Below are 144179 nucleotides of genomic sequence, written 5' to 3' on the forward strand. Positions count from 1 at the left end.
GATTGTGATGGATTAGATGATCCACCAAACCACTCTTTATCAGAACATCAGATATCAGCCTTCCCAAAGGGATGTATGTTCTGGGCTTCATGTTGTTCCTTGTGTCTCTAACAGGGTCCCTCAAGTATTTGAAAAGCAAAGATGGCAAATTCAGCTTGAGCCCTTTGTGAAGGCAGTAGAGGATACACTTCTGGTCGGTGTTGATGTAGTCTGATGAGTTGGATGATGGGCGGTGATGAATAGTCCCAGAATGATTTTCAGCCAGACTCTCTGATTCTGGTGAAGTTCCTTGATCTTGGACAAATTACCCTCAGCGTTCTGCTTGGTAATGGTTGGGACAGTCTCCTAGGGCATGTATCTGCCCCTAGGGTTGATGTTGTAAAATCGTCTTCCCCCTGTCTTTTCCATGTTCAGAAGGATAATGATGGATTTTTCAGTGACGAAGATCTTCACCCCCAGAACGGAAGACACAATGTAGTGGTTGTCTGAATCTGCAAATCTCTAGAGTTCTTTGACCAAATATGTGTATATGGGACCATAGAGCCTTTGAAAGTAGTTTTCCCACCCTTGCTTTCTGAGTTCTTCAGTAAGTTCGATCCCATTTCTCTTCATGTTCTCAAAATCAACTAATGATTCACAAAGAACTTCTAACTTATCGAACAGAGTGGCAAGATTGATGTGGGGTTCACGATCCAAAATGTGGGGTTCTTTGTAGATGGAATTGAAAATAGAAGTAGTTTTTGTAGTGGTTGGTTGGGAAGAGTTTGGAGGTTGTTCCATTAATTCCATTTGTTGTGAGTAGTTGTAAATAGACTATTGTTGGGAATCCATGAAGAAGATGAAATTGTTGAAGAACACTTGAAGATGCTGAGAGTGCTTGAGAGAGAGAGAGAGAGAACAAAGGTCTGTGTAGGATGTGAGTGAAAAGTGTGAAAGTGTGAAGTATGGTAATTATAAGTACATAAGTTTAGGCATGCAAAACGACATCGTTAGATGGGAAAGGGAACAATAACTTAATGATGGCATAGAAAAAGAGTTGACACGCTAGCGGAGAAATTGATTACAGCTAATGATGGATGTCTAATCCACAAATCAGCACACTGCTCGAGGAGATCTCAAAGTTTTATAGTGAATGATTTATAGTGAATGATACAAGCAAGCGAATAGATTCTAACCTGGTGACTGAAGCAAAGGTTTCATTATAGTCAATGCCTTCTTGTTGAATGTAACCTTGTGCTACCAGTTGTGCTTTGTTTCTAACCACTTCTCCTTTTTCATTTAGTTTGTTTCTGAATACCCATATTGTTCCAATAACGTGAGTTCCTTTTGGCCATGGTACCAGATCCCAGACGTCATTCTTTGAAAATTGATTAAGTTCTTCTTCCATTGCTAGAATCCAATCATTGTCTTGAAGCGCCTCATCGCAGGAAGTATGCTCAATCAGAGACACTAATCCCAATGGGGTTTCTTCAGATACTTTGAATATAGACCTTGTTCTGACAGGTTCATCCTTGTTTCCCAGAATCAAATCTTCAAAGATGTTTGGACGCTTGATCTTTTTTGGATAGTTGAGATTTCAATTGTTTCTGGATTTTGCTTTTCCGCTTCCTCAGATTCTTTAGCCTTTTCGTCAGAACCTACAAGATTTATCTCCAGATCTTCATGTTTTTTAACTAGCTTTGACTTTTCAAAGTCAAGCTTATCATCAAATCTGACATGTATTAATTCTTCCACAATTTTGGTTTCTGTATTGTATACTTTGTAGCCCGTAGAGTGCTCTGAGTATCCTAACATAATACCTTTTTGTGCTTTTGAGTCAAACTTGTTCATATGTTCTTTAGTATTAAGAATAAAACAGGAACATCCAAAAGGATAAAAGTAAGAAATGTTGGGTTTTCTTCCCTTGCACTGTTCATAAGGAGTCTTCTCCAAAATAGGTCTTACAAAGATTCTATTCTGAATATAACACATTTTATTTACCGCTTCATCCCAAAAGTGCTTAGCCACTTTTGTTTCGTTAATCATGGTTCTGGCCATTTCTTGGAGTGTCTTATTCTTCTTTTCTACAACCCCATGTTGTTGTGGAGTTCTAGGACAGGAGAAATCATGGGATATTCCATTTGTATAAAAAAGTTCCTCAAATAACTTATTTTCGAATTCGCCACCATGATCACTTCTGACTCTCATGATTTTAGAGTCAAATTCTCTTGCACTTTAGAACAGAAGCTAGTGAATACAAAGTGAGACTCATTCTTGTGCTTTAGAAATTTTACCCATGTCCAGCGACTTAAATCATCAACAATTACCAGTCCATACTTCTTTCCATTGACTGAAGCTGTCTTAACAGGTCCAAACAAGTCAATATGAAGAAGTTCAAGAGGCTTAGAGGTAGAAACAACATTTTTCTTTTTAAAACAAGTTTTTGAAAATTTTCCTTTCTGATATGCCTCACACAGAGCATCTGAAGAGAACTTCTGTTTAGGTAGACCTCTGACTAACTCGAGTTTATTTAGTTGAGAAATCCTTCTCATGCTAATGTGACCTAAGCGTCTATGCCATACCCATTGCTCTTAATTTACAGAAATTAAACATTTTACATTTTGATCTTTTAAATTTGAAATATTAATCTTGTAAATGTTGTTTTTCCTCTTGCCAGTGAATAGAACTGTTCCATTCTTCTGATTAATTTCTTTACATGTTTTTTGATTGAAGATTATATCATAACCGTTATCACTTAATTGACTTATTGATAACAGGTTATGCATTAATCCTTCTACATATAGAACATCAAATATAGAAGGAAGAGATCCATTACCAATAGTTTTGGAGCCTCTGATTCTTCCTTTCTGATTTCCTCTGAAACCTACGAAGCCAACATCTTTAAGTTCCAGGCTTTGGAACATATGCTTTCTTCCCGTCTCGTGTCGCAAGCATCTAGACTCCCGGTACCATGATTGGTGTCTTAACTCTGCTGCATATGATATCTGCAACATAAACTATTTTATCCTTTGGTACCCAAAATCTTTTGGGTCCTTTGTGATTAGTTCTCCCAGAGTTTCTTGAAACTTTGGGTTTTCTATCATTAGTAAAATTTTGTATTTGTGCATGTGTGTAGTGATAAGAAATATGGGATTTAGGTTTATCATGTGTAGAAGGTATGTGTTTCTCTTCATTAGAATCATATCCTATTCCTCTTTTCTTATTCTGACTGACCCCATAAATCATAGAGGCCATTTTGCTTCTTTCTATCCCATTTTTCAGAAACTTTTGAAAAGCCTATTCATATTCATATATAATTGTATTATAAGTTTATGGGGCTTGAGATAAAGCTTCTTCAAGTTTAAAACATTGTTTATTTGTAGAATCTTTTTCTGTTTCCAAAATCAGAATGTCATCTTTTTAATTCAGAAACTTTTATCTCAAGCTTATCATATTCTTAAATGGTTCCTTCAAGGACCCTTTTTAATGCTTTAAATTGTTGTCGAAGTTTCTGATATGAGCTTAGAGATTCAGATAGGCAAGATTCAAGGTCAGGGCGAGACAGATTAAAAAATACCTCTTCAGGATCAGATTCTCTTTCTGATGAGCTTCCAGATGTGGTACCCATCAATGAAACATTTGCCTGTTCTTCTTCAGAGTCTGATTCTGAGGCATCAGATTCAGATTCACCCAGGTGGCCATGAGTCCCTTCTTAGTTTTGAAGGAGGTTTTCTTGAATCCTTCTCTTCTGGAGCTTTCTTTCTTAAGCTTTGGGCATTTGTTTCTATAGTGACCTGGTTCTTTACATTCATAGCATGTTACCTCTTTATTTGATTTGCCGCTGGAAGTTGATTCAGAGCGATCTCCCTTGGGTCTTGGTCTTCTGAAGTTGTTATTCATTTTTCTCCAAAGTTGTTTTACTCTTCTGGTTAGAAGGTATAACTCTTCTTCATCATCAGAATCATCCTTTTCAGATTCCTCATTATCTTCTTCTTCAGCTTGGAGGGCTTTGTTCCTTTCTGGTTTGCGTCTCTCATATTTGGACTTCAGAGCTACATATTTGCTTTTCTCTTGGGGCTCATCTTCCTCAAGTTCTATCTCGTGACTCCTGAGGGAGTTGACGAGTTCTTCCAGGCGTATGTTGTTCAGATCCTTTGATAGTTTCAATGCAGTGACCATAGATCTCCACTTCTTTGGCAAGCTTCTGATAATCTTTTTGACACGATCTATAGTTGTGTAGCCTTTGTCCAGAACCTTGAGTCCTGCAATTAAAGTTTGAAATCTAGAAAACATTACCTCTATAGCTTCATCGTCCTCCATCTTGAAGGCTTCATATTTCTCAATTAGAGCCAGAGCCTTTGTCTCTTTAACTTGTGAGTTGCCTTCGTTGGTTATCTTCAGGGAGTCAAGGATTTCTTTAGTAGTTTCCCTGTTGGTGATCTTTTCATATTCATTGTAGGAAATGGAATTCATCAATATTGTTCTAGCTTTATGGTGATTTTTGAAATCACGCTTCTAGTCATCAGTCATTTTGTTTCTGGCAATAGCAATACCGGCATCAGATACATGAGGTGCATAGCCAATAGTAACATTGTCCCATAGGTCATCGTCATAACCCAGAAAGAAACTTTCAATTCTATCTATCCTATAATCAAACTTTTCTCCATCAAAAATTGGAGGTACTGCATTATAATTGTCTCTTCCATCGGTGTTGACCATATTGTTTTTCTCACGCTGGATCTCTCTATACTGTTAAGTGTTTGATTAGAAAATCAATAACAGAGCCGAGCTCTGACACCAATTGAAGGTAGAGAAAAACAAGAAAGGCGGGTTTGAATTGTTTTAACAGATAATAAAAACTTTTGCAAATAAAACACACGCGAAAAAATAAGGCTAACAACACAGAAATTTATCCTGGTTCGCTTTAAATTCAAAGCTACTCCAGTCCACCTGGCCAAGGTGATTTCGCCTTTAACAAGGACTTAATCCACTAATCTTGAAAGATTACAAAAAGAGCGTATAATAAGATAAAGATCTCTTAGCCCTCTCAACTTTACAGACTTCACAAGTCACTTGAGGAATATTCAACAAGTAATGAAAATACAGTTATGTGCTTAGTGCTTTTAGGTAAGCAGTAGTTACACAATATAAGAACAAAGATATTTCACACTTAGAGAAACAACTCGTGTGAACCAAAAGTGAAGAAGAGTGAAAAATATTTATGAATTGTTTTCAGTATCCTTGTATCTTTTTGTTTTCTTGTATAAAGATGATCCATCCTTTATATAGAGATTTGATGAAGAGACCATTGGTTGAGGAAATCTTGGTAATGATGGAATTTTAATGTCATTAATCTCTTTGTCCTTTCCATAGCATTTTTAGAGCATGTTAACTCTCTTCCAAAAATAGATTCATACCAAAAACGGAAGACTTCGCAGCTAAGTCTTGGTCATCGTTCTGAGTCAGAGTACGTGGAGCTCAGATGTTCCTATTCAGCATGTGTATCTTCAGATAGTTGCTAAAAGCTGATTGACTTCAGAGGTTCTTGATGTCTTTCTGATAGTGATTTCTCCAGTGTGTAAAGTCATCATATCCTTTAGTGCAATGTTCAAATTCAGAGCGTCTGATTCTTCTCTCTACGTAGAACTTTGTGCGCTTTCTTTTGTTCAGAGTCAAAACCTCTGCTTGACTAACTTCTAAGTGGTCATTCTAGACTTACGTGAATATCAGATGTATGTCTATCTGACCCTTTTTCGATTAGAGTCCTGCACACTTAGATAAATTATGTTAGGGTACCAATTTGTTTCATCCTTTGTTATCATCAAAACCTTAGAGATGAATTGTATACATAGAATCATGTTCTTACACATCTGACACAAGGTCATTGATGAACCAATTAGCCTTAGGATATTGAGACTTCATTGGTCAATGAAAAGGATTGGAAAGAATGGGGGATGAAGATGAAGAGGGAGGGGAGATGAGAGAAACACAAATTGGTCATGGGAGGAGTTTTATCAAATTAAAACCATTCATTCATTTTGGGAGATAATATGTACATTTCATTAGTCCCCTAAGTCCAATGATTTTAATCGAATAAAAGTCAAACAACCTTAACCAAGGCCCAAGCAAATAGTCAAACATCACAAGACTATAAAATGGCTCAACATAATTTTTACACAATTAATCAACTAAAAATAAAATTAAAAATGTATTAAAATACAAATTAGTTTGGTCAAAACCTAAAACCTCTTCAAAACAACAAATAAATGGCCAAGAGATTTATCCTAGGTCAAACAAGGTCAAAGGACCTTAGACAAAAATTTTCATGATTTTTGAAAAGTCAGAAGTATTTTTAAACAATTAAAAATATGCATAAAAACATTTAATTCGTGAAAAATATAAAAATTAATCCAAAAAATCATTTTAATTCAGAAATTGAAATAGAAAAATATTTAAAGATTTTTGGTGAAAGTCCCATATTTCTGGGATTAAAGATGAAATTAAAATGAATTAAATAAAATAAAGGAATTAAATGAAAAATTAGAAAAAAAAAAGAAATAAAGAAAAACAAGGGCCATCATATCTCCCTCATTATATGAGGTGGAAGGTCTGATGGCCACGCTCTAGAGTGCACCAAACACCTGAGTCAAATGTGTGGGAACATGAGTCAACCAAAACAAAGGCCAGGATTAAAATGTTGGACCAAGATCAGATGGCTCGGGTCATGCCAACACAACACCTGAGCCCTATCTCTTGTCATCTTCCTCGGTGAGGACCACCGGACTGGTCTGTCTAAAACATCATGAAAAATGAAAAGTGAGTACACTAATTTAACGAAAAAATGCTCAGGAGCACGAATCTGATCTCCATTTCTTCCAATTCCAAGTATATTGAAAGATACATGGATTTGAAATTTGAGGTTCATGATCTAAGTTGCTTCGATTTGATCTCAAAGCAACTCAATCTTGTTGCCTACATTGGTAGGACTTCAGCAAACCAAAAATCACAAAGAATAGTGAAGATGTGAGAGAGAATCAAAGAGATGAAGTTTCTGAATTTTCAACTTCGAGTGCTTCAAATTTGCTTGATCTTGATTTGGATTTGCTTAATTCCTCTTCTTCTTGCTTGCAGTGATCAATTGAGATGGAAAAGGCAATGAATTCTTGGAGTTGAATTTTAAAATAGAAGGTGAAATTCAAACTCAAATTCAAAGAAATATTCAAGCAATTCTATGGAGTGAGGGGTTTGAGTTATCTTGGCAAAGCTTGGGCAAAGTATCGAGTCAAATGTTCACTTCTTCCACCTTGAATAACTTTTGTTATGGACTTCAAATGGAAAAGGTTCCTTCATCAAAGTCGTAGCTCTTTCAGAATCTTCAATTTAGTCACCAATTGGACCTTATTTGGATTTGGCATGAAGGAGGTATGCATTTTAGAAGTTGAGGAAAATCACTTGTTCAATGGTAATGGACCAAAATGACCGATAATGTTTCCTCTTGGAACATGAATTTTCAAGTTCAATTTGGACTTCCTCAAAACATAAAAGTTTAAAAGGACATCCTGAAGTTGATCATGGAATTTGAATGGCTTTCATATCATAAAAATTGAGAAAGGTATGGTCTTGTGGAGTTGACCTCCTAACTAGGGTTCAGACAAAATGACCTATAATCTTTTACCATAAAAAATGACTTTCCAAGAAAAACAAGCTCTAGACTTCAACATGGAAGTTGTTTTAAATGTCATTATGAGTAACCTTTCTCCTGGAATCATTTTCATATGATAAAAATTGTAGGATATAGGGTCTAGGGAACCCCAGTTTGACCAGTTGACTTTCTCTGGTCAACCACCATGAACCAACTTTCTATCTTGGCATTCTATTGATTTTGGGGAGTCATGGAGGATCATATATGTGTAAGGTGATTTAATATGAAGTATCCCTTGAAATATTTCATCAACTGATGAAGAAACTTGCTGAGGAAGTCACACAAGATACCCAGATGAATTAGGGCTTCCTAGGCAAACAAGCTTCAATCTTTTGATGAATTCTTGATCAAACTGATATGTTAAGACCATAGGGATCCATATATGATTTCTTGAGTCAATGTGAAACATCTCTTGATTAATCTCCTCTCATTAAAGGTCTTAAACCGTAGGTATGAGCTTGATGAGGCATTGGTGGATGCACACACTACCTACAAAAGTAACAAACTATATATTGACATATTTTTGGTTTTTTGGTTAGTAAATAATGAAAAACAAAGTATGATACAACCAAATGTGCTTGGTAATCTCTCTGAATGCAAACCCAATGAGTGAGAGGTGAGGAGGATGCCAAGGTGTGATCCCAAAGCCAATGCATATGATGAGATATCATGAGGATCTTAGGGTCAAAATTGGGGTCTTACACATGCCATGAAAAATAAAGAAGGGGGTTCTCACTGTTCAAGTGCGTACAAATGTACGATATTCATGCAAAGAAAACTGGAGCATCTCTGCCAACTTTATAGGTCACAACCATCTTCTGGATGATCTTCTTAATGCTTTTATTCGTAGCTTCAACAGTCACATTCATCTTAGGTCTTTAAGGAGAAGAGTTATGATCCTCAATATTGAAGTCATCACAAAGTTCTTTCATCATCTTGTTATTCAAGTTCAACCCATTATAATTAATGATCTTACTTGAAACACAACATCGACAAATAATTTGATTCTTGATAAATCGGACCACAACCTGCTTGGTCACATTACCATAAGATACTGCTTCAACCCACTTGGTGAAGTAATTAATAGATGCCAGGATGAAACGATGTCCGTTCAAAGTGTCGGCCATGGGGATGAAATAACATTGAGAAGTGTCGACGGTACATGAACCTTATCTCCATAAATTTGACATTTATGGCACTTCTTCAGATATTTACAACAATCATATTCCATTGTCATCCAATAGTAACTCGCCCTTAACATCTTTTTAGCCATTACATGTCCATTGGCATGAGTACCAAAGGATCCTTCATGAAATTCTTGCTTTAACATGTTTTCCTCGTGTCTGTCCACACATCTGAGCAAAAGCATGTCAAAATTTCTATTGTACATCACATCTTCATTTAGAAAGAAATTTCCAGCCAGTCTTCTCAAAGTCTTCTTATCTTTGCTGGATTCCACAAGCGGGTATTCTTGACTTTGGAGGAAATATTTGATGTCATCCAAGGCTTATCATCTATAAATTCTTTTGTTGCAAACACATGAGCAGGCCTATCAAGGTGCATAATTATGATATTGGGCTCATCATTCCAACGATTTACTTTGTACATAGAAGAAAGGGTAGCCCGAGCGTCCGCCATTTGATTCTCTTCATGAGGTATATGATGAAACTCTATTTTCTTGAAGAAGTTTGACAACCTCCTTGCATAATCTTTGTAAGTAATCAATCCAAGATGTCGAGTCTCCCATTCTCCTTTAATCTGATTAAATTTAACCAAGGATGAATCTCCATACACATCCAGGATTTTAATTCTCAAATCAATGGCCTCTTCAAGACCCATTATACAAGATTCATATTTTTCCATACTATTCATACAATCAAACATCTATTTTTTAGTAAAAGGAATATGAGAACCCTTAGGGGTAATAATGATGGCCCCAATTCCATTACCATAAACATTAACAGCTCCATCAAACACTAAACCCCACCGGGATCTAGGCTCTAGACCTTCTCCAGGAACTGATTTGTTGCAATCTTTGGCTTTTAAGTAAATAACATCTTCTTTAGGGAAGTCAAACCCGATGGATTGATAATCATTGATCAGCTGGTGAGCCAAATGATCTGCAAGAATACTTCCTTTAATTGCTTTCCGAGTACAGTACTGAATATCATATTCAGACAATAGGATCTGCAAACGAGCTATCCTTCCTGTCAAAGCAGGCATCTTAAAGATATACTTGATTGGATCTATTTGGGATATCAACCAAGTGGTCTGATTGAGTTGCTTAGAGGTCAAATCGAAGCAACTCAGTTGACACACCTCAAAATTCAACTCCTCATATCTTTCTATATATGTGGAGTTAGTTAAAATTGAGGTCAGATTCGTGCTCTATGCCATTTTTTATTTCAGATCATGTCCTCCTTTTTCATTTACGTGATTGTGATGAATGAACCAGTTCGGTGAGCCTCGCCTGGGAAGGTGACCGGAGGTCCAGCGCCGCTGGTGTGCTGGACAGGTTCTGAGCCACATGATCATTCCAAAACGTTTTAATCTCACGTGTCCATTGTGAATACCAGGCGTGTGGATAAGTTGACTAGCGCGCATCATGGAAATCGCGTTTTAGGCCACTTGGTCTGCCACCTCAAATTAATGAGGGAGATCAAGTGGCTCACGTTTTTTGCTATTTTCTGATTTTTATTTTAATCCTTTTATTTTCATTAATTCATATTAATTTTAATATGGATCCAAAAAATATGAGATTTTCACCAAAAAATTCAAATAATTTATTCTTTCATATTCTAAATTAAAATTATTTTTTGGATCATTATTAATATTTTTCATGATTTAATTGATTTTATGATTATTTTTAATTGTTTGAAAACACTTTTAAGTCTTCAAAAATTCTGAAATTTTTTCTCCAAGGTCCTTTGACCTTGTTTGACCTATGATAAATCTCATGGCCATTTCTTTGGTGTTTTGATGAGGTTTTAGAAATTTGACAAATCATAATTAATTTAAATGTATTATTTTAGTCTTTTTATTTGAATAAATGCCAAATAATTTTGTTGACCAATTGTGATGATTTTTTTGAGTTTGATTCTTGTTGTTGGGCCTTGGTCAAGGTTGATTTGACTTTGTCAAGTTAATATCATTGGTTTTAGGGGATTGATGGAATCTACATTCCATCTCCCAAAATGAATGGATGATATTAATTTGGTAAAAGTCCTCCTTTGATCAATTTGAGTTTTGATCCATTCCCCTCCCTCTTCATCTCATTCCCATTCTTTATGCATTCATCTCATTCGGTCTATGATATCTCAAAGTCCTATAGCTACTTGATTGAAAAATTAACATGAGTATGGATGAGATTAGGCCACCTCTTCTGCATATTCTTTTTGTGTGTGGTATGTTTCATGAGCATAGTCCATTATACTATGTCTCAAACATGCATTAACACCAAAGTTTTATTGACCGACCTAAAATAGCTGTGACTTCTACATAAGTCCAATTACGATTGCTTAACATAGCGCTAAATTTGTGACACAAAAGGTATAGCATTCTGGTTAGTGAGATTGTAAGTCTCCCCTCTTTCATGGTATTGTATGGAAACTTGGCCTTTTTTCCTTCCTTTGGAAGATGTTTTGGCTCAAGGATCCATGCTTGTGATATGTGGGTTGAGTGTTCTCCAAAGAATGTCTAAAAATGAAAAGCAAAAGCAAAACAATACTAACTTTTAACCCATTAACAACTAACTTTTAATTTCAAGCCATTTACTTTAATGTCATTTAGTTTTAGCCTTTATTCATTTTCCATTATTCTTACCATGTTAATTGTTTATGTTAATGCAATTTTCACTTTGTCCCTTTGGACCATATTGTGTGATATATCTTGTTTGTGTATACTTTGCTTGTTTGTATGGTCTTTGACCATTAATGTACATAATAACAACAAAAACCCTAAAAAAACTTTTGTGTGGACTGTTGGCTTGATCTTGGACAAATGGACTTAGAACTTAGGAAACATTCCTATGCTAAGGGACTTGGCCAATGCCAACTTTCTGTGAAACCAAGTGTTTGCAATTTGAAACTTCATCTGATACATCATTCAAGATCCCTCTGAGTTCGTCTGCAACATGATCATTGTGAAGCTATCATTTTGAACCTGTGACTTGTGGAATTCATCCGTTGCATGGGCTTATTTGAAATAAGATCATGGAATGGCTAAAGCTTGGATATGGCTATCTCTATTTGATGCCTTTGCTCTTCAGGATAATATAATTATGCATTTGTGTGTTGTTTGATTCTAAATGTCCAAGGGAATTCTGGGTTTCTATTGACATTCTAGTCTATTGGATTGCTACCCATTTGGTCAGATCTTTTCAACTCTTAACTTTTAATTTTGTGCATAGGATTAGTCTCTTCATCTTCTCCCCATTGATTTAATTTCAAAATATCTCCCTCCCTTTTCAAAATCATCTTTGACTGAACTTATTTTGTTCTAAACTTTGACCATTTTGCAAAAAGATAGAAACTTTGGCCTTATGCCATTGTATTTTCAAATTTATTTTCAAATCAAACTTGTAAATAAACTTAACTGTACTTGACCTAAACTTTCAAAAGCCAAAAAGAACTAACTCATTCAAACCATTTTTAGGCCTTTGTGCCTGTTAAACTAAATTTTGTTAAAAGGAATGCATCCACTAAGAAATTTGTATCATGAACTACGAGATTTTGATCCCTCATTTTTATGTTTGGTACGTAGGCACAAGTCCGAAGGTCTTGTCAAACACAAAAATATAATTAATTGAATTCTTTTCTTATCCCCTCATTCTATTTATTTGTAAACATCATTTTGTACAAAATACATATGCACACAAAAAGGGCTCCATATGAGTACCTAGAACACTTTAAGTGCTAACACCTTCCCTCTGTGTAACCAACCCCCTTACTTGTAATCTCTGACATTTTATTAGTTTTAATTTGAAAATTTCTTACTTTTGGGTTTTGTTCGTACTTTTTCCCTTTTCCCTTGAAAACAATAAAAGCGTGGTGGCGACTCTTGTTATTTGATGTATAGCTTATCCATAGCTTGATAATCATGAATTTACCGCTACAGAAATTAAGTGGCGACTATGCTGGGGAGTAGTCTCCATTGGGTTTAGCCTACTTTTTGTGTGTATATATTTGTATATATGTGATGTTTGTATATATGTATGTGTGATATAATCTGTTTGTTGTGCTTGGTGATCTCTGAGTGGTGAGATATGTTCTAACCTAAACTTGAGTGCAATTAAGATAGGAGGATGGTATAGTCATGTTGGACATGTGTGGAGTAGTCCTTAACAAGTTGGCTTGAGATTCATCTTCTCAGTGGAGACTCTTTTGGATTTGGAAATGTCACATAAGTATTTGTGGTTAGGCATTACCATCTCTATTTTGGGTCTGAGAAGCCGAGGATCGTAGAACATTTACCCCCTCTTGGCCTATTTAGGGCGTAGTGTGGAGACTGTTCAAGTGTAGACTTGATAACAGTTGTTACGCGATACTACACTCAGACGAGTTTCTCGTGAGAATATTATGGGTCGATGAGCCAATCATCTTAACCTGTAATATCCGATAGATGGAATTAAGACTCTGGGAACTTTTTAGAACATGATCTACAAGTTTTATCCTTAGTTCACTCCTTTGGGATGGTTCTTGCCCAGACTCCATGCTCGTGACTTACAATAAACCCTTGATTCTTGGTTGATCCAATCAAGTCTTGCCAATATCAATGGAACTTGGGTGTTGATAAGGTGCAAACCATAATCCACCAAAATGGATGATTGATCTTGACAATGACTTGATTCATCCCTTGACCTTTGTTTTCCTTATGTGTGATCCCTTATTTGTGATTGTTGCATTCATGCATTCATGCACATCATAACATTCATCACACAAAATTTCAAGGAACTGTGGCATTATTTTCAAATATTTTCAGACCATGGATTATGGACGAAGGAACACTAAGAAGTACGATTTTTCAGATGTCCTGACTTGAAAGAGTTAAGGAAGCTAGCATCTTTTGTATTAGATCCCTTGGACTTCAAACAACGTCATGGGAAGCTTTTGTCCATCTTGTCTGCTGATGTGGTTGAAGGACTTTTGAGTGTGCTAGTGCAGTTTATGATCCTCTCTATCGTTGTTTCACTCTCCTAGATTTTCAGCTTGCGCCTACCTTGGAAGAGTATTCTCATCTTTTAGGGATACCTGTTTCTAGTAGACTACCTTTTAGTGGATTAGAGGAGATTGCCCGATCTAATATTATTGTTGAGGCTCTTCACTTGAAGAAGTCTGAGATAGAGGCTCATTGGGTGAAGAAAGGAGGATTGTTTGGGTTGCCATCTGATTTCCTCATCAAGGAAGCCACCGCCTTTGCTCAAGCCGGTAGTGTGGACGCTTTTGAATCTATGTTTGTGTTTCTCATTTATGGATTGGCTTTGTTCCCTAACATTGACGGTTTTGTTGATGTTAACGCCATTAGACTTTTCTTGATTGGGAATACTGTGTCTACTTTGTTGGGTGATATGTATTTCTCTTTGCATCTAAGGAATTCTAAAGGTGGTGGGATGATTGTCTGTTGCATTCCTCTTCTGCACAAGTGGTTTATTTCTCACTTGCCTCAGACCCCTGCTTTTGTGGAGAACAAACAATGTCTAAGGTGGTCTCAGAGACTTATGTCTCTCACTAATGATGATATAGTTTGGTACGATCCTTCTTTGAGCAGTTTGGATATTATTGATAGTTGTGGTGAATTCTCTAATGTTCCACTTGAGAGACTAACCTAATAAAACTTTGTTAGAAGGTCTTTTCTATCAAGAGGGTAAATATTCCCAAATTTGAAGAAGAAGATTGTGCATGCTTGGCATAATGTGCATAGGAAAGGAAGATCCGAGCTTGGTCCTTGCAATTATGTAGCTTTGGAAGCTTACACTCTTTGGGTGAAGAAGATAGATTTGGAGTTAAAGATTCCTAATCCTTGTGAAAGACCTATATCTATGGTTGTGGTTGAGCCATTAACTCTCCCTAACCAAGATGTAGAGGAGTTGGAAGACGCGCTCATCAAGATGAAGCAAGAGAATGATATGTGGGAAAAGCATTTTTGTGCTTTGAGCAAGAAGCATGAAGAGTTGCAGTTGGAGTCTAAGGACAAAGATGCACTTATTGAGCTACTTGAAGACCGAGAGAGAAAGAGACAGAGAGAGTCGGAGAGATAAGGAGACATTTAAAGAGTATGCATAGAGTATGCATAGAGTAAGCAGTATAAGTACAATGTGGATATGGCGCCTGATAGAGACCAGATGAGGTCTATGTCTCGGAGAGATAAGGAGACATTTAAAGAGTATGCATAGAGATGGAGGGAATTGGCTGCCTAGATCACTCCTCCTTTGGAGGAAAAAGAGATGATTGCTAGTGCCCCCAGTGACTTTACCGAAATGGTAAACAGGGGGATAAAGCTTGAGGAAGGAGTCCGAGAGGGACGTTTGTCGAAGGATGAAGCATCATCGAGTAAGAGATATGGTAGCAATTTGGGGAAGAAGAAGGACAACGAAACGAATGCAATCAGCAGTGGGAGGCAGAGGAAGCCTCAGATCAGAAGGAATCTAACATCCCGTCAACATCATCATTTAGTATCTTCCGTTATCCCGGTATTTTCTAATCAACAATCAACACCAGTTCAGCAACAACCACAACATCAACAACAACAACCGCAACAACGAACAAACACCTACAACAACAACAATACCACCAACAATCATCATCAACAAAACTTTGAGAGGAAGAAGGTCTCTTTCGACCCCATTCGTATGTCTTATGCAGAATTATACTCGTCTTTGGTTCTCAAGAACCTAATCCAACCATGAAACCCGCCATAGATTCCAGAACCACTTCCATGGTGGTACAAGCCTGAGCTCTGTTGTGCTTTTCATCAGGGAGCACCCGGACATGATATCGAGAACTGTTATCCATTAAAGTATGAGGTTCAAAAGCCGATGAAGAGTGGAATGGTGTCCTTTAAGGACCGAGCACCGAATGTGAAAGCAAATCCATTACCCGTCCATGGGAACTCTTCTGTGAATATGTTGGATGGTTGTCCTGGCGAGTTTAAAGTTTTTGATGTACGTTTAATCCGAAGATCCTTGGTGCAGATGCATAAGGATGTTTGTTTGGTGACCGATTGTGAACATGACCATGATGGTTGTGTTATCTATAGTGTTAACCCGAGGGGTTGTGAAGTTATGAAAAGGGACATCCAGCGACTGATGGATGAAGGCATGAATCAACTTGTTCAAACCCGTCATATGGATGACGATGTAATGTCATAGTGCCCATTTTCAAGCATCCAGAGAGATTGGTAATTCAGTACGACAACATCAACAGTAACAATGTCAGCAATAGATCAGTATCGTCGTTGGTTATACGGTTAGCGGGTCCAGTCCCGTATTCATCTGATAAAGCTGTGTCGTATCAGTATAATTCTACAATAATAAAAGGTGGTCAAGAGGTCCCATTACCTACGACTAGCTCTGTGGTGAGCATTGCTGATGTTACCAAGGTGACCCATAGTGGTCGTGTGTTTGGTTCAGTGTTCCCAAAGGATAAGGAGGATTAGTTGTGAGTAAGAAGGTGGAAGTGCCTGTTGTAGATCCAGTTGGTGCTTCAAAGGGTAAGTATGGTGAATCCAACGATTTGAAGGCTAACGATAATGATGAGGTACTTCTATTAATTAAAAGGAGTGAGTTTAATATGGTGGAACAGCTGCTGCAAACCCCCTCAAAAATCTCAGTGTTGTCTCTTCTCATGAATTCTGAAGCACTACATAGAGTTCTGGAATAAGATTTTTTAGAACATGATGTTACAGTTGAGTAATTCGATCATATCGTGGCTAACATCACTTCTTGCAATAACCTCAGCTTTTGTGAGGAAGAACTCCCTGAGGAGGGAAGAAATCATAATCTGGCTTTGCACATTTCTATGAATTGCAAAGAGTATGCTTTGTCAAATGTGCTTGTTGAAATTGGGTCGTCACTGGATGTGCTGCCAAAGTCAACTTTGTCAAAGCTATCATACCAAGGATCGCCTATGAGGTATAGCGGTGTAATCGTTAAAGCTTTTGACGGTTCACGCAAAATAGTTATTGGTGAAGTGGAACTTCCAGTTAAGATAGGTCCGAGTGATTTTAAAATTACTTTTCAAGTAATGGATATCCACCCGCCCTACAGTTGTTTGTTGGGAAGGCCATGGATTCATGAGGCAGGAGCTGTTACCTCCACTTTGCATCAGAAGCTCAAATTTGTGAAGAATGGAAAGCTTGTGATTGTTGGTGGAGAGAAGGCGTTGTTGGTTAGCCACCTGTCATCTTTCTCTTACGTTGAAGTTGAGGATAAGGTTGGATCTCCGTTCCAAGCCTTATCTATTGATGATGAAAAGAGAGTTGGGGCACCTATGTCCTCATGGAAAGATGCTAAGAAGATTGTGGAAGAAGGCGATGTTGATCAGTGGGGGCACATGGTAGAGGTCTCCGACAACAAAGGCAGAACAGGTTTAGGGTTCTAGAAAGGTTCGACAACTGCAAGGACTGAAGATATGCAACTTAGCTTCCGTAGCGGAGGGTTCATTCATGGCAATGACAACACTTAGTTGTTGTGCTAGAAGATGATGAAGAGGAAGACTGCACCAATTTTGTGACGCATGGAAAGGCTTGCAACAATTGGACTGTTGTTGATGTTCTTGTTATTTTGCATCGATTTAAGTAATTTCTTTTATATTTTTTCAAAATCCTTCTCCTATGCCTAAGGGAGAAGTGAACATTGTTTGGGCATTTTCAAATTGGTCATTAATAAAATTAATTCTATTCATCCACATCTATGATGTTTTGTTTTTACTTTTTGCTTTATTCTGAAAATGGTAATCACAAAAAACACAAATAAACAATATAATTGTCCATCTGCATAATATTTGGTCACAAATTCACTTCTCTAAAATCAAAATATCAAATCATTATGCAGGTTGGTTCCTAACCCCATTGAATACAATGATCCTTCTCCTTCTCCAAATTTTGAATTCCCTGTGTTTGAAGCCAAGGAGGAAAGTGATGAAGAAGTGAGGTTATGAATTACCTTGTCCTCTTGAGCAAGATGAAAAGACCATTCAGCCGTTCAAAGAGAAGATTGAGTTAGTAAACTTGGGTTCCGAGGATGATGTGTAGGAAGTCAAGATTGGGTCTCGACTGTGTCCAGATGTCAAGAAGGGGTTGATTGATCTTCTTCGAGAGTATTCAGATGTGTTTGCTTGGTCCTATCAAGACATTCCTGGTTTGGATTCTGAGATTGTGGAGCATAGATTTCCGTTGAAGCCAGAATGCCCTCCAGTCAAGCAGAAGTTGAGAAGAACGCATCCTTATATGGCTGTGAAGATCAAAGAGGAAGTGCAAAAACAAATCGATACCGGTTTCCTTGTAATTGCTGAGTATCCGCAATGGGTGGCCAATATTGTGCCTGTGCCAAAGAAAGATGGAAAAGTCCGCATGTGTGTCGACTATAGAGATTTGAATAAAGCCAGTCCAAAAGATGATTTCCCTCTGCCACACAATGATATGTTGGTAGATAACACTGCTAAATTCAAAGTCTTTTCGTTTATGGATGGATTTTACGGATATAATCAGATCAAGATGGCACCCAAAGATATGGAGAAGACCATATTCATTACACCTTGGGGAACATTCTGTTATAAAGTGATGCCTTTCGGTCTAAAGAATGCTGGTGCAACTTACCAAAAAGAAATGAGTACTCTTTTTCATGATATGATGCATGAAGAGATTGAAGTATATGTCGATGACATGATGGCTAAATCGATTGATAAAGAGGAACATGTAGAGCATTTATTGAAGTTATTCCAGCGTTTGAGGAAATATAAACTTCGCTTGAATCCCAATAAGTGTACTTTTGGTGTTCGTTCTGGTAAGTTGTTGGGCTTTATTGTCAGGGAGAAGGGTATTGAAGTTGATCCTGCCAAGGTCAAAGCAATACAAGAGATTCCTGCGCCCAAAACTGAGAAGCAAGTCAGAGGTTTTCTCGGCCGCTTGAATTATATCTCCAGATTCATTTCCCACATGACGGCCACATGTGCGCCTATATTCAGGCTTCTTTAGAAAGATCAGTCTTGTGATTGGACCGAAGATTTCCAGAAAGTTTTTGACAATATCAAGGGATATCTGCTTGAACCTCCGATTTTGTCTCCACCTGTAGAAGGAAGACCGTTGATCATGTATTTGAATATGCTTGAAGATAGTATGGGTTGTGTTCTTGGTCAGAAAGATGATTCTGGAAAGAAAGAATTTGGAATTTACTACCTCAGTAAGAAGTTCACTGATTGTGAGACTCGGTATTCTATGCTTGAGAAGAATTGTTGCGCATTGGCTTGGGCTGCTAAGCATCTCGCCAATATATGTTAAATCATACCACTTGGTTGATATCCAAAATGGATCCAATCAAGTATATATTTGAGAAGCCTGCTTTAACTGGGAGGATTGCCCGTTGGCAGCTGTTGTTATCAGAGTATGATATCTAATACCGATCTCAGAAAGCAATCAAAAGTAGTATATTGGCTGACCAATTGGCTCACCAACCAATTGAAGATTACCAGTCAGTGCAATATGATTTTTCCGATGAAGAGATTTTGTACTTGAAAATGAAAGATTGTGATGAACCATTGATTGAAGAAGGGCCAGAACATGGTTCCCATTGGGGCATGGTATTTGATGGAGATGTTAATCAGTATGGTAATGGCATTGGGGCAGTGATTATTACTCCTCAAGGCACGTATCTACCATTTATAACTAGATTAACTTTCAAGTGTACAAACAACGTGGCAGATATGAAGCTTGCATTATGGGGCTTGAAGAGGCCATGAATATCAGAATCAAGTATTTGGATGTCTTTGGAGACTCAACTTTGGTTGTAAATCAAATCAAAGGTGAATGGGAGATGAACCAACCCGGTTTGATACCATATAGAGATTATGTGAGGAGGATTTCAACTTTCTTTACAAAGGTTGAGTTTCATCATATTCCTCGAGATGAGAACCAAATGGAAGATGCTCTTGCATCTTTGGCTTCAATGATTGTGGTGAAGTATTGGAATGAAGTTCCTAATTTGTGTGTGATGCGTCTTGATAGGCTAACTCATGTGTTTGTTGTTGAAGAGATATAAGACAAGAAGTCGCGGTATTATGACATCAAATGTTTCCTCCAAAGTCAAATTCACCCACCTGGGGCATCTTTGAAAGATAAGAAGACTTTGAGAAGATTAGCCGGTAATTTCTACTTAAATGGTGATATATTGTACAAGAGAAACTTAAACATGGTTTTGCTCAGATGCGTGGATAGACACGAAGCAAACTTGTTGATGACTGAAGTGCATGAAGGTTCCTTTGGTACTCATTCCAATGGACATGCAATGGCAAAGAAGATGTTGCGTGCAGGTTACTATTGGCTGACAATGGAATCTGACTGTTGCAAATTTGTGAAGAAGTGCTACAAGTGTCAAATATATGCTGATAAGATTCATGTTCCTCCGACACTATTGAATGTTATTTCTTCCCCATGGCTCTTCTCCATGTGGGGAATTGATATTATTGGGATGATTGAGCCCAAAGCTTCGAATGGACATCGTTTCATTCTGGTGGCAATTGACTACTTCACAAAATGGGTTGAGGCGGCATCGTATGCGAATGTAACCAAGCAAGTTGTTGTGAGGTTTATCAAGAATAAAATCATATGCCGTTATGGTGTGCCAAGTAAGATCATTATTGATAATGGATCGAACTTGAATAATAATATGGTGGAAGCTCTTTGCAAAGACTTCAAGATTGCACACCATAATTATTCTCCCTACAGACCCAAGATGATTGAGGTTGTTGAAGCCGCAAATAAGAACATTAAGAAGATTATTCAGAAGATGGTTGTCACATTCAAGGATTGGCATGAGATGCTCCCATTTTCTTTGCATGGGTATCGTACATCCGTCCTCACTTCAACAGGGGAAACCCCTTTTTCTCTTGTATATGGTATGTAAGCAGTGCTCCCCGTAGAGGTTGAGATTCCTTCATTGCATGTGCTCATGAAAGCCAAGTTGATTGAGGATGAATGGTGTCAGACTAGGTTTGATCAGTTGAATTTGATCGAAGAGAAGTGATTGTCTGCCATGTGTCATGGTCAGTTATATCAGCAGAGAATGAAGAAAGCTTTTGATAAGAAGGTTAAACCTCGTGTGTTTAAAGAAGGTGACCTTGTGCTCAAGAAGATCTATCATATATAAACTTCCTTTTTTACCTATTTTTTCTTGTAAGTCTTTTTGAGTCTGAAAAAAAGGGGAAGAATAAAAACAACTCTGATGAAAATATATCTAAGCCTCTTGCTGCATTACGCACATTAATATCTTATGAAAACTAAAGTTATGCAGGATAACAACTAAGGTATAAACTAGCCATAACACAAGGAAAATATGGTAAGAACTTCTGAGAAATCCTATGATCCATCTCAAGGGGAGTCACTTCTCATCTGCATCTGAGATATCATTTTCTATTCTTGCTGATAGTATCATTATTTCATCATCACTCTGAAATTTTTGACATCATCAAAAAGGGGGAGATTGTAAGAACAAATCTAGTATCTACAATTCATCTCTAAAGATTTTGATGATAAAAAAGGATGAAACAAAAATGGTACCCTAACAAAATTCATCTAAGTGTGCAGGACTCTAATCAAAGAAGTCAGATAGACATTCATCAGATACAGACATAAGTTCAGAATAACAACTTAGAAGATACTCAAGCAGAAGCTCTGACTCTGATTAAAGGAAGCGTACAAAGTGTAACAGAAAGATCAAACCCTCTAAAGCGGAAGAGAGCACTCTAGGACCTGAAGCTTTTACACTCTAATGTAACCAATTAGGAAGACATCAAGAACCATTAAAGACATTCAGCTGCAAGCAACTATCTGAAGATATACTTGCTGAATAGAAACTCTGATATATGAACATTCTGACTCAGAAACGATCTCTAAAGACTTAGCTATGAAGACTTCCACTTATGGCAAGAATCCAATTTAGGAAGAAAGTTATCGCGCCCCAAAAACTGCTTTGAAAAGAACACAGAGATTAATGACATTATTCATCCATCATTGCCAAAGATATTGTCACTCAATTGTATTCTCATCACTCCTATATAAAGGATGGATCACTTCAATAAGATAACAACGGAAACACAAGAGAATACAAACACTACTTTCATATCTTTTATTCATTTTCCTTCTCACACGAGTTGCTGCTCTAAAAGTGTGAACAATTCTTTCGCTCTTACTTTGTGTAATTTCTACTTACCTAGAAGGACTAAGCATTACTGTAATTTTATTTATTTGTTGAATTCTCCTCAAGTGACATGTGAAGTCTGTCAACTTGAGAAGGCTAAGAGATCTTTATCCTCTTAGACGATCATTTTTTTTATCTTCCAAGATTAGTGGATTAAGTACTTATTGAAGGAGAAATCACCTTGGTCGGGTGGACTGGAGTAGCTTTAAATTTCAAGCGAACCAGTATAAAATTCCGTGCTGATATTATTTATTTTTCGCGTGTGTTTCATTTCCAAAAAGTTTTTATTATTAGTTAAAACAATTCAAACCCCCTTTCTTGTTTTTCTCTACCTTCAGAGACCACCTTAAACAATCCTTGTTTTCTGTGAAGATAGGAGATCGTGGAAAGTGATAAATAAACCACTTGTACAGTAAAGGCACACAACAAACTATAGTTCCACCTCCTTTAGAAGTCCTAAGATGAATGAATAAATAATTATCACCGAGCAGAGTTGTAATCGGGTTCTTAATCAAGAAGATCCTCATAACATTAATATCACCAAAATTGTCAATGTTAGGAAACAGGACCAAACCATAGATGAGTAAGGAAAGAATAGTTTCAAAGGACACTATGTTATCAACATTAACAAAAGAAAAAGCTTTTTCTAATAGAAACTTTGAAGTCAACCCTCTGATACCTCCATTGACAGTGGGATTGGCATTTATGTCAAACTTTCTCAGATGAATGGCTTCGGTAATAACCTGAGATTCAAGAATTCCTTCCACCCCACTAAAAGGAACTGTATCAGAAAGTGGTAGACCTAAAAGAGAGCATACTCCTCCATGGTAGGCGACAACTGATAATCAGGGAAATTGAAACACTGATAGACATGATCATAGAACTACACCAAAGTATAGAGAAGATCACCCTTAACATCAGTAGATATCAAAAATAGAATTCTTCCAAAACGGTCTCTGAAACCCTTAGGGTCATCCACAAAAGATGCTAACTTCCTTAATTCCATGAGACCGGGAAATAAAAAATTGTATTTCTGAGTATTCCTTCTTCCAATATCCATGATCAAGATATCTGTGATGTTTGCAACAAGAGCCTCTAAGTTCCTTGAAAATTGAGTAAAATTCTTATGAATGCCATGAGTGCATGATACAACAATCACAAACAAGGTCACACAAAGCACAAAACGAAGGTCCAAAAGTTCAGAGTCACGAGCATGGATCCAAGGGTAAAAACCAACCCGCAATGTGTGTACTAAGGGTATAATCACCTGTAGAATAAGGTTCTAAAAAGCTCCTAGAGTCATAATTCCATCTTTTGGATATTATCGGTTTATACGACTACTCGTCAACCAAAAATATTCTCAAGAGAAACTCGTCTGAGTGTAGTATCGCGTAACAGCTAATTCAAGTCTACACCGGAATATCCACCACACTACATCCTAAAATGCCAAGATGGGTTAAGGTTTCTAAAGTCCTCAACTGAGCGGGGATCTCAAGTCAACTTATTAAGGATTAACTCCATATAAGCCAAACATCATTATACCATCCTCCTATCATAAGAGCTCTCAAGTCCAGGAATATGAGTTATCTCACCATACAGAGATCACCAAGCACCAGACAGAACAAGCAACAACAAACAACAGCAAACATAATATAAAACCAAGGATGGGTTTAACCCACTAGGGACTACTCCCCAACAGAGTTGCCACTTTTCTGTAGCGATAAATTTTTGAGATTAAGCTATCAAATAACTTCACTCGCAAAGCAAGAGTCGCCAATACGCTTTTATTGTTTCCATATGAAAAGGGAAAAAGTATGAACAAAACTCAAAGAAGTTTTAAAACAAAACTCAGAAAAACAGAACAAGGGTCTGAGGGTTAGTTATGCAAAGGGAAGGTATCAACACCCTAAACATCCATGGTACTCCATGGGAATCTCCTTGAAAATATGCACATTTTAGCTTGAAAAAGGTGTTGTTTGTTAAAAGATTTAAGGGAAGGAAAAAGAAGCACTTTTTATTATTATTAGGCGTTTGGAAAGACTTTTAAAGTCTCATGCCCCTACCTACCAACAAAGTGAAATGGAGGATCAAAATCTCTTAGTTCATGGTAAAAATAACCAAAGGAGTTTGTTTTGATTCAGTTTTATGGGAAAAGACATTTTGTCATTTTAAGGAGAATACTGAACTAGTTACCCACAAGTATGAGTACTTTGCATCTTCATGAGAAGGACTCCAATTTGGATAAGGATCAACAAGCATGCCACTAACACTCTTAGATGGAAAAGAATTATCATAAATACTATGGAGATAGGAAAGTTATATCTCAACTATGGAAATAACTTATGTCTAATTCCTTGAGAAAAAGTTTAAAAGGAAAAATGCACAAGGGCACAAAATGGTTTGAATGAGTTAGGCATTTTTAGTCTTTTGAAATTGGTCTAAGTATGCTTAAGATGGATTGGCATTTATTAAGAAAAATATTTTGAAAATCACTTGACAAAAGTCAAGGTTTATTGAGAAATTGGTTCAAGTTTAAGAAAACAAGAAGGTTTTGAAAGAAGACAGAAGATTTTGAAGATTAAAGAAGGGGGGAGGAAAAGAAGAGACTATCCTAAAGCAGTAAAGTAAAAGCTAAAGAAGAAAGATCTAACCAAGAGATAGCAAGATTTATGACATAAGTCAAGCAAGAATTCCCTCATTTGGATTAAGCCTCAAGCAAGCAAAATAAGCAAATAGTAATCCATGTGTCAGATGAAACAAAAGTAACCAATCCAAGTCCTCAAAAAGAGATCCCAAATTAAAGGTGTCTGATGAATTCCAAAGTCACAAGTCCCAAAGAAAATGTCAAGATCCTAATTCTAAGTCCATAACTCCACAATGATGCCATGGATAGTAACCACAAGTCCATGAGTTAGGAGAAATAAGATCTTTTTAGGTTTTTCTTTATTAGTGTTTTCTTTACAAAGATATAAAAAAAGGTCCAAATGGACAAAGAACAAAAACATAAACACAAACAATATGAGATGAAATGCTAAACATGAAGTATAAAGTAAACGACATAAAATAAAAGAACAAGGTAAATGGCATTAAAATAGAAGTTAATACAAGTGAAGAGTTAGTAAGGGATGTTAGTAAAGATGAAAATATGTCTATGGTCATTTTTTGAATAACACTTAACTATCGATTCACAAGCATGAAAATATGAGCATATACATCATTTGTAAGAAGGGCTCCAACTTGGATAAAGATCAAAAAGTATGCCACTAGCTCTCACAACTGGAAAAGGAGAAACATTTTCACATTATACCAGGAGGAATAGGAGACTTACAATCTCACTTATAAAAATGCCATTGCCATGTGGAGAAATCTAGCACTATGTTAAGCAATCGTAGATGGACTTATATAGAAGTCACAACTATCTGAGATTGGTCAATAATAATATTTGTGTTAATACATGCTAGAGAAATGATATGTAAATCATTCTCCTAAAGTTATGCCACAAAAGGAAAAGAAAAAGAAGGGGGATGATAAAGCACAAAGGCTAGAAAGATGGTCCATTACTTCAATCCATATTTCATTACACTTAGTACAAACTTATGCATCAATCCAAAGTACCTTAAATGATTCATGATCACTTAGAAGGTAGGTTTGAAATTATGAAAGTTCATCAAGCACCAATCCACACATCATGAACAAGATGGACACAAATCAATCCAATTGATCAAAAGGAAAAGAAATGGATGAAGTAGAAAGGGGACTAGAGAGGTCAAACCTAAATTGAATCACAAATTTTATCAAGTCATCATCAAAGTCAATTATTTATTTTGGAGGATTAGGGTTTTCACCCCATCAACACCCAAGATCCATTGAGTTTGATGAGACTTGAAGTCAAAATCATCATGATCCAAGGCCAACAGAAGTCCACAGGGTAAAACAAATTTAAAATGCAACTAAATGAATTAAAATTGCATTAAAGGTATTTTTAAATGATTTTTAAAATGGAAATAAAATGGAAAATCTACAAAGCCCTTCAAAACACCAAATAAATGGCCAAGAAAATTATGGAAGGATGGAAATAAAATGGGAACCATTAAATAAAATTTTCAGAATTTAAAAATGCAGAAAAGTACTTTTAAACCTATTAAAACAAAGGAGAAAAGAGAAAATTCATGAAAAAAGAGAAAATCAATGAAATAAAATTTGGAAAAATAAAAATTAGATGAAGAAAAATATAAGAGAAATTTAGAAATTTCTTTGGGATTTTTTGGATAAAAAATGAAATTACTACGAATTTTTAAAGGAAAAGCAATTTAAAATAATAAAAGGAAAAGATCTAAAATATGAAAAAACCAGGAGCGTAGGATCACACTACAATTAGAACACATGATCCAATTTGAATTTAACCAATCAAAACATTTCAAAATGCCAACGTGTCTGGTCCAAACTCAGACCACCTGAGAAATACTCTGGTCATCTTCTCCGGTGAGCTCTCACCGGAGTTTAATCGTTTGGTAACATCAAGACACGAGACCACCACCATTGTGATCCTCTTCTCATCCTGAATTCAACCTTATGCCTCAAATTCATATATGTGAACTGAGCAGAGGGAGTTTTTAAAGAAGTTTCAGAAACAAGCAAGCCACAAAAATTAAAATTAAATGATGAACACGATCAATCAACACCAGATAAGTTAGGGTAAAGCATCAAAGAGTGAATGGCTACATTATGGTAACTTGTTTGAGTTCGATTGATGCTCATAACTACCTTGTCCAGATAGTGATTAGAAGTTGATGAAGCTCGATCTGGTTGGAGCAATTCAAAAGGTCTTAGAGGTTAGGATTTGGTGCAAAAGTTTTAGAGAATACCGATGGAGCTAATAGAATCAAGAAAATGAATTAAAACATGTTGAAACTCAAAATATGATAATTGAATTTTCTGGAAAAAATTCAAGTTGCAACATGGGTTTCATGGGTCTCCAAAGCTTGCAAATGAAGGAAATATCTTCCTCTATTTATAGGGAATGTGTTTGGATCCAAATACGTGTGGAATGATGCAGAATTCATGCAAAACGAATTTGATCCACGTGTGTGAAAAATGTGACTTCAAACTCCTCAAAACTCAGCCAAATGATGTTTTTAAGTGTCAAATAACTTCTGGAGACTTGATTAAACATGTTTAGCACCAAAACACTTGATAATTTGGCTTGGAATTGAGTTTAGGCATGATCAAATTTCAGGCAATGGTGATTTCTTCAGTTTCAAGTCACCATGATCAACATAATGGGGAATCCTACTCAAGAGACTTTGTAATCCCATTCTTTTGTAAGAACAAAATTAGTTCTACAATAGAATTCCCGGATTTTGATGATAACAAAGGATGAAACCAAAAATGGCACCCTAACAAAAAAATTCTAAGTGTGCAGGACTCTGAACAGCAACAAAGGATTCTGATCATTTTATTAGATACAAACTTTGATCAGATACAAAGTACTAGAAGATCAGACGCATCTGAGGAAGAAGTGCGCCCAGGTAGATCTAAATCTAAGCAAATCAAGACAGTGAAAAGAACCAGAAGCTCTAGACATCCACTGGTCTTAGTTCTGATGATCTAGAAGACTGGTACTCTCAGAAGCTCTGATGTAACTTCAACATAATCTCCCTTTGATGTATGACTCCGAGACAACAGAGACTCTGGTGAAGATTCACCAAATCCAGAAAGAATAACGAAAATAAATTCTCATTATGGAAATGAAGCATTTTAAGAAAGAAGTTACTCAGGGAGACAAATTGATTATGGCAAGAAACACAGAAGTAATGACATTGAATGCTCATCAAAGACCAAAATTTTGTCATCACTCCAACGGTCCTTCTCATTATTATATAAAGGACAGCCTACCTCATTGAGAGACACACAACAACGCACAGAAAAATCGTTTACATTCTCTCTCTCAGTTTTTCACGAGCTGCTGCTCATACGTGAAAACTCTTGCTTAAATATTCTGTTGTAATACTTGCTTACTCTTAAAAGCACTCTCTATTACAAATTTATTTTGCTAAATTGCTTTTGTTCCTCAAGTGACTCTGCGTAGTCTGTATATTTGAGAGGACTAAGAGATCATTCTCCTAGACATTTGGTTGTATTAATCTTTCAAGATTAGTGGATTAAGTCCTTTTTGAAGGTGAAATCACCTTGGCCGGGTGGACTGGAGTAGCTTTGTTTTATAAGCGAACCAATATAAAATTCTGTGTGTCCTTACTTTTGAAAAATCTTTTAATTTCTAAAACAATTCAAACCCCCCTTTCTTGTTTTTCTCACCTTTAGTTGGTATCAGAGTGCCGACTCTGTTATTTATTTTCTAATCAAACACTTAATAGTGTAGAGAGATCCAAAATGAGAAAAACTATGCCCAACACCAATGAAAGAGATAGTTACAACGTTAAGCCTCCAGTCTTTGATGGAGAGAAATTCGATTACTAGAAAGATAGAATTGAAAGTTTCTTTCTGGGCTACGACGCTGATCTCTGGGACATTGTCACAGTTGGATACATACCACCTGTAACAAATGTTGGAGTTGCCATTCCCAGAAGCAAAATTACAGATTATCAGAAGCGCGAATTCAAGAATCATCACAAAGACAGAACGATACTTCTCAATGCCATATCCTACAATGAGTATGAAAAAATCACCAACAGGGAAACAACTAAAGAAATACTCGACTCCCTGACGATGACTCATGAAGGAAACTCTCAGGTCAAAGAAACAAAGGCTCTGGCTCTAATCCAGAAATATGAAGCCTTCAAAATGGAGGATGATGAAGCTGTAGAGGTAATGTTTTCTAGATTTCAAACTCTAATTGCAGGTCTCAAAGTGCTAGACAAAGGATACACAACTGCGGACCATGTAAAAAAGATAGTCAGAAGCTTGCCAAAGAAGTGGAGACCCATGGTCACAGCCTTAAAGCTATCAAAGGATCTGAACAACATCAGCCTTGAAGAGCTTGTCAGCTCTCTCGAAAGTCATGAGATAGAACTGGAGGAAGATGAACCTCAGAAGAATATCTAGTCTGTAGCACTAAAGTCCATATCTGAAAGGCGCAAGTCTGACAGAAACAAAGCCTTCCAGGCCGAAGCAGAAGACGCTGATGACTCTGAAAAGGAAGATTCTAATGATGAGGAAGAATTATCCCTTCTGACCAGAAGAGTAAAACAACTCTGGAGAAAAAGGAATAATAACTTTAAAAAACCAAGATCCAAAGGAGATCGATCAGAATCAACCTCAAAAGGTAAATCTAACAAAGATGTTACGTGTTATGAATGTAAGGAAACAGGTCTTACTGGAACGAATGTCCCAAGTTGAAGAAAGACAGTTCCAGAAAAGAGAACTTCAAGAAAAATTCCTTCAGAACCAAAAAGGGACTGATGGCTACCTGGGACGACGGTGAATCTGACTCATCAGAATCAGACTCTGATGAACAGGCGAATGTGGCACTCATGGCTACGACCTCCAAAAGTACTTCAGACGAAGAATCTGAATCTGAAGAGGTATTTTCTGAACTTTCTCGATCTGACCTAGAATCATGTCTGTCTGAAACTCTAAACTCATATCAGAAACTCAAACAAAAATTTAAAGCTATAAAAGGTGTTCTTTGAAGAAACATTAGAAGAATGTGGAAAACTTGAGATAACAATTTTAGAACTAAAAGATGAAAACAAAACTTTGATATTAGAAAGAGATTCAACAAAGAAAAATTGCTCAAAACTTGAAGAAGCGTTATCTCAAGCTCCATAAACTTCAAACACAATAATTTGTAAATATGAAAAATCTTTTCAAAAGTTTCTAAAAAATGGGATAGAGAGGAGCAGAATGGCATCCATGATTTATGGGGTCAGTCAGAACAATAGAAGAGGAATTGGGTATGATCCTAGTGAAGATAAAACTTCTACTAATGACCAACCTAAATCTCCATTTTCATATCACTATACACATACACAAGCACAACAATTTAATAATGCTAGAAAACCCAAAGTATTTAGAAACTCTGGGAAAACTAATCACAAAGGACCCAAAAGACTCTGGGTACCAAAGGATAAGATTGTTTATGTTATAGATATCTTATGCAGCAGAGTTAAAACACCAGTCATGGTACCTGGACTCTAGATGCTCGCGACACATGACGGGAAGAAAGTATATGTTCAAAAGCATGGAACTTAAAGATGTTGGATTCGTAGGCTTCAGAGGAGATCAGAAAGGAAGGCTCAAAGGCTCCGGAACTATTGGTAATGGTACTCTTCTCTCTATATCTGATATTTTATATGTAGAAGGATTAATGCATAATCTGTTATCAATAAGTCAATTAAGTGATAACGGATATGATGTAATCTTCAATCAAAAAACATGTAAAGCTATAAATCAAAACAATGGATCTGTCCTATTCACTGGCAAGAGGAAAACCAATATTTATAAAATAAATCTTTCGGATTTAAAAGAACAAAATGTAAAATGTTTGATGTCTGTTCACGAAGAGCAATGGGTATGGCATAGACGCTTTGGCCATATTAGCATGAGAAAGTTATCTCAGCTAAATAAACTCAAGTTAGTCACATTGATTTATTTGGTCCTATGAAAACAGCATCAGTCAATGGAAAGAAATATGGACTAGTCATTGTTGATGATTTCAGTCGCTGGACATGGGTAAAATTCTTAAAGCACAGAGTGAGTCTCACTCTGTATTCACTAGCTTCTGTTCCAAAGTGCAAAACAAATTTGACTCTAAAATCATCAGAGTCAGAAGAGATCATGGTGGGGAATTTGAAAATAAGTTTTTTGAGGAATTATTTGACTCTAATGGAGTATCCCATGATTTCTCCTGCCCTAGAACTCCACAATAAAATGGAGTTGTAGAAAGGAAGAATAGGACACTCCAAGAGATGGCCAGAACCATGATCAATGAAACAAATGTGGCTAAGCACTTTTGGGCTGAAGCTGTAAATACAGCGTGTTATATTCAGAATAGAATCTCCATAAGACCTATTATGGAGAAGACTCCCTATGAACTGTGTAAAGGAAGAAAACCCAACATTTCTTATTTTCATCCTTTTGGATGTTCCTGTTTTATTTTAAACACTAAAGAACATTTGAACAAGTTTGTTTCTAACGCACAAAAAGGTATTATGTTAGGATACTCAGAACACTCTAAAGGCTACAAAGTATACAATACAGAAACCAAAATTGTGGAAGAATCAACTTATGTCAGATTTGATGATAAGCTTGACCCTGAAAAGTCAAAGCTAGTTGAGAAACTTGCAGATATGGAGATTACTCTTGTAGGTTCTGACGAGAAGATCAAAGCTCCTGAAGCAACTGCCACTCAAACCACAGAAGGAACTAAAATCCCCAACAATCCCAAACAAAGCTAAAAGTCGCCTCAACATTCTGAAGAGTTGATTCTTGGAAACAAGTATGAACCTATCCCAACTAGGTCTACCTTCAAGGAACCTGAAGAAACTCCTTTGGGACTAGAATCTCTGATCGAGCCTACTTCCTGTGATGAGGCACTTCAAGATAATGACTGGGTTCTAGCCATGCAAGAAGAGCTAGATCATTTCACAAAGAACGATGTCTGGGATCATGTTCCTAAACCTAAAGGCACTCACATTATCGGAACCAGATGGGTGTTCAGAAACAAGCTGAATGAGAAAGGAGAAGTCGTCAGAAACAAAGCTCGGCTGGTGGCTCAAGGTTACAGTCAACAAGAAGACATTGACTACAATGAAACCTTTGCCCCAGTCGCTAGGTTAAAATCTATTTTCTTACATATCTCATTCGTTATAAATCATTCTATCAAACTGTATCAAATGGATGTCAAGAGCGCATTCCTTAATGGTTATATATCAGAAGAAGTATATGTCTACCAACCCCCAGGTTTTGAAAATTCAAATTGTCCAGAACATGTTTTTAAACTCAAGAAATCTTTATATGGACTGAAACAAGCTCCCAGAGCTTGGTAGGAAAGATTAAGTAATTTTCTTCTAGAACATGATTTTATTAGAGGGAAGGTTGACTCTACACTCTTCTGTAAAAACATTAATAACGATCTGATGATATGCCAGATATATGTTAATGATATCATTTTTGGTTCAGCTAACGCCTCTGTATGTCAAGAATTCTCTAAGCTAATGCAGACAGAATTCGAAATGAGCTTAATGCAAGAACTAAAGTTCTTTCTAGGAATTCAGATCAATCAAGCTTCAGAAGTCACCTACGTTCATCAAAGTAAATACATAAAAGACATTCTGAAGAAATTTGAAATGGCTGAATGCAAACCTGCAAAGACACCCATGCATCCAACTTGCGTTCTTGAAAAAGAAGAAGTTAGTCAAAAGGTTTGTCAGAAGCTCTATCGTGGTATGATATGCTCTCTTCTCTATCTAACTGCTACTCGTCCAGATATTCTATTTAGCGTGTGTCTTTGTGCCAGATTCCAATCAGATCCTAGAGAATCTCATTTAACAGCAGTTAAGAGAATTCTCAGATAACTAAAAGGAACTCCTAACCTGGGCCCGATGTATGAGAAAACATCAGAGTATAGACTTTCTGGTTTTTGTGATGCAGACTACGCAGGAGACAGAATGGAACTAAAAAGTACATCTGGAAATTGTCAGCTCTTGGGAAAGAATCTGATATCCTGGGCCAGCAAAAGACTATCAACCATAGCCTTGTCTACTGCAGAAGCGGAATACATCTCAGCATGACTGTGCACTACCTAGATGCTCTAGATGAAGAATCAATTAGAGGATCTTCAAATATTTGAGAGTAGCATTCCTATCTTTTGTGACAATACTGCTGCCATTTGTTTAAGCAAGAATCCTATTTTTCACCCCAGAGCTAAGCACGTAGAAATAAAACATCATTTCATTAGAGACTATGTTCCGAAAGGGGTAGTAATGTTGAAATTCATTGATACAGATCATCAATGGGCCGACATCTTTACCAAACCACTTGCTAAAGATAGATTCCTCTTCATCTTAAAGAATCTGAACATTCAAAATTGTCTTGAATAAAATGTGCCTCTGAGTGAGCAAAATAAGATTCTGATGTAAACAAAGTGGATTCTGCATCTGACTCTGATACTCCTACCAAGTTAGAAGGCATCTGAGCTAGAATTCTCCAGGAATCAACCCTTTGGTATTCCTGAAGATCAGATAAAGCAAACACGTGGAGCATCTTGCGTCTGACCTTGAAACTTCTAGACAGCTGTCTAGCAGTTATCAAGAAACAATCTCTTGAGATCTCCTTGAGCAGTGTACTGACTGTTGGGATTAGACATCATTTATGAGCTGTAATCATTTTCCCTCTAACGTGCATATTTGGTTTTTGTGCTAAACTCTGTTTTGTGTTTCATTTTGCATGCGCCCTAATTTGGGTATTTAAACACTTCTCTTCACACATTGCACACTTTTCACGCTCACAATCACTCTTAACCCTCTTGCAAGTTCCTTTCTCCCTCAAGGCATCCTGCAGCGTGCACTCAAGTTCTTCAACCTTCAACTCAGCTCATCAACAACATTCATGGATTCACAACAATAATCAGTGTATAACTTCTCTCAACAGATGGATTCCAATGAACAAGCTCCAAGTTCAAGCAACCTAAACCCAGCAGTTACCGGTGTCGTCTCAACCCCCATCTACAAAGAGCCTCACATTCTTGATCGTGATCCACATATCAACCTTGCAACACCGTTTGAGAAACTGGAAGTCTTATGTGAATCTTTGGTGGACTTTGAAAACATGCGCAAAAATGGTATTGACCTCACTGAAGAACTGAAGAATTAAGGTTGGGGAAACTACTTCCATCGTCTGTATGGTCCTGTTTACACAAACATAGTGAAGGAGTTCTGGAGATTTTCTGACGCTGACGATCACTACATCGTCTCCTATGTTCTGGGAGTCAAAATGGTGATCACTGAGAAGTCCATTGCTGCTGTTCTGGGCATGGAGAAAGATAGAGGAAGAAGGATCTACAACATTAATCCTAGGGCAAAATATCAGTCCCATGAGATTAATCTAACTATCTTCAAATAGAACGTTGAAGGCAACCATTCCAAGAACAAGGAACTACATCAGAACCTTCGGGTCTGGCCGAAGATCCTCTTGGGCACCATCCATCATCGCCTAGCTTCAAACTCCTCAGACTACATCAACACAGACCAGAAGTGCATTCTGTACTGCATCCACAAGGGTCTAAAGCTCTGCCTCCCTGCTCTTCTTTTCAAATACCTCAGAGACTCTATAAGGGACACAAGAAACAACATGAAGCCCAAAAACTACATCCCTCTGGGAAGGCTGATCTCTGACGTTCTGATTGAAAGCGGTCTCGTGGACCACTTGATAAAGTTCAAACTCATGGAAGACGTGATGATCGACACTGGAAGAGCTCTAAACTCCAATATTTTCAAACAATACCATGAGGAATAAGAGACTTACAATCTCACTTATAAAAATTCCTTACTTTTGGGAAAATTTTAGCATTATGTTAGGCAATCGTAATTGGACTTATGTAGAATTCACAACTATCGGAGGTCGATCAATAATAATGTTAGTGTTAATACATTCTAGAGAAATGATATGTAAATCATTCGCCTAAAGCCATTCCACACAAAAATAAATGAAGGGATGACAAAGCCAAAGACTAGGAGAATGGTTCATTACTTCAATCCATACTCCATGATACTTAGGACAAACTTACGCATAAGTCCAAAGTACCATAAATGTATCAGTTCATCAAGCACCAATCGTCACATCATGGAAAAGATGGACACAAGCCATCCAATTGATCAAAGGAAGAAGAAACAGATGAAGAAGAAGAAGGGGACAAAAGAGGTCACACCCAAATTGGACCAAAAGCTTGATCAAGTCATCATCAAAATCAATCATCCATTTTGGTGCATTAGGGTTTTCACCCCATCAACACCCAAGATCCATTGAGTTTCATGACACTCATGATCCAAACCATCATGATCCAAGGCCAACAAAAGTTCACAAAGGTCACAACAAATAAAACGTAATTAAATTAAATGAAAAAGAACCAAAAGTATTTTTTTAAAATGAATTTAAAAATAGAAATAAAATGAAAAATCCATAAAGTCCTTCATAACACCAACTAAATGGCCAAGAAAATTATGGAAGGTAGGAAATAAAATAAGCATGTAATAATTTTTTCAGATTTTAAAAATGCAGAAAATGTGAAAAACTAAAAATCAGATGAAGAAAAATAATAGAGAATTTTAGAAATTAGTTTGGGAATTTTTGGATGAAAAATGAAATTACAATGAATTTGAAAATAAAAAGAAATTAAAAATAATAAAAGAAAAAGAATTAAAAATCAGAAAAACACTGAGCGTTGGATCACGCCTCATTAATTGACATGGCAAGTCCAACACTCCTCATATTAGGATGCAGGATGGAAAACGATACAAACAATACATGGGATCCAATTCAAAACCAGCCTATCAAAACATTTCTTTTGCCCAACGTGTCTTACCAAACACAGATGACCTCGAACACTCCGGTCATCTTATCCGGTGGACTCTCACTGGAATTTCATCATTTGGTAAATTCAGAACACGAGACCACCACCATTGTGATCCTCTTCTCATCCTGAATTCCCCCTTATGCTCCAAATTCATTTATCTAAATTGAGAAAAGGGAATTTCAGAGAATTTTTAGAAGCAATCAAGCCACGAAAAATAAAATTAAATGATGAACACGATCAATCAACACTAGATAAGTTAGGCGAAAGCATCAGAGTGAATGACTACAAAGTGGTAACTTGTTTGAGTTCAAATGATGCTCAGAACTACCTTGTCCAAATGGTGATCAAAAATTGATAAATATCAATCAGGTAAGAGCACTTCAAAAGGTCTTAGAGCTTGGGAATTATTGCAAAAGCTTTAGAGATGCTAACTGAATCAACAAATCGGGTTGAAAATAAGTTGGAATTCAAAACATGATAGTTGAGTTTTTTTGGAAAATTTTCTGTTGCAGTAGGATTTCTTGGGTCTCAAAATATTTGAAATGAATGCAATATCTTCCTCTATTTATAGAGAATGTGTTTAGATTCAAATACTTGTGAAATGATGTTGAATTCTTGCAAACCGAATTTGATTCGAATGTGAGAAAAGTGTGACTTACAACACATCAAAACTCAGCCAAATGATGCGTTTAAAAGGTCAACTAAATTCTGGAGATTTGGTTAAACATGTTTAGGTCCAAAACATGCTATTTTGGCTTGGAATTTAGATTAGTGAGGTTCACATTTCGGGCAATGGTGATTTCTTCAGTTCCAAGTCACCATGTTCAATTCAATGAGGCATCCTACTCATGAGCCTTTTTAATTCCATTCTTTTTGCAATGTGTTGAAATCATAACAAAGATTGCAATGTCCCAGAAAGGTTGCATTTGGATGTTTGAGAACAAAGTTATGGCATGTCAAAGTTGGCATGAAAAACTGGTTATGTAACTTAGAAAAACTCAAGTGTTCAATGGCTGAAAATGATCTATAGTGTCTCAATGAATTCCATGGCCTTCCAAGCATAATTTGACCTTAATCATTGAATAATACTTATAGATGTAAGCACAAATGACATTGTGCAAAAATAATCATCCTCCAATATTGAAAGTTGAAGAAGTTATGAATCTTGAAAGTTGGGAAAAAATCACTTGAGAATAGGTCAAATTTCACTAAGTCCACAAATGATCTATAATGTCTCCAAAATTTTGATAATCCTCCAAGCATAATTGACTCTTTTAATGTAAATAGAAGTTGTATAGGATATTGATAAGTTTCATATGCAAAAAGAAGCATTCATAAATGTTGAGAATTGAGGGAGTTGTGATCCTTGGAACTTTGACTTCAAAATGTTGACTTTAGGTCAAACCACTTGGAACAAGCTTGTGTAATTGGACTTTTCGTGCATTTAAAGGTACATGGATGACCATATGGACTCAAAATAAGGTTTCCTTGGATGTCTTTTGATTAGATTGCTCAAAGCTTGAAGTTTCTTGTTGAAGAAGGCATGGAAATAAACACATGAACCTTTGACTTTCCTTGAGAAGTAAGCAACAAAACCTTGATGTAGTCTTGATCAACATGAGATTGAAAGATGACTTAGAACCTTTGAGATAATGCATTGAAAGATAGATCCCTTAGGAATCAATGGTTAGCCACACCTTGCAGGAATTAAGGAAAACCTAGCTGGGGAATCATGCTTGATGCTCTTCATGACAAGCCCTAGCTTGCACAATAAACTTAAAGAGAACATATTTTTCTATTTTGATTAGTGGTTAGATAAATAATAAACATATAAACACAAAGGTAAAAAAACATCAATAAAGAGGTGCTTGATGATCCCTGCGAAAGGAAAACCTAAAGGTGAGAGGGAGAGGGACCAAAAGGTGACCTTGTTTGCGTGCAAGGATGCCAATGGTAGGTGGGGTCTTAGGGTTAAAAATTAGGGTATGACAATGCTTCTGATAGAAAGAGAACTTCTGAAGGATGTTTCTTCTTTGGAAATAATCTTATATCTTGGTTCAATAAGATGCAAAATAGTGTGTCCTTATCTACGACTGAGGCTGAATATATTGCGGAAGGAAGTAGTTGCTTACAATTAATTTAGATGAAACAAACGTTAGAAGAATACAATATCTAGAAATATGTCATGACATAGTGTAGCGGTAAACTCATGACCATCAAGCTATGGATAAACTTGACATTGATAAAACCATAGTCTCCACCGCACCTTTATTGTTTCCAAAGCAAAAGGGAAAAGTAAAAACAAAACCCAAAGATAAGAAGTTTTCAAATCAAAACTAATAAAATGCCAGAGATTACAGGTAAGGGGGTTGGTTACATAGAGGGATGGTGTTAGCACTCAAAATGTCCTAGGTACTCCAAGGGAGCCCTTTTTTATGTGTGTATGTCTTTTTGGTATAATAGATATTTGAGAAAAATAGAGTGTGGGGATGAGAAAATAATTTATTGATTATATTTTGTGTTTGACACGACCTTTGGACTTGTGCCTACGTACCAACATAAAAATGAGGGATCAAAACCTCGTAGTTCGTGGTAAAAATTTCAAAGTTGGTGAATTGCTTATAACAAAAATTTAACTGAGAATAACACAAAGGGGCCAAAGGTTTGAATGGGGTTGTTAGTTCTTTTTGTCTTTTGAAATTTTAAGTCAATATGATTAGATTTATTTACAAGTTGGATTTAAGAAAAAATAAGTTCAAAAATTCAATGGCATAAGGCTAAAGTTTCTATTTGAAATAAGGTCTAAGTTTGAAATCATAAGCAAAGAAAGTTTTTGAAAAGGGAGAGAGATTTTGAAATTTGAGAAGTGGGAGGAGATGAAGAGACTATCCTAAGCATAAAATTAAAAGTTAAGAGTTGAAAAGATCTGACCAATGGGATGCAATCCAACCGACAAGAATGTCATATAGAAAACCCATTTTCCCTTTGGACGTTGAATCAAGCAATAACCAATCAGGCAAATAGCAATATCATACATCATGAAGATCAAGGCATCAAATAAAGATAGCCACATCCAAGCAAGCAAATCCCAAAGCTAGCAGTCTTATTTGTCTTCTCATGTATGAGATGAAATACTTCTTAATCAACTCCGGATAAAACATTAGACACAAGATTAAAATAACAGTTTACATCAAGACATGTAGCGGATGAACTCAAACACATCCCAAGGATATAGAAGTCACAACTATCTGAGATCAGGAAATAAAAAATTAGGTGTTAATGCATGTTAGAGATTTGGTATAATAAACCAAACTCCTAAAAGATACCACACACTAAAAGAAAAGATCAAGAGGGATGGACCTATCTCATCCATACTTGTATCGGTTCATCTGACACAAGGTCATTAATGAACCGATTAGCCTTAGGATATTTAAGATTTCATTGGTCAGTAAAACACATCAACATACTCCCAAAGTAGCTTGACCAACTCACTGTGTACATGATTAGCAAGGGATGCCCCTATCTTGACTTCTCTTCTGATTTTGCCGGAACCCAGATTGATCACTTCTATCGGCTCTTTGAACGGATGAATCTCTTTTTCCTAATGCTCAAGAAGCGTTGCAAGTTCAGCCAGTACTTCACAATCTTCCTCACCACCGTCTTTGGCTTGGTTAATCTAGAACCTAGATGTAAAGCGAGCTTCAACCAAGTTATTTTTAGTGTAATTATTTGCTCTGCATGTGTATGAGCTTATTTTAGAATGAGCTTCTGAAAAAGTGTAAAAGGAATAAACTTTTTCCATTTTTATTTTAGTGAAAAATTAAAAAATAATAGAAATTAAAGGGATATTGACTTTAAATGTAAAAAAAAAACTGACTTTCATTGATTTCATAATGTGTTTAAAACAATGGAAAGCCCTTACAAGCTATCCACATCCCTCGGCGAAAGTAATGGGACAAGAAAAACTAAATGCATTACATCTCTTCTGAAAAGACCACATGGACTACAACAGAGGTCCAATTGTCTAGCTTGAATCCCGAAGGACACTTGAAGACGAAACCGGAGACTACTAACTAGCTGGAGCTTGCATCGACCACCATTTCTATGGATAGATCATACTGGTATCTTGCGGTGCTGAACTGAAATGGATTGAACTTATTGTGCCCCCATGCACTTGGATGACGGTAAGCAGGATAATAACCAACACCAAACCGATTGTGTTTCTCAGCTACGTTCACAATCTAGCCCCAACCCGAGAGAGAGGTCTTATCAAGAGTCTCCTTAGCACTCTTTGCTGATGACAACACTACAATTGCTCATTGGTTTTGATTAACAAAAGCGAGATGACATCCTCAAAATCCAAACAATTGTAAGGGAACTCAACTATACCTTCATCTGTCTCCACATATCAAAAGGATGATAACTCACTAATTACAAATTCCTCTTCACCACAGACAATCACAAGCTTGTCTCCAACCATGAACTTCAATTTATGATATAAAGTGGATATGAATACACCAGAAACATGAATCCACGACCTCCCTAATATTCAACTGTAAGCGGAACTAATGTCCATAACTTGAAAGGTAATAGTGAACTGGTGAGGACCCACACAGATTGGAAAATCCACCTCTCCAATGACTTCCTTCCTTGATCCATCAAAAGCTCATACAATAAATGCACTAGCTCGCATCTCTGGTCCTTCAAACTATAATCGACTCAATGTGCTCTTTGGAAACATATTGAGTTAAGAGCCCGTATCAACTAGGACCCTAGAGACCAAAGTCCCTGCACAAGTAACAAAGATGAGCAAAGCCTTGTTGTGATTGTGCCCCTCGGCTGTCAACTCTGCTTCATTAAAACCCAAGTATTGACTTACAGTGATGTTAGCCACTACGTTATCAAATTGATCAACTATAATGTCTTGTATCACGTGGGTCATGTTAAGCAATTTCATCAGAGCCTTGCGGTGAGCCTCTGAACTGAGTAACAATGACAAGATTGAAATCTTGGAAGGAGTTTGACCTAGCTGGTCAACAATCTTGAAATCACTCTTCTTAATCAGCTTAAGAAACTCTTGTCCTTCTTCTGCAGTAAGCTTCTTTTGTTCTTTGGATACTTCTTTACCTTTAGAAATGTCTGCTTCATTTGCGCTACTGGAAGTACCCTTAGATAACTTAAATGGAACAATGGGAACAACAACAAATGCCCCTGCATAAGGAGGAGGAGTAGGAACAACCACTGGTGTGGGAATGACTTTGGGAGTATATTTCGGTGCAAACACACGACTTCTTCGAGTCATCCTTCATGTACTTGCTATGTCGACAATTTATGCATCAGAAAACTAGATCTTTTTTCCACGAATATAGATAGTTGCATCAGAAAACTAGATCCCTCATGTACTTGCTATGTCGACAACTTATCAACGGGAACACGGATGTTGATAAGTTGTATCTTCTTCATTGGAGCCTTGATCTTCTTCTTGTGGTACACAATCTCGATTGGCTCAATGACAAAAACCTCTTCCATGACTCTAGCTCTTGCAAACTATAAGACCCTCTGATTCATCAACTCTTGGACACATCCCTTGAGTTCTTCACACTTATTTGGCTAGGTCTTGCATACGTCACAATTGTCATGAACACCATCTAACACACCAGGCTTTTGAAAATTTGCTGAGATACACGACAATGAATTCTTCAAATCACCGACTAGACTGACCATTTATGTTTCCACTTCTTCAAAAACTGTGTTGACGGTCGGACCACCATGATTGGGAAATGAATTATTCTTCACATTTGGCTTCTACTTAGTAAAGGACAAAATATCTTGATCAATGATTTCTTGAACTTTGTTCTTGAACACAAAACAAACTTCAGTTGAATGTCCGATATAGCCTACATGGAAAGCACATGACACATTGGGGTTATGTTTTGGATTATAAGGAAACACCGCCAGTGGAATCTCTTTAGGAACAATGGCGTCTACATGTACCAGGTAAGGCAATAACTGAGTGTACGACACATGGATCTTGGTATACTGCATACACCTTTTATTCTGATTTTGACCCTGATATACGGTGATTCTGATTCTAATTTATGCTATTTTGATGATGCTTATGTGGAGCTTGTCCCTGAGGAGTATGTTGTTATAGTGGCGCATGTGGTTGATGCTGGAAAGGTTGTTATTTGAAATGAGCGGAAACCACATATGGATAAGGAAAGTATGACGTAGGAGCCATATGAACCTGGTTTTGAGAAAAACTTGATGTTATCATATTTGTTTCTCCTTCCTTCTTCTTTGCATAACTACTCGGAGGCTTCTTGGTTGCAGGATGTTTGATTATTGTTTCCACTAGAGATCTTTCCCGACTTAAGACCACCTTATATCCCTCTCCAATCACCACAATATCAACAAAGTTGGAAGACGCACTACCAACCATCTTTTCATAGTATAAACCTTGGAGAGTTCCTATAAAGATATCCACCAACCCAGTATTAGACAGAGAAGGCCTAACTCTTGAAGCCATATCGCACAACCTTTGTACGTACTCTTTAAACGTCTCATTAGACCTTTATGCCTAATTCTGTAAATGCAATCTTGTAGGAGCCATATCAAGATTATACTTGTATTTATTCAAGAACACTTCAGAAAAATATTTCCATGTCCTTATCTTCCCTAGTTCCAAGTTCATATCACAATCCAATGATGCCCCAGATAGGTTATCTTGGAAGGAATGGATTAGTAACTCATCATTGTCAATATACGAAGCCATCTTCCGGTATTACATGGTGATGTGACTGCAAGGACAGTTCAAACCATTGTACTTGGGAAAATCAGGTTCCTTGAACTTCTGTGGGAGCACAACATTTGGTACTAAGCACAATTGCATCTTGCATGTGTGATATTATGCGACTACTAGATGTTTCTTATTGATGAACAAGTATTTAATAGTCCCTTTCAAGGCATCCCCTACTTTCCTCCCCTTGAACCGCTCCTCTTGGGCCTCCTCCACTGCTTGGGATGTCATTGCTCTCTTCTGGATGAGGTTAAGGTCCAAGTCGTCTTTCTCCCTTGTAAGCCTACCAAGATTAGATTGGAGATTAGCATTATCTTTCTATACTCTCTTGATAGTCTTCTTGAGTTTCCCAACCTCATAGGTAGGAACTGTAAGACCCCGACTTTGAGCCTAGGATCCATAATGCTATCTCATCATTTACATTGACTTTGGTATCACACCTTGGTATCCTCCTCACACCTCATTCATTGGGTTTGATTTGGGAGAGATCAACAAGCATATTTGATTGTATCATACTTTATTTTCCTTTGTTTTCTAACAAAAATACCAAAAATATGTATAGCGTGGTGTTATTTCTTTTGTAGGTAGTGTGTGCATCCATTTGTGCCTCATCCTGCTCATATCTAGGGTTTGAGACCCTCAGTATAAGAGATTAATAAATAAAAGGTCCACATTGGTTATAAACATCATATATGGATCCCCATATTCTTCATTTGTCATTTTTATCAAGAATTCATCAAGAGCTTGAAGCTTGTTTGCCTTGGAAGCCCTAATTCATCTAGGTATCTTGTGTACTTTCCTCAACAAGTTTCTTCAACATTTGGTCAAATATCTAAAGGGATACTACATTTTACTTCATCTTATTCATATGTTATCCTCCATGATCCTCTAAGAGAAAAGGAACTTCAAGTTTGCAAGTTGCTTCAAGGACGTTGACCAGAAAAGTCAACTAGTCAAATCTAGGGTTCCCTAGACCATATCTCCTACAATTTTTGTTATATGAAAATTATTACAAGAGAAATGTTACTCTTTATGACATTCCGAACAACTTTCATGTTGGAATCAAATGCTAATTTTTCTTGTAAAGTCAGTACTTTTGGTGAAAGATATAGGTCATTTTGTTTGTGCCCTAGATAGAAGGTCAACTTCCAAGAATCACAAATGGCTCAATTATTATGATACGAAGATCATGCAAGTTTCATGACCAATTTCAAGATATCTTCTTCAACTTTTATTCTTTGAGAAAGTTCAAATTTCGCTTGCAAGGGAATGTACCAAGAGGAAACATTATAGGTCATTTTAGGCCATCATCATTGAACAACCAATTTTCCTTGACTTATAAAATCCATAACTTCATCATGAATGATTAAAATCATGTCAAATATGTGACCAAATTTAAGAGGATTTAAATAGATAAAACTTTGAAGAAGGAACCAAAGTAATTTGAAGCGCATAACAAAAGTTATTAAAGGTGGAAAACATGGTCATTTGACTTTTAACTTAGAAAAATTTCAACTATGTTTGATTCTTCCAACTTCCACACCAAACTTCATCAGGATCCAAGCTCTAAATGGAAAAGGTTTAAACATCAAAGTAGTTCCCCTTCATGTTATATTTCCAAAGAGTCCAAGATCATGGCATTTGGATTAATTTTGAGGGGCTTTTGCATGGGTGTATTGCATGGCCCTATTTGGAAACTTCTGTGCTCAACTTTCAACCAACATTGCATGGCTTCATGAAGTGGTTTCTACATCAAGTGTGCACGAATTTGGACTTATTTCAATCACCATTTGGGCCTTAATGCTTGCCCATTCAACCATGCACACCAAGTTACTAATTTTACAAAATTTTGAAAGTATGTGGAAATCAATTTACAAGGCTATAAATACATGTCATTTTGCTCAGAATTGAGGACCTTCGGCCCAAGCTTTAAACTACAAACTCTCCCAACCTCCATTGATATAATACCTTGAGGATTTATTTGGAAATTGAGTTTTGATTCCCACTATGATTTAGAATTGAAACTCCAAGGATTCATAGCCCTTTTGCATCCAAATCATCTCCTGCAAGCTAGTAGAAGCAAGGCCAAATGAATTGGATGTGAGACCGAGATTCATCATTGCAAACAGAAGGTGAATTTTCAAAAACATCACTTCTTCGATTCTCCCTCTATTCTCCATCATTTCAGTTAATCTTTGATTGGCTGAAGTCCTACTAATGTAGGCAACAAGATTGAGTTACTTTTAGGTCAAATCGAAGCAACTCAGTTCTTCCACCTCATTTTTCAATTCCACACATCTCTTTGTATTGTGAGAATTGGAAGAAATGGAGGTCAGATTCGTGCTCCCCTCAATTTTCTCTTCAAAATAGTGTATGGATCTTCCATTTTTATGAATGTTTCACTTGGACCAGTCCAGTGGAGGCCACCGGAGAAGATGACCAGAGCTATGGTTCTGGTGATGTGCTAGACAGATCCAGCCCATCTGATCTGGTCCATGGCTTCTAATCCTGGCCTTAGGTTTTGATTACCTCATTTGCAACGTGTTGATTGTGGTTCACCATGGACATGATGTGCATGGTCATCAGATCTGCCACCTCAATTAATGAGGGAGATCTGATGGACCTTGTTTTTCCTATTTTATTTTACTTTCTGATTATTATTTTAAATAGCTTATTTTTGTCTTTATGTTTAAGCTGTTATCTTGATCTTATTGTTTTTATATGATGGTTGTTTCTATGAGTTTGCCACAAGGAATATTTCATAAGATACATTTGAAGACACTGAAAACTACTTGCTTTTGGAATGCTTGCTTGGATTTTGGCTATCTCTATTTGATTCCTTTTATCTTCATACTTATTGATGGGATGCTTATGCTTGTTGCTTGCTTAATAGTCCAAAGGAAATGGGTTTATATCTGACATTCTTGTCTTGTGGATTGCATCTCATTGGTCATATCTTTCCAACTTTAAACTTTTAATTTTTTTCTAGAATAGTCCCTTCATCTCCTCCTTTCCTTCTTGAATTTCAAAATCTCTCCCTCCATTTCAAAACCTTCTTTGTTTGTGTTTTCAACTTAGACTTTGTAGCACCTCAAATTTGCACCTATCATTGTGCATACCATCTCATATTAGGTCATAGCATATCATGATCCATTGCATAGCATTTGCATTGTTCCTCAGTTACCTCAAGAGCAAGCAAGCAAGAATTAGGTCAAACTGATCAGGAGATCAGTCAACCAATCAAGCAAAGTTGTTTCTCAAGGAATCAAAAGCCCTAGGGTTCGCTCATCAAGTTCACATGCCTTGGGGGTCTTTTTGAAGTGTTCAAGTCAAGGGTTGAAGCCTCAGAGGTCAGCAGTCAGTGCACAACCAGGTCAAAACCCTAGACAGTCAACAGTCAAATCAAAGTAGTGGATGGTGGCCATTCTTGTGGAATTTGGGCATCATGATCAACAATCAAGGTTCATATGACTTGTAACATCATTTGAAGTCAAGTTCTCAAAGAATTAGGGTTTGGAATTCATCAGAAATACACAGTCAAGTCCAAAAACCCTAGAAAGTCAAAGTTGGTCAACTGTGGTTGATTCTTTGGATTTGATGGATAGAAATGGTTTGAAGGAGCTTATTCATGTCCTAATAGGTCTTATATGTCATGGCAATCAACATCATGGAAGAATTTGAAGCCAATCAGAAAATTTCCCAAAATAGAAACTGGACCTGTAATTTCAACTGCCAAAAATGGAAACTTCTTGATCCTCAACTTGCATCATGATACAAGCTTCAAATGAATTTTTTCCCAACATGAAAGTTGAAGATCTTGTTCTCCCATTTTCAAAAAGTCCAAGAACTCTCAAATCCCATGTATGGTTGTCAAGATATGATCCAATCATTTTCATCAATTTGTGAACTTCAACTGAGCATATCTCCCAAACCATAAGGCTAAATTTGGTGGGGTTTTTTCCTACAAACCACATTTTTCATCCTCTTTCCAAAAATATAAATTTCATGACCTAAAACCTTGCCAATCAAAATGGCATTTTTGGACTTTTCTCATTTAAATTCAAAGTTTGACCAAACTTTGACTTTTTGAGTTTTTGACTTTTTCTTGATTTGGTCAATTGGGATTCACTTTATACCATATTTGTGACTTGTTCCAATTCTAAAATCATGTTCATACCATTGTCATATCACTATTTTGGCCAAAATGCAAAATTGACAAAAGTGTGCAATTGGTTTCAAAGAGCAAGAACCAAGTGAGCAATTCCCAAGCAGACTAGAAACAGCTTTTGCTAAGGCCAATTGCAGCCTGTTTCCAAGGCCCAAGCGTGCAGTAACACACCTCTCTTTTCACTTATGTGCATCCTAGCATTTTTTTTGCATTTTGGTTCATTAAGCAAATCCAAGCCAAGCACTTCATGTACAGACATCAAATAGCAAATACAATTGCCATATGCAGCCTGTTTTGAGGCCCAGCTCGGGCAATCCATACCCTCCTTTTCACTTGTGCACACAATTGGTAAATATGCAAGTGATGCATTTTAAACCAAGCAAGTTAACCACTCATAAGTAGACTACAAAACAGCAATTGAGTGATCTGTTTGCAGCATTATTCAAGGCCCATTCGACCACTAACTCACACCTCCATCCCCATACTTTCAAAATTAGCAAAATGGTATTTGGTTGTCTTTACACTAAACCAGTTTAGCATCGGATTAATGAACCTAAAACAGACATATTTAAACTTTTCTTCTGCTCATTCCACAACCCTAGAGCAGCCTTTGCACCAGAATTCTCCCTTCTCTCACCATCTTGCATTTTAGCCATAAGTGAACTTTCTGCGAAACCCTTGAAAGAACCTGAGCTCTTCTTCATTGCTTCACTATCTGTGCATCATTTAAGGTTGGTTTCCACCATTATTCTCCAACTGGAAGTGAGGATCGTGTTTCTTTCCCTTCAAGGACCTTTCATGGCAAGTTGGATTTTGGAAGTTCTCAAGGGTTGCTGAGCTAATATATCTCATTCTCCATCATTGCAAAGGCCAAGAGTACACCTGTTTATGCTCAAAACCTTCAAACATCACTGTTGCACGAGTTCCTTCAAAACAGGTAAGTTTTTGGACCTTCCTTTTTCTCCAATCCATGTTACATTTCTGGTAGAGTGTTCATTGCTGAGGTCATTGATGTTTATATCATGCTAATTGGTTGATTGTGCTGTGAGAAAATGGACTTCATTGTTTATGCTCAAAAATGTTTTGGCTCGATTTGCATTGTTGGAGTTGTTTTGATGGAATGTATTGACATATTTGTGATATTGGATGAATGATGATGAGATTGGCATACCTAATTTTGATTTCTGGGCACAATAATTTTTTCGAGTTGCATGAGGTTGTTGAGTTTATGCTGTTCATGTGTAAACATTTTTCTGCCCAGATTTTTTCCATGGTAATGTTTTGTTATTGTTGGTTGATGATGCATGATGTTGTTGTCTCATGAGTCGTGCCTATTTGTTGGTTAATGCTATGCTGTTGTTGGTTTGGTCGAAATTTTGCATGAAGAAGAATGCCAATGCCCTGTTTCTAAAACCCTAGGGTTTATTGTATGAGAACCCAGAATTTCAATGTTGATTGGCTGTTGTTTTTTCATTTTACTGTTCCATTGAAATGAGCCAACCACAACATTTCCCGTGTCCCTCTGAAGCGCGGTCGTTTCATTAAGTTGGGCGCATATTTACTCAAATGCCATTCTGTTGACTTGTGTTGACCATCTAGCTCATGCTTTTGTTCATGTTTTGCCCAATTAATCATCAAACTTCACCAATTAATTTCTCCTTCAATTTTAATCCAAAAATTCTGATTCTTTTTCCATCATGTTCATGCTTAAGGCTAGTTTTTAATTGTAATTTTTAATGAATTTTTCAGTGGTTGGATTTTTTATGGTAATTATTTTCCCAACATGTGTGCGTAATTGGTACATCTTACCATTTCAATTGTGAAATGCTCATGACATATCTATTGCCTTTGAAACTTTTTGTGGTGAAAATAGACACTTTGACCTTTGTTTCCATATAGACTTTGTGCATTTATCATTTGTGGATTGGGAGTTATGATTTTTTGAAGTTGTGTGTTACAATTGTTGCTATACCATGATCATGCATTTTCCCTAATTTTGTTCACATGCTTCCCTACATCCAATTGACCCCAAATTTTGCATGAATGATCCCTTGTATGTCTAGTTGATGTATGAATTTTCTTGGAATTTATCTTGCTGTTTTCCATTTGATTGTGAATTTTCTTCCATGCTTGGTCATTTGTTGACTCTTTGTGCTATGCATTGCCAAATCTTTTGTGAAATTCTCAAATCATATTGTATATCCATGAAATTTCATATGTGATAACTAGACTCTTTGAGCTTTGCATTGGTGTTAATCTCATTCATTTCTCTTCTGTTTTCAAATTGATATGATTTTTTGAAGTTGACCTATGCTTGTTGACTTTCACCATGCTTACTTGAATTTAGTTTGACTTCATGATTTTACTTGCCTGCCTTCCTCTCATCCAAATGCCATGAAATTTTACATGTATACCATGTTAGATGTTAGGATTGAGTGTGATTTATTTCATGATTTTTGAGATTGCTTAGGTTGACTTTTGATGCAAGTCATTCTGTTGACTTTTGTATGCTTTCCTTTGCCTTGTTTTGATTTCAAATATTCATGAAATGACAATGATGCATGATTTGAATGTGGGCCCAAGTGTGTTAGCTTCCCAAATGTTTGACTTTGACTTTGAGTTGACTTTTCCTTGCTGCCTTGACTTTTTCTTTCATGTTTGACCCTAGGCTAGTCCTAGTGGTCCTTTGGACTTATGTTGAGTTCATCTGTTTCAGGTTGAGCACAATGCCTCAAAGATCACTCAAATTTGTTTGAATTTGATTTGTTTATCCCATGCTAACCTTTGTTTTGCAGATGGTTTAACTCATAACTTGAGTCTTATGCTTTGCTCAGTTGACCCCCTGTGTTGACTGTTTGCCATTTCTTTTGATTTAAACTTTTGACTTGTTTACTAATAAGTTTGACTTTTTCAGGTACTTTAGTTGCTTAAGTTCTCTGAACTTGCTTGCTTTGCTATTTTAGCATTTGCTTTTGAGGTATAAACCTTTCTTTCTTCATGTAGTCTGGAGACCCGGTCTGTTATTTGACCGGGCAAACTGTCTGAAGTCCTCCTTAAGAGGCAATGCCTGTGTTTGTTTAAATTTGTCCTAAGCAGGAAAAGTCCTTCAAGTAAGGCAATTGGTGAAAGGTAGGGATAAGCAATCTATCCCCCACTATTCAGTGTGTCCTCTCTTTGCTCCCAGTACCTGGTTGAAGCATTGAGATAAATACCCAAGATCCGATCGAGTCAATAATGTGGAGAGAGTTCCTACTTTCTGAACTCCCACACTTTCTTTGATGCTCTCTCTGATTTGAGATAGAAGCAATGAGGCACACCCCTCATCTCCTTTTCATCTGCTTCACCTGAGCCCCTCAATGGCCAGGTTAAGAGCGACCTTCACCTATTACAGTGGACTTTCAAAGTCAAACCCTCTTGTGTGAGCCCCCTTTGTTTGGCTATAGAGTGTGCTGTTTGATATTCATTGATTGTTTGATTGCTTCATATGCACTTGCTTGCCTGTATGTTATGCATTTATCATCATCATCAATTGCCGTTAGTGCATGATCATACCATTTGTCTGTGTGACTTTTGTTATTGTTGTTTGCCCATTGAGGACAATTGTAAGTCCCACAAGTTGGCATTTGTTCCTATGATATGGAAGTGAGTATAAGACCATCACATTGGCCACTCATTTTGTCTTTGCTTATTGCCTTGTTTGTTTGTATGTGAGGATACAATTGTAAGTCCCACAAGTTGGCAGTTGTTTTCCTAGGATCATACTGTGTGTTAGAGTAAGTCCCACAAGTTGGCATCTGACATTCCTGTTCTGCTTTCTTTGTTTGTGAGAGGATGCAATTGTAAGTCCCACAAGTTGGCATTTGCTTTCCTATGATCATGTGTGGAGTTAACCTAAGTCCCACAAGCTGGCAGTTGACTTCCATATTTCTTCATTGTTTTCTTTTTGAGGAGATTGGAGTAAGACCATTGAGTGGCCTCTGATATCCAGTTCTGTTTTAGGAGATTGGTGTAAACCCAGCTATTGGTATCCGATATCCGCTTTTATTTGTGAGATTGGAGTAAGACCATTGAGTGGCATCCGGTATCATTTGTTTGTTTATTTTATCTTTACTTACTTTCCATTCCAAAGGACACCCTTGAATCATTTCTCATATGATCTCAAGAAGTGAACCTCCTAAGAAGTTTTACCTTCCATCATCATTCATTCATCCTCATTATGTCCTAGAACCTTTTCACACTTTGATCTTAAACTTGACATAGACATTGTGCAAACTTCTTCATGTTTTCAAACTAAAAACCTGGACTCAAGTCCTTGACTCTTTTTTGCAAACTCCATTTCATAATACTTCTTTTGAATTAATCTTAATCATACTTTGACTTCACTTTCATAATCACAATCAATTAACTTCACTCATTCACTTTTTTTGGCCATGTCCATTAATCTTTTCATGCATTAGCCGTAGGTTTCAATTATCATTGTGGTTGATGTAAACCTCACCTTATCTTTAGTGAGTCGACAGTAAGACTTCCGTACTGAAAATAGGGTTAACCCCTCTCGTATGTCGAAGCTATCCTCGCATGGTGGATGTTGGTTTTGGTCGAGTGTTCTCCCATTGATAATGAAAAGCCTCAGTGCTATTGTTTAAAATTGAATCCAACTCACTTTTGGAAATCTTTTAGCCGAACTACGGTGTTTTGATCCTTACCTTTGATGGAAGGTACGTAGGCAGCGGGTTCATCCGCTCAAACCCAATAAAACTTGTACATTCTTCCCTCATCATCTCACTCATGTTTGCACAATGCATATGTCTTAACAAATAACAATCTTTTACAACAAGTGTGAAAAGGGCTCCCTAGGAGTACCTAGGACGTAGTGGGTGCCTAACACCTTCCCATTGCGTAACTTACCCCTTACCCGGAATCTCTGATCTTTTATTAGTTTTCTACGTGTAAAACTTCTTAGGCTTTTGTTCGCTTTTTAGCCAGTCCTTTGGATAAATAAAAGTGCGGTGGCGACTCGAAACTTCATTGTATGCTTTGCTTATGGTTTAATTGATAAATCATATGGCGACGAATACACCGCTACAGAAAAGTGGCGACTCCACTGGGGATGCTAGTTTCCTTGGCGGTAGTGCCTACTTTTCACCTTTGTTGTGATATATTGTTATTTGTTATTTGATTTATTCTTGTACCATTTGGGATCACTGTATTGATTGTAATGTGTGAATTGCTTGATATACATTGCTGTTTGCTTTGGTGGTCTGTGAGATGAGTTCTATACCCGAACTCGAGTGCACTCTAGGATAGGAGAATGGCATAGTCTTGTCAACTGGTGTGGAGTATTCCTTAGCCAGTTGACTTGCGAGCCCATTCACTTGGTGGAGGTCATGTTGAACTAATAATGTCACACAAGTCATTTGTGGTTAGGCGTTATTCTTTCAATCATGTGCCGCGGAAGCCAAGGACCTTAGTTTACCAAACCCGTCTTGGCCTATTTTTAGGACCGTAGTGCGGAGGTCGTTCAGATGTCAGTTCTGATACGATTGTCACGCGATACTACACTCATAAGAGTTTCTCTTGAGAATATTCTTGGAATACGAGTATTCGTTCCTCCGATAATATTCGAAAGATGGAACGATGATTATGGGAACCTCTGATAGAACATGTCTGGCAGGTTTAAACCCTAGTACACTCCTTTTGGGTAGTTCTTAACCGAGACTCCATGCTCGTGACTCTCAACAAACCCTTGATTCGTGGTTGAGTCGTTCAAACATCGTTAATATCAATGGATCCCGGATCGGGTGCAAAACCTAAAATCCACCAAAGCGGCTGGTTGATATTAGGGATGTTTGAACTGGTTCATGTACCGTTAATATCAATGGAACCTGGGTGTCGATAAGGTGAAAACCTAAATCCACCAAAATGGATGATTGATATTAGGGATACAATGAGCTTTCCCACGACCTTTGCTTGGTGTGACTTGCTTGATTCTTGAGTGTGTTTGTTGCATTCATACATTCATGCACTCATCCGCATACATGTCATCAGCAGAAAAAGAAAATGTTCAAGGAACTTAAAGGGTTTATTTGCAAATTTTTCAGACAATGGAAAAACCAAAAAGACATACAAAGAAATACAGCTTCAAGCAGCCCGACGTAAAAGAGTTAAGGAATCTGACATCATATGTATTAGATCCCTTGGGTTTCAAAGCTCGCTATGGGAAGCTTCTGCCTCTGCTCACCACTCAGGTTGACGAAGGATTGATGAGTACTCTTGCTCAGTTCTACGATCCGTTGCATCGTTGCTTCTTATTCCCAGACTTCCAGCTGTTGCCGACTTTGGAGGAATACTCTCACCTCATTGGGATTCCGATTCTGGATCAAGTGCCGTTCAGTGGCCTAGAGAGTATTCCATCTGCTCGAGAGATTGCTAGTCTGTTGCACATAGATGAAGACCTGATTGGAGCCAATTTGACTACCAAAGGCGGAATTCAGGGTTTTCCTTCCGAGTTCCTCATTTCCCAAGCTACCTTCTATGGGAAAGCCATGAGTGAGGATGCCTTTGAGGCTCTATTCGTGCTGCTTATCTATGGTTTGGTGCTGTTCCCCAACTTCGACAAGTTCGTGGACATGAACGCCATTAGGATTTTTTCAGTCCTTAATCCAGTTCCGACTTTGTTGGGTGATGCTTATTTCTCTATGCACTTGAGGAATATGAAGAATGGAGGAGTTATTGTCTGCTGTTTACCCCTGCTGTACAAGTGGTTTATTTCGCACTTGCCGCAGACAGTCGCTTTCAAGGAGAACAAGGGATGTCTACGGTGGTCTCAGAGACTCATGTCTCTCACCAATGATGATATCACCTGGTATGATCGCGTGTATGATACCGTCCAGATCATCGACTATTGTGGGGAATTCCCTAATGTGCCTCTTATTGGCACATGTGGTGGGATTACCTACAATCCTATTCTTGCACGACGTCAGCTTGGGTTCCCCCTGAAGGATAAACCTAATAACATACTGTTAGAAGGTGCGTTCTTTCAGGAGGGTAAAGATCCCCAAGGCCTGAAAGCCAGATTTGTCCGTGCTTGGCGCAGTATCCGTAAGAAGGGTAGAAATGAGTTGGGTCCGAAGAACTGCATTGCTTTGGAGCCCTATACTTCTTGGGTCAGACAGAGAGCTGCCACCTACCTGATGCCGTACGATCATCCAAGACCTACACCGTTGGATGTGGCTGGGCCTTCAACCCTCCCTACCCAACGTGTAGAGGAGTTGAGAGAGGAGGACCTTTCGCGTGCCTGGATCCGTGAGAGGGAGGAATTGCTGCAGCAGCTCAAGGAGAAGGATGCTATGATTGAATTTCTCGAGCACCGAGTGATCGACGATCCGAACGACACTTGGACTTCTCTGCTTCCTCAGTCGTCCAAATTCTGGAAGAGGAAGTATGATCGACTTGCCAAAGAGAAAGCTGACATGGAGGCTGCCTATGAGAGGGAGATCAAGAAGTTGTGCACTTCCCGTCTTCCAGCATCCCGAGCTTCTAGGGGTCCATAGGATGTCATTTACCTTTTCTCTTTGTAATGAATCAAAAAGCTGTATTTCTTTGTCTCAATATATTGAATGAAATATTTCCATGAGCAATTAAAATGTGTAAATATTCAAAATATTGCAAATAATACCCTAAGGGTTCCTTGAAAACAAAGCATTTGCACAAGCATTGCATGCATCATACTCATCTCATTTGCATAACAGGTGTTCTCAGGCCATCTTCTCACCTTGATTCCTGTGTCCAGACAGGATAGCTGATCAAAGGCCGCACCGCTACTCAACAAGGCTCAACCATCAACGCAACATGGATCAGGTTCAAGCCGAGTTGGCAGAGATGAGGGCTAGCATGGCCCAGTTCATTCATATGATGCAAGGGGTTGCACAAGGCCAGGAAGAACTCCGAGCAATGGTCCAGAGGCAAGAAGCTACATTGCCACCGCCCAATCAGCCTCTGCAAGAAGGAAACCCGGTTCCTGAAGTCCCTGCCGCTGCTATTCCCGTCAACGACTATGCTGTAGGTGAAGAGTTGAGGGGTATCCGAGTCAACGGTCAACCGATTGCTCCGGATGTTGTTAGTCCCAGAGTCATCCATGCTCCGGTCCGTAACAGAATTCCAATTGTTGACAGACAAGAGGATTTGTTTACTATGCTCAGTGAAGACGACAACATGTTGGGTAGAATTGATGCGAGAGATCGCAAAGTGGAGGCCCTTGCTGAGAAGATCAGAGCAATGGAATGTCAAAACTCCCTCGGTTTTGACGTTACAAACATGGGATTAGTTGAAGGACTTAGAATCCCGCATAAATTCAAGGCGCCGTCATTCGACAAATACAACGGTACCTCTTGCCCTCGCACCCATGTGCAGGCGTACTATAGAAAGATATCCGCATATACAGACGATGAGAAGATGTGGATGTATTTCTTCCAGGATAGTCTATCTGGGGCATCCTTGGATTGGTACATGGAATTGAAGCGGGATTCAATTCGGTGCTGGAGAGACCTGGGTGAGGCGTTCCTTAGGCAGTATAAGCACAACATGGACATGGCTCCAACCAGAACTCAGTTACAAAGTTTATGTCAGAAGGGTAATGAAAGTTTCAAAGAGTACGCCCAGAGATGGCGCGAACTAGCTGCAAGAGTTCAACCCCCTATGCTGGAAAGGGAGTTGACTGACATGTTCATTAGCACTCTACAAGGTGTCTACATGGACCGGATGGGAAGCTGCCCATTCGGAAGCTTTTCTGACGTCGTTATCTGCGGCGAAAGAACTGAGAGCCTAATCAAAGCTGGGAGGATCCATGATGCTGGTTCCTCATCTTCTTCGAAGAAACCCTTCTCTGGGGCACCTCGCCGTAGAGAAGGAGAAACCAATGCTGTACAGCACAGAGGGAGTGCATACAGAGCTAACAACAACAGGGACCAGTATCGTCCGGTAGCTGCAGTGACCATTCCTGCACCACAACCTCGTCCACAACAACAGAGAGTTCAGCAACAACAGCCGCAACAACCGCAACGACCGCAACAACAACAACAGCAGCAACGTCCTTTTCAGCAAAGACAAAGGTTGAATCCTGATAGAAGATTTGATCCTTTGCCCATGTCGTACGCAGAACTACTACCCGAGCTACTCCGGTTAGGGTTTGTAGAGTTGCGTACGATGGCTACTCCTACTGTGCTGCCACCCGGCTACGATGCAAATGTAAGATGTGACTTTCATTCTGGGGCACCAGGCCACCATACTGAAAGGTGTCGGGCGTTTCAGCACAAGGTTCAGGATCTGATTGATTCCAAGACAATCAACTTCTCTCCGGTTCCGAATGTGGTAAACAATCCTATGCCACAACATGGAGGGCATAGGGTTAATAACATTGAAGATGGAGAAGCTGAAGGTCTGGTTGTGAATGTTGAAGATGTCCAGACTTCCTTACTGATTGTCAAGGGCCGATTGTTGAAGGGGGGTATTGACCCAGGTTGTTCAGAAGATTGTGTGGGTTGTTCAGAATCTACCAATGGTTGCGACCAGTTGAAGACTGGAATTCAGAGTCTGATGGACGAGGGCTGTTTGCAGTTCAACCGTGCTACCAGAGATAATGGGGCAGTGTCTACTGTCACCATTTTTTATAAGCCAGCTGAAGGAAGAGGACGTGGGGCTGCCAGTACGCCCACCACCAGCAATACTCCGGTTACCATTTCTGCTCCGGTAACCATCCGTACCCCTACTACTATTGTTGCGTCCGGCAGAGGACATATTGAAAATAGTAGGGCTGTGCCCTGGAGTTATGACAATGCCTATCGCCGAGATAGGAGGGCTGGTAACCAGACAAGGTCGGTTGTTCAAACGCCAGTTACTATCAGTGCTCCCGTGAGGATCCCTGCTGTTACAAGTCCTGTGGTGGACAATGTTGGAGGACAGGGAGGTTTCACAAGGAGTGGACGACTGTTTGCTCCTCAGCCTGTGAGAGATGCTGCTGCTGAGTCATCTGCAAGGGCTAAGGGCAAGCAAACAATGGTTGACGAAGAACCGGCTCAGAAGGAGGCTGAGGGTTCTTTCCAGAAAGATGTCGAGGAGTTTATGAAGATCATAAAGAAGAGTGATTACAAGATTGTTGATCAACTCAACCAGACTCCGTCGAAGATCTCGATACTCTCTTTGCTGATGTGTTCTGAGGCACATCGGGACGCCTTGCTGAAAATGCTGAACATGGCATACGTCCCGCAAGAGATATCAGTCAACCAGCTGGAGGGTGTTCTAGCAAACGTGAGTACCAGGCATGGTGTAGGTTTCACTGACCTAGACCTAACACCTGAGGGTCGTAATCACAACAAGGCCTTGCACATCACTATGGAGTGCAAGGGCGCAGTATTATCACATGTGCTAGTGGACACCGGGTCGTCCCTGAATGTCCTTCCGAAGCAAATATTGAAGAAAATCGATGTTGAGGGAGTCGTGCTCACTCCCAGTGACCTGATCGTGCGTGCATTCGACGGATCCAAAAGGTCTGTGTTTGGTGAAGTCACTTTGCCAGTGAAGATAGGTCCGGAGGTGTTCGACATTGTTTTCTATGTGATGGACATTCAGCCTGCTTATAGCTGTTTGTTGGGGCGTCCTTGGATTCACGCCGCTGGGGCAGTCTCGTCGACTCTCCATCAGAAACTCAAATATGTCTGGAACGGTCAGATTGTGACCGTCTGCGGTGAAGAGGAGATTCTGGTGAGTCATCTTTCCTCTTTCAAGTATGTTGAGGTGGATGGCGAGATCCACGAAACCTTGTGCCAGGCGTTTGAGACCGTGGCACTTGAAGGGGTAGCTTGTGCTGAGCAGAGGAAGCCTGGCGCTTCAATTTCGTCGTACAAGCAGGCCAAGGAGGTGGTTAACTCTGGCAAAGCAGAAGGCTGGGGCAAGATGGTTGATTTGCCGGTAAAAGAAGACAAATTCGGCATTGGGTACGAGCCTCTCGCAGCAGAGCAGGTACAAGCAGGTCCGAGCACCTTCACCAGCGCTGGGTTGATGAACCATGGAGACGTCTTTGCTACTGATGGTGAAGACAGTGATCATGATTTGGATGTCTGGGTCCGCCCTTGTGCACCAGGCGAGGTCATCAACAATTGGACAGCAGAAGATGTGGTCCAAGTTACTCTACTGACAGAGTAATTTTCTTTTGTTTTTTTTCATTTTGCATGAAAACCCTACGTTCTGCCCAGGGCGTAGTGGTTCATTGTAGGGCCACATCATGTTCGCAATGTTTATAAATAAAGGACGTTTTTTCAATCAAATTTTGAGATCTTTGTCTTTCTATTTTCTGTTTTTCCACTTTTTCAAAACAATAAAAATGGCAATGTTTTTGTTTTTTGTGACTTTATTGAAATCTTTTTCTAAAAACAAAACATTAAACATGCAGAAGTGATCTTTTGGCACCCACTGTGAACGACTCTGTTATGGCTCAGTATGATTTCAACAATCCCATCTACCAAGCTGAAGAGGAGAGTGAGGAAGACAGTGAACTCCCTGCAGAATTGGTCAGACTACTAAAGCAAGAGGAAAGGGTCATCCAACCTCACCAGGAAGAGTTGGAAATTGTCAATCTGGGTACTGAGGACGCCAGAAGAGAGATCAAGATCGGGGCCGCTTTAGAAGACTCTGTCAAGAGGAGGCTAATCGAGATGCTGAAAGAATATGTGGAAATATTCGCCTGGTCATACCAAGATATGCCTGGGTTGGATACAGACATCGTGGTGCATCGGTTACCTCTTAGGGAAGAGTGTCCGTCGGTCAAGCAGAAGCTTCGCAGAACAAGTCCTGATATGGCTGTCAAGATCAAGGAAGAGGTTCAGAAGCAGTGGGACGCAGGTTTCCTAGCTGTCACCAGTTACCCGCCGTGGGTTGCCAACATTGTTCCCGTGCCGAAGAAGGATGGCAAAGTCAGGATGTGTGTCGATTACCGAGACTTGAACAGGGCGAGTCCGAAAGATGATTTCCCATTACCTCACATCGATGTATTGGTGGATAATACGGCTCAATCCTCGGTATTCTCTTTCATGGACGGTTTCTCAGGCTACAACCAGATCAAGATGGCGCCAGAGGACATGGAAAAGACGACATTCATTACACCTTGGGGCACGTTCTGCTACAAAGTGATGCCATTTGGGCTGAAGAATGCCGGTGCTACCTATCAAAGGGCAATGACGACTCTCTTTCATGACATGATGCACAACGAAATCGAAGTGTACGTGGATGATATGATTGCGAAGTCGCAGACGGAAGAGGAGCACCTGGTTAATCTGCAGAAGTTGTTTGACAGACTGGTCAAGTTCAAACTGAGGCTGAATCCGAACAAGTGCACGTTTGGAGTGAGATCCGGGAAGCTCTTAGGCTTCATTGTCAGTGAGAAAGGGATTGAGGTAGATCCAGCTAAGGTCAAAGCTATTCAAGAGATGCCTGAACCGAAGACGGAAAAGCAAGTCCGTGGGTTTTTAGGGAGATTGAACTACATTGCAAGGTTCATATCTCATCTAACTGCTACATGTGAACCAATTTTCAAACTGCTCAGAAAAAATCAGGCGATCAAATGGAATGGTGACTGTCAGGAAGCTTTTGACAAAATCAAAGAATACTTGCAAAACCCTCCAATCCTGATTCCTCCAGTTCCTGGGAGACCACTGATCATGTACCTATCAGTCACCGAGACTTCGATGGGGTGTGTATTGGGTCAGCATGACGAGTCTGGTCGAAAAGAGCATGCCATATACTACCTAAGCAAAAAGTTTACCGACTGTGAAACAAGATATTCACTGCTCGAGAAAACTTGCTGTGCTTTGGCCTGGGCTGCTCGCCGACTAAGGCAGTATATGTTGAACCATACTACTCTGTTGATTTCTAGGATGGATCCTGTGAAATACATCTTTGAGAAGCCAGCTCTCACCGGACGTGTTGCCCGTTGGCAGATGATCTTAACAGAGTATGACATTCAGTACACGTCGCAGAAGGCCATCAAAGGTAGTATTCTGTCAGACTATCTTGCCGAACAACCAATCGACGATTATCAGCCTATGATGTTTGAATTCCCTGATGAAGACATCATGTACCTAAAGACGAAAGACTGTGAAGAACCGCTTGTCGAGGAAGGACCGGATCCTGATGACAAGTGGACACTGATGTTCGATGGGGCTGTGAATATGAACGGTAACGGTGTTGGGGCAGTGTTGATCAATCCCAAAGGTGCTCATATACCTTTCTCTGCCAGATTGACTTTCGATGTCACCAACAATGAAGCTGAGTACGAGGCTTGTATCATGGGGATAGAAGAAGCCATTGATCTGAGAATCAAAACACTCGACATATTTGGAGATTCAGCTCTAGTGATTAATCAGGTCAATGGAGATTGGAATACGAACCAGCCGCATCTGATTCCGTACAGAGATTACACCAGAAGAATACTGACGTTCTTCAAGAAGGTGAAGTTGTATCACGTCCCCCGAGACGAAAATCAGATGGCTGATGCCTTGGCTACTTTATCCTCTATGATAAAGGTTCATTGGTGGAATCAGGTGCCACATGTTGCTGTGAATCGACTCGAGAGGCCTGCATATGTGTTTGCAGCCGAGTCCGTTAATGCTATTGATGATAAGCCGTGGTATTATGACATCAAGAACTTCCTCAAGACTCAAGAGTATCCTGAGGGTGCGTCGAAGAATGATAGGAAGACCCTGAGAAGGCTAGCTGGAAGCTTTTACTTGAATCAGGATGATGTGCTATACAAGCGGAACTTTGACATGGTCTTGCTCAGATGCGTGGATAGACACGAAGCAGACATGTTAATGCAAGAAGTGCACGAGGGTTCGTTTGGTACCCACGCTGGTGGTCATGCAATGTCGAAGAAATTGCTGAGAGCCGGATATTATTGGATGACTATGGAATCCGATTGTTTCAAATATGCTCGGAAATGCCATAAGTGTCAAATCTATGCCGACAAGGTGCATGTACCACCAAGCCCGTTGAATGTCATGAACTCGCCTTGGCCGTTTGCCATGTGGGGCATTGATATGATTGGGAGGATAGAGCCAACTGCTTCTAATGGACATCGCTTCATCTTGGTTGCGATCGATTACTTCACCAAATGGGTAGAAGCAGCTTCTTATGCCAACGTCACCAAACAAGTGGTTGCCCGGTTCATCAAGAAGGAAATTATCTGCCGTTATGGAGTTCCTGAAAGAATCATCACTGACAATGGTTCAAATCTCAACAACAAAATGATGAAAGACTTGTGTAAAGATTTCAAAATTGAACATCACAATTCTTCTCCTTACAGACCGAAGATGAATGGTGCTGTAGAGGCAGCTAACAAGAATATCAAGAAGATTGTGCAGAAGATGGTCGTTACGTACAAAGACTGGCATGAGATGTTGCCTTTCGCTTTGCATGGATACCGTACCTCAGTACGTACGTCGACCGGGGCAACCCCCTACTCCCTTGTGTATGGTATGGAAGCAGTCCTACCAGTTGAAGTGGAGATCCCTTCTCTGAGGGTATTATTAGATGTCAAGCTGGACGAAGCCGAGTGGATTCGTACAAGGTTTAATGAGTTAAGCCTTATCGAAGAGAGACGATTAGCAGCTGTGTGCCACGGGCAGTTGTATCAGAGAAGGATGAAGCGAGCCTTTGATCAGAAAGTGCGTCCTCGGACTTTTCAAACTGGTGATCTGGTTTTGAAGAGGATCCTTCCTCCCGGTACAGATAACAGGGGCAAGTGGACTCCTAACTACGAAGGGCCATATGTTGTGAAGAAGGTTTTCTCCGGTGGAGCCTTGATGCTTACAACTATGGACGGTGAAGATTTTCCTTCTCCTGTCAACTCAGATGTAGTCAAAAAATACTTCGCATAAATTGACCCGCTGGACAAAAAGAATAAAAGAGTCCAGGCAAAAATGGGCATCCCGGCGAACCAAAAAAAAACAGAAAGAAAAGGTTCGGGCAAAAGTTAGGGATAAAATTGAAAAAAATCTTACACCCTGTAAGTCGAAAACCCGCAAGGGCGGCTTAGGCAAAAATGGGTATCCCGGTGGATTTAAAACCCGAAAGGGCGATCCAGCCAAAAGAGGGATTAAGGCGAAGACTACAGTCTGAGTCATCTGTACTTCGTCATGCTTCGTCAGCTGCCATCTCGAAAGATGTGATCGGTCCAATCAGTCTTCTCAGAAAGCAAGGAATTGGGAGGAAACTGATGATCTATGAGTTATAACAGAGTTGGGAAACAGTGAATGCCGTGTTCACATTGCCATTAGGATAGTTTATTTTCCTTTTGTGCGCAATTACCTCTTTCTAGGAATTGCTTCCCAATGTACTCGCCTTTTCAGGCGCACTTCCAATCAATAAAAGTCGTTATTCAGATAAATTGCTCTTTTGTTTTTATTTTTATTGTTTTGTTTGCAAAAACGTCCGATTTTTGATAAACATTGCATATAAAAACATGAAGGCTATACAATGACGTGCAGAAAGAGTAAAACATTTGAAAATCATTTTTGAATGTCGAGGACACTTGAGCGTATCTTGTCCATATACCCCCTGGGGCATCTGTTGTTCTGATTTGCGGGTCGTCACCTGTGAATATTTTCCCCAGTAAGGTCGTCGCCTGTGAGCATTCTCCAGCAGTGCTTTCCCCAGACAGAATCATTATCCTGATCTATGTTTTGTTTAAGTCTTCCCCAGCGAAGCAGTTACCTCTCCAGCAGAGTTTATCCTACCAGAGGATTGGGTGAGTTATCGTGGCAGATCGATATCCGCATCCCCAGCTGAGTTGTTTTTACTCGTGAATTATGTGGGTCGTCCCCGACGGGGTAACAGTTATTCCCCAAAGCAGAGTTTATTGTATCTGAGGATTGTCTGAGCCTTATCCCCAGAGAGTTTCTTGGTTTATCTTCCCCAGCGGATTAGTGATTTCCTCAGCAGAGCAATTATTTCTCCAAGCGGAGTTTTTGTGGATTGAGTGGGCTATCTCCAGCAGTTTACTGCTGTTTCCCCTAGCAGAGTTGTTTTCTTACTCCCCAGCGAGTTGCCTTGTCCTCCCCTAGTGGATTTGTATTAACGGCTCCCCAGCAGTCGTGTTGTTTCCCCCAGTGGATTCATCTTGAGGATTCCTCAACACAGTCGTCCTGTGCATCTCTCCCCGCAGAGTTCTCATCATATTGCATTGCATATAGTAATCATTGCATCCTCAAAACTGCGTAGCATTTCCATTCCATATGGAGCATTACGCCATAGAAAATTCAAACATATGCATTCATGTGTTCGAAACCACATCAGACTGTATTCCCCGGCAGAGGCGGATCATCTTTGTTCCACATCAACACAGCAAATCAGCTACAGTTGCTTCAACAGCATTCAGATTTGATTATCCCCACAGAGGTTTATTTCCTCACCCGATGGTGACAGAGGTTTATTTTCTCACCCGATGGTGACAGATAGTCTGTTTCTCCCCAGTGAGACCCCCAGCAAGTGATCAATCTTGCCTTGATATATCCCAGATATCGTTCTTGTGATACCAGTAAGTGTCATGTCAACACCCGCGTGTGTCTTCTTTGTTTTGGTGTCGGTAAACGCCATTGTTTCGGTGTCGGTAAACATCGAGTCCCACCCAGTCATCTGTAAATGTCTGGTCATTTTTGGTGTCGGTAAACGCCATTGTTTCGGTGTCGGTAAACATCGAGTCCCACCCAGTCATCTGTAAATGTCTGGTCATTTTGGTGTCGGTAAACGCCATTGCTTCGGTGTCGGTAAACATCGAGTCTTTCTTTCAGTCATCGGTAAATGTCTGATAACCCCCAACAGAAATCCCCAGTAAAGTCATCTGTAAATGTCCTATCTGGTTTCCAGTTGCAAATATTTGTTTGTCTCTCACCAACAATTTCTCATCCCAGTCATCGGTAAATGTCTGGTCATTTCTTTTGATGTCGGTAAACATCATCTTTCGATGTCGGTAAACATCGTGTCTCATCCCAGTCATCGGTAAATGTCTGGTCATTCTTTGTTCTCTTGCTAATAAAATCAAAATTCCCAGAGGTCGTCGGTAAACGTCTTGTCTGGTATCACCACAAAGATTTTGTTCCTCCCCAAGCGGAGATGCCATCGGTAAATGGCCCAGTTTTCTTCGATATCGGTAAATATCGAGTTCCCAGTTGCAGCAGCCATCGGTAAATGGTCTTGCTAAGTTGACATCGGTAAATGTCCAGTTTCTTTGAAGCCACCATCGGTAAATGGTCTTGCTTCCTTTTCTACACCAAGTTGTTTCCCAGCAACCATCGGTAAATGGTTTGGCTGAAGTTGATATCGGTAAATATCAAGTTTTTAACCATCGGTAAATGGTTCTGTTTTTCTCAAGTTTTCCCCAGCCGCCATCGGTAAATGGTCGTGCTGAAGTTGATATCGGTAAATATCAAGATATCAAGTTTTAACCATCGGTAAATGGTTTGCTTTTCAGAAGTCTGTTTTTCCCAGCCGCCATCGGTAAATGGTCGTGCTGAGGTTGATATCGGTAAATATCAAGTTTCCAGTTCTTCAACCATCGGTAAATGGTTTTTGCTTTTCTGAAGCTGTCATGCAGTTGTCATCGGTAAATGACGTGGTTCTCTTTGTATTATATCCAGTCGGTGCAAATTTCTACGGTTCTTTTGTATCCAATCCCTGTTTACCCTGAAAGTCTGACAGCCGTTGCTATCATCCGTTCAGGTTCCCAGCTGATTGAATAGGGGCAGCTGTAGCACCTCAAATTTGCACCTATCATTGTGCATACCATCTCATATTAGGTCATAACATATCATGATCCATTGCATAGCATTTGCATTGTTCCTCAGTTACCTCAAGAGCAAGCAAGCAAGAATTAGGTCAAACTGATCAGGAGATCAGTCAACCAATCAAGCAAAGTTATTTCTCAAGGAATCAAAAGCCCTAGGGTTCGCTCATCAAGTTCACATGCCTTGGGGGTCTTTTTGAAGTGTTCAAGTCAAGGGTTGAAGCCTCAGAGGTCAGCAGTCAGTGCACAACCAGGTCAAAACCCTAGACAGTCAACAGTCAAATCAAAGCAGTGGATGGTGGCCATTCTTGTGGAATTTGGGCATCATGATCAACAATCAAGGTTCATATGACTTGTAACATCATTTGAAGTCAAGTTCTCAAAGAATTAGGGTTTGGAATTCATCAGAAATACACAGTCAAGTCCAAAAACCCTAGAAAGTCAAAGTTGGTCAACTGTGGTTGATTCTTTGGATTTGATGGATAGAAATGGTTTGAAGGAGCTTATTCATGTCCTAATAGGTCTTATATGTCATGGCAATCAACATCATGGAAGAATTTGAAGCCAATCAGAAAATTTCCCAAAATAGAAACTGGACCTGTAATTTCAACTGCCAAAAATGGAAACTTCTTGATCCTCAACTTGCATCATGATACAAGCTTCAAATGAATTTTTGCCCAACATGAAAGTTGAAGATCTTGTTCTCCCATTTTCAAAAAGTCCAAGAACTCTCAAATCCCATGTATGGTTGTCAAGATATGATCCAATCATTTTCATCAATTTGTGAACTTCAACTGAGCATATCTCCCAAACCATAAGGCCAAATTTGGTGGGGTTTTTTCCTACAAACCACATTTTTCATCCTCTTTCCAAAAATATAAATTTCATGACCTAAAACCTTGCCAATCAAAATGGCATTTTTGGACTTTTCTCATTTAAATTCAAAGTTTGACCAAACTTTGACTTTTTGAGTTTTTGACTTTTTCTTGATTTGGTCAATTGGGATTCACTTTATACCATATTTGTGACTTGTTCCAATTCTAAAATCATGTTCATACCATTGTCATATCACTATTTTGGCCAAAATGCAAAATTGACAAAAGTGTGCAATTGGTTTCAAAGAGCAAGAACCAAGTGAGCAATTCCCAAGCAGACTAGAAACAGCTTTTGCTAAGGCCAATTGCAGCCTGTTTCCAAGGCCCAAGCGTGCAGTAACACACCTCTCTTTTCACTTATGTGCATCCTAGCATTTTTTTTGCATTTTGGTTCATTAAGCAAATCCAAGCCAAGCACTTCATGTACAGACATCAAATAGCAAATACAATTGCCATATGCAGCCTGTTTTGAGGCCCAGCTCGGGCAATCCATACCCTCCTTTTCACTTGTGCACACAATTGGTAAATATGCAAGTGATGCATTTTAAACCAAGCAAGTTAACCACTCATAAGTAGACTACAAAACAGCAATTGAGTGATCTGTTTGCAGCATTATTCAAGGCCCATTCGACCACTAACTCACACCTCCATCCCCATACTTTCAAAATTAGCAAAATGGTATTTGGTTGTCTTTACACTAAACCAGTTTAGCATCGGATTAATGAACCTAAAACAGACATATTTAAACTTTTCTTCTGCTCATTCCACAACCCTAGAGCAGCCTTTGCACCAGAATTCTCCCTTCTCTCACCATCTTGCATTTTAGCCATAAGTGAACTTTCTGCGAAACCCTTGAAAGAACCTGAGCTCTTCTTCATTGCTTCACTATCTGTGCATCATTTAAGGTTGGTTTCCACCATTATTCTCCAACTGGAAGTGAGGATCGTGTTTCTTTCCCTTCAAGGACCTTTCATGGCAAGTTGGATTTTGGAAGTTCTCAAGGGTTGCTGAGCTAATATATCTCATTCTCCATCATTGCAAAGGCCAAGAGTACACCTGTTTATGCTCAAAACCTTCAAACATCACTGTTGCACGAGTTCCTTCAAAACAGGTAAGTTTTTGGACCTTCCTTTTTCTCCAATCCATGTTACATTTCTGGTAGAGTGTTCATTGCTGAGGTCATTGATGTTTATATCATGCTAATTGGTTGATTGTGCTGTGAGAAAATGGACTTCATTGTTTATGCTCAAAAATGTTTTGGCTCGATTTGCATTGTTGGAGTTGTTTTGATGGAATGTATTGACATATTTGTGATATTGGATGAATGATGATGAGATTGGCATACCTAATTTTGATTTCTGGGCACAATAATTTTTTCGAGTTGCATGAGGTTGTTGAGTTTATGCTGTTCATGTGTAAACATTTTTCTGCCCAGATTTTTTCCATGGTAATGTTTTGTTATTGTTGGTTGATGATGCATGATGTTGTTGTCTCATGAGTCGTGCCTATTTGTTGGTTAATGCTATGCTGTTGTTGGTTTGGTCGAAATTTTGCATGAAGAAGAATGCCAATGCCCTGTTTCTAAAACCCTAGGGTTTATTGTATGAGAACCCAGAATTTCAATGTTGATTGGCTGTTGTTTTTTCATTTTACTGTTCCATTGAAATGAGCCAACCACAACATTTCTCGTGTCCCTCTGAAGCGCGGTCGTTTCATTAAGTTGGGCGCATATTTACTCAAATGCCATTCTGTTGACTTGTGTTGACCATCTAGCTCATGCTTTTGTTCATGTTTTGCCCAATTAATCATCAAACTTCACCAATTAATTTCTCCTTCAATTTTAATCCAAAAATTCTGATTCTTTTTCCATCATGTTCATGCTTAAGGCTAGTTTTTAATTGTAATTTTTAATGAATTTTTCAGTGGTTGGATTTTTTATGGTAATTATTTTCCCAACATGTGTGCGTAATTGGTACATCTTACCATTTCAATTGTGAAATGCTCATGACATATCTATTGCCTTTGAAACTTTTTGTGGTGAAAATAGACACTTTGACCTTTGTTTCCATATAGACTTTGTGCATTTATCATTTGTGGATTGGGAGTTATGATTTTTTGAAGTTGTGTGTTACAATTGTTGCTATACCATGATCATGCATTTTCCCTAATTTTGTTCACATGCTTCCCTACATCCAATTGACCCCAAATTTTGCATGAATGATCCCTTGTATGTCTAGTTGATGTATGAATTTTCTTGGAATTTATCTTGCTGTTTTCCATTTGATTGTGAATTTTCTTCCATGCTTGGTCATTTGTTGACTCTTTGTGCTATGCATTGCCAAATCTTTTGTGAAATTCTCAAATCATATTGTATATCCATGAAATTTCATATGTGATAACTAGACTCTTTGAGCTTTGCATTGGTGTTAATCTCATTCATTTCTCTTCTGTTTTCAAATTGATATGATTTTTTGAAGTTGACCTATGCTTGTTGACTTTCACCATGCTTACTTGAATTTAGTTTGACTTCATGATTTTACTTTCCTGCCTTCCTCTCATCCAAATGCCATGAAATTTTACATGTATACCATGTTAGATGTTAGGATTGAGTGTGATTTATTTCATGATTTTTGAGATTGCTTAGGTTGACTTTTGATGCAAGTCATTCTGTTGACTTTTGTATGCTTTCCTTTGCCTTGTTTTGATTTCAAATATTCATGAAATGACAATGATGCATGATTTGAATGTGGGCCCAAGTGTGTTAGCTTCCCAAATGTTTGACTTTGACTTTGAGTTGACTTTTCCTTGCTGCCTTGACTTTTTCTTTCATGTTTGACCCTAGGCTAGTCCTAGTGGTCCTTTGGACTTATGTTGAGTTCATCTGTTTCAGGTTGAGCACAATGCCTCAAAGATCACTCAAATTTGTTTGAATTTGATTTGTTTATCCCATGCTAACCTTTGTTTTGCAGATGGTTTAACTCATAACTTGAGTCTTATGCTTTGCTCAGTTGACCCCCTGTGTTGACTGTTTGCCATTTCTTTTGATTTAAACTTTTGACTTGTTTACTAATAAGTTTGACTTTTTCAGGTACTTTAGTTGCTTAAGTTCTCTGAACTTGCTTGCTTTGCTATTTTAGCATTTGCTTTTGAGGTATAAACCTTTCTTTCTTCATGTAGTCTGGAGACCCGGTCTGTTATTTGACCGGGCAAACTGTCTGAAGTCCTCCTTAAGAGGCAATGCCTGTGTTTGTTTAAATTTGTCCTAAGCAGGAAAAGTCCTTCAAGTAAGGCAATTGGTGAAAGGTAGGGATAAGCAATCTATCCCCCACTATTCAGTGTGTCCTCTCTTTGCTCCCAGTACCTGGTTGAAGCATTGAGATAAATACCCAAGATCCGATCGAGTCAATAATGTGGAGAGAGTTCCTACTTTCTGAACTCCCACACTTTCTTTGATGCTCTCTCTGATTTGAGATAGAAGCAATGAGGCACACCCCTCATCTCCTTTTCATCTGCTTCACCTGAGCCCCTCAATGGCCAGGTTAAGAGCGACCTTCACCTATTACAGTGGACTTTCAAAGTCAAACCCTCTTGTGTGAGCCCCCTTTGTTTGGCTATAGAGTGTGCTGTTTGATATTCATTGATTGTTTGATTGCTTCATATGCACTTGCTTGCCTGTATGTTATGCATTTATCATCATCATCAATTGCCGTTAGTGCATGATCATACCATTTGTCTGTGTGACTTTTGTTATTGTTGTTTGCCCATTGAGGACAATTGTAAGTCCCACAAGTTGGCATTTGTTCCTATGATATGGAAGTGAGTATAAGACCATCACATTGGCCACTCATTTTGTCTTTGCTTATTGCCTTGTTTGTTTGTATGTGAGGATACAATTGTAAGTCCCACAAGTTGGCAGTTGTTTTCCTAGGATCATACTGTGTGTTAGAGTAAGTCCCACAAGTTGGCATCTGACATCCCTGTTCTGCTTTCTTTGTTTGTGAGAGGATGCAATTGTAAGTCCCACAAGTTGGCATTTGCTTTCCTATGATCATGTGTGGAGTTAACCTAAGTCCCACAAGCTGGCAGTTGACTTCCATATTTCTTCATTGTTTTCTTTTTGAGGAGATTGGAGTAAGACCATTGAGTGGCCTCTGATATCCAGTTCTGTTTTAGGAGATTGGTGTAAACCCAGCTATTGGTATCCGATATCCGCTTTTGTTTGTGAGATTGGAGTAAGACCATTGAGTGGCATCCGGTATCATTTGTTTGTTTATTTTATCTTTACTTACTTTCCATTCCAAAGGACACCCTTGAATCATTTCTCATATGATCTCAAGAAGTGAACCTCCTAAGAAGTTTTACCTTCCATCATCATTCATTCATCCTCATTATGTCCTAGAACCTTTTCACACTTTGATCTTAAACTTGACATAGACATTGTGCAAACTTCTTCATGTTTTCAAACTAAAAACCTGGACTCAAGTCCTTGACTCTTTTTTGCAAACTCCATTTCATAATACTTCTTTTGAATTAATCTTAATCATACTTTGACTTCACTTTCATAATCACAATCAATTAACTTCACTCATTCACTTGTTTTGGCCATGTCCATTAATCTTTTCATGCATTAGCCGTAGGTTTCAATTATCATTGTGGTTGATGTAAACCTCACCTTATCTTTAGTGAGTCGACAGTAAGACTTCCGTACTGAAAATAGGGTTAACCCCTCTCGTATGTCGAAGCTATCCTCGCATGGTTGATGTTGGTTTTGGTCGAGTGTTCTCCCATTGATAATGAAAAGCCTCAGTGCTATTGTTTAAAATTGAATCCAACTCACTTTTGGAAATCTTTTAGCCGAACTACGGTGTTTTGATCCTTACCTTTGATGGAAGGTACGTAGGCAGCGGGTTCATCCGCTCAAACCCAATAAAACTTGTACATTCTTCCCTCATCATCTCACTCATGTTTGCACAATGCATATGTCTTAACAAATAACAATCTTTTACAACAAGTGTGAAAAGGGCTCCCTAGGAGTACCTAGGACGTAGTGGGTGCCTAACACCTTCCCATTGCGTAACTTACCCCTTACCCGGAATCTCTGATCTTTTATTAGTTTTCTACGTGTAAAACTTCTTAGGCTTTTGTTCGCTTTTTAGCCAGTCCTTTGGATAAATAAAAGTGCGGTGGCGACTCGAAACTTCATTGTATGCTTTGCTTATGGTTTAATTGATAAATCATATGGCGACGAATACACCGCTACAGACTTGTTTTAATGAGTAGAAACTTTGGTTTTATTCCATTGATTTTCAAAATATTTTCTTAATCAAACTTGTGAATAAACTTAATCATATTGACCCAAAGATCTCTCAAGCTATCTCATCATATGCATTAGCATTGGGATCACACCATGGCATCCTCCTTACCCTTCATTCATTGGGTTTTCATTGGGAGAGATCACCAAGAACATTTGATTATATAATACTTCATTTTTTCTTTATTTACTAACCAAAATACCAAAAACATATCAATGTATAGTTTTTTTCTTTTGTAGGTAGTATGTATGCTCACATATGCTCTATCAAGCTCATATATAGGGTTTAAGACCCTCAGTGCAAGGAGCTCAATCAAGAATTGGTTCACATTGACTCTAAGTATCATATATGGATACCCATGGTCTTCACATGTTATTTTGATCAAGAAATCCTCATGAGTTTGGAGTTTGTTTGCCTTCGAAACCCTATTTCATTTGGGTATCTTGAGTGACTTCTTCAACAAGTTTCTTTAACAATTGATCAAATTTTTTAAGGAATACTTTACATAACATCATCTTATACATATATGATCCTCCATGAGTCCCAAAAGTCAAGAGATTGTCAAGCTAGCAAGTTGGTTCATGGTGGTTGATCAGAGAAAGTAAACTAGTCAAAATTGGGTTCCCTAGACCCTATCTCCTACAATTTTTGTCATATTAAAATACTTCAAAGAGAAAAGTTACTCTGAATGATATTCCAAACAACTTTCGTGTTGAGGTCTAGAGCTATTTTGCTTGGAAATTCATTTTTTATGGTGAAAGATTATAGGTCATTTTGTCTAATTCGTAGTTTGGAGGTCAACTTCTCAAGACCATAACTTGCTCAATTTTTATTAGATTAAGGCCATTCAAATTTCATGATCGAATTTAAGATGTCGACTTAAATTTTCATGTTTGGAGGAAGTGGAAATTCAACTTGCAAATGCATGTTCCAAGAGGAAACATTATAGGTCATTTTGGACCATTACCATTGAACAAGTGATTTTCTTTAACTTCTAAAATGCATAACTCCTTCATGCCAAATCCAAATGAGGTCAGATTTGTGACCAAATTGAAGAGGTTTGAAATAGATACAACTTTGATGAAGGAACGTTTCTCATTTGTAGTCCATAGTGTCGCGGCGGGATTTTTCACGAGATTAAGTATTGATTGAACTTAACCCGTTTGAAAAATATTTTAAATGCAAGAGTCGCCACCGTCTTTTATTTTATCCAAAAAGAGGAAAGGAAAAATAACGATAAATCCCTTTAGAGTTACGGGTTCGGGGGTTGGTTATGCAAAGGGAAGGTATTAGCACCCTCTACATCTGTGGTACTCCACAGGAACATTTTTGCTTATGTTAATGTGAATGCTTTGCTTTTTTCGCTTTGATCGTTTGATTGGGGAGATGAGAAAAGAACTTGATTTTATTGCTTTTGGACTCGATAAAGTCGTAGACTTCATGCCTACGTATCTCCAAGGCGCAATGGAGAAATCAGAATCCACGTAGTTCTCCCAAAAGAAAAGGGGAAAGTCTGTTTTGTTGATTTTAGATTGGCGTATCTTGCCATCTCTTACTCGACCTAGGCGGGAGGCTTCGAGACTGACACGTCCTTTTGAAAATGTTTTTAAACTGAAAAGCCAAAGCTGGCAAAAGATTTGAATGAGCCTAAACCCTGAAACAATAAATAAATGGGCTCATTATAAGGAAGCCCAAGAGTAAGCTTGTGAGTGTGTGAAAAGGGTTTCTTAAACGGCGACCGTTGGAATCGCATCGGGTTTCTCTTTTTTGGATTTTTCGATTTTTTAACATAAAACGTGAACAATACGATTAAACACACAATACAGAACATAAAAAAATGCGAGAAAGTAAATTATTACAACACAATTAGCTATGAATAGTTAGTATTACGAATAGTTAGTGGAGTTAATCGAGCTGAAACTGAAACGAAACGGTTAGTAACAACATAAACAAATATAAAAAAACAATATAAACATTTACTTTAGACAAAATAAACATTTGATATAAATAAATATTTAATTAAAATAAACATTTAAACAAATAATTAATTTAACTAACATTTAAATAAAACATATATGCAAAATAATAATAAAAGATAAACAATATTTAGTAAACAAAAGTAATATATATATATATATATATATATATATATATATATATATATATATATATATATATATATATATATATATATATATATATATATATATATATATATATATATATATATATATATATATATATATATTATTAGATATATATATATATATATATATCAATAATATATATATATATATATATTTAGACAAATAATATAATATAGACAAAAATAATATATATATATAATATATATATTATATATAATTATCTTTGTCTATTATATATTATTTGTCTCTATATATATTATATATATATATATATATATTATATATATAATATATATATATATATTATATATATATATATTTATTTATTTAGATATATAATAGACAACAATAATATATATATATAATATATATATATATATATATATATATATATATATATATATATATATATATATTTAGATAAATAATATATTAAAACACATGTCGGCATGCCGGAACTCTGCCGATTTCAGAGATAAGTGAAGAATATTACCTTGTGTGAAGAGGATGAACTTCTGATCTTCCAAATGATCGACCGAAAGCTGGAAACTGTCACCGACGCAGTGCTGGCTGCCTTCGTGAGTACCTGACTTCAACGTCGCTTTTGATCGGTGAAACGACGCCGGAATGAAATGAACCTTGGATATTTGTGACCTGGACTCAACGAACTTCAAAGATATGAAATCGGTTTTGTGTTTCGGTGAATAATCGGGACGATTTTGGGGTTACCGAAAATGAAGAACAAGTGAAATACGGTAATGCTTTTGGAAAAATATTTCTTTTCAATTCTCTGTTTCTCTCACCACACGTTTTTTCCTTACTGATCCACCTTTTTTCTTTTCTTACTAACAACATCTATATATATATATTTAGATTACTTAAACAATAGGAAACCTAAAAAATATCTAACATAAATTAATAATATATATTTAGATTACTTAAACAATAGGAAACCTAAAAAAATATCTAACATAAATTAATAATATAATTTATATATTATATAATAATATAATAATAATAATAAACTAATATAATATTAATCCTAATTAAATAAACTAATTTACAACTAAACACAATTAATATTAAGCACAAATAATATTAAACGGCACATGATTAAAATACGATAAAATCGAGCGACACGAACGCGATAAAAACGATGACAATTTGCACAGCAAAACAGACAAATTGATAAAACCAATAAACCAGTAAACCCGTAAACCAGTAAAATCAACAACACGACTCAAACAGACTCGATTAAATCACACGGTACAACACGTAATTAAATAAACAACCCTAGGCAATAATAAAATCAACACGACATCACGAAAATGCTGACAAACACAATCACAAATAATCGGACAATACGAAAACTCTAATATATTCGAAATACAGTCAAAATACCGACAAACAAACAATTAAAAAAAAACGCACAAAACCTAATCGAAGCGATGCCACGCACAAAAGAGATAAGCGAGATAAATACGAGGCAATGATATCGGCCAGGTTTTGCTAAAACAACGAAATACAACGCGGTAAGCAACGAAAACACACAAAACCTAATCAAACCAGTTGTCATGCGAAGTTTAAGAAATTGAGATGAATACGAGACAACGAGATTAATCAGGATATGGTCAACAAAGCCAAATTCAAATTTTGGGGTGCGACAGATGCCCCTATTTAATTAACTTAGGCCAGATAGCCGGAGGCTATCGAATGGCGTAAGGTAATTAAATATGACAAACGCCACAAAATTTGACCGCAAATGCATGTATGCATGATGCAAAAGACAGACAGACACAGAGACACAGGAGTGCAAACTCTACTGGGGAAGGACATACACCGACTCAATGCATGAAGGTAAACACTGAGAATACTCAGTTGGGGAAGATTCACTACCTATTCATAGATGGAAAATAGGAGGAAAAGAGATATCGACTCAATGTTGACGATACATCACTATCTCATAGATGAAAGTGGGAAAAGATCAATATAACAAGAGTACTGATGTGACAGTACATTACCAACTCAAAGATGGAGGTAACAGAAAAGATGAATACCAACTCGAGGATGAAGGTATAACAAGGGCATAATAAGAATCGAACTGCGTTAACTCATGGTTGACAGCTCACTACCCACTCATTGATGAGGTAAACAGGACATGCCAACTCAAAGTTGAAGGCAAGCTTCAAAAGATTGATAATAACACTGCTAGGGAAATCAAATTCCAACTCATTGATGATGGTGTAGATGAAGAATCAGATCTAAGGATCATTGTGCAGACTTACAGTTGAATGCACACTACCAACTCATTGATGAGGTAGACAGAGAAATGTCGACTCAAAGTTGAAGGCGACCACCGATTCATTGACAAAGGTGTTTAAAAGAATTTAGAACATATTCTCCTGGAGATGTTTATCATTACCGACTCAAAGATGACGGTGGAAGGACAAAATGTACCTAACTCATAGATGAAGGTACTCCATCAACTCAAAGACGAAGATGGAATCAGAAGTTATCTGTGCAGACTCAAAGATGAAAGCACACTATCAGTTCAACAAGGATCAAACATACCCTACTCATAGATGAAGGTACTCCATCAACTCAAAGACGAAGATGGAATCACAGGAAAATGTGCGAACTCAAAGATGAATGCATACTACCAGCTCATAGATGAGGGCGCACTATGTACCTAAATCATAGATGAAGGTACTCCATCAACTCAAAGACGGAGATGGAAACATAAGAAAATTGTGCTGACTCAAAGACGAAAGCACGTTACCAGCTCAAAGATGAAGGTAACAGGATAAAGTGTACCTAACTCATAGATGAAGGCATTCCATTAACTCAAAGACGAAGATGGAATCAAAAGAAACCTGTGCAAGCTCAAAGATGAATGCACACTACCAGCTCATAGATGACGGTACTTCACCAACTCAAAGACGAAGGTGGAATCAAAAGAAATCTTGCTAACTCAAAGATGAATGCATATTACCAGCTCAAAGTTGCAGGTACTTCACCAACTCAAAGACGAAGGTGGAATCAAAAGGAATCTGTGCTAAACTCAAAGACGAAAGCACGCTACCAGCTCAAAGTTGCAGGTAGAACCATGGAACTTTCTGTGAGGATGTTATCAACTCATAGATGGAGATAGCAATTAATTTATCCTAGGGATAACAAAGGTTACCACTCATGGATTTAGGTAACTCAAGTTTGTAACGGGTACCAACTCAAAGATGAAGGTATAAAGGACCTGGACACAATATCTGTCATGTCTGTTTTACTGAATGAGAGTCACAAAGACTATATTGTTGCCTTCTTTTACTGGCAATTTCTGAGCTTTATCTGGAGACACGAGGTTCAAACTAGGATAGAACTAGAATGAAACGGTCGAACAAGACTTCAACTGAAGAGGAATGAACTCATCAGGATTTACAACTGAAACAACCATCTTCCACGAGGCATAGATCTCTGTGGGGAACATGACCAATAAAAGGTATTTTCTGCTTATGAGGATACTCTATATGGAGAGATTGACTCAACCCACAATATAAACAAGGAAACAAGGTGCATATGAATGCAAGCATGATATGTCATAGATATGCATGAATATTTAGTAATGAATGCATGATGGACAGACAAAACTAGGAATAACTAAAAATGTTAACAGCTGCATAAGGACTTGCTGGAGATTTGCACTGAGACTCGCTGGGGAGTAGTACAAAGACCTGCTGGGGAATTGGTACAAGAGCACCATATCCAGGATTCTTTAAAAGTCTGTCTCTGCTGAGGATTCCGTAGAAGAATGGAGATGCCTTCTACTTCAAAAATGCAGGAGATTCCCTGTGGTTCTTGAATTTGTGAGGTATATGAGGATTGGACCTTTCTGAGGACTCCGCTGGGGATACAAGGTGTTATCCTCTGGAAATATGATGATATTGTAAGAGAAGTCCTGCAATTCTTGAATTTGCTGATAATGTCCGCTGGGGATAATGCAGAAGGGATTATTCTTCTGGAAGACTCCGCTGGGGATAAAGTCCGCTGGGGATAGGTGGTATCTTTCCAGGGAATAAGAATATAGGGCAAATCTATCCTTGATTTTTTTGCTTTAATTATCATGGAGACTTTCTGTATCTGAAGACTCTGCAGGGGATTATGGTGTCTGATATCTGGTTACGAGATCTTTCCTCTAGGAGACTCTGCCGGGGAACAGTGATGTCTGACCTTTGAATATAAATGAGAATTCAGGAGAAATCCTGCAATTCTTGAATTTGCTTAAAATGCATAACACACTCTTCTTTTACTACAAAAACATTACTGAGGAGGAGACATATCCTTCTATTGAATGGACAGAGCACAACAGGAGATTCCTTGTAGTTTCTGAATATCAACTTTCTTCACTCGCTTAGGGATGGAGACCTCTGTATTACTCCTGCTCGGGGAAATCAAAGCTTCCTTCTCATCCTCTGCTGGGGACATTGCTGATCCCTCCTTAATAAATTACTGGGGAAATACCTGTAGTAATCCCATAGGCCAAATCTGTAACTTAAAACCTGGATCAAAGTCTTCATGATCATTTAACCGGGGAGTCTTCATGATCAATTAAACTGGGGAGTCTTCATGATCAATTAACTGGGGAGTCTTCATGCCCCAAGTGAAGGGAATAAACTTCTTGAAATATTTCTTGCATGATCTCTTGAGGAAAACTAGGAAGCATAGTTGGGGATATCCAGAATCACAACCTCTGCTGGAGAAATATTACTGCCAAGACACCTGTGGAGATTTTTTCATCATATACATATAAGGATAGTAATATGAACATGTCTAGTTGGAATCACATGATTTCAGAATTACTGGGACCACATGTCTCAATCCTTTTATTGATGTCCACAAATCAAAATAAATAATCTTTATATTTTTCAAAAACTGTTTTTAATTCAAAACTTTTGTTTCAAAACATATCTGTCAAAGTAAACGGACTTTCGTAAATTGAAATGAAAATTAAGAGTGCCAAGAAATATAGAAAGGCTCAAATTGATTTGATAGGATGGTAATCAGCCAATAGCGTGATTCCATAGATCTTTACAAATTGGAAAATGGTAATTTCGTGGAAAAAGGGTACGTTGAACTACAATGACATCATTCTCTCTTCTACTTTTGACCTGTATTGCAGCCTTGAGAAAGTTGGAGAACTGTTGAAAATATTCTGATACTTCAATGATCTTATCTCTGTTATGCAGTTACTTGCCTGAAATCCCTAACTTTTGCCTAGATTGCCCTTTCGGGTTTTCAATCTACCGGGATAATATTCTCTTTGTTTTTTTTATGTCTCTAATTTCTGCTTGGACCGCCCTTTCAGGTTTTCAGTCCACCGAGACGCTCATTTTTGCCTAAGCCGCCCTTTCGGGTTTTCAACTTAGCGAGTTGTTCTTTTCATTTTTTAGGCGAAGTATTTCTTGACTGCATCTGTATTCACGGGACGTGGAAGCTCTTCACCATCCATGTTTGTAAGAATTAAAGCACCGCCTGAGAAGGCTTTCTTGACAACATAGGGTCCTTCATAGTTAGGAGTCCACTTGCCCCTAGAATCATTGTGAAATAGTATCATCTTCTTGAGCACAAGGTCACCCTCTTTGAATTCTCTCGGCTTAACCTTCCTATCAAATGCCTGCTTCATTCTCTTTTGATATAATTGTCCATGGCACAAGGCAGTCATTCTTTTTTCTTCAATCAAATTCAACTGATCGTATCTGCTTTGGCACCATTCAGCCTCTGACAACTGAGTTTCCATTAGTATCCTCATTGATGGAATTTCAACCTCTATCGGTAACACAACTTCCATACCGTATACAAGTGAAAATGGGGTTGCCCCAGTTGAAGTACGGACTGATGTTCTATATCCGTGTAGTGCAAAAGGCAGCATTTCATGCCAATCTTTGTAGGTAACAACCATCTTTTGAATGATCTTCTTGATATTCTTATTTGCAGCTTCAACTGCCCCATTCATCTTGGGACGGTAAGGAGAAGAGTTGTGATGCTCGATCCTGAAACTTTCACATAATTCATCCATCATTTTGTTGTTCAGATTGGAGCCATTGTCAGTGATGATCTTGTTTGGAATGCCATATCGGCAAATGAGATTATTTTTGATGAATCTGACCACCACTTGCTCTGTCAATGAGGATAGAATTTCCAAGGAACTCTAAGTGAAGGAAAAGATAGAATTGCAAACATTTTTGCTAACAAAACAAAAATTTTCATTTTAAGCATTTTTATCAAAATATACAAAGTTATCAACCCAAAATACAACCAAGAAAACCATTTAAGGACATGTGTCATCAGGACGAGCATAAACAAGTAGGAGTTGTCCTTCAAGTCTCTCAATATCTTCTTCATAGGCCTTCTGCATAAAAGGTTTCTCCTTCACCAAACTGTCTACAAGACCTTTCCATGCACCTGAGGACTGTGGAATCTGGGAGTAATCTGTTGTGCCTGAGGAAAATAAATCCTCTTGCACCCTTGGACGTTTACCTGCACGATCTTCTCCACTCTGCTCCTTTAACTGTCTCTGAAGTTCTTCATTTTCCATTTCGAGCACCTGGGCCTTATCCTTCCAAGCGTCTCTCTCTTTCTTGACCCTCTCCAAGGTGGCTTGGAGTTCTTCTTTGTCATCTAGCGGAAGGTAGGGGGTCTTCAACGGAGCGGGTTTGATAGGATCATGATGTGGGTATGGCATTTTCAACTGTATAGCTCTGGCTCTGATCCACTGGAGGTACGGCTCATAGGAGGTACAATCTTTCTTACCCAATTCAAGTCTCCCTTTGCGACAAACACGATGCCAAGCTCTTACTACTCTCTCTTTCATGGTAGGGTCCTCCTCGTTATCCCTCAAGAAAATACCTTCTAAAAGAATGTTAGGAGGCTTGTCCTTCATAGGGTAACCGAGTTGTCTCCTAGCAAGTACTGGATTATAAGAAATGATTCCCTTTGTGCCCATGAGGGGCACATTGGGGAACTCCCCGCAACTATCAATGATCTTCACATCGTCTAAAACTCTACTATACCATGCAATATCTGACTGGGTAAGAGACATAATCCTCTGTGACCACTGAAGTCCTGACTTGCGATCCCAAAAGTAGCTGACTTAGGAAGACGAGAGACAAACCATTTGTAGAGTAACGGTATACAGCAGACTATGGTTCCTCCTCCTTTCAAAGTACGGTAATGGATGGAATGATAGGTGTCTCCGAGCAAAGTTGGAACAGGATTACCACTTAGGAAGATGCGTATAGCATATGAATCCACAAAACCTTCAATATTAGGAAATAGTAACAAACCGTAGATCAACAAGGCGAACAGATGCTCCACAATAATATCACAACCTTGACTGGCAAAATAAGAAACCTTCCCATTAAGAACTTGGCAGTGAAACCTGGAAGTCCTCCTTTGGTGGTGAAGTTATTCTTGAATTCTGACTTCTTCATGTACAACACTTTTGCAAGAGAACTGTGCTCGGGTAACTTTTCTGAACCAGAGAAAGGTACTGTATCAGCAACTGGGATGTGAAGCAACTGGGCATACTCTTCCAATGTAGGCATGAGTTGAGAGTCTGGGAATGTGAAACAGTGATAGACTGGATCATAGAACTGTACTAATGTCTGCAATAACCCTTCTTCCATCCTAAGCGTCAATAAAGATATAAGTGCCCCATATCTGTCTCTGAAACCAATAGGATCTGCGATCGAAGAAACCAGTTTCTTTAGTTCATCTATCTTTGGATTGATGAGATTGTACTTTTTCACACTTCTCCGTCCAAAATCCATGTTTCCTGCAATATTTGCAATCCTCACTTTAAGTTCCTTGGAAAAAGGTTGAAATGATGGGAATGAATGCATGTCATGCATGAATGCAACAAACACAAACATGGTCAAACAATACAAGGCTCAAAGTTCATCACCAACATGGAGTTTAGGACAAAGCCCCAAGATAAGTTCTAAGGTTCACCTGCCAAACGGGTTCTAAAAGTTCCCAAGGTTATGGATCCTTCTTCGGATAATACCGAGTTAAGCAACTACTCGCTTTCCAATATTATTCTCAAAAGAATCTCGCTTGAGTGTGATATCGCGTATCAACCAAACCAGACTTTTGGTCCGAAGTGGTCACCGCATCACATCCTAAGTAAGGCCAAGATGGGGTAAAGGTAAACTAAGGTCCTTGGCTCCACGGGCCCGTCAAAAGCAACAATGCCTCACAAATGACTTGTTTAGCACTATCACCCTCAAAGAGGCCTCCACCAAGCGGACAAAGGCTCAAGTCAACTCGGTAAGGATTGTCTCCTATCAAGTCAACCTGAATTATCATCCATCCTATCTCAAATGTGCCCCAAATCGGGGTATAGGATTTACCACAAGTATCCCTCAAAACCCAAAATAACAAACATTACAAACAATACAATTTAGCAAATATTCACAAAGCAAACATATAAACAAGCAAAGATAGGCTGAACCCTCAAATAAGTTTAATCATTGTTATCCCCAGCAGAGTCGCCATTCTGTCGCGGCGGGATTTTTCACGAGATTAAGTATTGATTGAACTTAACCCGTTTGAAAAATATTTTAAAGGCAAGAGTCGCCACTGTCTTTTATTTTATCCAAAAGAGGAAGGAAAAATAACGATAAATCCCTTTAGAGTTACGGGTTCGGGGGTTGGTTATGCAAAGGGAAGGTATTAGCACCCTCTACATCTGTGGTACTCCACAGGAACCTTTTTGCTTATGTTTATGTGAATGCTTTGCTTTTTTCGCTTTGATCGTTTGATTGGGGAGATGAGAAAAGAACTTGATTTTATTGCTTTTGGACTCGATAAAGTCGTAGACTTCATGCCTACGTATCTACAAGGCGCAATGGAGAAATCAGAATCTACGTAGTTCTCCCAAAAGAAAAGGGGAAAGTCTGTTTTGTTGATTTTAGATTGGCGTGTCTTGCCATCTCTTGCTCGACCTAGGCGGGAGGCTTCGAGACTGACACGTCCTTTTGAAAATGTTTTTAAACTGAAAAGCCAAAGCTGGCAAAAGATTTGAATGAGCCTAAACCCTGAAACAATAAATAAATGGGCTCATTATAAGGAAGCCCAAGAGTAAGCTTGTGAGTGTGTGAAAAGGGTTTCTTAAACGGCGACCGTTGGAATCACATCGGGTTTCTCTTTTTTGGATTTTTCGATTTTTTAACATAAAACGTGAACAATACGATTAAACACACAATACAGAACATAAAAAAATACGAGAAAGTAAATTATTACAACACAGTTAGCTATGAATAGTTAGTATTACGAATAGTTAGTGGAGTTAATCGAGCTGAAACTGAAACGAAACGGTTAGTAACAACATAAACAAATATAAAAAAACAATATAAACATTTACTTTAGACAAAATAAACATTTGATATAAATAAACATTTAATTAAAATAAACATTTAAACAAATAATTAATTTAACTAACATTTAAATAAACATATATGCAAAATAATAATAAAAGATAAACAATATTTAGTAAACAAAAGTAATATATATATATATATATATATATATATATATATATATATATATATATATATATATAATATATATATATATATATATATATATATATATAATATATATATATATATATATATATATATATATATATATATATATATATATATATATATATATAATATATATATATATATATATATATATATATATATATATATATATATATATATCTATATATATATTTATATTTTAGACAATAAATATATAGTAGACAAAAATAATATATATGTACATTTAGACAAAAATATATAATAGACAAAAATAATATATATATATATATATATATATATATATATATATATTTATTTAGATATATAATAGACAAAAATAATCTATATATATATATATATATTAGATAAATAATATATTAAAACACATGTCGGCAACCCGGAACATTGCCGATTTCAGAGATAAGTGAAGAATATTACCTTGTGTGAAGAGGATGAACTTCTGATCGTCCAAATGATCGACCGAAAGCTGGAAACCGTCACCGACGCAGTGCTGGCTGCCTTCGGGAGTACCTGACTTCAACATCGCTTTTGATCGGTGAAACGACGCCGAAATGAAATGAACCTTGGATATTTGTGACCTGGACTCAACGAACTTCAAAGATATGAAATCGGTTTTGTGTTTCGGTGAATAATCGGGACGATTTTGGGTTACCGAAAATGAAGAACAAGTGAAATACGGTAATGCTTTTGGAAAAATATTTCTTTTCAATTCTCTGTTTCTCTCACCACACGTTTTTTCCTTACTGATCCACCTTTTTTCTTTTCTTACTAACAACATCTATATATATATATATATATATATATATATATATATATATATATATATATATATATATATATTTAGATTACTTAAACAATAGGAAACCTAAAAAATATCTAACATAAATTAATAATATATATTTAGATTACTTAAACAATAGAAAACCTAAAAAATATCTAACATAAATTAATAATATATATTTAGATTACTTAAACAATAGGAAACCTAAAAAAATATCTAACATAAATTAATAATATAATTTATATATTATATAATAATAATAATAATAAACTAATATAATATTAATCCTAATTAAATAAACTAATTAACAACTAAACACAATTAATATTAAGCACAAATAATATTAAACGGCACACGATTAAAATACGATAAAATCGAGCGACACGAACGTGATAAAAACGATGACAATTTGCACAGCAAAACAGACAAATTGATAAAACCAATAAACCAGTAAACCGGTAAACCAGTAAAATCAACAACACGACTCAAACAGACTCGATTAAATCACACGGCACAACACGTAATTAAATAAACAACCCTAGGCAATAATAAAATCAACACGACATCACGAAAACGCTGACAAACACAATCACAAATAATCGGACAATACGAAAACTCTAATATATTCGAAATACAGTCAAAATACCGACAAACAAACAATTAAAAAAAAACACACAAAACCTAATCGAAGCGATGCCACGCACAAAAGAGATAAGCGAGATAAATACGAGGCAACGATATCGGCCAGGTTTTGCTAAAACAACGAAATACAACGCGGTAAGCAACGAAAACACACAAAACCTAATCAAACCAGTTGTCATGCGAAGTTTAAGAAATTGAGATGAATACGAGACAACGAGATTAATCAGGATATGGTCAACAAAGCCAAAGTCAAATTTTGGGGTGCGACACATAGAAAAATTTATTCAAGGTGGAAGAAGTGAACATTTGACTTGGGACTTAGAAAATTTTCAAATATGTTTGATTTCCCAAACTTCCACCTCAAAACTCATCATGATCCAAGCTTCAAATGAAAAAGTGTAAAACATGAAAGTTGTTCCCCTTTATCTCAAATTTCCAAAAAGTCCAAGATCATCTCATTTAGATCAAAATTGAGGGACTTTCTCATAGCTTCATTATGGGAGGTGTTTTGGCAAGATTGGATTTCAAATGATCAAATTCTTTTGCATGCTTCCACATGATGGATTTAGTACACTTTGCACATGAATTGGAAGCGGATTGCATCATTCCTAAGACCCAAATCATTGCCCATGCATCCATGTAAGGAGGTTTCTAAAATTGGCCAAATTTCAAGTGGTGTGAATATCAAGTGCATTTCCTATTTAAACAAGCTTAAGGCTTCAGATTCATCATCAACACCTTGCCCATGCTTTACTGACCAATTCAAACCCTCACTGCCATAGAAATTCTGAATATTTCTCTTGAAATCGAGCTTCAACTTCATTTTGTGTTTGGAAGTTCAAACTCCAGAAATTCACTTCCCTTTTCATCTCAATTGACTTCTACAAGCAAGAGGAAGAGAAAGCAATCAAATCCATATCAAGATCAAGTGGAATTAGATCAACTCGAAGGTGATTTTTTAGAAACTTATTCTCTTCGATTCTCCGTAAATTCTTTACCATTCTTCGTGATTTTTGGTTGTCCGAAGTCCTATCATTGTAGGCAAGGAGATTGAATTGCTTTGAGATCAGATTCGAGCTCCTGAGCATTTTTCCTTTAAATCCATGTCTTGCTTTTTCATTTTGGTGATGGTTGATGGTGGACCAGTCCGATGAGGTCCACCGGAGAAGAAGACCGGAGCTCTGGCTCCTGTGATGTGTTCTCGTGCATCTCAACCATAGGATCCAGTTTAAATGTTTTAATCTCATGCGTTGCTTTTGATTACCAAGCCTATGCCGCGTTGACTATAGTGCATCATGGAACTCGCGCTTATCACCATCTGATATGCCCCACAATTAATGAGGGAGATCAGATGGCTCTCCTTTTTTTGAATTTCTGAATATTTCATTTAATTACTTATTTTTAATTAATTCATATTAATTTCATTTTTAATCCAAAAAATATGGGACTTTCACCAAAAAAATTAAAATATTTTCCTCTTTTATTTTCTGAATTAAAATTATTTTTTGGATTAATTTTGATATTTTTTTTGAATTTATTGTTTTTTTGCATATTTTTAATTGTTTAAAAATACTTTTGACTTTTCAAAAATAATGATTTTTTTTGTCCAAGGTCCTTTGACCTTATTTTACCTATGATAAATCCTTGGCCATCTATTTGGTGTTTTCAAGAGGTTTTAGGTTTTTGATCAAACATAATTTAATTTAAATGCATTTTAATTTGATAAAAGTCTTCCCATTTACCATTTCATTTTCCATTATACATATCATTTAACTTGTTTATATTTATGCCATTTTTACTTTGTTCATTTGAGCCATCTATTGTGATTGTATATATTTGTTTGTGTATCTTGTTTGTGTTTGTGGTCTTAGGACCTTAAAATACCTAATAACCAACAAAAACCCTAAACTATGTTTGTGTGGACTGTTGGATGTGATATGAGTTTTGGACTTAGAATTAGGCAACATTCCCTATGCAAAAGGACTTGGCCAATGCCAACATTTCTGAAACCAAGTGATTGTGATTTGAGCTTTCATATGATACAAGTATTGGGATCGACTTAAGTTCATCTGCTACATGATCTTGATGCAAATGTTATTTTGGATCTGGGTCTAATGCCTTATTCTGAGCCATTTAAGGAGTATGTCATATGATACATGGGAAGATTAAGAAGAAGACAATGAAGTTGCTAGCTTGGATGTGGCTATCTTTATTTAATGACTTGCTCTTCACTTTGCTACTTACTGATTGATATTGCTTGATTTAAAGTCCAAATGAAAAATGGGTTTCTATATTACATTCTTGTCTATTGGATTGCATCCCATTGGTCAGATCTTTTCAACTCTTAACTTTTAATTTTTTCTTAGGATCAGTCTCTTCATCTCCTCCCATTTCTTAAATTTCAAATCTCCCCCCCCCCCTTCCCTTTTCAAAATCTTATTTGCTTGTGATTTCTAAACTTAGACCTTATTGCAAATTAGAAACTTTGGCCTTATGCCATTACATTTTAAAACTTTTTTCTTAAATTAAAGCTTGTAAATAAACTTAACCATATTGACTTAAAATTTCAAAAGACAAAGAAATAACACCCATGCAAACTGTTTTAGGCACTTCGTGCCTCTTTAAATTTAAATTTTTGTTAAAAATAAATCAACTCACTTTGAAATTGTTACCACGAACTACGAGGTTTTGATCCCTCATTTTTATGCTAGTACGTACGCACAAAAATATAATTAATGAATTCTTTTCTCATTCATACACTCTATTTATTGCAAACATAATTTTATACTGAAACACATACACACATAAAAAAGGGATCCCTAGGAGTACCTAGGACACTTTGGGTGCTAAGACCTTCCCTCTGTGTAACCAACCCCCTTACCTGTAATCTCTGACATTTTATTAGTTTTGATTTGAAAACTTCTTATCTTTAGTTTTCATCGTACTTTTCCCTTTTCCTTTGGAAACAATAAAAGCCCGATGGTGACTCTGGTTTTATTGATGTTAAGCTTACTCATAGCTTGATGATCATGGATTTACCGCTACAAAAATTAAGTGGCGACTCTTTTGGGGAGTAGTCCTCAGTGGGGTTAGTTTACTTTTTTATGTGTATATATTTTTATATTTGATGTTTTTATATTTGTTTGTGCGCTATAGTTTGCTTGTTGTGCTTGGTGATCTCTGAGTGGTGAGACAAGTTCTAACCCGAACTTGAGTGCAATTAAGATAGGAGGATGGTATAGTCATGTTCGACTTGTGTGGAGTAGTCCTTAACAAGTTGGCTTGAGATTCATCTACTCAGTGGAGACCCTTTTGGAGTTACTGATGTCACACAAGTTATTCGTGGATAGGCATTACTTTCTCTGATTTGGGGTCTGAGAAGCTGAGGACCGTAGAACATTTACCCCAACTTGGCCTATTTAGGATGTAGTGGAGAGACTATTCAGGTTTAGACTTGATAACAGTTGTTACGCGATACTGCACTCAGACGAGTTTCTCTTCAGAATATGATGGGTTGATGAGTCAGTCATCCTAACCTATAATATCCGATAGATGGAATTAAGACTCTGGGAACTTTTTAGAACATGATCTATAGGTTTTTATCCTTAGTTCAATCCTCTGGGATGGTTCGTAACATGACTCCATGCTTGTGACTCACAACAAACCCTTGATTATTGGTTGATCCAATCTAGTCTTCTCAAAATCAATGGAACTTGGGTGTTGATGAGGTGAAAACCATAATCCACCAAAATGGATGATTGATCTTGACAATGACTTGATTCATCCCTTGACCTTTGTTTTCCTTGTGTGTGATCCCTTATTTGTGATTGTTGCATTCATGCATTCATGCGCATCATAACATTGATCACACGAAAAATTACTTCAAGGAACTGAGGTTTTATTTGTAAATATTTTCAGACCATGGGTTCTGGACGAAGGAATACTAAGAAGTACAGTTTCAGATGTCCCGATTTGAAATAGCCAAGGAAGCTATCATCTTTTGTATTAAAGCCATAGGATTTCAAGCAACACCATGTGAAGCTTTTCCCTGTGTTATCTGCTGATGTGGTTGAAGGACTCTTGAGTGTGTTGGTTAAGTTTTATGACCCTCTCTACTGTTGCTTCACTTTTCCTGATTATCAGCTTGTGCCTACGTTAGAGGAGTATGCCCATCTCTTGGGAATATCTGTTTCTGACAAGCTACCCTTTAGTGGATTAAAGGAGATTCTGAGATCTCATATTATAGCTGAAGCTCTTCATCTAAAGAAGTATGAGATTGAGGCTCATTGGGTGAAGAAAGGAAGAATGTTTGGGTTGACTTTTGAGTTTCTCATAGGGAAAGCTACTTCCTTTGCTCAAGCCGGTGGTGTGGATGCTTTTGAAGCTATCTTTGTGTTGCTCTTCTATGGTTTATCTTTGTTCCCTAACATTGACAATTTTGTTGATGTTAACGCCATTAGAATCTTCTTGATTGGGAATCATGTGTCTACACTGTTGGGTGATGTGTACTTTTCTTGCATTTGAGGAAGTCTAATGGTGGTGGAACTATTGTGTGTTGTGTTCCTCTTCTGTACAAGTGGTTTATTTCACACTTGCCTCAAACGCCTATTTTTGTGGAGAACAAGCAATGTCTACGGTAGTCTCAAAGACTTATGTCTCTCACTAATGATGATATTGTTTGGTATGACTCTATATTGGGTAGCTTGCAGATTATTGATAGTTATGGTGAGTTCTCTAATGCGCCTCTCATTGGTACACAAGGAGGAATAAACTACAACCCTGCTTTGGCTCATCGTCAACTTGGGTTCCCCTTGACAGACAAACCTAATAACACTCAATTAGAAGGTCTTTTCTATCAAGGGGATAAAGATCTCCAACATTTGAAGCAGAAAATGGTACATGCTTGGAAAAATGTGCCTAGGAAAGGAACATCCGAGCTTAGTCAGCGCAATTGTGAAGCTTTGGAATCTTACACTCTTTGGGTGAAGAAAAGAGCTTTGGAGTTGAAGACGCCTTATGCTTGTTGGAGACCTATGTCTATGGTTGTGGCTGAGCCATCAACTCTCCCTAACCAACATGTAGAGGAGTTGGAAGACGCACTCGCCAAGATGAAGCGAGAGAAGGATATGTGGAAAGAGTGGTTCCATGCTTTGAGCCGAAAGCATGAGGAGTTGCAGCTTGAGTCAAAGGACAAAGACACACTTGTTGAGCTTCTTGAAGACTGAGCCGTGAAAAGACAGAGAGAGCCAGAGGGTCCATCTTCCTCTAGTATGCCTCATCCGTCCGGTGCTTGGAAGAAGATTATTGATCAGCTTGTCCTCGAGAAGGCTCAGATGAAGATTTCTTTTGAGTTCGAGATTCGACACATCCGAAGGAAGTATGCGCCTGCAACTAGATCATGTAACATTGTTGTTAGGGAATCCTTAGGATGATTAGCTTCCTTTTCTCTTGTATTTGTATTTTGGTTTCTGAAATTGTATTCAGTGTAATCCTTCCAAATTTTATGAATAAAAGATATTTTTATGGTCAATCAAATTGTTATTATTATATATTTGCAAATAAAATAGTATGTTCCTAGAAAATAAAAACATACAAAAATATTGCATTTCATGCATCATTTGCATAAACAGGTTTTCTTCCGCCGGATGTCTTATCGGTTACTCTTCTATGCTTCAACCAAGCTGACTCACCGATACAATACTCATGCCAATCAACCGAGAATCATGGAGAACATAGAGCAACAGAACCAAGAATTGAAAGATGAGATTACTCGACTGACCGCTATGATGAACTATGTCCTAGCTGCTAAGAATCCACCCTCTCCAACTCCTGCAACTCCTCCTCCTCCGAGGACTGTCATCTCAGAGGTTACTACCTCAACTGTGCCTGCTACTCAACCGAGTCTGTGTATACCTGTTGGGTTCCCGTGGGGGATGCCACCGAATTTTATACCTGAAGGGTTTGTGCCTACTTTTGCTTCCATGCCGATATTTAGCCCGGTTATGTATGTGCCGCCTCCAGTTGTTCACATATTGCCTCATGTTGAGGACACGGTCTACCATTCTAAGCCGTCTGAGGGTCCGGATGTTTATGAGAAGATGGACGGGATGAAGGATCAGTTCATTGAGCTGCGAAAGGAATTGAAGACTCTGAGAGGTAATGACTTGTTCGGTAAGAGTGCTGCTGAACTTTGCTTAGTACCGAATGTCAAGATCCTAATGAAGTTGAAATTCCCCGACTTTGAAAAGTATAAGGGAAATACTTGTCCGCTGAGCCACCTTGTCATGTATGCCAGAAAAATGTCAACGTAAACTGATAATGATCAGTTACTGATTCACTACTTCCAAGACATTCTGACTGGTGCCTCTTTGAGGTGGTACATGGGGCTAGATAGTGCGAGTGTTTGCATGTTCAACAATTTGGGTGAAGCTTTCGTGAAACAGTACAAGTACAACATGGATATGGCGCCTGATAGAGACCAACTAAGGTTTGTGTCTCAGAAGGACAAAGAGACATTTAAAGAGTATGCCCAAAGGTGGAGAGAGCTTGCTGCTCAGATCAATCCTCTGTTGGAAGAAAAGGAGATGACCAAGATTTTCCTTAAGACCCTGAGTTCGTTTTATTACGAACGAATGATTACTAGTTCCCCTAGTGACTTTATCGAGATGGTAAACATGGGGATGAGGTTGGAAGAAGGAGTCCGAGAGGGACGTCTGTCTAAGGAAGAGGTGTCATTAAGTAAGAAGTATGGAAGCAGTTTCGCCAGAAAGAAGGAAGGTGAAACCAATGCAGTGTCGGTAGGGAGGCAGAGGAGGCCTCATGTCAAAAGAAATCCGCAACCGCGTCAGCATCATCACCATGTTTTTTCAGTTATTCCAGTATTTTCAAAAAATTTAAACAATCAATTAATTTCAGTTCAACAACAACATCAACAACAACCGCAACAAAGAACAAACAACTACAACAACAACACCAATAATCAACAACAACAACAGAATTTTGAGAGGAAGAAGGTCTCTTTTGACCCTATTCCTATGTCATACGCCGAATTGTGTCCATCTTTGGTTCTGAAGAACCTCCTCTAACCAAGAAATCCTCCTCCAATTCCAGAACCACTTCCGTGGTGGTATAAGCCCGAACTCCGTTGTGTCTTTCATCAAGGAGCTTTTGACCATGATATCGAAAACTGCTACCCGTTGAAGTATGAGGACCAGAAGATAGTGAAAAGTGGGATGGTGTCCTTCGAGGATCGTGCGCCGAATATAAAAGCTAACCCATTTCCTGCCCGTGGTAATTCCTCTGTTAATATGGTAGATGGTTGTCCAGGAAGTTTCCGAGTGTTCGATGTGGAACGTATTAGTCAGTCCTTGGTAGAGATGAATAAGACCCTGTGTACCATCGGTGATTGTGAGCAAGACCATGACGGTTATGCGATTTACAGTGTAAACCCCCGTGGGTGTTCAATCGTCAAGAGAGATATCCAGAAGTTGATGGATGAGAATGTAATCCAGATTCAAAAGTCGAGGGATATAGATGTTTTGAATGTGATAGTACAAGTGTTTAAGGCTCTAGAGCGGGTAGTAATTCAGTTTGACAGCAGCAACAATAATAGCCTCAATAGATCGGTATCGTCGTTAGTGATACGGTTAACGGGCCCTATCCCGTATGCATTAGATAGAGCTGTCCCATACTAGTATAATGCTTCCATGGTGGAGAATAGCCAAGAGGTTTCGTTGCCTACGACCAATTCTGTTGTGAACATTGCTGATGTTACGAAGGTGACCCGTAGCGGTCGTGTTTTTGGTCGCGTTTTCCTGAAAGATGTATAAGATGTTGGTAAAAAGGTTGATGTGCCTGTGGTGAATCCGGTTAGTGCTCCAATGTGTTAGTCTGGTGAATCCAGAAAATTGAAGACTAATGACGATGATGAGGTACTAAGATTGATTAAGAAGAGTGAATTTAATGTGGTGGAGCAGCTGCTCCAGACTCCATCAAAGATTTCAGTTTTGTCTCTACTCATGAATTCTGAAGCGCACAGAGATGCATTGCAAAGATTTTGAGAGTATTCAGATGTGTTTGCTTGGTCCTATCAAGACATTCCTGGTTCGGATTCTGAGATTGTGGAGCATAGATTGCCGTTAAACCCAAATTTTCGCCAGTCAAACAAATATTGAGGAGGACTCACCCTGAAATGGCGGTAAAGATCAAGGAAGATGTGCAAAAGCAGATCGATGCCGGTTTCCTTGTTACCGCTGAGTATCCGCAGTGGGTGGCCAATATTGTGCTTGTTCCGAATAAGGATGGAAAAGTACGCATGTGCATTGATTATAAAGATTTGAACAAAGCTAGTCCGAAAGATGATTTCTGTCTACCACACATTAATATGTTGGTAGATAATACAGCTAAATTCAAAGTTTTTTCGTTTATGGACGGATTTTCTGGTTATAATCAGATCAAGATGGCACCCGAGGATATGTAGAAAACCACATTCATTACACCCTAGGGAACATTCTATTATAGAGTGATGCCTTTCAGTCTAAAGAATGCTGGTGCAACTTACTAGAGAGCTATGACCACTCTTTTTCATGATATGATGCATAAAGATATCTAAGTCTAAGTTGATGATATTATTTCTAAATCAAGTGATGAAGAAGAACATGTTAAGTATTTGTTGAAACTATTCCAGCGTTTGAGGAAGTACAAACTCCGTTTGAATCCCAATAAGTGTACTTTTGGTATTCATTATGGTAAGTTGTTCGACTTTATCGTCAGCGAGAAGGGTATCGAAGTTGATCTTGCCAAGGTCAAAGAAATACAAGACATGCTTGCGCCCAAAACTGAGAAGCAAGTCTGAGGTTTTCTCGGCCGCTTGAATTATATCTCAAGATTCATATCGCATATGACAGCCACGTGTGCTCCTATATTCAAGCTTATTCGGAAAGATCGATCCTGTGATTGGACCGAAGATTTCCAAAAAGCTTTTGATAGTATCAAAGAGTATCTACTTGAACCTCCGATTTTGTCCCCTCCTGTTGAAGGAAAACCGTTGATCATGTATTTGACTGTGCTTGAAGAAAGTATGGGTTGTGTTCTTGGTCAACAAGATGAATCTGGAAAGAAAGAATATGAAATTTACTACCTTAGTAATAAATTCACCGACTCTGAGACTCAGTATTCTATGCGGGAAAAGACTTGTTGCGCATTGGCTTGGGATGCTAAGCATCTGTGTCAGTATATGTTGAATCATACCACTTGGTTGATATCTAAGATGGTTCCAATCAAGTATATTTTTGAGAAGCCTGCTTTAATTTGGAGAATTTCCTGTTGGCAGATGTTACTATCAGAGTATGATATCGAATACTGATCTCAAAAAGCTATCAAAGGTAGTGTCTGGGCTGACCACTTGACTCACCAACCGATTGAATATTATCAGTCAGTGCAGTATGATCTTCCTGATGAAGAGATTTTTAACTTGAAGATGAAAGATTGTGATGAACCATTGCTTGAAGAAGGTCCAGAACCTGGTGTAAGACCCCAATTTTGACCCTAAGATCCCTCATGTTATTCTCATCATATGCATTAGCATTGGGATCACACCTTGGCATCCTCCTTACCCCTCATTCCTTAGGTTTGCATTGGGAGAGATCAACAAGCACATTTGATTGTATCATACTTCATTTATCTTTATTTTACTAACCCATATACCAAAAATATGTCATTGTATAGTTTAACTCTTTTGTAGGTAGTTCACATGCTCACCTATGATCTATCAAGCTCACATCTAGGGTTTAACACCCTCATTGCAAGGAGCTCAATCAAGAAGTGGTTAACTATGGCTCTAAGTATTATATACGAATCCCCATGATGTTCACATGTTATTTTGATCAAGAAATCATCAAGAGTTTGGAGTTGGTTTGCCTTGGAAACCCTAATTCATCTAGGTATCTTGTGTAACTTCTTCAACAAGTTTCTTCACCAATAAATCAAATATTTCAAGGGATACTTATATTTTCATCATCTTATGCATATATGATCCTCCATGAGTCCCAGAGGTCAAGAGAATAGCAAGCTAGCAAGTTGGTTCATGGTGGTTGACCAGAGGAATTCAACCGATCAAAACTAGGGTTCCCTAGACCCTATCTCCTAGAATATTTATCATATGAAAATGATTCCAAGAGAAACGTTAATCTAAATGACACTCCAAACAACTTTCATGTTGAAGTCTAGAGCTAGTTTTGCTTGTAAAGTTATTTTTTATGGTGAAAGATTATAGGTCATTTTGTCTAAAGCCTAATTTGGAGGTCAACTTCCCAAGACCATAACTTGCTCAATTTTTATGAGATGAAAAAAATTCAAGTGTAAAAATCAAATTAAAGGTGTCTACTTCAACTTTTATGTTTGGAGGAAGACAAAAATCATCTTTTAAATGCATGTGATGTGAGGAAACATTAGGGGTCATTTTGGGCCAATGCCATTGAACAAGTGATTTTCCTGAACTTCTAAAATGTATAACTCCTTCATGCTAAATGCAAATGAGGTCAAATTTGTGACTAATTTGAAGGACTTTTAGACAGCTACAACTTTGATGAAGGAATGTTTCTCATTTGAAGCACATAGAAAACGTTACTCAAGGTGGAAGAAGTGAACATATGGGTTGATACTTAGATTTTTTTTTTTGATATGTTTGATTTTCCAAACTTCCACCTCAAATTTCATCATGATTCAAGCTTCAAATGGAAAAGTGTCGAACATGAAAGTTGTTCCTCTTTATCTAAATTTTCCAAAAAGTAGAAATTCATCCTGTTTGGACTAAGTATGAGTGACTTGCGCATGGGTTAAATTTGGATGACCATTTGGCATATTTGAACTTCAACTTTCCATACACGAACGCAAGGCTTGTTAACATGACTTCAGCATTGCTTGCACATGATTTTGGACCTAAATGAATCATTACATGGGCCTATCACACACCCATGCATCCATGTAAGGCATTTTTCTATTTTTGAAAGTTTGAATGAAGTGTGAAAATATCAAAGGCTTTTGCTACAAATAGAAGTGTCTATGCTCAAAATTAAGGACCCTTGCCCGCCAGCTTTAAATCTCCAATCCTAAACCCTGACATTCAAAGGATAACCTTGAGTATATTCATTGAAAATCGAGTTTGATCTCCACTGTTTTAAGATTCAAATCTCCAAGAGTCTTGTTTCTTTCTTAATCCATTTCCACTCCATCGGGCATCCAGAGCAAGGCCAAGTGCAATTGAGAGCAAGATCGTGCCCATCTGAACCTGCAGTAAAGGTAAATTTCTGAATTTTTCATCTCTTCGATTCTCACTCAATTCTCCACTATTCTTGATATTTTTTTGTTGTTTGAAGTCCTCCTCAAACTTGAACTCCCTGTATCTTTCAATATACTTGTAGTTAGGTGACATTGAGGTCAGATTCGAGCTCCTGAGCATTTTTTACTTTAAATTCATGTCCTCCTATTTCATTTTGATGATGGTTAAGGGTGGACCAGTCCGGTGAGGTCCTCCAGAGAAGAAGACCAGAGCTCTGGCTCCGGCGCTACGTTGACGTGTCTCCAGACCACAGGATCCATCTATTTTGTTTCAATCTTTAGCTTCCAAATTGATTACCACGAGTGTGGGACATTGACTACGGAACATCATGGAACACACACTCTGATCCACTTGATCGGCCGCCTCGACTAATGAGGGAGATCAAGTGGTCTAGGTATTTTTGCATTTTTTTATTTTTATTTTAATTGACTTATTTTCATTAATTCATATTAATTTTAATATTGATCCAAAAAATATGGGGCCTTCACCAAAAATTCTCAAATATTTTTCTCTTTCATTTTCTGAATTAAAATTATTTTTTGGATCAATATTAATATTTTTCTTGATTTAATTGTTTTTGTGAATGTTTTTAATTGTTTAAAAAACCTTTTATGTTTCAAAAAATAATGAAATTTTTTCTCCAAGGTCCTTTGACCTTGTTTGACCTATGATAAATCTCATGGCCATTTATTTGGTATTTTGATGAGGTTTTAGGATTTTGACCAACCATAATTTAATTTCATATATTTTTAGTTGATTTTTAATTGTTTAACTGCAAATAAATTGTGTTGAGCTATTTTTGTTGATTTGGTGAGTTTGACTTTTGTTGTTGGGCCTTGGTCAAGGTTGATTTAACTTTGTTGGATTAAAATCATTGGATTTAGGGGATTGATGAAATGTACATTTCATCTCCCAAAATGAATGAATGGTTTTAATTTGATAAAAGTCCTCCTTTGACCAATTTGTGTTGATCTCATTCCCCCTCCCTCTTCATCTCAATCCTATTCCATTCCTATTCATTTCTTGGACCTATGACATCTCTATATCCTAAGGTTAGTTGATTGCAAAATCAACATATGTATGAATGAGATTAGGTCCACCCTTTTGCCATTTTCTTTTAAGTGTGTTATGTTTTAGGAGTATGGTTCATAATGCCAGACCTCTAACATGCATTAACACTAAAATTTCTATTGCCTGACCTCAAACATTTGTAACTTCTACATAAGTCCAATTATGATTGCTTAACATAGCGCTATATTTTGGCCCAAGAGGCATATCATTCTAGTAAGTGAGATTGTAAGTCTCCCCCCTTTCATGGTTGAAGGATCCATGCTTGTGAATAGAGGGTTGAGTGCTCTCCAAAGAATGACTTAAATAATTGAAGAGCAAAAGCAATACTAACTTCTAATCAACTAACTTTTGACTAACTTTTAATTTCAAGTCATTTACCTTTTGCACTTTAAATTCAAGTCTTTATTCATTTGCCATTATTCATACCATTTAACTTGTTTACTTTAATGCCATTTCACTTTGCTCACTTGAGCCATATCTTATGATTACATTGTGATTGTATATACTTGTTTGTGTATTTTGTTTGTGTTTGTGGTCTTTTGACCTTAATGTACATAATAACAACAAAAACTCTAAAAAAGATTTGTGTGGACTATTGGATTTGATATGAGACATTGGACTTAGGATTAGGAAACACTCCCTACGTAAAAAGGACTTGGCCAATGCCAACTTTTCTGAAGCCAAGTGCTTGTGAAGAAAACTTTCATCTGATGCAAGTATTGAGACCCCTTTTGAGTTCATCTATTACATGGTCTTGATGAAGTTGTTACTTTGAACCTGTGTTTAATGCCTATCTCTGAGCCATTCAAGGAGTATGTCATGTGATACATGGGAGATTATGAAGAAGATCATGGAGCTGCTATGCTTGGATATGGCTATCTTTATTTGATGCCTTGTTCTTCTTTGCTTGTGTTTTCTAAACTTAGATTTTATTGCAAATTTGAAACTTTGGCCTTATGCCATTGTATTTTCAAACTCTTCTCTTAATCCAATTTGTTAATGAACTTAACTATACTTGACTTAAAATTTCAAAAGACAAAAAAGAACTAACACCCATTCAAACTCTTTTTAGGCCTTTTGTTCCTTTGTTAAACTTAAATTTTGTTAAAAGAAATTCACTCACTTTGAGATTGATACCACGAACTACGAGGTTTTGATCCCTCATTTTATGTTGGTATGTAGGCACAAGTCCGAAGGTCTTTTCAAACACAAAATATAATTAATGAATTCTTATCTCATCCCCATACTCTATTTATTGTAAACATCATTTTATGCCCAAACACATATACACACAAAAAAGGGCTTCCTAGGAGTACCTAGGACACTTAGGGTGCTAACACCTTCCCTCTGTGTAACCAACCCCCTTACTTGTAATCCCTGGAATTTTATTAGTTTTAATTTGAAAACTTCTTATCTTTGGGTTTTGTTCGTACTTTTCCCTTTTCCCTTGGAAACACTAAGAACATGGTGGCAACTCTGGTTTAATTGACGTTAAGTTTATCCATAGCTTAATGGTCATGAATTTACTGCTACAGAAATTAAGTGGCGACTCTGCTAGCGAGTAGTCTCCAGTGGATTTAGCCTACTTTTTTGTGTGTATATAATTGTACATTTGATGTATGTATATTTATTTGTATGACATAATCTGCTTGTTGTGCTTGGTGATCTCTGAGTGGTGAGATAAGTTCTAACCCGAACATGAGTGCAATTAAGATATGAAGATGGTATAGTCATGTTCGACTTGTGCGAAGTAGTCCTTAACAAGTTGGCTTGAGATCCATCTACTCAATGGAGACCCTTTTGGGGATATGGATGTCACACAAGTTATTTGTGGTTAAGCATTACTTTCTATGATTTGGGGTCCGAGAAGCTGAGGACCGTAGAACATTTAACCCATCTTGGCCTATTTAGGATGTAGTGCAGAGGTTGTTCAGGTGTAGACTTGATAACAGTTGTTACACGATACTACACTCATACGTTTTCCTCTTGAGAATATTATGGGTTAATGAGTCAGTCATCCTACCCTATAATATCTGATAGATGAAATTAAGACTCTAAAAACTTTGTTAGAACATGATCTACAGGTTTTTATCCTTAGTACACTCATTGAGGATGGTTCTTAACCGGACTCCATGCTCGTGACTCATAACAAACCCTTGATTCTCGGGTGATCCAATCAAGTCTTGTCAATATCAGTGGAACTTGGGTGTTGATAAGGTGAAAAGCATAATCCACCAAAAAGGATGATTGAACTTGAGAATGACTTGATTAATCCCATGACCTTTGTTTGTTTGCCTTGTGTGTGATCCCTTATTTGTGATTGTTGCATTCATGCATTCATGCGCATCATAACATTCATCACATGAAAAATAGCTTCAAGGAACTGAGGTTTTATTTGAAAATATTTTCAGACCATGGATTATGGACGAAGGAACAATTAGAAGTACAGTTTCAGATGTCCTGACTTGAAAGAGTTAATGAAGCTATCATATTTTGTATTAGATTCCTTGGACTTCAAGCAACGTCATGGCAAGCTTCTATCTATGTTATCTACTGATGTGGTAGAAGGACTCTTGAGTGTGTTGGTTCAGTTTTATGACCCTCTCTATCATTGCTTCACTTTTCCTGATTATCAGCTTGTTCCTACATTGGAGGAGTATGCCCATATCTTGGGAATACCCGTTTCTAGAAAAGTTCCTTTTAGTGGATTAGAAGAGATTCCCATATCTCATCTTATAGTTGAAGCTCTTCTCTTGAAGCAGTCTGAGATTGAGGCTCATTGGGTGAAGAAAGGAGGAATGTTTGGGTTGACTTCTGAGTTCCTATTCAAGGAATCTACTGCCTTTACTCAAGCCAATAGTGTGGATACTTTTGAAGCTATCTTTGTGTTGCTCATTTATGGGTTGGCTTTGTTCCCTAACATTTATGGTTTTGTTGATGTTAACGTAATTAAAATCTTCTTGATTGGTAATCATGTGCCTACTCTGTTAGGTGATATGTATTTCTCTTTGCATTTAAGGATTCTAAAGGTGGTGGAACTGTTGTATGTTGTGTTCCTCTTCTGTACAAGTGGTTTATTTTGCAATTGCCTCAGACACATGCTTTTGTGGAGAATAAACAATGTCTAAGGTGGTCTCAGAGACTTATGTCTCTCACTAATGATGATATAGTTTGGTATGATTCTTCATTAAGTAGCTTGGAGATTATTGATTAGTGTGGTAAATTCTCTAATGTACCTCTTATTGGTACAGAAGGAGGAATCAATTATAACCCTGCTTTGGCTCGTCGTCAACTTGGGTTCCCCTTGAGAGACAAACCGAATAACACTTAGTTATAAGGTCTTTTCTATCAAGGGGGTAAAGATCCCCAACATTTGAAGTAGAAGATGGTGCACGCTTGGCATAACGTCCACAGGAAAGGTAGATCCGAGCTTGGTCCGTGGAATTGTGTAGCTTTGGAAGCTTACACTCTTTGCATGAAGAAGAGAGCTTTGGAATCGAAGATGTATTATGCTTGTGAGAGACTTATGTCTATGGTTATGGTTGAGCCATCAACTCTCCGTAACCAAGATGTAGAGGAGTTGGAAGTCGCACTCGCCAAGATGAAGCAAGAGAAGGATATGGGGGAAGAGAGATTTTGTGCTTTAAGTAGAAAGCATGAAGATTTATAGCTTGAGTCTAAGGATAAGGATGCACTTATTGAGCTTCTTGAAGACCGAGCAGTGAAGAGACAGAGAGAGCTAGAGGTTTTATCTTCCTCTAGCATGCCTCAGTCTTCCAATGCTTGGAAGAAGATTGTTGACCAGCTTGTCCTCGAGAAGGCTTAGATGAAGACTTCTTTTGAGTCCGAGATTTGGCGCATCCGAAGGAAGTACGCGCCTGCAGCCAAGTCTTCTGGCACCGTTGTTAGGGGATCCTTATGATGACCAGTTTCCTTTTCTCTTGTATTTGTATTTTGGTTTCTGAAATTGTACTTAGTGTAATCCTTCCAATTTTATGAATAAAAGAGATTTTTATGGTCAATAAAATTGTTATTATTATATTTGCAAATAAAATAGTATGTTCCTTGAAAATAAAAATAATTGAGCATTGCATTTCATGCATCATTTGCATAGTAGGTTTTCTTTCGACATATGTCTTATTGGTAATTCTTATGTGCTTCAGCCAAGCTGACTCATCGATACAATACTCGTGCCAATCATCTGAGAATCATGGAACACTTAAAGCAAGAGAATAGAGAGCTGAAAGACGAGATCTCCCGCCTGACTACCATGATGGATCATTTCTAGCTGCTCCAAGTCAATCTTCTCCAACACCTGAAACTCCTCCTCCTCGGAGGACTGTCATCTCAGAGGTTATTACTTCAACCGTTCCTGCCACTCAGTTCACCCCTACCATGCCTGTCGGATTCCCATAGGGAATGCCGCCCAACTTTGTGCCAGAAGGTTTTGCGCCTACATTTGCTTCCATGTCGGCCTCTAGTCCGGTCATGTTTGTTCCTCGTCCAGTTGTTCACATGCTTCCTCGTGTTGAGGACACCATCTACCATTCTGAGTCGTCTAAGGGTCCGGATGTTTATGAGAAGATGGACGAGATGAAAGACCAATACCTTGAGCTGCGAAAGGAGATGAAGACCTTCAGGGGAAAGGATTTTTTTGGTAAGAGTGATGCAGAACTTTGCTTGGTTCCTAATGTTAAAATCTCGATGAAGTTCAAAGTCCCTAACTTTGAAAAGTATATGGGGAATACCTGCCCGCTCAGTCATCTCGTCATGTATGGTAGAAAGATGTCAACGCAGACTGATAATGATCAGTTACTGATTGATTATTTCCAAGACAGTCTGACTGGTGCCGCTCTGAGGTGGTACATGGGTTTGGGTAGTGCGAGTGTCTGCACGTTCAACAATTTGGGTGAAGCATTTGTGAAACAATACAAGTACAATGTGGATATGGCGCCTGATAGGGACCAACTTAAGTAAATGTCTTAGAAGGATAAGGAGACGTTCAAAGAATATGCCCAAAAATAGAGAGAGCAAGCCGCTCAGATTACCCCACATTTGGAAGAAAAAGAGATGACCAAGATCTTCCTCAAGACCCTGAGCTCGTTTTACTATGAGCGGATGATTGCAAGTGCCCCAATTGACTTTAACGAAATGGTAAACATGGGGATGAGATTAGAAGAAGGTTTCCGTGAGGGAAGGTTGTCTAAAGAAGAGGCATCATCAAGCAAGAGGTATGGTAACAGTTTTGCTAAGAAGAAGTAAGCTGAAACCAATGCAGTATCGGTTGGGAGGCAGAGGAGGCCTTACGTCAGAAGAAGTTCGCAACCCCGTAAACACCATCATCAAGTATCATCTATTATTCCAGTATTTTTGAACAATCAATCAATGCCAGTTCAACAACAATGTCAACAACCACCACAACAAAGAACAAACAACTACAACAACAACAACACCAATAATCATCAACAAGAACAAAACTTTGAGAGGAAGAAGGTCTCTTTCGACCCTAATCCTATGACTTATCCTGAATTGTACCCATCTCTGGTTCTCAAGAACCTTCTCCAACAGATAAATCTGCCGGAAATCCCAGAACCACTTCCATGGTGGTATAAGCGAGAGCTTCACTATGCCTTTCACCGAGTGGCTCCTGGCCATGATATTGAGAATTGCTAGCCGTTGAAGTTTAAAGTCCAGAAGTCGGTAAAGAGTGGGATGGTTTCCTTTTAGGACTGTGCACCAAATGTGAACGCTGACCAATTGCCTGCTCAAGGTAATTCCTCTATCAACATGGTAGATGGGTGTCCAGGGAGTTTCCGGGTGTTTGATGTGCGAAGAATTCATCCATCGTTGGTTGAGATGCATAATACCCTGTGTACTATTAGTGATTGTGAGCATAATCACGCCAGTTGTGCAATCTGTAGTGTGAGCCCCCGTGGGTGTTCAGTTGTCAAGAGAGATATCCAAATGTTGATGGATGAGAATGTAATCCAGATTCAACAGTCTAGGGATATAGATGATGTCAACGTCATAGTGCCAGTGTTCAAGACACCAGTGAGGGTGGTAATCTAGTTTGATAGCAGCAACAGTAACAACGTCAGCAATATATCAGTATCGTCGTTGGTAATATGGTAAGCGGGTCAAGTCCCGTACGCATCCGATAGAGTTGTTCCATATCAGTATAATGCGATTATGTTAGAGAATGGTCAAGAGGTCCCGTTGCTTACATCCAGTTATGTTGTGAGCATTGCTTATGTGACGAAGGTGACCCGTAGTGGTCGTGTTTTCGGGTCTGTGTTCCCGAAGAATGTAGAAGATGTATCTGTTAGTAAGAAGGTTGATGTGCCTGCAGTAGATCCGATTAGCGCTCCAAGATGTCAGTCTGGTGAATCCAGCAGTTTAAAGCCTAATGATGATGATGAGGTACTCCATTAAATTAAGAAGAGCAAATTTAATGTAGTGGAGCAGTTTCTCAAAACTCCTTCAAAAATTTCAGTGTTGTCTCTGCTTATGAATTCTGAAGCGCATAGAGAAGCATTGCAAAGAGTATTGGAACAAGCTTATGTAGTGCATGATGTAACAGTAGGTCAGTTTGACCATATGGTGGCTAACATCACTTCCTGCAACAACTTGAGCTTTTGTGATGAAGAACTTCCCGAGGAAGGTAGAAATCACAACTTAGCACTGCATATAACAACGAACTGCAAGGAGGATGCGTTGTCCAATGTGTTTGTTGATACCGGTTCTTCTCTGAATGTACTCCCCATGTCAACTCTTTCCAAATTGTCGTATCAAGGAGCTCCGATGAGGTACAGTAGCGTGATCGTCAAAGCTTTTGATGGTTCTCACAAAACTGTTATAGGAGAAGTGGACCTTCCAGTGAAGATTGGTCCGAGTGATTTCCAAATTACTTTCCAAGTAATGGATATCCACTCGGCCTATAGCTGCTTGTTAGGAAGGCCATGGATACACGAAGCTGGAGCTGTGACGTCAACTCTGCATCAGAAGTTGAAGTTTGTGAAGAATGGTAAGCTTGTTATCATCGGTGGAGAGAAGGCTCTTTTGGTGAGCCACTTGTCGTCTTTTTCGTATGTTAAAGTTGAGGATGAGTTTGGAACTCTGTTCCAAGCTCTAACTATTGTTGAGGAAAAGAGAGTTAGGGCACCTATGTCCTCTTTCAAAGACGCGTAGAAAGTTATTGAAGATGGTAATTCTGATCGGTGGGGTCGGATGGTAGAGGTCACCGAGAATAAGAGCAGAGTTGGTTTGGGATTCTAACAAGGGATGTCTGTGATTAAGACTGAAGATGTGAAACCCAGTTTCCGTAGCGGAGGGTTCATTCATGGTAATGAACAACACATAGCGGCCGTGATCGGGGGGGGGGGGGGGGGGGGGATGAAGATGAAGACTGCACCAATTTTGTGACACATGGAAAAGCTTGCAATAATTGGACCGCTGTCGATGTTCCTGTTATTATGCATCGCTCTAAGTAATTGCTTTTATTGTTTTTTGAAAATCTTTTCATATGCCTAAGGGAGAAGTGAACATTGTTTGGTATCTTTCAATTTGTTCATTAATAAAATGCAATTCTATTCATCCACATCTATGATGTTTTATTTTTACTTTTTTGCTTTTCTGAAAATGGTAATCACAAAAAACATAAGTAAATAATAATAATTGTCCATCTGCATAATATTTGGTCACAATTCACTTCTCTAAAATCAAAATATCAAATTATTATGTAGGTAGGTTTTTAAACCCATTGAATACAATGATCCTACTCCTTCTCCAAAACTTTGAATTCCCTGTGTTTGAGACAGAAGAAGAAAGTGATGAAGAAGTGTATGATGAATTGTCTCATCCACTTGAGCACGAGGAAAAAGCCATTCAGCCATTCGAAAAGCAGATTGAGTTAGTCAACTTGGGTCTAAACTATGTCCAGAGGTTAAGAAGGGGTTGACTGATCTTCTCTGAGATGTGTTTGCTTGGTCCTATCAAGACATGCCTGGTTTGGGTTCTAAGATTGTGGAGCATAGATTGTTGTTGAAGCCAGAATGCCCGCCAGTCAAGTAGAAGTTGAGGAGGACTCATCCTAATATTGTAGTAAAGATCAAAGAAGAAGTGCTAATGAAGATCGATGACGGTTTCCTTGTTACTGCTGAGTATCCATAGTGGGTGGACAATATTGTGCATGTTCCGAAGAAGGATGGGAAAGTCTTCATGTGCGTTGATTATAGACATTTGAGCAAATCTAGTCTGAAGGATGATTTTCCTCTACCACGCATTGATATGTTGGTGTACAATATAATGACCACACTTTTTCATGATATGTTGCATAAAGAGATTGAAGTCTATGTTGATAATATGATTGCTAAATCCAATGACAAAGAAGTACATGTTAAGCATTTATTGAAACTATTCCAGCGTTCGAGGAAGTATAAACTCCGCTTGAATCCCAATAAGTCTACATTTGGTGTTCGTTCAGGTAAATTGTTGGGCTTCATTGTCAGTGAGAAGGGTATTGAAGTTGATCCTGCCAAGGTCAAAGCAATATAAGATATGCCTGCACCTAAAACTGAGAAGCAAGTCAAAGGTTTTCTCGGCCGCTAGAATTATATCTTAAGATTAATTTCGCACATGACTGCCACATGTGCACCTATATTCAAGCTTCTTCGGAAAGATCAGTCCTGTGATTGGACCGAAGACTGCCAAAAAGCCTTTGATAGTATCAAAGAGTATCTACTTGAGCTTCCAATTCTGTCTTCGCCTGTTGAAGGAAGACCTTTGATCATGTATTTAACTGTGCTTGAAGAAAGTATGGGTTATGTTCTAGGTCAGTAAGACGAAACTGGAAAGAAAGAATATGCTATTTACTACCTCGGTAAGAAGTTCACCAATTGTGAGACTCGACATGCTATACTCGAGAAGACTTGTTGGGCATTGGCTTGGGATGCTAAGTGTCTGCGTTAGTATATGTTAAATCATTCCACTTGGTTGATATCCAAAATGGATCCAGTCAAGTATATTTTTGAGAAGCCTGCTTTAACTGAGAGGATTGCCCACTGAAAGATGTTGTTATCTTAGTATGATAATGAATATCGATCTCAGAAAGAGATTAAAGGTAGTGTCTTGGCTGACCATGTGGCTCACCAACCAATTCAAGATTACCAGTTAGTGCATTATGATTTTCCTGATGAAGAGATCTTGTACTTGAAAATGAAAGATTGTGACGAACCATTGCTTGAAGAAGGGCCAGAAACTGGTTTCCGTTGGGGCATGGTATTCGATGGAGCTGTTACTCAGTATGGTAATCGCTTTGGGGTAGTAATTATTACTCCTCAAGGCACTCATTTTCTGTTTACAGCTAGATTAACTTTCAAGTGTACGAATGATATGGTTGAGTATGAAGCTTGCATTATGGGGCTTGAAGAGGCCATTGATCTCAGAATCGAATATCTCGACGTCTATGGAGATTCAACTTTGGTTGTGAATCAGATCAAAGGTGAATGGGAAACGAATCAACCCGGTTTGATACCATATAGAGATTATGGGCGGATTTCAACTTTATTTATAAAGGTTGAGTTTCATCATATCCCTCGAGATGAAAACCGGATGGCAGATGCTCTTTTAACGTTGGCTTCAATGTTTATGGTGAAGTATTGGAATGAAGTTCCTAATTTGACTCTGATGAGTCTTCATAGGCCAACTCATGTGTTTGTTGTTGAATAAATCAAAGATGACAAGCCGTGGTACTTTGATATTAAGAGTTTTCTCCAAAGTCAGATTTACCCGTCTGGGGCATCTTTGAAAGATTATAAGTTTTTGAGAAGATGAGCCGACAACTTCTAACTAAATGGTGATGTGCCTTACAAGAGAAACTTCGATATGGTTTTGCTCAGATGGGTGGATAGACACGAAGCAGACTTATTGATGACTGAAGTCCATGAAGGTTCCTTTGGTACTCATTCCAATGGACATGCTATGGAAAAGAAGATGTTGCGAGCAGGTTACAATTAGCTGACAATGGAATATGACTGTTGCAAGTTTGTGAAGAAATGTCACAAGTGTCAAATCTATGGAGATAAGGTTCATGTTCCTCCGACACTATTGAACGTCATTTCCTCCCCATGGCCCTTCTCCATGTGGGGAATTGATATGATTGGCATGATTGAGCCCAAAGCTTTAAAACGGACATCGTTTCATTTTCGTGGCAATTGACTACTTCACAAAGTGGGTTGAAGCGACATCGTATGCAAATGTAACAAAGCAAGTTAGTGTGAGGTTTATCAAGAATCAGATTATATACCGTTATGGTGTGCCAAGTAAGATCATTATTGACAATGGATTGAACTTGAAAAATAATATGGTGGAAGCTCTTTGCAAAGACTTCAAGATTGCATCCCATAATTCTTCTCCCTACAGACTTAAGATGAATGGGGCTGGTGAAGCATGATCAATCACCATTTGCATTAACTTTTCGTTACTGATCTGACAAGAAACCGAGGATTTTGAAACACTGTGCAAGTATTTTTGATACTTTTCAAGTTAATTTTACTTCTGGTATAATATTTAAGCATTTCCTTTTATTGCTATATTTTAATTATATTTTCATCATTTTATGCGTGGGATAGCTGTGTTTTTGTTCGACAGGTCCCGGTGGAAGAACTAGGGAAGTCAAAGCAAGATAGTGCGAGATTCTTGCAAGAAAAGGAATGAAAAAGCCCGATACAGGAGGCCTGACACCTCTACCCGTGTCACCTGACATGGGCCGTGTCAGGCAAACGAGGGCGTGGCAAGAAAGACACTGGCCTAACACGGCCACCCTTGTCAGCTGACACGGGCCGTGTGAGGCATCTAACTCACCCAATGTTAGGTGACTTAGATGCCTCACCCTTCAGCAGTGACCTGACATGGCCACCCGTGTCAGGTGACACGGGTCGTGTCAGCCCAACCCCAAAATTTTCCTTTTTCTCGGGCTTTTGTTTGTCGGGCTTTTTCAGAGAGATTTTTGGACATGTCCACCTGCTGCTTGGAACTTTCATTATAAAAGAGAACAAGGAGTAAAAATCATCTTGGAACACGGAAAAATATAGTATTGTGAAGCAATCAAGTATTATAGAGAACAAGGAGTTTGGAGCGCTGAAGGTTTTCATGAGCGGGAGCGATTGAAGATCAAACTCACCCAATGTTAGGGGGTGTTCCTGGCTTAGAATTGTAATGAATTTGAGTTTACATTTGAATTTATAATATTATTTTTATGGTAACCTTTTGACGTGTTTATTGCTTTCTCTTTCGGACCAATCGAGATTGATTTGTGGTTATCAATTAGGCTGAACCGTCATTGATAAGGTTTTCATAAGGTTACTCTATAGTAGATATAACCTAGGACTAGGGATACCCTGTATAAACTAGACTATTCTTGATATTATCAATCTTAAAATCACCTTAATTGGCTATGGACATAGAAATTAGGGTAGATTGATTAAAGGTTTTCTCACGAAGGACTTGGGAGAAAATACCCTCAAGAACTGGTAGTAATTGATATTGTTGATGCAATAGTGACTCAGAGTTGTTACAGGGATAAATCATACACCTTCCCTGGCATTGTTCCTTTTTCCCTCTAAACCTTTATTTTCATCCTAAATTGCTTTTACCTTTATTCTTATATTTTTACACCTAAAAACCAAATTAATACTTTTTGTTTAATTGAATGATAATTTAAACTCGATATTGACTTGCAGTCCTTGAGATCGACATTCGGGAAATTTCCCCAATCTTACTATAAAAGGCAAAATAGTACACTTGCTATTTTCCCAATCAAGTTTTTGGCGCCGTTGTCGGGAACCGCCAAAATATAGAGTTTAATTTTAAATTCAATTAAGACTTTGTTGCTCTGCAATAAAATTAGTTTTCTGTCATTTTTAATTTACTAATTTGTGTATGCGAGGAGAACCCTCAGCTGAATTTCATTTTGACACAGAGATCGAGAGAACCCTTCACCAAAGATGCAAAAATCAAAGAGTGGATTCTAAAGAAGAAAGTACCTTTGATCACTCAGAAGTCAAATAACCAATGGCTGAAGTTCCTCCAATTCCACCTCCTCCACCTCCGGAAAGACTCCTAGGTGACTATGGAGGTGAAAACGCACCGGGTGGTCGATTGACCATTATCAACCAACAGGTGATGTGACGAATTTTCAACTACATCCTAGCACAATCAATCAATTGGAAAGAAAACCTTTCACCGAAAAGGTTAATGAAGATGCCAACAAACACCTGCAAAGATTTTTTAACCATGAGCACCACTTTGAAAATTGATGGTCACACTGATGAAGCAAAGAAATTAAGAATGTTCTTGTTCACCTTAGTTGAATATGCAGAAGAGTGGTTATACTGTCTTCCCGCCTACAGTATCACATCATGGGAAGAGATGGAAACTGCATTCTTAAATGAGTACTTTCCAGCATCAGTATTCCTGAGAAAAAGGTATGAAATCCTTAATTTCAAACAGAAGGATGGTGAATCATGGGAGACGCCTACAAAAGATTGAAAAGGGTCTTAGTAGCATGTCCAACTCATAATATGGATCAGACCAAACAAATGCAGATGTTCGTTAATGGGCTGAAAATAAAAACAAAACCGTTGATTGATACAACAGCCAGTGGCTCAACCAATTTCTCAACAGCCACTGGTATTAAAAGGATTATTGAAGCTATAACTGTCAATGAGCATCTAGAATTATACGACAGGTGTACTAGTCAGCCAGAGGAGGGGATTGATCTCGAATTAAAGACAAATAAAATCCGTCTGGAAGACACAATTAATGTCGAAGTAGACAAGAAGTTGAAAGCTATGAATATATGTACTCAACAGATAGCTCAGGTCCAGCCGGCCCAGGCTAGCACTTGTGAAATTTGTAATGGACCTCGTCACACGGTCTATTGCTTTGTTACCCCCCAACAAATTAAAGAGATCAAATTCTTGAAGCAGAGTAATCCCTACTCTAACACGTACAACCCAGGTGGGAAGAATCATCCAAATTTTTCCTGGAAAGATCAAAGAGAGAATGTTCCGCAACAAGGTACAGGGCAATATCAGACTCAATATCAACAACAACAGCAACAACATGCACCTAAAAAGGATGAATGGGAAATCTCCATTGAAAAATTAGTTGCCCATAGCATGCAGTTTCAAGAAGAAACTAGCACTAATCAGAAAAACACCACTGACTCCATAAAAAATCTCGAAGTCCAAATGGGTCAAATAGCACAATAGTTAGCTTCAAATTATCAAGCCCCGGGTACCCTACCTAGTGGTACGGTAACAAATCCGCGGGAACATAACACTTTTAACGTTGTCGTAACTAGAAGTGGAAAGTCAACCAAGGAAAATAGTATGGAAAAAGATGGATTGTTAGAAGTGGATTTAGAAATCAAGGAAACCAAGGACCAAGATGAAGAAGTGATACTACCACCTGTCAAGGAGAAAGAAAAGGTTCCAAAACCAGTCATCAAACTCCCTTCCCCTCCAAGACAAATAAAGAAAGATCAACATTAGAATTTTTTTGAGAAGTTCCTGGAAATGTTCAAAAAGCTGGAAATAAACATCCCTTTTTCTGAGGCATTAGAACAAATGCCAATATGCCAAGTTAATGAAAGACATCATCTCCAAGAAGCGTTCCACGGATATGTACCTGATCCTCCTAACTGTAACATGTAGTGCTATTCTTCAAGGCATGAAAATCCCAGTGAAAAAGAAAGACAGGGGGTCGGTTACTATTCCATGCACTATTGGTGATAGAAAATTCAAGAAGGCTCTGATTGACTTAGGGGAAAGTGTAAGCCTGATGCCATCAGCCATCTATATAAAATTAGGCATTGGCACTGTTCTAGATACTCGAATGATACTTCAGTTTTCGGATCGCTCTGTTAGGTGACCCTATGGAATTGTGGAAGATGTTCTTGTAAAAATTGACAAGTTTGCTTTCCCAGTTGACTTCGTCATTTTGGAAATGTCTGAAGATTAGGAGATTCCTCTCATATTGGGCATACCATTCTTAGAAACAGGACGGTGTATGATAGACATCAAGGAAGGAACATTGACCCTCAAAGTCTATGATGAAGAGCTAAATATAGATGTGAGGAACACAATGCAATACAAAGATGATATTCGCACAAGCCAAACCATAGAAATAATAGATCAAGTAATTGCTCCAGAAATTGAAAGACCTAGACCCCAGTCACCACTAGAACGGGTCTTAAGTCTATCAATTTTTGAAATTGATGAAGATGAAGGAGAGTCTGAGGTGCTCACTATGATGGAAAAACAACCTGAATGGATTAGATCTAGACCACACCAGTGGTAAGATTTAAGACCACCACCACCATCAGATGTCACTAAAGAACCAAAAACAGTGGTGAATTTGAAGCAGTTACCAACAAATCTGAAGTATGTATTTCTAGACACTGAAAATAAATGCCCAGCTATTATCAATGCCAGTCTACAAAGTGTCCAAGAAGCAGAACTCATTCAAGTGCTAAAAAAATACAAAGGCGCAATCGGATGGGCAATTGAGGACTTGAAAGGTATAAGCCCGACCGTTTGCATGCACAAAATCTTAATGGAAGATGATCATAAACCAGTGGTGCGACCATAACGACGACTTAACCCAGCCATAAAAGAAGTGGTACACAAAGAAGTTATAAAATTGTTGGGTGCAAGCTTAATTTATCCTATTTCTGATAGTTCTTGGGTAAGTCCAGTACATGTGGTACCAAAAAAACGGGGCACTATGGTGATAAAAAATGAGAAGAATGAGTTAATTCCAACCCGAACTGTTATAGGTTGGAGGGTGTGCATAGATTACAGAAGACTAAACATGGCAACACGAAAGTACCACTTCTTGTTACCATTCATTAATCAAATGCTGGAATGGTTAGCTGGACACGATTACTATTGTTTCCTAGATGGGTACTCGGGGTACAACCAGATTGTGGTTGCCCATGAGGATTAAGAGAAGACTACATTCACATGCCTTTATAGTATTTTCGCTTATAGAAGAATGCCATTTGGGTTATACAACACACCGACCACTTTTCAAAAGTGTATGACCTCATCCTTTGCTGACATGCTCGAAAAGCATATGGAAGTATTTATGGATGACTTTTCAGTATTCGGCTCTTCTTCCGTTAAATGTTTAACTATCTTGTCATTTGTGTTAGAAAGATGCCAACAAACAAATTTGATCTTGAACTGGGAAAAGTGCCATTTTATGGTACGTGAAGGTATATTGTTGGGACACAAGATCTCCAACCGAGGTATCAAAGTGGACATAGATAAAGTGGAGGTAATAGCTAATTTACCACCTCCGATAAGTGAAAAAGGCATTCAGATCTTCTTGGGACATGCGGGGTTCTACCGCAGGTTTATAAGAGATTTCTCCAAGATCGCAAAGCCACTAACTAGTCTACTAGTGAAGGATACACCATTCCTATTTGACAAGGAGTACAAGCAAGCCTTCAAGACTTTGAAGAAGGAACTTTTGTCAGCCCCCAAAGTTATTGCCCCTGATTGGTCTCTCCCTTTTGAGATAATGTGTGATGCTACTGATAATGCAGTAGGGGCAGTATTTGGGAAACAAAAGGAGAAGCTCTTGCATGTGATTTATTATGCAAGCCACGTATTGAACCCTGCTCAAATAAACTATGCAACCACCGAAAATGAACTCTTGGCGGTTGCATACGCGTTTGATAAGTTCAGATCCTATTTGTTGGGATCAAAGGTAATTGTGTATATTGACCATGCTGCTTTAAAATATCTTTTTGCCAAACAGGAATCCAAGCCAAGGCTGCTACGAAGGATCCTACTACTACAAGAGTTAGACCTAGAAATCAAAGACAAAAAAGGTAGTGAAAACATTGTTGCTGATCACTTATCTCGGACGACTCCGATTCAAGAAACAGAAGAAACACACCCCATCAGAGATGAGTTCACCGATGAACGTATCCTAGCCGTTACGCATATCCCATGGTTCGCAGATTACACGAACTTTGTTGTAGGTGGACTAATATATGATGACTTTGACTCTAACAGAAGAAAAAAGTTTTTGCATGATTGCAGGTTTTATGTGTGGGGCGATCCATTCCTTTACAAAAAGGGATTAGATGGCCTAGTTAGGAGATGTGTTCCGGAGGAAGAGCAAAGGGACATCCTAAAAGCCTGTCACAACTCAGAATATGGAGGACATTTTAGTGGAGATAGAACCGCAACAAAAGTCCTCCAGTCTGGATTGTACTGACCTACACTGTTCAAAGATGCACAAGAGATCGTAAAAGAGTGTGACAGATGTCAGAGAACAGGAAACATATCCAAGATAAATCAGATGCCTCAGAATGCCATGTTAGAGGTAGAAATGTTCGATGTATGGGGAATAGATTTTATGGGACCCTTCCAACCGTCCTTTGGAAAGCAATACATTCTGGTTGCGGTTGACTATGATTCAAAATGGGTGGAAGCAGTAGCACTGCCCACGAATGACGCGAAAGTGGTAATAAATTTCCTCAAGAATTGTATCTTTGCACGGTTTGGGGTACCAAGAGCACTGATTAGTGACGAAGGTACCCACTTCCTCAACAAGCTGATGGAAAACCTGCTAAGGAAATACAATGTCAAACATAGAATCTCCACACCGTACCACCCCCTGACTAGTGGACAGGTTGAGGTGTCAAATCTGCAGATCAAGCAAATCTTAGAAAAGACAGTTAGCGCCTCACAAAAAGATTGGTCAATCAAGCTAGATGATGCACTCTGGGCATACCGAACAACGTTCAAGACCCCAATAGGTATGTCCCGGTATCAACTGGTCTATGGTAAAGCTTGTCATCTACCGCTCGAACTAGAGCACATGGCATTCTGGGCTACCAAATTTCTCAAATGTGATTTTTCCAAAGCGAGTAAATCTCGGATCCTTCAATTACAAGAGTTGGAAGAATTCAGAAATCGAGTATATGAATATGCCAAGATATAGAAAGAGAAAACCAAAACATGGCATGATAGGTGCATTCAGAAGAAAGAACTTCAGGAAGAACAATTGGTCTTATTATTTAATTCAAGGTTGAAGTTATTCCTAGGGAAACTAAGGTAAACATGGTAGGGACCCTTTATGATATAAAAAGTCTTTCCGCATGGAGCCGTTTACCTAAGAAATCCTGCAAATTGAGACACGTTCAAGGTGAATGGGAAGAGAGTCAAACCGTACCTACAAGACCAGGAGGGTGGTCTAATAGACAAAATCCGTTTCACCTAAAAAGGCGGAGAATCGTCGAGCCATGCAACGTTAAATGCACCACTTCGTGGGAGGCAACCCACACATTTTAAATATAATCAGTTATATATGTTTGTAGGTTTACACAGGAGTTCTACAAGGAGGGAACATCACTTCAACAAATGTCTAAGTCATGAAAAAGGATAATCAACGTGGCTAGAGGTACCGGAGGTTGAACAGGAGAAAAAGCCAAACAAAGGCCAAAAGGGCAGCCTAACACGACCACCCGTGTCAGCTGACACGGGCCATGTTAGAAGGGTGCAAAATCAGGCCAAGGATGTGAAATATAGTGGCCTGACACGGCCACCCGTGTCAGGAGTAGTGAAAGGGAAAGGAAAAAGTTTGTCAACAGTGGCCTGACACAGGCGGCCGTGTTAGGAGAACTGGAGGAAATGGTAAAAACATGGTGATGGACAGTAGCCTGACATGGCCACCCGTGTCAGCTGACACGACCGTGTCAGGCATGCAAAATTTTTGAAATTTTTTTGAAAATCCAAATTTTGTAGTGGGGCCCACCTATTTACTCCACCTTAACCACACTTTACCCCATTTACCTTATCATTATCGGAATTTTTTACATTACATTCTTATCATTCTCTCTCATCATTATCATCATTCTCACTAAACCTCACAAACCCCATTAAACCTCACAAACTCCATTACCTAAAAGCTTCCATAACCACCACTTATACTCTCCTATTGCAAAAACACCCTTCATAAATATTACTCCACTCGTCATCCCTGTCCTAACCACGGTTTTAGAATTTTCTAACTCCCTATTTCAAATAATTCCTATTTTTGCACCTCCAAAATGCCCCTAAGGAGAATTCTCACTGGAAAGCAACAACTTGCGGAGATGGCAAGGTCACGGAAGCGACCAAGCCGGAATACAAATCTACACAACATCGTGTTTGACAATCCGGAACAAGAAAAGAGGTATCAAATTCACTAGAAACGGAAACTCACACCGACAAGGTACATGTGTGAGCATACTCTAAACGCACTAGGGCTCAAAATTGAGGTATAACAGATGTTCCATGTTTTAGGAATGCTAGAGGTCATGACCATGAAAGCGCCGACATACGAATGCATTACGCTCGAATTCCTCAGCACGTTGGAATTCCAACTCGAAAAGAGGTGGATAGACACGACCAGGTATTATTTCGGCACTTTACGTTTCCGCTTGTTTAATAATTATCATGAATTGTCAGTTGAGGAATTGACAGGGATACTCTGGCTCCCTCTGTACGGACTAGGAGCCGTCCCAGATGGGTTCTCACCTAAGGATTTCTGGATTGCCATCACCGGGAGGACGAGTTACACCTCCAAAGGTGCTAAGGCCTTCGGCATCCAAAATCCATATTTCCGGTATGCTCAGAAGGGTTTGGCCTACACCCTGTTTGGAAGAGGTGATATCACCGGGGTAGCTACTCAGAGAGAGCTATTTTTTTATGTACTCGATGGCACAAAACAAAGCCATCAATGTAGTTGCCTTTGCAGCTGACTATTTGGGAATAGATGGCCGAGCAGACTCTAGAGGCATCTCCGTGGGTGGCATGATCACCCAAATAGCTGAGCATTTTGGGTATCAAGTTGTGTTACTCGAAGACACGCCAATTGCAAGTAAGTCCAAAATTGACATGTCCGATCTAATTCAACAAGGTATGATTGTTGTTGTCCCTACTTACTATTTTGTGCTTATCCATAAGAGGTTTATTAAAGCTCTTCCGGATCCGGACGGAGTTTCTATTACTGACTCTGCCAACTGGTTGTATGTGAGCGCTGACCCCGGCGAGGAAGAAGGCCATAACACTAACCATTTTTTTGAATGTGAGCATTTTGTAGATGACCAAATGGATGCCACGAAGGCAGAAGAAGAGGAACCCCAAGCACCTCAGGAACAATTTGTACCACCACATCAGAAACCTACCCAGTAGGAGGTAGGTTCCTCTTCATGGTCCACTGACAAATGGACCTGGGTACAAACCGAAATATGTGACTTAAGGATGGAATAACAACGGCAAGGCATTGAGCAAGCCCGATAGGGGGCAATGTTGGATGAGATGAGCAGCATGATGCGACAATTGATGTTACATTTTCCATAACCACCTCCACAGTAGGGAATCGTGAGTGAACTCCTTCGCTCTTGTTCGTCAACATTGAGGCCAATGTTTAGTTCAAGTGTAGGGGAGATTTTATGTCTTTTAGTGTTATTTTTAGTATTTTGTTATTTTTCAGTATGGTGTTATTTTACTTTATTGCATTCTAGATTTGGTTTTTCTGTTTGAAGGTACATTATGCTGCGAGTGTTTCAAGTTTGTGGTGATATGTTGGAAATAGTAATGATCACGAGTGGGAGTGGATGAAAGGATCACGCCACTTACCATGGCTTGTTGTGAAGGATCTCCCTAGGAAGTTGACATTACTGAAAAAGAAAGATCGGAAGCAACATATACAACTTAACCAACATAAGTATCCTGCATATTCCGAAGTAACGAAGAAGTCGCACCAGGCTAAAGAGTATTGTGGAAAATGTCGAAGCTTAACCAACCAGGGTGAGTCATAAAAATCCAAACACATTGATCATCATGAGCGATATTCAGTTTTATCTTTATCACTCTAAATTTACGTCGAATCTCTGGAACTGTCACTGCTTGATTACACACACTCAGGCACATTGTTTGAAATTAACCCTGAGCCTTTCTAGCCATCCTAAATAATTATATCCCTTGTAAACCCCATTTGAGCCTGTATCCATTTGTTTGTGTAAACCCCATAAATGTACCCCTTTTCCAAAACACTTCCTTACCCTATTCAGAGTCATGTTAATACCTTTAAACTGTGTTGGAAAGCTAAGTTTGGGGTAAAAACCCCAGAGAGTTCTAAACTCCCAAGAAAGTGTGAAAACAAAAAGAGAAAAAAAGTTAAATAGCAAATCATCGAGAGAAAAGGAAAAAGAATTATAATAAAAAAACTCGAAGATTCAAAAGAACCACGAAAAAGGGCACTCGGTGGAAAAATAGAAAAAAAGAGAAAACCGAGCGAAAAAACAAAAGAAACCAACACAGTAGGTAACATCGACTCTGAACCAAAAACCACTTGTTACCCATTTTTGTTTGAATATCCACATCCTAACCCAAGCCAAGTTACAACCCGAAAGATCTCAAAAGTGTGTGTGTGTGTGTGTGTGTTGTGTAGGTGATATGAAAAGAGAGACTATTCAAACTTGTGAGTTGATATTGCATATTCTGAATTATGAGTGAAAAAACTTAACCCCGAGATAATTGGTGAGAATGTGATATAAGCTAACAGGTGAAATGATGCTTTGAAGTGGAAGTGCGATTGAAAACCAACAAGGAAAAATAAGGACTTATGGAAGGAAGAGGGACGACGTTAGTGAATGATCTCAGCAGTGTTGGGAAACAAGAATCATGGGGAGTGACACGCAGTGTTCTCTTAAACATTACTTGAGGACAAGCAATGAGCTAAGTTTTGGGTTGTGATCAGTCACCATTTGCATTAAGTTTTCGTTACTGATCCGACAAGAAACCGAGGATTTTGAAACACTATGCAAGCATTTTTGATACTTTTCAAGTCAATTTTACTTCCGGTATAATATTTAAGATTTCCTTTTATTGTTATATTTTAATTATATTTTCATAATTTTATGCGTGGGATAATTGTGTTTTTGTCCGACAGGTCCAGGTAGACGAACCAGGGAACTCAAAGCAAGACAGTGCGAGATTCTGGCAAGAAAAGGAATGAAAAATCCTGATATTGGAGGCCTGACACGGCCACCCGTGTCACCTGACACGGCCACCCGTGTCACCTGACACGGGCCGTGTCAGGAAAAGGAGGGCGTGGCAAGAAAGACAGTGGCCTGACACGGCCACTCGTGTCAGATGACACGGGCCATGTCAGACATCAAAACCCCCCGTGTCAAGGGACCATGGGCGTGTCACAGGAAGCAATGAGCTGACACGGCCACCCCTGTCAACCCAAGCCCAAAATTTCCCTTTTTCTCGGGCTTTTTTTTGTCGGCCTTTTCAGAGAGATTTTTGGATATGTCCACCTGCTGCTTGGAACTTTCATTATAAAAGAGGACCTTCTTCCTAAGGAAAAATAATCTTGGAACATGGCAAAATACAGTATTGTGAAGCAATCAAGTATTACAAAGAACAAGGAGTTTGGAGCGCTGAAGGTTTTCATGAGCGGGAGCGATTGAAGATCAAATCATCCAATTACTTGTAATGTGTAATTTTTATCTTGCATTTGTTTTAAACAATATGAGTAGCTAAACCCCCCATTGCTAGGGGGTGTCCCTGATTTAGAATTATAACGAATTTGAGTTTACATTTGCATTTATAATATTATTTTTATGGTCCCATTTTGATGTGTTTATTGCTTTATCTTTCGGACCAATCAAGATTGATTTATGGTAATCAATTAGGCTGGACCACCATTGTAAGGTTTTCATAAAGTTACTCTATAGTCGATATCACCTAGGACTATCCTATATGAACCAGAGTATTCTTGATATAATAAAGCTTAACTTCACCTTAATTGGCTATGGACATAAAAATTAGGGTTGATTGATAAAGGTTTTCTCACCAAGGACTTGGGGGAAAATACCCTTAAGAACTGGTAGTAATTGATATTTCTTGATGCAATAGTGTCTCGGAGTTGTTACAGGGATAAATCATACACCTTCCCTGGCATTATTCCTTTTTCCCTGTAAACCTTTATTTTCATCCTTATTTGATTTTACCTCTATTCTTATCTTTTTACACCTAAAAACCAAATTAATACTTTTTGTTTAATTGAATGATAATTTAAACTCGATATTGACTTGCAGTCCTTGAGATCGACATTCGGGGAATTTCCCCAACATTAATATAAATGGAAAAATAGTACACTTGCTATTTTCCCGATCCAAGTTGCAAACAAGAACATCAAGAAGATCAATCAGAAAATGGTTGTGATGTACAAGGATTGGCATGAGATGCTCCAATTTGCTTTACATGGTTATCGTACTTCTATCCGCACTTCAACAGGGGCAACCCCTTTCTCACTCGTTTATGTCATGGAAGTCGTGCTTCCCGTAGAGGTTGAGATCCCATCATTGCGTGTGCTGATGGAACCCGAGTTGACTGAGGCAGAATGGTGTCAGACCAGGTTTGACAATTTGAATTTGATTGAAGAGAAGAGGTTGACTGGCATGTGTCATGGTCAGTTATACCACTAGAGGATGAAGAAATCTTTGGACATGAAGACCAAGCTTCGTGTGTTTAGAGAAGGTGACCTTGTGCTCAAGAAGATTCTATCTTTCAAACTAGATTCTATGGGAAAATGAACTCCTAATTATGAAGGCCCATATGTTGTTAAGAGAGCCTTTTCAGGCAGTGCTTAGATTCTTACAACTATGGATGGTGAAGAGTTCACGTGTCCTGTGAATACTGATCCAGTCAAGAAATACTTCGACTAAAAAGAAAAGAACAACTCACTAATTTGAAAAACCGAAAGGGCGGCTTAGGAAAAAATGAGCGTCTTGGTGGATTGAAACCCGAAAGGGCGATCCAGGTAAAAGTTAGAGACATAAAATAGAAAGAGTTATCCCGATAAATTGACTACCCCGCCTTAGGGCAATTTATGAAAAAATTAGGGATTATGGCAAGTAACTGCATCCTGTTGAGCTTCAGTCTTGAAGACGTTCTTGAGCATAATGTTTGGTTCTGATTCATCTTTCAACCAAAGCTAAGAGCACAGTGGATATTGAAGGCGGTAGAAGGATTAGTGATAATTATATTCAATGTAGCCCTTTTTTCATGTAAATTACGATTTTTCAACTTTTGTAAAAATCTCTGGATTCTTGTCATTTACAGACTACCATTCTATTAAATAAAGTTGAGCTTTTTATCCAATTGTTTCCACTCTTATTTATTAAGCCAATTAGAATTAAATTTTATTATGATTATTTTGAAGTTAAAGTTTTAAAGTAAAAAACATGTTTTCTTAAATAATAAAAGCAGTAACTTTTAAAAAAGCAATTAAAGGAATATCAACAGCGGTTTGAAAAGCGGTAAGCCCTAAATGCGAAGTATTGTTGGTTTTTCCCCAAGTAGTTGGTATCATCCCTATTTCATCCCCAACAACATTCCCGCAGTATTTCAACAACTGAGTTTGGTTAGTTTCACCAGCTAAGTTTGTATTTGCCTCCCGTGAGTTGTAGGCGCGTCCAAGCGGCAATTCGTACAGTTTGGCAGAATTTTGCTTCCCCACAAGTCGCCATCAGAGTTCTCCCTAACCTCTGTTAGCCCTGATTCTGAGAACTGTTGTATTTGTCCCCTGTAGGGTAATCTCCCATTTGGCATGGTGTTGACCTAAAATTCCCCGCATAGTTGATGTTGTAGTTTCCTCAACAGATCCTCTCCACTCTCTCCCCATCCTGGGTTGAGCCTTTAAGGTGGATGATTCTTTTACATTCCATTGAAACTTGTTATCTCCAGCAGTTGTTTCCTCCCTTTGTGGATTGGTGGAGAATTGTATCGATGATTCAGATCAGTGACATTTGTATCCTCTGTGATCACTTTGTCAGCATAATCATCATATATACATATACATATACATATACATTCATTTCATTGTTGCATTACTAATACACTTTATGACTTATTATTTCTCTGATCCTCTGCTATGATGGTATGCTTTTTCCCCCACGCAGATTTGGTTTGTCTGTCCTCTTTCAATTGTAGAGTGTCAGCCCCCTAAGCAGAAAGAATTTAGCCTTTCTCATTCCCCACTGAGTTACTTCCTCGTGGATGATTGTTATTTTAGTTTCTTCCCCAGTTGATTTCCTAGATGGAACCACTCCCCTAGAGATATATCCTCATTGGGTAGAGTCTTTGATTGACCGTTTCTTTTTAGATCTTACCTAGATAGATGCTTTTGGTCCCCTTGTGAGTCTATTACCCAGTAACTGGTAATATTCTTCTCATCTTGCAAGTATTTCACTTTTTTCCAATACCTGACAATAGTAACCTTTTCACCCCCAGTGGATTCATTTTCACATCTCCTAGAAAGTTTATCCTTGATATGTTCATCCTAACCGATGAAGGATACTCTTTCCCTTTTGAGTGTATCCTTGATATGTTCATCTTAACCGTTGAAGAATATTCGCTTTGTGGTATTCTACCCAATAAAAAGGTAGTTGTAATCCCTATTTTGTTCCCTAGAGGGTTAATCCTTGATATGTTCATCCTAGCCGATGACGAGTTTCCTTCTCTTTGTGGTCTTCTGCCCAATAATCGGTAGTTGCAAATCCTGCTTTCCCTTTGTAGAGTTAATCATTGATATGTTAATCTTAACCGGTGATGGATATTCTCTTTTCGGTATTCTATCCAGTAACTGATAGATGTAATTCCTATTTCTCCCCTCGGAGTATATCCTTGACATGTTCATCCTAACCGATGACGGATATCCACTTTTTGGTATTCTATCCAGTATCCGATAGATATAATTCCTACTTTTTATGGAAGTTTATCCTTGATATGTTCATCTTAACCGGTGACGGATATCCTTCCTAATGTCCCCAGGTGAGTCTATCCTTGATATGTTCATCCTAACCGATGACGGATATTCTTTCCCTTTGAGTCTATCCTTGATATGTTCACTTTAATTAGTGACGGATATTATCTTCCTTTGTGGTCTTCTGCCCAGTAACCAATAGTTGTAAATCCTATTTGGGTTTCCTCCAGAAGTTTATTTTTACCCAGTAACTGGTAATGAATATACCGCTTGTCTGCCCTTAGTGAGTCATCCTTGATATGTTAACCCTAACCGGTAACGGATTCCCTCCCTTTCATAATTTGTTATCTCCTTACCCAGTAACCAGTAATGGATAATATACTTTTGTTTCTCCTTTGTTGAAGATCTTTTCTTCCCCTGTTGAGTTTAAGTGCGCATTTCTCCCAGGGAAGCACCTTTTCCTACTTAGGTCGAGTATTTCAGCTTTGTTCTGATCTACCCGTTCCCCCGACAAATGTTTTTTTCTTTCCCCGGGTGAGTCCTGCCATTTATTTATTTTCGTAAAATCCCTCGAGTCCCCCATCAACTTTAAGTTGTAGCATGGCCTACGCACAAATTTTTTATCCCTAGAGTGTCGGTCTTCCCAAAGAGTTTTCCTTATGGAATGCATTATGCTTCTGCGGGCTTTTAGTCTCTCCGGATTCGTTTCCTTTGGGGCAACATTTCCCCCCACAAAGATTATTGTGGCATTCACATCATATACACCATAAGGTCTCTTAGGGACCAAAATTTGTTTCTATATATTATTATTTAAGCTTGTTCTACTGAGTCGATACGAAGATTTTAACCTTCATCTCCTCAGCTAGAACGTTCTTAAATAGGGGCAGCTGTAAGACCCCAATTTTGACCCTAAGATCTCTCATGCTATTCTCATCATATGCATTAGCATTGGCATCACACCTTGGCATCCTCCTTACCCTTCATTCATTGGGTTTGCATTGGGAGAGATCACGAAGCACATTTGATTGTATCATACTGTCGCAACCTGAAAAAGGGAATGCGAAAAAACAACCGGCGAAAAAAGCAAAGACAGAAGAGTCGCCACCGTGCATTATTTATCCCAAAGGAGTGAAAGGAAACGCTCGAAGTAAACCTGGAAAAAGGAAAGGAAAAGACAAGGTCTCGCAACCAAATTTTGGGTTCGGGAGTCGATTATGCGGAAGGAATGTATTAGCACCCCTACGCATCCGTAGTACTCTACGGGATCCACTCTTGTTGTTCTTGTCTAAAGGGTGTGGGTTTATCTAATGTACTATTTACTAAAAGAGGGGTCAAAAGAAAATGACTCGCACGGATGTCGCATCCACTGCATACGTATCTCATCTGAATATGAGAATCAGAGTCTTCGTAGCTCGGCTGACCTATGGCTTAAAGAGGAGTGTGCTCGCTAAGACATCGCATCTTATGCCTACGTATCTCATCTGGAATGAGAATCAGAGCAAGCCGTAGTTCGGCTAACTAGGGGTTAAGGGTTGTGTTTTTTAGATGAACGACGTTACTATGCAATCTACCGGATGCTCGACCTTTGGAGACTTACTCGCCTGTAGTAGAAGGAGTTAACATGTTCTTAGGAGAAGAAAAATCATTGAGTTTGTTTGTGTTTTAGGAATGCTCATGCAAAAAGGAAGTCCTAGACGAAGGAACCGTGCTACCTTAATTGACATGCAAACAAGAGACTATACGAAGCCTAGCAATCCTATGGGGAGACGATCACACCATACAAAACAAACATGCATAAAGTAAACACGCCAACAAGGGGGCTCAAACATACATGGGCATGGCTTTAGTCAAGAGGGGTCATATCAACCTCGACAAACAAGCCAGGGAAAGGTAATCAAATGAGCTCTTAACCACTGACACTGAACGTCAGGGTGAGCAGATCAAAAGGGTAATGAGGATAAGACCTCATAGCTCTTACCCCTAGACAGGGTGAGCTCATGACAAAAAGTGGGGATTCAGAAAGGTGGAACCCTATCCACTGACTGACTGGACAAAAGATCTTGGGCCCTTGTTCTGAAGCATCGACACGTAGTGCGAGCATAAAGAACGACACACAGAATAACGGGGGATTGACTGATAATCCCTTTTATCCATCAATTTCCTCTTCGTGGAGGTCTTTAGCACTGGTGCCTCTTCTTGGAGGTCTTTAGGCACAAAATTAAACAAACAAAATAAAACATTGCCTCCTATTGAGGTCTTCCTGCTAAGAAAGCGGTAAAATACGGGGATGATAAAGGGATCAAGAGATCTACCACACGGATAAAAATCCGAAGTAATAACAACTAAAGAAGCAAGAAACCCGGTGATCTCTCAAGCTGGCACCATCAAAGAAAACAGGTCAGCAAGGTAATCGGTACAAACCTCAAGATGGTATCCCAAAAATAAAGTGGAATACGAAGCAAGCTATCTCTTCAAGAGGCATGTGAGCCCTCACAAAAACTCAAAAACAGGTTAGAATAACAAGATGGGGTGCAATCAAGAGTTGCACAAAAGAAACATAACAACCACGGTGTCAGGTAAACAGTGCACGGATGCAATAGAAAACATGTCACAACAAAACAGATTGGAGAGCAAACAGAAAAAAACTACTGTCGCGATCGCTACTGCTTCGCCTAGCGAAGGTTTAGCGAAGCGTCGCTGCAGGCTCGCCTAGCGATGGGCTAGCGAACGCCTGCGGGTTCTGGATTTTCCATGGATAACAGTACGATTTCAGAAATTAAGTGGTCAAACATTCAAGGAATTGTTTTACACATTCATGCATATCTAAACCCACATGTGAAACCTAACTATACCCACTCTCCCGGATTCACCCATAAGGCCTCATACATTCAGAAATTTCAAATTGAAAGCATAAAGTAATGGAGATACGGCAAACCTGACTGGAGAGGTTGAAAGAAATTGAATTGCACTGTTGGTTTGCAGAACAATCTTAGGGTTTATATGAGAGGGAATTGGTTCTTTGCAGATGAGTTCCCTTCAGTCTCTGGAGGCTGCTCTAAATTCTGTTAGCTCTTCTCTCTTTGTTCTCTTTAGGTTTTGTTCCACTAAAACTTTAGAATTTATAACCTGATTTTCGTGGCTTGGTGGGCTCAAATGAGAGGTCCAAGTCCAAGATTCTGCTATTATATTTTTTCAAAAACGCGTGCGCTTCGCCTAGCGAGCATGATAGTTCAGATTCGCTAAGCAACCACGCTGCTCGCCTAGCGAGCATGACAGCTCAGGCACAGACTTTTGACCCTTCGAGATTAGCATTTTGAATGATGAATAGACCCTATTTGAACATGTTGGAAGTAACTCAAGTCATTCCCTTGTGTTGACTGACCACCCAGATGGAACCCACGAAGTATCTTGGATGACGTTCAAGCTTCTTGGATCTAATTCTGATTGATATGATGCAATGCAATATGAAATGTTAAATGACCTAAAAATGAATGCATGAATGAGGGGGTGAAATTTGAGGTGCTATAGCTGCCCTTATTCAATCAACTGGAGACCCGAAAAGAAGAAAGGAGCGGCTTTGGCACTTTCGAGGTATCAAGGGATTGAATACAATAACAACCTGAAAATTTGCACTGAAGTGAGGTGAAGTAACATTGCCTGTCAAAATCGGTAAAGAGGTGGTCTTGAAAGAAGAATCCGTCTGGTACGGTGAGAGTCGGTCTGAATACCGAAAAAGAATGTTAACTGGATACCAAAATAAATGGTAACACAGAAATAACCATGGCCTGAATGCCGCTCCTCAATCTGAATACTGGAAATGAGCATCGGAAGATATAAGATTATTGATATCGGTCTGAACACCGAGAGGCTGGCCTGAATGCCACTTCGGTCTGAATACCGGTAAAACTAGCCTGAATGCCACAAGTTGCGTCGACCTGAACGTCGGAAACTTCTTCGATCTGAACATCGAAAAATCGGCCTGAATGCCACTTCAGTTTGAATACCAGAAAATTTGGCCTGAATGCCACAAGTTGCGTCGACCTGAACGTCGGAAACTTCTTCGATCTAAACATCTGAAAATCGGCCTGAATGCCACTTCGGTCTAAATACCGGAAAATCTGGCCTGCATGCCACTTCGGTCTGAATACCGGAAAATTGGCCTGAATGCCACTTCGGTCTGAATACCGGAAAATCTGGCCTGAATGCCACAAGTTGCGTCGACCTGAACGTCGGAAACTTCTTCGATCTGAACATCAGAAAATTGGCCTGAATGCCACTTCGGTCTGAATACCGGAAAATCTGGCATGAATGCCACTTCGGTCTGAATACCGGAAAATTGGCCTGAATGCCACTTCGGTCTGAATACCGGAAAATTTTCATGCCTGTTAGTATCGGCAGAAATAGGGAAAGATTATTGAGGCGGCACGTGGGCCAACGACCTATGCTGGGGATAATAAGTCATGAACAACCTTCAGTCTGAGCACTGGAAACAATTTCTGGTTTATCACTTGGGATACCGAGAATGTCTTATGCGTACATGCGTATGTTTGAATTTTCCAATGGCGTAATGCTCCAAGAAAATGGGAATGCTACACGATTTGGGAGGATGCAATGCAATATGATTCTATATGCAGGGATGCAAAATGCTAGGTTAGAGAGAACGCCAAGCTGTGGCAAGGAATTCTGCTAGGGAAATGATCACCATCTTCTGGACCCTGGCAAGGCTGTTGGAGATGCACAGCACAAAGAACTCTGTGGGGAAATGACCCGCCACATGGTGTTCGAGCAATGACGAGATACCGAGACTCTAAATAGGGAGAGAATGGCACTGAGAACTTGCTGTTGAGGAAAGCGACAGTGGTTCTGGCAACCATAATCTACGAGAGAGACGACTCAACAGGGGAAACAAACACCGATACGGTACCGAGATTCTGCTTCAAGGAAAGAGACCATGGGTCTGGCATTTGGATTATCGATCTGACATCGAACTCTAAGGAGCAGCTGCTTCTGCTGGGAAAATACAGTCTGGCATTGTCAACTCCGCTGGGGAAGTACAGTCTGGCACTGTCAACCCTACTGGGGAGCGTATAATTTGAAGTACCTGCTTGGGGAAGTACAATAGTGATAACCTGCTGGGGATTGAAGAATCCAACGCTCGGACCAGCTTTGCATGGATGAGATACCAAATTCCATCTGTTGAGGAAAACATTCGCGATCATCTGATGGGAACATAAGGAAATGCCCCGAGTATACCTGTTCTGAATAGACGATCCAAGGCACTTAAAATTTACAGCACTTTTAAATGTTTATTGAGCATGTACCTGTAAAGTTCTTATGTTTCATGATGCAATGTTTATCAAAAATTCGTACGTCATTTTTGCAAACAAAACAGTAAAAATGAAAATGAACACAGTGATGTACTGAATAACATGATTTTATTGATTGGATGGCCTTTGAATAAGTCTTTACATCAGGAAGCAATCCCTGGAAAGAGGTAATCGCACAAAAGATAAAAAATAGAAATTAATCTAATGGCAATGTGAAATGGATTTCTAACGGGTTCCAATCCTGCTATGACTCGCTCGTCTTCAAGATCCTCCAGATGATCGACTTTCTGAAAAGGTGATTGGACTGTTTCCTATCCTTCGAAAATTTCCAATTATCGACACGAGATGAGATTCAGAACTACTCAGAACGCAGTCATTCGCTTAATCCCTAACTTTTGCCTGGATCGCCCTTTTCGGGTTTTCAATCCACCGGGATACCCATTTTTGCCTGAGTTGCCCTTTCAGGTTTTCAATTTACCGGGTGTACAATCTTTTCATTTTTAATCCCTAATTTTTGCCCGAACCTTTTCATTTTCTTTGTTCGTCGGGATGCCCATTTTTTGCATGGACTATTCTTTTTACTGTCCAGCGGGTCTATTTTATGCGAAAGATTTTTTAACTGCGTCTGAGTTCACAGGGGAAGTGAAGTTTTCACCATCCATAGTTGCAAGCATTAAGGCCACACCATCTAAAATCTTGGTGATAATGTATGGTCCATCATAGTTAGGAGTCCACTTGCCCCTCTGATTTGTTTGAGGAGGAAGGATCCTTTTCAACACCAAATCTCCAACTTGGAAACATCAAGGACGCACTCTCCGATCAAAGGCTCTCTTCATCTGACTCAGATACAACTGTCCATGACAAATGGCTGCCATTCGCTTCTCTTCGATAAGACTCAACTCATTGAACCTTGTCCGAACCCATTCAGCTTCGTCTAACTTGACATCCAACAGGACTCTTAGAGAAGGAATCTCCACTTCAACAGGTAGGAATGCTTCCATACCGTACACAAGGGAGTAAGGGGTTGCCTCGGTCAATGTACGTACTGAAGTACGATACCCATGCAAGGCGAAGGGTAGCATCTCATGCCAATCTCTTTACGTGACGACCATCTTATGCACAATCTTCTTTATGTTCTTATATGCTGCCTCAACAGCGCCGTTCATCTTAGGGCGATAAGGGGAAGAATTGTGATGCTGAATGTTGAAGTTCTGGCACAACTCCTTCATCATTTTGTTATTGAGATTAGAACCATTATTAGTAATGATTCTTTCGGGAATCCCATAATGACAAATGATTTCTTTCTTAATGAATCGGGCAACCACATGTCTGGTGACATTCGCGAATGACGCTGCTTCGACCCACTTGGTGAAATAGTCAATGGCAACAAGGATGAAGCGATGCCCATTGGAAGTAGTCGGCTCAACCTTTCCAATCATATTAATGCCCCACATAGCAAAAGGCCACGGAGAAGACATCATATTCAAAGGATTTGGTGGCACATGTACCTTATCAGCATATCTCTGGCATTTATGGCACTTCCGAGCATATTTGAAACAATCAGATTCCATGGTCATCCAATAATAACCTGCTCTCAACAATTTCTTAGCCATTGCATGTCCGCCGGCATGAGCACCGAAGGAGCCTTCATGAACTTCCTGCATCAACATGTCTGCTTCGTGTCTATCCACGCATCTGAGAAAGACCATGTCGAAGTTCCTCTTATACAACACATCGTCTTTGTTCAAGAAGAAACTGCCTACCAATCTTCTCAAAATCTTTCTATCATTGTTGGATGCCCCTACAAGGTACTCTTGATTCTTCAGAAAGCACTTGATGTCGTGATACCAAGGCTTGTCATCAACTACCAGTTCAACAGCAAACACATACGCGGCCCTGTCAAGGCGCATAACATCAACCCTGGGAACATAGTTCCACCGAGTCACTTTGATCATGGAGGATATAGTAGCAAGAGCATCTGCCATCTGGTTCTCATCACGAGGTATACGATACAACCTTACTATTGTGAAGAAAGTCAACAGTCTTCTCGTTTAGTCTCTTTAGGGGACCAAAGTAGGCTGGAGAGTATTCCAATCACCATTTACTTGATTGATCACTAGAGCTGAATCTCCGAAGATGTCCAAAGTCTTGATTCTCAAATCAATGGCTTGCTCAATACCCAAGATACAAGCTTCATACTCAACTTCATTATTGGTGCACTCGAAGGTCAGACGAGCGGTGAAAGGCATGTGGGCACCTTTCGGAGTAGTAATGATAGCACCAATTCCACTTCCTCTAGCATTGACAGCCCCATCAAACAACAAAGTCCACTTTTCATCTGGATCAGGTCTCTCCTCAACAACTGGCTCTTCGCAGTCTTTCATCTTGAGGAACATGATGTCTTCATCTGGAAAATCAAACTTCATCGGCTCATAATCTTCAACCGGTTGTAAGGCAAGATAGTCTTACTGGATACTCCCTTTGATGGCTTTCTGGGATGTATACTGGATGTCGTACTCTGTCAGTACCATTTGCCAACGAGCAACCCTTCCGGTGAGAGCTGGCTTCTCGAATATATACTTGACTGGATCGATCTTGGAGATCAATAAGGTTGTGTGAGTCAGCATGTATTGTCTCAAACGCTTAGCAGCCCATGCAAGTGCACAACATGTCTTTTCAAGCATTGAGTATCTCAATTCGCAGTCTATGAATTTCTTACTCAGGTAGTAGATGGCATGTTCTTTCCTACCTGTCTCGTCATGTTGATCGAGAACACAACCCATAGAATTGTCAAGTACTGTCAAATACATAATCAGCGGTCTCCCTGGGACCGAAGGCATGAGGATAAGAGGATTCTGCAAATACTCTTTTATCTTTTCAAAATCCCTTAGGCAATCATCGTTCCACCTGATAGCCTGATCTTTTCTCAGCAACTTGAAAATTGGCTCGCACGTGGCTGTTAGGTGAGAGATGAACCTTGCAATGTAGTTCAACCTCCCTAAGAAACCACGAACTTGTTTCTCTGTTCTTGGCTCAGGCATTTCTCGTATCGCATTCACTTTGGCCGGATCCACCTCAATCCCTTTTTCACTAACAATAAAACCCAGCAGTTTTCCAGATCTCACCCCGAAAGTACACTTGTTCGGATTAAGCCTCAACTTGAATTTTCTCAAACGCTCAAACAGTTTCTGCAAATTCACCAAATGTTCTTCTTCTGTCTGAGATTTGGCAATCATATCATCCACATAAACCTCGATTTCATGATGAACCATATCATGGAAAAGAGTCACCATCGCTTGTTGATATGGTGCCCCAACATTTTTCAGACCAAACGGCATCACCTTGTAGCAGAAGGTGCCCCATGGGGTTATGAAAGTTGTTTTCTCCATGTCTTCTGGTGCCATCTTAATTTGATTATAGCCAGAAAATCCATCCATGAAGGAGAATATCGAGAACTGAGCTGTGTTATCCACCAAAACGTCAATGTGAGGTAATGGGAAATCATCCTTAGGGATAGCTCTGTTCAGATCCCGGTAATCAACACACATCCGCACCTTTCCATCCTTCGTAGGTACTGGAACGATATTTGCAACCCATGGCGGATAATTGGTAACTGCTAGAAACCCTGCATCCAACTGTTTTTGCACTTCTTCCTTTATCTTGACAGCCATCTCTGGTCTTGTTCTTCTGAGCTTCTGCTTGACCGGAGGACAACCTTCTTTGAGAGGCAAGCGGTGTACCAAGATGTCTTTGTCAAGCCCTGGCATGTCCTGATAAGACCAGATGAAGATGTCAACATACTCTTGCAGCAATTCAATCAACCCCTCCTTCACATTATCTTCCAAAGCAACCCCTATCTTGATTTCTTTCTTGACATCCTCGGTGCCAAGATTAATCACTTCAGTAGACTCTTGATGCGGTTGAATGACCCTTTCCTCTTGCTTTAATAGCCTGGCAAGTTCTTCAGGGAGTTCACAGTCTTCATCACCGTCTTCTTCAGCTTAAAAGATTGGATTTTCAAAGTCGAAGCGAGCCATAGCAAAACCGTTATCAATAGGATCCGGTGATGTGCATCTGCATGAGTGATGGTATGTGCTTATGAGTGTGAACAAGGAATGAAAACTAAACAAAACATTTCCAAATATATTTTTTTGATTTTTGAAAACTACAAAAATAGAAAGACAGTGAACGAAATATTTGAATGCAAAAAGACGTCCTTTATTGATGATAAAAAGTGCAGGTATTCGCATAGATGAGCCCTACAATGAGTCGTTACGCCCTGGGCGGAACGTAAGACTTGGATATGCATGAATAAACAAAGAAAATTACTCCTCCAGATAAGTGACTTGGACAATCTCCTCAAAAGACCAATTGTTGATGACTTCACCCGGGATCCTCGGATGCACCCAGTTATCGATGTCGCAATCACTATCCCCATCTTCATCGTTGACCGCAGAGACCTGGCCATATTGGATGACGCCAGCGCTGGAGAAAGTAATCGGCCCCCGACGGGTCTAAAGTGTTGAATTTGTAGAAGTCAGAGCTGGCTGATACCCAATCCCGAACTTCTCTTCTTTCATTGGTAACTCCAACAGACGTCCCCAACCGGGGGCAACACCCGAATCTACCAAGGCATGTGCCTGCTTGAAGGACGCGATAGAGGCACCCGCTTTAACTTCTTCCACCGGAGCTGCGTCCTTGATCTGAACTGCCTCAAAGGCCTGACATAGGGTCTCATGAAATTCACCTTCTACCTCTACATACTTGAATGTAGACAGGTTACTGACCAAAATGTCCTTCTCGCCACAGACGGTGCTAATCCTTCCATTGACTGGGAATTTAATCTTCTGATGTAAAGTTGAAGAGACTGCCCCAGTATTGTGGATCCAAGGACGACCCAGCAGGCAACTATAGGAAGGACTGATATCCATCACATAGAAGACGGTGTTGAAGGTTTGTGATCCAATCTGAATTGGCAATTCTACCTCTTTGAACACCGACCTCTTAGAACCATCGAAGGCTCTTACCACAAGATCAGAAGGCTTCAAGATCAAACCTTCTACATCTAACCTTGACATGGCTCTCTTGGGTAGCATATTGAGAGAGGATCATGTATCCACCAGAACATGGGATAGCACAATGTCTTTACACTCCATCGAGATGTGCAAAGCCTTGTTATGATCGCGTCCAACTGGCGTCAAGTCAGAATCAGTAAAACCCAACCCGTTGCTTGTATGAACATTTGCAACGATCCCTTCTAGTTGGTTCACTGAGATCTCCTGAAGCATATATGCAGCATTAAGGACCTTCAGGAGTGCCTCCCTGTGCGCCTCCGAACACAATAGGAGTGAGAGAACGGATATCTTGGACGGAGTCTGAATCAGCTGATCGACTACCTTGTAGTCACTTCTCTTTATAATTCTCAAAAGTTCAGCCACATCCTTCGCAAAAGTGGGCTCAGAACCTGCCTGGGGTGTAGAGGCACCCTCATTCACGACTTGCTTGCCTTTGGCTTTCGCCGCGGCATCAACATTATCAGCTTGAGTAGCGGGTGGTGAGAAGAGTCTACGACTCCTGGTGAATCGCCCGATTCCACCAACATTTTCCACTTCGGGACCTTCAACTTCAAGTTCAGACTTCCGACCCTTTTCTACCTTCAGTGGCCTTTCTATCCCATCATCGCGCGTGTACACACTCCCCCCGTAATCCCAAGGAATGGCCTTTTCACTGGTGAAAGGTAAAGGACCAGAGGTTGTGATAGTCATAGTGGACGGTCGCGCTGGTGGCACCGGTTGCGCTTCTGGCACATTGATCTGATTAGTTGGGTAGAAAATGGTGATAGTAGCAACATCATAAACATACTCTGAAATCTCATTCATTGAAATGCAAGCATCGGCATCAAGTTCACTTACATCAGAATCAACCCCATTGGAAAAATTAACTACATCATCATGGATTACAGAATCAGTAGGAACAACATCTGCAAATTCATCAGTAGCGTCTTCAAACACCTCTCCCTCAACCCCTTCCACAGACTCTTGGACAGAAAAATCTTCAACCTGGAGGATACCTTTGTCGAGCAAGGCCTGGATACCCTGTTGTAGCTTCAAACAACCTTTTCTTCGAGTAGCACAATCCAAACAACCCTTCCCATAACCGGGGAAAACATCGGCCTTCAACAAGTAGCCCTTGATATCCGACAACGGAGTCTTCAACTTCAACACATCTTTGACGGGTCTGGCTTCCCCTTCAATCATATTAACATTCGCACCACCATGCTGGGGCATGGGATTGTTGACGACATTAGGAGTCGGTGCAAGGTCGATGGCCTTTGAATCTATGAGGTCCTGAACTACGTGCTTAAAAGCTTTGCAGTTCTCAATATTGTGGCCAGGTGCCCCAAAGTGGAAGCTACACCTAGCGTTGGCGTCGTAACCTACCGGAAGCCTACCAACAGGAGGAGCCAGAGTGCGTAACTGCATAAGTTGTAGTTGTTGAAGACTAGAAAGAAACTGAGCATACGACATTGGAAGAGTGTCGAAACGCCGGTCCATCATCCTTTGTCTCTGTTGATAAGCAGGTCTATTACCCTGTTATTGTTGGTATTGATTTTGTTGACGTTGAGGTTGTTGTTGTTGTAGTGGTGTTGCAGCCGAAATGGTCACAGCCGCACATACGGTTGTTGGTGATAGTTCTGAAAGTTATTCCTCCGGTTACCCCTGTTCTGATAAGAAGATATGGCATTTGCATCCCCTTCTCTACTCTTTTGTCCCTGAATGAACGACTTATTCACCCCTGATGAAGATCCAACTCCACTCTGGATCTTGTATGTCTTCAAATAGTTCTCCACCCTCTCACCGGTTGAGACTACATCAGCAAAGTTATAGGCATTGCAACCCATCAAGCGCTCCAAGTAAGGTCCGGGCAGAGTGTTCATGAACATGTTAGCCATTTCCTTTTCCAACATAGGAGGTTGAACACGGGAAGCTGTCTCCCTCCAGCGTTGAGCGTATTCCCTGAAGCACTCATTGCTTTTAAGAGACAGATTTTGAAGTTGAGTTCTGTCCGGAGCCATGTCTGCATTATATTGATACTGCTTCACGAAGGCCTCAGCCAAATCCCTCCAGCAGCGGATGTGGGCTCTGTCCAGCCTCATATACCATTCCAGGGATGCCCCAGCTAGGATATCCTGGAAAAAGTACATGAGAAGCTTCTCATCGTTAGAGTATGCAACCATCTTACGGAAATAGGCTTGCACGTGGGTCTTTGGGCAAGAGTTGCATTGTATTTGTCAAATATCGGAACCTTGAATTTCGGTGGCACCCTCATGCCTGGAACCAATGCCAAGTCAGCAACATCCACACCAAGAGCATTCTGCCCTTCCACAGCTTTCAACCTCTCTTCCAGTTTTCTAAACATGGGGTCCATGCCATGGCCCATGCCAAAGTCTTCCTGCATCTGGGTGAACTGATCGTCCTGATCATCATGGACGAGCTGTTGACCAAGGTTGACATGCGGGATCGGGGTAGGCCCTAGTCCATTGGGTCCGTTAGCCTCTCCAGCTGGAGGATCAGTCAACGTCTTTGGTTGAGTAGTTGCGGGATTCCTCTGCATCATTTGCCTGAGCTCATGCTGTCCTTGAGCCATCCCCTGGACCACATCCATGAACTGATTCATGCGAATCTTTATCTTGGTGAGCTCTGCTTGTAGGCTCTCCATTGCTCTCTGGTGGTTTCTGCGGGTACCGTATCGGTGAATGCCTGAGTCAGCTACCCTGCTAGTGGAACACCAAACAAACTGAGAACACTGCGGCGGTACTTGTTATGCAATATATGCAAATGAATATGCAAATGCAATGACATGTTTATCAATTTCAAAGGGTATTCTACCCCCTTGATTCCAGTCTCTTGTCAGATGAAAGTGTAAGAAAAACCGCTAGTAATGGATAAACATGTGTTAAATGATATGAATGCAAAATGATGTGATGCAATGCAGTGACATGGAGATCAAGATTGCTGTATCTGCTTGAACATCTGTCGGGTTGCACTGTCTGATGAGAAACCCACTGAGGAATATAATACAAGATCAAGTCTGCTCCTGAAAACCGGGTTAGTTGGAGGTTAAGGTTTCCTGAATTTAGCCCGCCCATCACTGGTAGGTTCTAAGAACAGAAGTTTGTCAGCTTCAGCCCTTCAGTCGAGAATAATACGTTTACCACTGAAGGTTTGGCATTATTACGAGATAAAAGACCTCCACTGACCCCCCTCAACAGGACATCCTAATAGCAAGTTCCCAGTCTCAGGTCCTCGAATTGATCAGCGAGAATGCGCCCACCAGAGCTAACATAAACGCGTCTCGGAGGAGAGGCCTCGACTGAGTTCTCGGGAAATGGTCACCAGAGTCGACGATTTCTAAAGGAATATCTGCCATTATGGAACACCCATAGGACATAATATATCCAAAAGAAACCTCGTCTGGAATGTGGGTCTTCATGAACGACTTAACGTAGCAACATGCCACGTAAGCCTCATGACTATCTGTAGCGGTGTATTCGTCACTTTATGATTTATTGACTAAACCAAAAGCAAAGTATACAAAGAATCGAGTCGCCACCGCACTTTTATTTATCCAAAGGAATGGCTAAAAAGCGAACAAAAGCCTAAGAAGTTTTACACATAGAAAACTAATGAAAAGATCAGAGATCGGGGTAAGGGGTAAATTACGCAATGGGAAGGTGTTAGGCACCCAAAACGTCCTAGGTACTCCTAGGGAGCCCTTTTCACACTTGTTGTACGAAAGGTTATTTGTTTATGAAATATTTATTGTGCAAACATGATTGAAGGGATGAGAAAAGAATGTACAAGTTATTATTTTTGTGTTTGGATGGATAACCATTGCCTACGTACCTTTAAAGGATCAAAACCTCGTAGTTCGGCTAAAAGATTTCCAAAATATGAGTGGGTTCATTTTAAACAAAAGCCCTAAGGTCTTTCATTATACACGGCAGAAAACTCAACCTTATACAAACAACAAGTCCACCATGTGAGAAAAGCTTCAACTTGCTAGTGAGGGGTTAACCCTATAATAAGCAAGGAAGTCTTACAATTCAATCACTAAGGACAAAAGGTGAGATTAACATCAACCACTAAGATAATTGAGATCTATGGCTAAAGTATGAAAAATTATCAAGAATGGACAAAGCCATAAAACAATTGAATGAGTGAAATTAACCAATTAGGATTTATTCACAAAAGATGGTCAAAGTATGATTAGAATTCAATTTAAAAGAAGTATTATGAAAATGAAGTTTGAAAAATCAGAGGCTTAAGGCCTAAGTTTCTAGTTTGAAATCATGTCAAAATGTTTGCACAAAGTTTTCAGGTTTGAGTTAGCATGCCAATGGAGGTTTAAAGAAAAAAAAGGTGGGAGGGTGAGGAATGTAAAACTTCTTAGATGTTCACCTCTTGAGATCATATGTAGATGATCCAAGTGATTCCTTTGGAATAGGCAACAAGCAATAACAGATAAACAAAGCAAATGGATACCGGATGCCAATCAATGGACTTACACCAATCTCACAAAGCAAAATGGATACCGGATACCAATCAATGGATTTACACCAATCTTCTAAAACAAACATGGATATCAGATGCCAATCAACTAGACTTATACCAATCTCCCAAAACAAAACAACACAAAGATACCAGATGCCAATCTATGGACTTATTCCAATCTCCAAAGAATGATCATAGGAAACAACTGCCAATAAATGGACTTAAAATTGGCTCCTCACATACAACAAGCAAAACAAATGCAATAAGCAAGAGGAAACAAGTTGCCAATAAATGGTCTTACACTCGACTCCAAAGGAAATAGGATGCCAATAAATGGTCTTAGTCCCAACTCCTTCCAGATCATAGGAAACAACTGCCAATAAATGGACTTACAATTGACTCCTCAATGGACAAATAAAGATGTCACAAAGATATGAACAATGATCATGAAATGATGTACAATTAATGATGATAAATGCACAAAGGCACACATAAGCAGATATGTACAGATGAATAAAGCAATGAGACAAACAAGTCAATTAGCACACACTATTTACAATCAATTAGGCTCAAGCAAGGATAGATCTTACTGTCAACTGTAATGGGGTAATATGAGCTCTTAACCCTAACATTGAGAGTTAGGGTGAAGCAGATGAAATGGAGATGAGGGGTGTGCCTCGTAGCTCTTATCCCTGGCCTGGGAGATCTTTAAACAATAGAATGTGTGGGAGTTCAGAAAGTTGGAACTCTTCTCCACAAGTGATTTGACTCTATAAGATCTTGGGTTAGTATTCACAATGCATCAACACATTGTGTGAGCAAGGTGAATGACACACTGAATAGCAGGAGATGGACTACACATCTCTTTTATCTGCCAATTGCCACATAAGAGGACTTTTCCTGCTTGGCACAAAAAGTAAACAATCACAAGCATTGGCTCTTAAGGAGGACTTCAGACAGGTGCCTACCAATAACAGTAGGTCTTCCAGACTACATGAAGAAGAGAGGTTATACCTAAGTGGTTAAGCAACAAAGCAAAGCAAAGTTCAAGCGAACTTAAAGCAACTTATGTACCTGTGGAAACATCAAACAAATCAGTACAAAGTTCAGATAATCAAACAACAGTCAATAAGCAACAAACAATCCCAATGTACAAAATGTGTAAGCCAAAGGTCAAACTCAAATGAGTCAACATCAACCTACAAAACACACAAAGATTAGTAATCAAAGGCAAACATCAATGCTCAAATGATGGAGCATCAACAACTATGGAACTTGGATGTTCAACCTGAAATCAAAGCTCAAATGTGAGAGGCAAACCACTAGGTCAAAGCCTAGGGTCAAAGATGGAGAAAAAATTCAAAACAGAAGCTAAAAATTAACATGAGTCAACCTCAAACACATCTTGAAACAATCCAAAATGTCTCACATCAATATCATATACCAAAAGCATTTCATGATCAATTGAAGTTCAAGGCAATTTTAAAGCTCAAATGTGACCAACCAGAATGAAAAATCTCAATTAAATCAGAAATGATTCAAATAATTCCAAAAATTTCATGCTCATTCACAACATCCATAATATGCATCATACAAAAAATCAGGGCAATTGGAGATCATTTGGCAACGCAAACACATCATATAAGTTGAACACGCAAAGGTGTGACACAAATTGTCACACCAACTTAACATGATCATAAAACAAAAATGACAATTGATAAAAATACCAAATCAACACCAAAATGTCAAGCAATGAGTCTAGTTTCATCATACAAATCTTCAGAATCATTGGATCAAAGACCAACATTTCACAAAGGTATAAGCATGGCAAGGTATAAAATGGATACATGCTCACATACCCTAGCACAAAATGAAATCCAGCCAAGTACAATTTGTGAAATTATGATCAAAAAATAATAGATAGGAAAAGAAACACAATGCAAAAAATTGGGATGAATTTGGATGAGTTTTCAATTAGATATGATTTTTTTAAGATGAGGAAAAATGAAAAAAAATGATATGAAGCATGTATAGAAATGTATGGAGGGAAATGAGAAAAAATGAAGGCAATTGAATTAATTGGCACGGCTGAGGATCGAACTAGGTGACATTTTAAAATGCTGCGCGCCAAGCCCTGAAACGATGCGTTTCATTTATCCATGTGGCTTGGTCAAAGCGCAGTCAAACGAGGGAGCCAATCAGAACGCAGCATGGCCAAATGCATGAACCAATCAAAATCAAGCCCTATTCTAACATGCAGGCCACGGTTTTGCGTTTCAGAAAGATCAAAAGCGTTGTCAAAGGTTGCAGTTCATCTTCTTCAACGCGCATGCATGAATAGTGATACACCTCAAGAACAAAATTACCAGAAATCAAAATTGAGTACACAGTCATGTAGATCCTTCATCATAGGTTACAAATCCATGCATGGCTAAGTCTAATTCAACACACACAAGGAGAATCGAGCACAAGAACATTCATGCATGAAACTTTAAATCAACATTACTCAGCCAATAGTGCATGGAATTTCATGATTCAAAGCTCAAAGTGATCAGCAAACCTAGATCTACAACAATATCACAAGAATTTAAAGAATTAGAGAGATCGATTGGTAACCTCTTGAAGAGCAGATCTGGAATTAGCTTGATTCATGATTTATAATGGCTTCAATACTCCTCCAGGATGCTTGTATAAGTAATTGGAGAAGAAAATGGAGCTCAATTGCACACGATCTCATCAAAACTTGGAATCACCATTGTTGCTTCAAGCTTGGTGTATGCTTCAATGCAACTCTATTTCTACTGATTCCACGTGCAAATCCCCTTGATAACACTTCAGGAACAAGAATCAAGCAATGGCAATGGCTTCAATGTGAAGAAATTTGAAGAAAATTTGAGAGAAAAAGTTTTGAGAATTTGATCTAGATCTGAAAATGGTGTTGTTAATCTGAAAAACAGTTAGGGTTTTGGTTTATATAGGTCATGTTAATCACCCTTTAATCATGTTTAAGCCAATGCAAAGTGAGTTTAGCAAAAAATGAGGTGTATGTGCAAATGTGATTTTTTCACCCTTATGCATGATAGTGCACGAAAATTGATTTAATTTCACTCAAAATTTTGTTTTGGAGCCAATGGAAATGGTAAAAAGATCAAGCCATGCACCAATTTTAAATTTCATGTTTTCCCTCAAAAAATCCAATGAATTAGCAAATGATCATGTGAATATAATTTGTGCAATGCAATGCAGGTTTTGGAATTTAGAGGTCAAAAGAAGAACAATGCAAAAAGAGCCATCCAATTTGGAGTTTTGGTTGAGAAGTTATGGCCATTTGAATCTTCAAGTGCACTTTGCCATGTTTTGATCATATCTCCTTAACCACACATGAGAAATTAATGATCTTGGACTTTTTGGAAATGGGAGAGAAATATCTACAACTATCATGTTCAACAAATTTTTATTTGAAGCATTCTTGGTGATGTAATTTGAAGTTGAAGTTGGGTTAAAACCTTTCCATTTTTGGCAAGTTTGAATTATAGGTCACTTTCTATTTTTGGAAAGTTTTGACCTGACTTTAAATTCTTCAATGTTGATGTTTGAAATGTCAAATGAGACTTGTTTGAAAATGAATGAAATATTTCTAATCACTTCCCACCTCCAAATCCACAGTTGACTTTGCTGTTGACTTTCTAGGTCTCCAGTTGACCTGACAATGTTCTGATGAAATTCAAACCTCTACCACTTGGGACTTTGCTTCAAAATGATATCGTGGTTCATATGAACTCCTTGTGAATGATTGTGGGGTCCAAATTCTCAAGAATGGCCACCATCTATTGCTCAATGATTGCCTTTGGCTATCTTGACCTGTGGTTGCTTCATCTGCAAGACAAAGGTTAGATGACATATTTTTGTACTTTTGGTTAGTGATAAAAAGAAAAGCAATGATATACAAATGCAAGGCATGCTTGGTGATCAAGAATCACTCAAAAAAGATAACCCAGCCATAGGGAAGGAAGCAAGGTGCACAATGATCCTTGAGGCAATGAATGATATGATATGATGCCATGAGGGATCTTAGGGACAAAATTGGGGTCTTACACTATCCACTCTAAAACCTGTGTGTACGCTCAAGCCTGGGTAGTGGGTTTATCTGTCATAGAACATCCCACCCCAACAAACAGAACCAGCAAATACGACAATCATATGTACACAATGCAATAAGATAAAGCAGACAAATAAATAATTGTTCAAAAGAAATAAACACGCAATAAACAAACAACCTACAAAAGCTAGGAGGGGCTCGCTTAGGGAAATCGGCTCCCCAGTAGAGTCGCCAGCTGTCGCAACCTGAAAAAGGGAATGCGAAAAAACAACCAGCGAAAAAAGCAAAGACAGAAGAGTCGCCACCGTGCGTTATTTATCCCAAAGGAGTGAAAGGAAACGCTCGAAGTAAACCTGGAAAAAGGAAAAGAAATGACAAGGTCTCGCAACCAAATTTTGGATTCGGGAGTCGATTATGCGGAGGGAAGGTATTAGCACCCCTACGCATCCATAGTACTCTACGGGATCCACTCTTGTTGTTCTTGTCTAGAGGGTGTGGGTTTATCTAATGTACTATTTACTAAAAGAGGGGTCAAAAGAAAATGACTCGCACGGATGTCGCATCCACTGTATACGTATCTCATCAGAATATGAGAATCAGAGTCTTCGTAGCTCGGCTGACTTATGGGTTAAAGAGGAGTGTGCTCGCTAAGACATCGCGTCTTATGCCTACGTATCTCATCTGGAATGAGAATCAGAGCAAGTCGTAGTTCGGCTAACATAGGGGTTAAGGGTTGTATTTTTTAGATGAACGACGTTACTACACAATCTACCGGATCCTCGACCTTTGGAGACTTACTCGCCTGTAGTAGAAGGAGTTAACATGTTCTTAGGAGAAGAAAAATCAATGAGTTTGTTTGTGTTTTAGGAATGCTCATGCAAAAAGGAAGTCCTATACGAAGGAATCGTGCTACCTTAATTGACATGCAAACGAGAGACTATACGAAGCCTAGCAATCCTATGGGGAGACGATCACACCATACAAAACAAACATGCATAAAGTAAACACGCCAACAAGGGGGCTCAAACATACATGGGTAGGGCTTTAGTCAAGAGGGGTCATATTAACCTCGACAAACAAGCCATGGAAAGGTAATCAAATGATCTCTTAACCACTGACACTGAACGTCAGGGTGAGCAGATCAAAAGGGTAATGAGGATAAGACCTCATAGCTCTTAACCCTGGACAGGGTGAGCTCATGACAAAAAGTGGGGATTCAGAAAGGAGGAACCCTCTCCACTGACTGACCGGACAAAAGATCTTGGGCCCTTGTTCTGAAGCATCGACACATAATGCGAGCATAAATAACGACACACAGAATAACCGGGGATTGACTGCTAATCCCTTTTGTCCGTCAATTTCCTCTTCGTGGAGGTCTTTAGCACTGGTGCCTCTTCTTGGAGGTCTTTGGGGACAAAAGTAAACTAGCGAAAGAAAACATTGCCTCCTATTGAGGTCTTCCGGCTAAGAAAACGGTAAAATGCGGGGAAGATAATGGGATCAAGAGATCTACCACACAGATAAAAATCTGAAGTAATAACAACTAAAGAAACAAGAAACCCGGTGATCTCTCAAGCTGGCACCATCAAAGAAAACAGGTCCGCAAGGTAATCGGAACAAACCTCCAGATGGTATCCCACAAATAAAGTGGAATACCAAGCAAGCTATCTCTTCAAGAGTCATGTGAGCCCTCACAAAAACTCAACAAACAGATTAGAATAACAAGATGGGGTGCAATCAAGAGTTGCACAAAAGAAACATAACAACCATGATGTCAGGTAAACAGTGCACGGATGCAATAGAAAACATGTCACAACAAAACACAGATTGGAGAGCAAACAGAAAAAAAACTACTGTCGCGATCGCTACTGCTTCGCCTAGCGAAGGCTTAGCAGAGCGTCGCTGCAGGCTCGCCTATCGGTGCGGCTAGCGAATGCCTGCGGGTTTTGGATTTTCCATGGATAACAATACGATTTAAGAAATTAAGTGGTCAAACATTCAAGGCATTGTTTTACACATTCATGCATATCTAAACCCACATGTGAAACCTAACTATACCCACTCTCCTGGATTCAACCATAATACCTCATGCTTTAGGAATTTCAAATTAAAAGCGTAAAGTAATGGGGATAAGGAAAACCTGATTGGAGAGATCGATTGAAATTGAATTGCCCGGTTGGGGTTTGCAAAGAAATCTTAGGGTTTATATGAGATGGAATTGGTAGAGGAAATCTTGTGCAAAAGAGTTTTTTTCTTCAGTGTCTATGGCTGCTCTGAATTCTATTAGCTCTTCTCTCTTTTTTCTCTCTAGGTTTTATTCCACTAAAACTTTAGAATTTATAACCTGATTTTCGTGGCTTGGTGGGCTCAAATGAGAGGTCCAAGTCCAGGATTTCTCTGTTATCTTTTTTCAAAAACGCGTGCGCTTCGCCTAGCGAAGAATTTGCTCGCCTAGCGAGCATGATAGTTCAGATTCGCTAAGCGAACCACGCTGCTCGCCTAGCGAGCATGACATTTCAGGCATAGACTTTTGCTCCTTCGAGATTAGCGTTTTGAATGATGAATAGACCCCATTTGAACATGTTGGAAGTAACTCAAGTCATTCCCTTGTGTTGACTGACCACCCAGATAGAACCCACAAAGTGTCTTGGATGACGTTCAAGCTTCTTGGATCTGATTCTGATTGATATGATGCAATGCAATATGAAATGTTAAATGACCTAAAAATGAATGCATGAATGAGGGGGGGAAAATTTTAGGTGTTACACATACTTCATTTATATTTATTTTACTAACCCAAATACCAAACATATGTCATTGTATAGTTTAACTCTTTTGTAGGTAGTGCACATGCTCACCTATGCTCTATCAAGCTCACATCTAGGGTTTAAGAACCTCATTGCAAAGAGATAAATCAAGAAGTGGTTAACTATGGCTCTAGGTATCATATATTAATCCCCATGATGTTCACATGTTATTTTGATCAAAAAATCATCATGCGTTTGGAGTTGGTTTGCCTTGGAAACCCTAATTCATCTGGGTATTTTGTCTAACTTCTTCAACAAGTTTCTTCACTAATTGATCAAATATTTCAATGGATACTTCAAATTTCATCATCGTATGCAGAGGAATTCATCGTATATGTTCCTCGATGAGTGCCAAAGGTCAAGAGAATAGCAACCTAGCAAGTTGGTTCATGGTGGTTGACCAGAGGAATTCAACTAATCAAAATTGGGGTTCCCTATACCTTATCTCCTACATTTTTTGTCATATGAAAATTACTCCAAGAGAAGAGTTACGCTAAATGACATTCCAAACAACTTTCATGTTGAAGTCTATAGTTAGTTTTTCTTAGAAAGTCATTTTTTATCGTGAAACATTATAGGTCATTTTGTCTAAACCCTAATTTGGAGGTCAATTTTGCAAGACCATAAATTGCTCAATTTTTTACGAGATGAAATCCATTCAAGTTGCATAATCAAATTAGAGATGTCTACTTCAACTTTTATGTTTATAGGAAGAGCAAAATCAACTTTTAAATGCATGTGATAGGAGGAAACATTATAGGTCATTTTGGGCCAATGCCATTGAAGAAGTGATTTTCCTCAACTTATAAAATGTATAACTCCTTCATGATAAATCCAAATGACGTCAAATTTGTGACCAATTTTAAGTACTTTGAGAGAGGTTCAACTTTGATGAAGGAAAATTTCTCATTTGAAGCCCATAGAAAAATTCACTCAAGGTGGAAGAACTGAACATATGGCTTGGTACTTAGAATTTTTTTTTTATATAGTTTGATTTTCCAAACTTCCACCTCAAATTTCATCATGATCCAAGATTCAAATGGAAAAGTGTCCAACATGAAAGTTGTTCCTCTTGATCTACCCTTTCGAAAAAGTTCAAATTTGTCACATTTAAGCAAAGTATGAGTAACTTACGCATGGCTTAGAGTTGGATGACCATTTGGCATATTTGAACTTCCACTTTCCATACACGAATGTATGGCTTGTTAACATGACTTCAGCATTGCTTGCACATGATTTTGGACTTTAATTCATCATTACATGGGCCTATCACACGCCCATGCATCCATACAAGGCATTTTTCTATTTTTTAAAGTTTGAAAGAAGTGTGCAAATATTAAAGGCTTTTGCAATAAATAGAAGTGT

Source organism: Lathyrus oleraceus, chromosome 2 (assembly GCF_024323335.1).
Source record: "Lathyrus oleraceus cultivar Zhongwan6 chromosome 2, CAAS_Psat_ZW6_1.0, whole genome shotgun sequence".
NCBI lineage: Eukaryota > Viridiplantae > Streptophyta > Magnoliopsida > Fabales > Fabaceae > Lathyrus > Lathyrus oleraceus.